The sequence below is a fragment of the Suncus etruscus genome, chromosome 10, assembly GCF_024139225.1.
Source record: "Suncus etruscus isolate mSunEtr1 chromosome 10, mSunEtr1.pri.cur, whole genome shotgun sequence".
NCBI classification, from domain to species: Eukaryota; Metazoa; Chordata; class Mammalia; order Eulipotyphla; family Soricidae; genus Suncus; species Suncus etruscus.
In genome coordinates, this window is record NC_064857.1 from 84,383,938 (window position 1) to 84,528,116 (window position 144,179).

Below are 144,179 nucleotides of genomic sequence, written 5' to 3' on the forward strand. Positions count from 1 at the left end.
ATATCTCATCTTGGGCCCGGAGAGATAGCACAGCGGTGTTTGCCTTGCAAGCAGCCGATCCAGGACCTAAGGTGGTTGGTTTGAATCCCAGTGTCCCATGTGGTCCCCTGTGCCTGCCAGGAGCTATTTCTGAGCAGCCAGCCAGGAGTGACCCCTGAGCACTGACGGGTGTGGCCCAAAAACAAACAAACAAACAAAAATCTCATCTTATGATATTGTAAGCCTTCAACCAAGTTTCCTTCACTAAATTCAAAATTTTCCATTCCTACTTGTCTCCATCTTATTTTCCCTATTTCAAACCCTACCCTTTCCAGATAACAGATTCAGTGAAAAATATTCAAAAGAGTCAGAAGATTTATGGCCTATCATTAACTTTCTTGCATGTTATTACTTCATGTTATTTTTTTCAAACTGTATCTGACTAAATCTAGAAGTGTCTTTGTCTAGGGACAACTACTTGGTATCTAAAGTGGCACTAAGAGTTCTGGCAACTCAAATTGCATAGCCATAGTATTGTTAATAGGTTCATATTGTTCATGGTTCATGTCTGAGAAAGGTTCATGTCTGTTATTCTGTCTCAGAGGAAACTTGCACTGTGCCCACAGGTGTTCTTGGCAGCATTCTCACCCTCCTGCTGAGCCTTCCTCTTCAGGGCCTCACGCTCTGCTCTCTGCTCTTGGGAGATGGGTGTTGACATGACAGGTCTTGGCACATTGGGCTTTCGCCAAGGAATTGGTTGAGCGCTGAAGTATTTCAGTAGAAACAGATTCTGAGCATTAGCTGGAGACTGGCCCTTGGGCATAGAGCTGGAACCTAGCTTCCTCAGGAGAAAAGTGCCCACTGATGCCTGAGATGGAGCAGATCTAGATGTTGCAGCCCAAGGCTTCCAATCTAGAAGTGCTAGAGTGCTTCCAATCCAATTGAGCTGAGTTGTCCTTAATAGGCCCAGTCGGTCTGGCTGGAGCTGGCAAAGATTGGGGAGTTTCCCTAGAGGAAAAAAGGGCTTTTCCTTGACTTGAAGTGGTAGAACCAGGATGAGGAGGGTGAGCTGCTGCAGGATGACAGTGTGCAGAGATTGTTGCCTCTGAGGAACAGATCGAGCCAGAGGCTTATCAAAGGTTAAAATGGTAAAGGGATCAGTTTGACCTTCCCAGGAGGTGGCAGCTCATGTAGACGAAGAGATGGACATTTCTCCTGAGCAGTGCTGCTTGGTTTTTGGGTTTTGATTGAACTTTCCTCAAGGCCTTTCTCTTTGCCTATAGCATCTAGTCTTGGTTTGTGAGCAGAGAATGCAGCCATCCAGGAAGCCTCTTCGCTTGTTTGAGTTCTCTAGGACCTTGGAGGAAGAGTCTCCAGGGTTTGGGTCAGTCTTTATCCATTTTTTTTTTTTTTTTGGTTTTTGGGCCACACCCGTTTGACGCTCAGGGGTTACTCCTGGCTATGTGCTCAGAAATCGCCCCTGGCTTGGGGGGACCATATGGGACGCCGGGGGATCGAACCGCAGTCCGTTCCTTGGCTAGCACTTGTAAGGCAGACACCTTACCTCTGGCGCCACCTTCCCGGCCCCAGTCTTTATCCATTGAGCATGACCAACTTGCATGCCTAGGCAGCTTCGGGGCTTTTTCAAGGGTTCTTGGCTAAGCTCACAGGGATTTGTCTTGCGTTTTGTGTGTGGGATGACTGACTTGCTTTCTATCTCAACTTCGGTCTCTAGCTGCCTACTCTCATCAGCTTTCTTGCTGCTGTTCTCTCTGACTTCCCATCTTTTCCTGCCTGTGACTCTGGGACTTGCTTCTGTTGGACAAAAGCTTGTGAAGGGTTTGGCCATGTTCATAGGAGCCCTGTCCTTTGCTGCTGCAATGCTTATAATCACTTCTTCCTCTAAAAACCTGATTGAATTCTTTGGTTTAATTTGAGCATGGGGTTTACTGTCAACAGGATCTGAGGTCTTTTTTTTTGGTCTTCCTCATTTTATTAGAGGGGGCCCTTATGTGACTAGATGTTTTGTGTGCCTGATTCAGGGTATCTGTGTTTTTTTTTTTTTAGTTATTGGGTCACACCCGGCAGTGCTCAGGGGTTACTCTTGGCTCTACACTCAGAAATCGCACCTGGCAGGCTCGGGGGACCATATGGGATGCTGGGATTCGAACCACCATCCTGCATGCGAGGCAAACACTCTATCTCCATGCTATCTCTCTGGCCCCAGGTCCATGCTATATTAAGGCTTGTAATCAGCTGGCCCAAGTTCAATCTCCTGGGCCACATTTCATCCTCCAAAACATCACTAGGAGGGATCATATGCAGAGAAACAGGAATAATCCATGAGTGGCTTTGGTATGTCACATACATTGCCTCCTCCAAGTAAAAGATTTGTAAAATAGTCAATGCTATGGCAGAACTACAGTGTAATACCAATTTCTCTCATTTTCTCAGGAAAAATATCATCCTACCTCCTGTCAATATATATTTGCTAATTATTAAATACTATTTAGAGCTATAGAGATCTCTCCATTTCCCTATATTTCTGAAGGGATAAATCCCTCTCTGTATGAGATTTGTACAATATTCAGTGCAATGCAGAGCTATAGAGTTCTCTGAATTTTCCCATTCCTTTTGGAAAATAAGTTTACATCATACACCAGCGGAAGGAATGAAGTGCTTCTTCATGTAATAGATAAGTGCAGATTATAAGCTTGATGACATTGACAGGATATCTGAATACAAAATAAATTCACACGAAGTACAGGTAGGAAAAATAAAAATGGCACCATCACAGTGACAGTTCTAAAATATCTTCAGAAGAAAGAGACGAGTTCAGGGTAGGAAGTTTCTTCTCTGTATGAAGAACTTTGAGACTGCTCAACTAGGACCTTGCTGAATATGGCCTATTTGGTGTGCGCTTGATGGTTTCTTGTATGGAACCTCAGTGGCCATTCTCCTGCCATAGCCCCAGTCTGGTACACGAAGTGTTCTTCTAAAGAGTCTGCAAATAGAGTGTTATCAGGAGTGCTGGGAGTGGTTATTAGACTTCTAGAGAGAACTTAGATATCACCTATCTAGGAACTGCTTCCCTTGTGTAGATTTGACCCTATTTTGAGTGGTGACTTACCCTCCTTGCTGATTGTACTCACCTTTGAAACTTGATTCCATGATGGGCTGAGCAGACAGAGCAACTGATTCCAGTGTTAGTGGCCAGCAGCATGTTAGTTGTGGGCTGAACCTCCTGTATAACCATTTCGAAGGATGAATTGTTGTAAGTTTGTAGGACAGAGCCCCTACCTCCAGGGTATGATATGGAGCCATAGGTTTGCAGAAAGGTACCAAGTTCTTGAGAGAGGAGAGACCTCAATGTGCCATGATTAGAGTCATTCACCTGGCTCCCTTCCTGGAACGGAAGCAACAGGCTATGATTGTGAGGTGGACACTGAGGTGTCCTCTCAACAAGTCTGGCAGAAAGAGATGAGTACAGAGGCACTGTGCTGGTGGTATGTGAGGTGTTATGATACTGAGCTGCCACTGACGTGGAAGAGACAGTTGGGTCTTGGTTGGTGACTGTCATAGTGAAGTCTCCAGGAGAAGACTTCTTTAGAGCGCTTCCACTAATATCCCATTGAATACTACTTGGGTAACAGGCAGCTGATGCAAATATCTGACTCTGGCCAGACACTCCAGACAGCATCTTTGAGTTAGACTGTTGGTAAGAGTCGGCACTATGTATCAGTGGTTGGAAAGAGGTGCCAGCGGCTGAGGGCAGGAGACAGGCCGAGCCAACAGCTGGAGCAGATACTCTGGAGTAGTTGCAAGTACTTCCTGCTAGGGAAGCTGTATTGTTCACCACTGCAAGAGAAAGCTGCAAAGAATTTGCAGTTCCCAATACAGATGGAGTTTGGAAATTTTCTGTGGGGAGCAAAAGGTGAAGAACACATCAATGACACTGATAAACCATCTCTCAGTAGGAAAGGAGTAATATTACCATCAAGTTGTAACCACAAGGGAGCTTATAATACTAATACTAACCTACCAAATATCAAACAGATTTTAGTGGCTCAAGTGCTGAACACGCATGTTTTGTATGTGACACTGTGCTCCCAACATGGAAGCAGAGCTATAAAAGACCAGTTGGTCCTGTTTGGACGTGGTTTTCTTGTACACAGCTAGTCTGTTTTAGCTCTCCCTGCTCCTCTTGCTTGCAAGGAAATTAAGTGCCTTATTCCCGCAGTGATGGAGTTCTTCCTAAGTCAGGATTATTACCAAGTTGCAGAACCTAGGCATGTGGACTTCCTTGTCAAAACTCAGGTTTGAGCTCAAACCAGGAGCAAGAGAACCTATTAAAAGAGGCATTGGATCAACGAGAAAGCAGCACAGCTGTTACCATTGTAATCTTCAGTTCTCATTTTGGTTTGGGGGTTCTTCTATCGTTACTTAGATTAACATCTATCCAAGTCCCTAGATAAAAATATGCCTTGTACCTTGAATCTTCTCAAGGTGATGTTTGAATAATTTTTCAAAAAATTATTACATTTAGAGCCAGAGCTGTGGTGCAGTGGTAGGGCATTTGCCTGGCACGCTCCTAACCTAGGGCGGACCGTGGTCTGATCCCTTGGTGTCCCATATGGTCCTCCAAGCCAGGAGCGATTTCTGAGCACATCGCCAGAAGTAACCCCTGAGTGTCACCGAGTGTGGTCCAAAAACAACAACAACAAAAAAAAGATACTAAAAAATAGATATGAGGGCCGGAGAGATAGCACAGTGGCGTTTGCCTTGCAAGCAGCCGATCCAGGACCAAAGGTGGTTGGTTCAAATCCCGGTGTCCCATATGGTCCCTCGTGCCTGCCAGGAGCTATTTCTGAGCAGACAGCCAGGAATAACCCCTGAGCACCGCCAGATGTGGCCCAAAAACCAAAAAAAAAAAAAAAAAAAAAAAGATATGAAAATAAAGTATAATTTAATGATTAAAATGGTACAGTGACTCAAACTTACCATGTAATGTTAACTTATTAAAAGAGTTGACATAGGTGATTGCTTTTGTGCAATTAAAAAAAAAGAAAAAATTATTATTTTATTTTATTTTATTTTTTTGGTTTTTGGGCCACACCCGTTTGACGCTCAGGGGTTACTCCTGGCTATGTGCTCAGAAATCGCCCCTGGCTTGGGGGGACCATATGGGATGCTGGGGGATCGAACCGCGGTCCTTCCTTGGCTAGCGCTTGCAAGGCAGACACCTTACCTCCAGCGCCACCTACCCGGCCCCGAAAAAATTATTTTTTTAGTGAAGTGCTTTTTTGGGGAAAAGCATTATTTAATTTTGAATCTTGACTTGCTTACCTATGTAATAGTTATAAAAATAATCATCTAAAATAATTAAGCATACTTCAATAGTTTTGGTGTTACCTATAATTTACATATGAAGAAATAAATTTTTATAAAAATAGAGTATAATTCTGTAAAGTAGGTATCACAGAACTGAAAAATAACTAGACAGATATTAATGAAATTAGAACTAATAAGCACCAAATTACAATGAGTGATAGCAGAGTCAGTTGTGAGCCCTAAACAAAATTGAGTGTAGTTTATAAATAACAAAAAAAAAGTACAAGTTGATTAATGAATTGTGTCAGGCATGAAACTTTATGAACTCAATATTCTATTTTAGAGAAATATATTAGTCAAAAATTTAATTAAGGGTTTTTTGAGTGCTTACTTTACCAAGTCCATAGACAGGAAAGATTTAGCAGTAACTTGCACAATAAGTGATAAACTGCATAAAAGTGAAACTATGGTAGACAAAGTATTTGTATCCTAATAAACACAACCCATATAAAGCAGAAATAAATACAATGAATATTACAAAATTCAATTATTTTTTCACAATTTTAACTTTTTTTTTTTGGTTTTTGGGCCACACCCGTTTGATGCTCAGGGGTTACTCCTGGCTATGCGCTCAGAAATTGCTCCTGGCTTGGGGGGACCATATGGGACGCCAGGGGATCGAACCGCGGTCCGTCTTACGCTAGCGCTTGCAAGGCAGACACCTTACCTCTAGCGCCACCTTCCTGGCCCCGTTTTTAACTTTTTTTATGACTCCATGATATACCAAGCTCTTCTTGATACAGTAGTTTCACGCCACCAGTGTGACCTTCCTTTCACTTGTGTCCCCATATTCCCACCTACCACCATAATTTGCCCCTTTGCATGCAGACAAAGAAATTTTCTTCACTTTGTGTGTTATAACACAAAGACAAATAGATTGACCAAAATGACAATAATAAGTGTTTCCTTGAAATTATTTTCTATCTCTCTAGAGTGTTAGTAATATCTTTGTCTAAAAATTTACTAGTTGGTGTTTTGTGTTGGTGTTTTTTTTTTGTGTGTGTATGTGTGTGTGTGTGTGTGTGTATGTGTGTGTGTGTGTACTTTCTGTGTCACTGTTTATGCTGTCTGAGCCTGGGGTAACTTTGTCGCCATAAGATGTGCTATGATCCTACTTGAAGAGAACAACTAGAAAATTTTGAGTGGCCATTTGTGGGTAGCAGTTGAAGAGCTGTAGATCTGGCTTAATTTTATTATTGTACTCATTCATATTGTCTGAATATCAACCTGCAATCTACAGATATCAAATGTAGCATACATATAATTTCAGTTAAAATAATCACATTGAAGAAAAATAGAACATATAGAAATAATTCTGTTTTTAATACATATTATTAACATTTAAATTATGACTGTGTAGCATTCATGACAATGTTTTTCCCAAAGCTTACACCAATGAGGATTACAATACAACTGAAATGTTTTAATGTAGGTACATCTGTGACTTTATAAAACTGTTGGAGATAAATGTGTCATAGAAATATGGGACTTAGGGGCCGGGCGGTGGCGCTCGAGGTAAGGTGCCTGCCTTACCTGCGCTAGCCTAGGAGACGGACCGCGGTTCGATCCCCCGGCGTCCCATATGGTCCCCCAAGCCAGGAGCGACTTCTGAGCGCATAGCCAGGAGTAACCCCTGAGCGTCACCGGGTGTGGCCCCAAAAAAAAAAAAAACAAAAAAAAAAAAAAAAAAAAAAAAAAAAAAAGAAATATGGGACTTAAATATTGTTCTTCTTAGGATCTACAAAAAAATGTTGATTGTTATCAGTATATCTGTCAGGAAGGAAATATTTGTAAGGATAAATGGCAGCCTTCTATTGGTACCTCTTTACCACACATATCAATTCTCTGCTTCAAGTTAGTAGATATTATGTTTTGATTTGAACAGAAAGAGCATGTATATAGCTTCGAAATCAGAATGAAACAAAACATTGAAGAATCTGTTTCTTCTACCCCTAAAAAATTACTATAAGTTACTTATAGGAAGCATCATTTCTGAAGTTTGTTTCTACTCCAAACTGTCAACTGCCAACTGTGTTCTGAGAGGCAACAAAAAATGAAAACATGATGATGAGTTTCTGATCAACTCTATTCCTAGAGCCATGCTGTTCCAAGGTTAGTTGAGTTTTTCTAGTCATTGAGTCCTGGCATTTATTAATATAAACTGCTTTGACTTGCTCTGAACGCATTGAACACACTACTTTCTGTTTGAATTTAAAAATCTTTGTTCTCTCAGTATTCTGCCCAACTGTTACTCCTTCTTTCATAACTTCATTTTCTCCCTTCTCCTTTTCTATTTTATTTTCCCTCATGTAGTCTTATTTTTCTTGGTATTTGTTGGTCAGTCAGCACTTAGTTTAGAAAGAATACTCAAGTTGTGAGACTACCATTTTGGAGCAGCACTAAATTTAAAATACTAAAGTGTAAATACAAGTGGAGAGACCATAAGATACAGTATCCTGGCATATCATTAACCAGTGTTCCATAGTATAGTATTTTTTTGTTGTTGAAGTACTGTGTCTTTTTTATGTACATATTTTCATGTACATACTATTAAAAAAACACCATGTGAAAGAAAAGGAACCACAGAGAATAAACTCAAATACAATAACATATAAATATATAAGTATAATGTGTATGAAGTTGCATATATGTAAATGATATAATGTAATAAACAAATAACGCTTATTGTGAAAGGATTAAAATTTGTGACCAGTATAAAATGATAGGATCAGCAAATATCAGATTCAAAGCTAAAATTAGGATTAAGAAGTTTTAGTTTAATACTCTCCTTCATTCCCCCCTCCCCATTTTAACTTTATTACTTGACTAGTACTTTTTTGACTTTATTTAGGGTCAAGAAACCTCATGAAAACTGTTTAAAAGTTCCTTGCCTTACCTGACATGGTCAAAGTAGAGAAATAATGATCTTATGTACAAGGGATGAAGAGACACTCTAGTGTATGTCTGAGCACTGAGGCAGAAGATTGCTAGTGTCCAATAGAGGCTACTAGTGAGTGGTAACTGGTCACTTGCTAGGATTCAGATTTATTTACACACAAGCCCATGACGACTCCAGAATTCTACCAGCTCGTGATAGGTTTGGTGGGAGAATGATGTCATAATGTAGGCAATTAGAGGTAGGGACTAGCCAATATGGGGGTCAGATTCACAATCAGAAGACCATTTCTGGTCTTGAGAGGTCATGCTTTCATGAAGGAAGAAGGCTGAGATCTGGGGAGATGTCATCTTAGCAGAGAGAAGCAGTCCCACTTTCATCAGACTCTTCAGTTAGGGAAATCCTCCCCTTCATTATAGTAATGAGTTTATCGATGTTTATTCATATAATAAAACAAGTCATTAATCACTTGTACGATTGGCCAATATTAATGTTTTCACAAACGTAACATAATAAAATAAAAATTTTAATATGTTATATTTCAAATTATGTATAATACCTAGTTATAAATATTTTTGTGCCACACCCGGTGAGGTTCCTGGGTTACTCCTGGCTTTGCGCTCAGAAATTGCTCCTGGTTTCGGGGACCATATGGGACACCAGGAGATCAATCCGCTGTCAGTCAGTCCTAGATTAGTGCATGCAAATCAGATGCCCTACTGCTTGGGCCACCGCTCAAGTCCCAGTTATAAATATTACAGATGCATATGAAATATAATTGCTGGGGCAGGAGCGATAGTGCAGTTGTTGAGAGTTTGCCGTTCACGCTGCTGATCCAGGATGGACCTTGATTCGATCCCGGAGCCCCATATGGTTCTCAAAGCCAGGATTTTTTTTTAAGCACGTAGCCAGAGTTAACCCCTGAGCGTCACCTGGTGTAGCACCAACCCCCGCCCCCCCCAAAAAAAAAAAAAGAAAGAAAAGAAAACAAATCTAATTGCTATTTTACAAGGGAATGAAAGGAACGTGGTCATTTTGGCTTTTAGTCATTCAGTGTACCCCATTCTCCCCAGTGCACACTTTCCATCACCAATTCTCGCCCACCCACTCACCCCACCTTATTCTAATTCTGGCAATTTGCTTCTCTCTCTCTCTCTCTCTCTCTCTCTCTCTCTCTCTTTCTCTCTCTCTCTCTCTCTCTCTTTCTGTGTCTCTTTATCATTCTCTTTCCTTTTGAGATATTGTGGTTTGCACATTGGTTACAAGGGGGTCTTACCTGTTAAGTTTTCCTACTTTCAGTGCTGATTTGATCTCCAGTGTAAGGTGAACCCTACCCCTAACTTTCTTTTGTCCCTAACCTCTTTTGATATGAAAACACACATCTGGGTTACAAGGACCTTCGTGGGATTCTGAATAATCAAGAAAGGAGTCTGACTGGGGTTGAGTAACAAAGCTCATCAAACAGAGAAAGATCACTTAGGAGCACAGGGCAGGAATAGTTTGGCACAAAAAGACATGACAGAGAATCTCCTAGGAGAGAAAGCCATGTCAGAATAAAGTGAGCTGACTCCAATGAATATTTTTTCTGACTGCTGTGAATTATTTCTCTGCCTCTACTACCCTACTTTGTCAAACCCTGAGAGGTAGAAACAGGGTACCAGGGGTGGCTTCACCCTGCCAACATGGATTCAGTCCCAGCAACCCATATGGTTCCTAAGCCTACCAGGAGCTCTTTCCAAGCACAGAGACAGAAGTAACCCTTGAGTGCTGCCAGGTGTGGCCCCAAAACCAAATACATGTGTATGTATGTATGCATATATGTACATATGTGTAAATGTATACATGTATGTGCATAAACATAAACATATACATTTATAGTACATATATGGTAAAATATAGTGTGGTAGAAAAGAACCTGAGGATTTGTGAAAGAAAAATTAATTTATTTAAATTTTTAAGTTATTTTTGTTTTGCTTTTGTTTTTGTTTATGGGTCACACCTGGTAGAGCTTAGGGGTTACTCTTGGCTCTGTGCTCAGAAATCGCTCCTGGCACGCATGGGGGACCATATGGGATACCAGGATTCGAACCACTGTCGATCCTGGGTCGGCTGATTTCAAGGCCAACGCCCTATCTCTGTGCTATGTTTCTGGCCCCTAAATTTTTAAGTTTAAAAAATATATTTAGAAATCAAAAATTCAGTATCTAAATACCAAAAAATAAAAATCCTGAGCCAATTGGGCTCAGTTTAGATGTCCTATATTGCTGATAACTTTCAAGGCATCCTTATCAGGAACCAGTCAAATATAAGTCTTCTTTTTATCAGGTCTGCCCCCAGGCTGCATCCTCCTGTCTCCCATCCCTCAGAAAAAACTGCACGGGCCAGGGAGCCAGGGGACCCGTGTGTCACAGGTTGTGCCACATGTTGCCGTTAGTTCTTAGTGTGGAGGATGCAGCACACCCTCACCATCACTGCAGGATTTTGACCCTCACTCAAAATGGCAAAATGCAATATGTGCTTAATATATTGTTAAAATTATATGCTTTTGTGTGAGTGTTCGTCTGTTTTGGCAGGTCACTGTGTGGTGTGGCCCTCTGACTCTCACAGCTTAAAATTTTGGCTCTTTGTATCGAACTTGTTCACCACCCCTGATCTAGTTCATTGTTAGCACATTGGTCAGAGGGAAATTGACGGTATCATACAGTCAAATTAATTTCTCCTGGGGTTGGTATTCCAAGAACATTTGAATTGTCTTCTACTCTGCAGTCTTGAGTCTACAAAGATGAATGAGTGTTAGGTTTTATCTGTGGATGTATGGATGTGTGTCTGTGGATGCCTTTGTGAAATATTTTCTTGGCTTGTAAAGTGCATGATGACCACAGCTTTGGGAGGAGGAGGTGTATCCTTGTTTGCCTTCTGTGGCATCTTGATTTTAAAATTTTCCATAAATAAAACATTCTAAGATCTCTTTTGAATGTTGTGGTCAGGGCACCAGGTGGAGATCTGTTCTGAATCCTTCTCTGCTGTGCCATTTTCATGCTTGTTGCCAATTGTTGGGATCGAGGTGCATATGTTGGATTGTGAGGTGGGGGGGGGGTGTTGTGAGCTCTGTTTTTTGTTTATCATTTTGGAGCATATTTGGATCTAGTAGTCTTGGGGTTCTCCCTTTAGGATATTTTTTATTTATTTGTTTTAGTTTTGTATTGTTTTGGGGCCACACCCAGTGAATCTCAGGGGTTACTCATGGCTATGCTCTTAGAAATTGCTCCTGGCTTGGAGGAGCATATGGGATGCTGGGCGATTCAACTGTGGGCCATTCTGAGTCAGCCTTGTGCAAGGCAAATGCTCTACAGCTGAGCCATCACACAAGCCCCCAAAATCTATTTTTATTAGAACTTAGCACTGATTCTTCAAAGAGTTTGCTATATGATTATTTTATCTTTTAGTTTATATTTTCCATATTTATTAAAACCGAGGATCATGCAACCACATATTTTATAACAGTTCTTCCAGGAAATATAGTTTCTTCGAACTTCGTGCTGTTTTGATTTATCTGTTGAATTGGTTGGTGAAAGATATGTAGTAGTCCAGATATGGGATCCCAGTACCACCTGGTATAGCCAAAAGCCAAAAAGTAAAAGGAAGGGTTAATTGTAGAAATAATGGGAATAATATTTCCTTAAGTTTTTCCTTCATCTATTTAAGTGGTCTTAAATCCCTTAAGTAAATAGTAAATCTTTATCAAAACTCCTTAAAAATTTGGGCCAGGACCCGGAGAGATAGCACAGCGGCGTTTGCCTTGCAAGCAGCCGATCCAGGACCAAAGGTGGTTGGTTCAAATCCCGGTGTCCCATATGGTCCCCCGTGCCTGCCAGGAGCTATTTCTGAGCAGACAGCCAGAAATAACTCCTGATCACTGCTGGGTGTGGCCCAAAAACCAACCAAACAAAAACAAACAAACAAACAAAAATCTGGGTCAATAAAGTTCAAAATGGACATTTTCTCAGGTGTATTTATGTTCGTCCCTAGTATTAAGGCCTACATAATAGTGCTTTGTGCTTTCTATCTTTTCATTTCCTTTCATGTTTCATTTTTTGTTTGTGGAACCACAGCACTTAAGGGAACATGCTGTGCTGGGGATCAAATCTAGGCCTCCTATAGGCAAAACATGCTCCACCAAGAGTTTAATCCTCAGCTCTTGCCTAATCCTATCTTTCTTTCTCTACATAATATTTTGTTTTGGTTTAGGTTTATACCATTCGGCCCTGACGAGTTACTCCTGGCTCAGTGCTCAGAAATAGCTCCTGGCAGGCTTGGGGGACCACATAGGATGCTGGGCTTCAAACACTGTTTGTCCTGGGTTGGCTGTGTTTAAGGTAAATGCCCTACTGCTGTGCTAACTCTCAGGCTCTCGCTATATAATATTTGAATGTATCTGACCAAATAAATTTCAATAAACTCTAGACTCTTGGCCATTCTCAGGGAACCATGTTGTACTAGGATTCTTTATTTGTTTATTTATTTTTTTGGTTTTTGAGTCACACCTGGTAGCACTATGGGGTTACTCCTAGCTATATGCTCAGAAGTCACTCTTGGCAGGCTCAGGGGACCATATAGGATGCCAAGATTTGAACCACTGACCTTCTGTATGCAAGGCAAACTCCTTACCTCCATGCTATCTCTCTGGCCCCTGTACTAGGGTTCTAATCCAGGCCTCCTGCATGCAGAGCATCCTCAGCCTATTGGACTTTGTCATCAGCTCCTTTCCTTTTGGGGTGGAAGGTGGGTGGCTTGTATTTTTCTGTTTTGGGGGCAACACCCATATGTGCTCAGGTCTGACTCCTGGTTCTCTACTCAGGAACCAATACTGTTGGTGTTCAGGAGATCCTATTTGGTGCTGAGGTGTCAGTTATGGGCCAGGCAAGCTGTTTGTTTCTTTTGTTTTTGGGTTTGTGGGCCACACTGGGTGGTGTCAGAGGCTATTCCTGGCTCACTGTTTAGAAATTCAGAAATGACTCCTGGTAGGCTCGGGGGACCATATAGGATGCCGGGGATCATACTTGGGTCAGCGTCGTGCAAGGCATACACTCTTCCATCTGTGCTATCACTCCAACCCCAAACACCATGTTTCCTAAATCTTTGTATCTTCCATTGCTTACTTAAATGCTTGTAAAATTCTTCAGTAACCTTTTGTTTGTAGGGGTACAGAGTAAATCATTGAGACATTTTTGTCTATGATTTAAATTTTTGTACAAATGAATTCAAAGAAGACTGGAAGAAAAAGCTCAGGGGATGGGAACACATGCTATATATACTAGAGACCTAGGTTAGATTCCCTGGCACCATAGAGAGCAAAGCCTGAGTTCCAAAGGGTGTAGCATAATAAACAAGATTAAAAAGCAAAATTTCTAATAGTGAGGCCAGATAAATAATATATATATATTAAGGATCTTGCCTTGCCTTGTTAGAATCCTTGACATCGCATATGGTTCCCTGAGCACCACCCTGGGTTACTCTTGAACTCCACTAGATATAGCCAAACACCCCAAAAATCATATATAATGAAAGAGGTTTCATTGCAATATAACTATTTTGTGGAGAAGGTGAGGCTTTGGACTACACACAGTGGCATGGCACTCTTATTACTTCTGGTTCTATGCTCAAGAAACATCTGAATTGCCAGGAAATGAACTTAGTTTGGCAGCATTCAAGGCAAGTACTTTAACTCCTACCTCTGAACCAGTAAAGCTCTATTCTGGTTCCTAATATTTGAATTGTATCCAATTTTCATGTGTCACAAATACTTGTTTTTCAATTGCCTCATACTTAAAAAAATATAAAACTGCAAAGCTTGGATTATAGATCATATAGTAAGTAGGATATTTGGTCCATATTCAATCCCCGGCATCCTGTATGGTACCCAAGCACTTTTAGGAGTAATTCCTAAATGCAGAGTAAGGAGTAACCTCTATGCTTTGCTAGGTGTGCCCTCCATTACCAGTACTTAAAACCATTCTTGGGTCCGTAGTGATAGCACAGTAGGAAGGCATCTACCTTGCACGCTGCCAACACAGGATGAACCTGTTTAATCACTGGTTGGTCACTGGTCACTTGCTAGGATTCAAATTTATTTACACACAAATCCATGACAACCCCAGGATTCTACCAGCTCGTGATAGGTGAGGTGGGAGAATGATGTCATAAAGTAGGCAATTAGAGGTAGGGACTAGCCAATATGGAGGTCAGATTCACAACAAGACCATTTCTGGTCTTGAGAGGTAGTGAAAGGTAGAAGGAAGTAGGCTGAGATCTGGGGAAATGTCACCTTAGCAGAAAGGAAGCAGTCCCACTTTTGTCAGGCTTCAGTTTAGGGAACTCCTCCCATTCGTTATAGTAATGAGTCTATGTTTATTAAGATAATAAAGCAAGTCATTAATCACTTGCACTACTGACAGACAATATGTTTTCATAAACATAACAAACTAAAATGTTTCTGGTTTTTTTAAATTTGTTTTTGAGTCACTCCAGTGACACTCAGGGGTTACTTCTTGCTATGCGCTCAGAATTCGCTCCTGGCTTGGGTGCTATATGGGATGCTGGGGGATCAAATCGCTGTCTGTCCTAGTTAGCATGTGCAAAGCCAATTTCCTACCGCTTGCTAGGTGTGCCCCCACCACCAAGTTTTAAAACCATTCTTGGGGCTGGAGCGATAGCACAGCAGGAAAGCCTTTCCCCTGCACACTGCCAACACAGGCGGGACCCCGTTTCAAATCTTGGCATCCCATATGGTCCCTTGAGCCTGCCAGGAGTGACTTCTGAGCATGGAGGAAGGAGTAACCCCTGAGCGCCATCGGGTGTGACCAAAAAATATATATTAAAAATTAAATTAAAAATTACACACAATAATATGGGTGAAGCCAAGGAATGAACAAGATCATTTATTAGGAGTGTGGTATAACCACCTGCTCAGTGCAGATGTGATCAGGGGTGATCCTGTTGATATATCAGGGATCAAACCTAGGACTTCAGTATGCAAAGCATGTACTTTGGCCTTTTGAGCTATCACCTTGACCCCAAGAAGATATATTTGTTTTTAAGCCACACCTAGCTGTGCTGAGAGCTAATCATGGATTAGTGTTCATGTTCCTGACCATGCTCAGAGGATCATCCAGATAAATGAGGGCCAGATAAGTTGAGAATCAAATTTGATCCCTGAAATCAGAGTGGCCTGGAATCAAAATTAGCACTTCAGACATACAAGTGCTCTGCCACTGAGCCACACAGTCTGACTGATTCTGAGATAATCTGGAAAATAAGAAGGTAATATAATAGGATTATATGAATGGATTTAAAATAAATAGGGGCCGGAATGATAGCACAGCGGGTAGGATGCTTGCTTTGCATGTTGCCAACTTGGGTTCAATGCCAGCATCTCATAGTCCCCAAGCCTGCCAGGAGTGATTTCTGAGTGAACCAGGAGTAATAAGGGGGGGGGGGGAGGAGAGAGTGAGAGAGAAGAGATTATTCAGTGGGTAGGGCATTTATCTGCCATACACTGGCTGATTCCAGTTCAATTCCAGCACCTCATATAGTCTCTGGAGAACCCCCAGGAGTGATTCCTGAGTGTAGAGCTAGGAATAATCCCCTTAATATTGCCAGGTGTGACTTTCACTTCTCTCTCCCTCCCCCCCAATGATTAAAAAAGGAAAAGCACAATTATTCTTCTTTCTTTCTTTCTTTCTTTCTTTCTTTCTTTCTTTCTTTCTTTCTTTCTTTCTTTCTTTCTTTCTTTCTTTCTTTCTTTCTTTCTTTCTTTCTTTCTTTCTTTCTTTCTTTCCTTTCTTTCCTTTCTTTCCTTTCTTTCTTTCTTTTTTTTGGTGTGCGGGGCAGGATTGTGTCACACCCCTAAGTGCTCAGTGTCTATTTCTGGCTTGTGCTGAGGAATGACTTCTGCTGGTACTGTAGGACTGGCAATTAAGAGTCGGTCATTCTATGTAAGGCAAGCCCCCTTACTCTCTCTGGTCCAAAACTTACCTTACTTCCTTTCTTAAATTCACATCCAGAAGCTCAGGAATCACTCCTGGTGGTGCTTGAGACACTGTATGGAATGTCAGGGATCCATGCAAGGCAAATGCCCTAATTGCTGTACTATCACTCCAACCCCCAAACGTTTTTTTCCTATTAGAGAAATATTTAAAGAATTGTAGCCAGTAGAGATAATATAATTGTTGGATGAATGAGTTCAGGAATATAGGAAAACTGTTGAGTAGTGCTGAATTTGAGTTTCAGAATGATCAGAAGATGGTCTTAGTCCTCTTGGTAAAGTCTGTTAATTTGAACCTTAGAATCTTCTGAAGAGCTTTCAGAATTCAGGTCTTGTTTTGTATGATACTCTGGAAGTTTTACAGTGTTTAAATCTTGTGTATTTTAATTACAAAGCCAAAAGTAGCCCTGAGAACTGCCAGGTATGAACATAAAACTGAAAAAACAATTTTTTTTTGTTTTGGGGCCACATCTGGCCATGTCCAGGGTTTATTCTTAGTTCTGTACTGCAGGATGACTCCTGTAGCTTTGGGGGTCAATATGGGACAAGGCAAGCACCCTGCCCACTGTATTATCCTTTGCTATGCCCCATTTTTTAAAGTAAAACATTTAAAAATAAGAAAAGGGAATGATGTGTTGTTACTATTGTACTCCATTTTTCAGAGGACATTATTGGACTTACTGTATTATATTTTAGATCTATGGGAATCTTTTTTTTGGGGGGCACACCCAGTGACACTCAGGGGTTACTCCTGGTTATGCACTCAGAACTTTCTCCTGGGGATTGAACCCAGGTCCATCGTGAGCAGCCACGAGTAAGGCAAATGCCCTACTGCTGTACTATCACTCTGGCCTCAGAATCTTTTTTATATTTAATTAAAGAACTGTGGTTTCCAAAGTTATTGATGGTTGAGTTTTAGGCATATAATATTTCAACACCAATCCCAACACCATTGTCAACTCCCATTGTCAGTGTTCCAATAATCTGTCATCCCCCAGTCCTAATCCTGTCTGCCACCTTGGTGACATATTAAAGTTGTGTGGTTTCAGTTTATATTTCATATTTCCAGCATTGTTGAGTCTCAAGAAACTTATCTTTACATACTGTCACTTCTGTTCTATGGGAGCTGTTAGATATATTTAAGAAGCCAGTTGCTTGCTTTAAGAATTTCTTTAGAATTTTGGTGGAAAAGTCCCCCAGTTTAATGCTTATGATTGAACCATGTCATGGGAATCATTGGAATTGTTCTTATGGCCCCCATATGCGCCAATAACACCACGTGGCATTGCTTCTTATTTGCATAGGCACATTAAAATGGGAAAATACTATACATACAAATAAGATCCTATCTAATAGAGATTGGAACACACAAATCTTGTAGTGCAAAGGGACCTTACACCCTGAACATTGACATAATGACCTGGCACAGACCTTAGAAGAAAGGGCATAATCTATTCTCCCCTGAACCAGGGAAGCCATCCACGAAACATCCAGGCTGGTCTATAACATCACCTGGAAGCAATCCTCTACCACGGAAGACCTACACTGCTCAGACTTCGACCTGCTCAAAAGAGACTTCCCTTAACACTGAGAAGACTTAACAACAACAACGACCTGCTTACAGGACAGGGCTCCCTGCATTGCCCTTTGATTGTGAGGTGAAAGGAGAGGATGCTCCACATCCTGACTTCAATGTAAGATATGCAGATTCCAGGATCTTTAATACAGAAACATGATACCAACAACAGAGACTGTGTGAAAAATAAAAGTGTGTTGGCACTACAGACAATGTATTGGACTGGATGATCTAGCTTGCCTGGAGCCTAGACTTGGTCTTGTGCCAGGAAACTTCAGGGGTCTGGTCTTTTTGTACTTAGGCCAAGGTTATTTCTTTCCATGTCCCTCATATTTTGGTGGGCCTATGCAAACAACAATTGCCACTCTAACACCATTTTTACTGTGCTCCTTTGACTCTAATCCTTAAAAAGAACTCACTTAAAATTTGAGGTTAACTTAAGCTAATATGCATGTATATGGAAATGTAAGAAAATACTATGCCTGTAATGTTTAAGGAGTTACGTAAGTTTTATGGCTTTAGATTGCCTTGTGTACTGTTAAGAAATATTATAATGTGTTACAATCTGGGGACTTGAGGGACAAAGTAATTGTACATGGATTCTGTCTTATTTATCTTAATGTTCTTTGGCTGAAATTTCAAAGTTAAGATATCAGCAAGGGGACTTCTGAGAATTATGTTATGGGTGATTGTCCTTCCACTGTAACTTTACCTTGTCCTCTTTCTTTGCACCCTTGTTCTCATAATTAAAAATAAAAATTAAAAAAAAAAGAATTTCTTTGGACAATAGCAAATTGTAGATATTGAAGCTGAAATTGACCAAATAAATTACCTTGGAACTTTTACTCTGTACTTTTATTATTATTATTATTATTTTTTATTTTTTTGGTTTTTGGGCCACACCCGGCAATGCTCAGGGGTTACTCCTGGCTGTCTGCTCAGAAATAGCTCCTGGCAGGCACGGGGGACCATATGGGACACTGGGATTTGAACCAAGCACCTTTGGTCCTGGATCGGCTGCTTGCAAGGCAAACACCGCTGTGCTATCTCTCCGGGTCCCTACTCTGTACTTTTAGAACAGGAAAAAAAAATGGGGGGAACCACATCCATTGACGCTCAGGGGTTACTTCTGGCTATGTTCTCAGAAATCGCTCCTGGCTTCGGGAACCATATGGGACGCCGGGGGATCAAATATTACAAAGCATGGCATTATCAAAGATGGATATTTTGGTGACTAAGACAAAAGTTTTGGGAGAGTATATAGTCAAATGGCAAGAACAACAAAATGAAATTTCTTCTTGTATTCCCAACATATTAACTAAAGAAAATTACCCTCATCAATATGTTACAATGGCTCCTTTAAAATTTAGTCAGATTCATGTTTAAAATATTGATGACAGGTGATCATAAACTGTTTTGCTTAATTATAGCAATAATAAATTTTATTTCTAAAAGATAAGCCACATTCTAAGGGGCCGGCGAGGTGGCGCTAGAGGTAAGGTGTCTGCCTTGCAAGCACTAGCCAAGGAAGGACCGCGGTTCGATCCTCCGGTATCCCATATGGTTCCCCAAGCCAGGAGCAATTTCTGAGCGCTTAGCCAGGAGTAACTCCTGAGCATCAAATGGGTGTGGCCCAAAACAAAACAAAAAAAAGATAAGCCACATTCTATATTCATTTATATTTTTAATGTTTTATTTTTATTTCTTTATTTTTGTTTTTGGTCTACACTCGTTGATGCTCAAGGCTTACCCCTAGCTCTGTGCTCAGAAATGGCTCCTGGCAGGTTCATGTGACCATATGGAATCCCAGATTCCACATTCATTAGGATAAAATATGGGTTTGGTTTTTATATATTTTCATTCTACTTTTCTTTCCCTTTTGGTCAAAGGGATGGGTATTGGTTGGTTGGCTGGTTGATTTGGTTGATTGGTTAGTTGTTTGGTTTGGTTAGTTGGTTGTTTATAGACCACACCTGGTGTTGCTAAGGTTACTTCTGACTCTGCTCTTTGGAATTGCTCTTGGGCAGCCTGGGTAACCATGTGGGAATCAGGGGATTGAACCTTGGTCAGTTGCATGCAACACAAATGCTCTCTATCTGCTCTGCTATCACTCTGACCTCGAGAGATGAGATTTGGGGCCATACAGCAGTGTTCAGGGCTTACCCTTGGCAATGCATGGGGATCATTTGTGGTGCCAAGGATCAAACTAAGGTTGGCTGCATGAATAAGATAATTGTTATTATCTCTTTGACCATCATTCCATTATTTCACTGAATCCAGTGGAGATCAGATATAACTATGGGCCAGGGGTAAAGCAATGGTAAAGCATTTGTCTTCTATGTGTGAGTTCAATCCCCAGCACTAAGTATACACAGATACACAGATACCCTTGTGTGTGTGTGTGTGTGTGTGTGTGTGTGTGTGTGTGTGTGTGTGTGTACACACACACACACACAAGAGTGAGAGAAAGCATACAATTTAAAGAAATTTTCTTCAAACCAGAGAGATAATACAATGAGTAAGGTGCTGCCCTGAAGATCATTGTCCATAATTGATCCTTGACACCCCATATGGTTCCCATATCCACCATGAATGAACCCTGAGTCCAGCTGGGTGTGGTCCCCAAACCAAAACTTATTTTTTTGATGTGTGTTCTGACATTGGAACCATTACAGCAGGTAAGGCGTGCCTTGCACACTTATCTGGATTCGCTCCCCAGCCTCCCTTAGCCAGCCAGAGTAATTTCTTTGTTTTTTAGGATGAAATATAAGACGTTAATACTAGTGTTTTCAAGCTTTAATAAAATATATACCAATTCCAAGGATCAAACATGAAATCAAAAATAAAATCCATGGGTTTACTCTTCATAAGCACCAAAATTAAAACCTGTTCATGGAAACCTGTGTTACTTTTGTTTGGATATTGCATTCAGAGATGCATGGAAATAGGAAAACAGTGTTCACTGAATGCATCATAATTAAAAATTTAACTAACAGTTCAAAATCACACATAAAGGAAAGAACCTGAAAAGGTTCCTATTACTAAAGTAATTCAGGAAAACATTTTTTTCTGCAGAAAAAAAATACATTTCTTCTATGTACATGTAGATTCCTACATGAAAGAATTCAGTTTCAGATAGAAAAGGGTTGCTCCTTGAACAAGACCTCAATAGATTGCCAAAATGCTGTGTTTACCGCTGCAAAGGAGAATTGAAATTGAAAGAATACAAGGTAAGTTAAAGCAAGAACAACTCCTGAGCAGTAGCAGAATTGATGAAAGTAGAAAGAAGACTTAGAAGAAGTTCAAAGACTGCCTCAAACTCTGACCAGAAAGGAACAGAGAACCAAGCAAAGCTGAGATCAGATGATACAGCTGCAGTGGGATGCTTGAAACTAGAATTTCTGGTCATTGGCGGTTACAGAAACTCAATAAAATTATCTTAAAATGAAATTAGACCAGGCATCAAAAATGGCATCAAGAACCAATATTACATGACCAGATAGTGCAACGCAGCGTTGCCATTTAAAAAAACTTTCCGAAATAACATCAAGTCACCAGAAGACCTCTGCTTTGAATCAGTCTTGGAAGCTTAGGAGAGTCCCTGACTGTCTAGGAGAGACAGCACAATGGTCCCAAAGGAAGCTCTGCTGATATGTTTTAGTACCAGAAACTCTTGTATAGTCTCTGAGACTTGGGTTCTTCAAAGCGAGGGAACTGCATCAGGCTTCTTCCAAACAAAAACACTCGATCTTTTGTTGACAATGAAGTAAATCGGGGTTGTTAAACACAGCCCCAACTTTGTCAGGGAAAGCAAAAGTGCAAAGTTAAGCAAGGTAAAGAAAAAAAATCACAGAAACTTCATCCCGGGGTAGAACATTAAAGCACTTTGCTTCCTAATACAGTATGTCAAAGTAGCATATAAACCGAATTTGCCAAATAGAAAAGTTTCCACATCTTCAAAAATGAGAATGCCTGCAGCACTTGTGATTCTGGACCACCATAAGCTACTCACACTAAAAGACTTAGATGTTTGAAGAAAATAAATTAATATTGAAACAAAGGTTTTGTCAACCTTCAACATGAATTGTTAGAAATTACTTACTGGCCCCCACCAGGTTAAAGATGAAAGGGGGCCCTAAGGAGTCTAGGAGCTGATAGACACACAAGTGTTCTTTTTTAAAACTAGTTTATTAAATATTATTAAATATTGCTTCTCCCAGGACATTTTTCCCAGGACATGTAAGGTTTCTGAGCGATCATATTAAAATACAGCTTTAATATAAAGTTTATCACAGTTTTACAGTATTCAAAATGACAGATCTGCCTTAAAAAATAAAATACGATTACATCCAAAACATAAGAAAGCATTTAAATAAACAAGTTTAGCATTTCTATTACTTTTTAGTATAAAACAGGATATTAAGTCTATTGCAGGCAAGCAGACTGGTGTATTTCCTATTTTGAAATGTGCCTCATTTTAAACATGCTATGTAAGTTCACTATACAAAAGATGGCATTTTTGATGGAAAAAGTGCACCGTGAATTTTTTTGCCAGCTTAGAATAGTTAATTCTTAGTCAAAAAAGTCTTTTTCTTTTTAAAATTAAAGGCTGAATTCAGATTTGTTGTTGTCACATTTGTCAGCCTTCCTGGTTTAAAAACAATAGTGTCTATGGATGCCCCCCAGGGGACAGTGTAAGATTAGCCATTAAATCACGAACAGCTGCAAATATTGTGCATTCACCTTGTCGTGGAGGGTTCATCTCTGCAAACCTCCTCAGAATGTTGCTGACCATCAGAGGAATACCAACAGGAGAGTTCTGCTGTCTGGGAATGTCTGCCTGCTGGGTGGTACCTGAAGCCATGTCATAAATGATTGGAACTATAATACTAACAGGTTCTTGGGGAGGGACCAAGATTTTCTGAGTTAGCTGCAGAAAGAATAGCATTTTGGATTTCAGCACCACAGCCGTTGTCCCAGGAGGTGCAATTGATGGGGTGCTGGGAGGGATTGTCAGGCAAAACTGAACATTCCATTTTAGTTGTGTTGTCTGGTCAGGGAACAGCTCTAGTTTCATAATATGCACACAGTCCCTCAGGATGTGTGTGGGAGCTCTTAGCAGCTTGGTGAAGGCTATTAATGTATTGGCTTTGAATGGTGGTCCTGCAACTCTTGTTTCAAAGAAGTTTTCCAAAACTTGGAGCTCATCAGTTTTCCACTGCCCAGCATTTTCAGGGGTCACTTTGAGCTGAAGAGTTTGGTTGGTTTTGGGACTTAGGGCTACTCTGCATTTCAATGCATCAGTCTTGAACATGATCACTCCAGGTTCATTAGAATTTATCAGTTGTAGCGTTTCCTGCTGAATAATTCTTTGAAGGTGTCGCCTCATGATGATGGACCCCAGGAATCTCTCAAGCGGAGAACACAGGTAACTACCGGCCAGACCTGGCACAAGACCTGGGGTTGGAGAGGGCAGTAGTAAAATGTCCAAGGCACTGTGAGTGAGGATGGTGGGCATGGAAGCCGCCCAGGAGCGCTGAGGTAGTTTACAAGGCAGAGGCATGTTGGTTGGCATTCTCTGGCAACTGGTTCCAGCTCTGGAGGAATGAGAAGCATCTGGAACTGGAGAGTGTAGTGAAGGGTTGGCTGGTGACATTCCAGGCCTGCGTGTTGCTGGTGAGGGGCCAGACACTTGAGGAGACCCTGGCCAAGTCCCTTCTTGTCCACTAGATGACACCATAGTATATGGTGAACTAGGGTCTAGGGTTCCATGTGGACTAGCCAAACTGGCCCCTGGTCCTATTGAGATTCCATGTGAGGATGGGGGAGGAGTTGGAACAAATAACGCTGGTGATGGGGTTTTCAAAGCCCCACTGGGGGAGCTGGCGGCATGCAGATTTTCAGAAGACTGAGTATGCATCCTAGAGGGAGATTGGCTAACTGCAGTAGGGTAAGATGTAGGAGGCGAAGTAAGAGGATAAGCGCCAGAAGATGCGGGTTGCTTGGGGTACGGCTTTTGCTGGGGTGGTTGGAGCTGGGAGATTAAAGAACCCCTTCTATCTCCTACTGGAGAAGGGGGATTGTCTTCATTGACAGATCTTCTTTGAGCATTGCTGTCAACAAACATACTCAGGAATGTCTTTAGTCCTGGTGCAGGATAAAAACCTTTAACTAACTTGCTATTATCAAAAAGACTATAAGCCCCGTCCCGGATTGCCACAACACCTTGACTTTGGAAATATATATCAATGCAATACATGTTCCTAAAGGCCAATCTGATGTGTGTGGATGACTGTGGCAGAATGGAGAAGCACTGGTATGCAGTGTTGGTTCTATGGGTTAGGCCCAACATCGGCACAGTGGGGAGTTTGTTGATGGCATTTAATGGAGCCTGAGTATCAAATAGTACCTGTAGCAACTGAACCACATTTGGTGTTTTGTTGAACATTTCTTGAAGCTGATGGAGAATAGTATTGTGACAATTACTGCAACCTGAGTTTGGACCAACAGTTCCCAAAGAAATGTGAAATTTCTGATGGGTAGAATTCCACTGGATACTAACTGAGCTTCCCTTGGTGGTTCCATAACACAAGGTAAGTTTTTGGTAATTATACATACGAACTTCTGAGAAAATATTTAGATGAGCCGGTATGTCTGGGAGAGAATGTGCAAATTCCAGCACACACTCATATAATCGTGCAATGCTATTCCAGTCATTAAGGAACATTTCAACCACTTTTCGACCACCAACAGGTTCAGAGGGCATGTTTTCATACATCAGATAAACATGCCGGGAAGATCCTTGTTCCCTGGTAGTAGTGCCATGAAGTGGACAATTTGCAAACTCTAACTCGGCCACCCAGGTGCGGTTATTTTGACCTTGTAATCGGAAAGTGCAATTGAGCAGAGAGCGGTTCAAAGCCTTTTGGGTTTCCTCACTGACACCCTTCCAGACAGGAATTTTCAATAAGCGAATTGCGTGGCTGAAGCCATGACCTTCCATTTGTATTCCTTGATGTGGAATCTCGAAATGAGACAACTCCAACCCAAGTCCTACAAATGGCATATTCGTATCACACATAGCAACGAAGTGAGCTAGAACTTTATTGAAGGCACACGTTTCTACTGTTTGTTTGGTTTTTTTGAGTTCTACTGGACATAGATCATCAGACAACTTGCGCTTAGTACCAGTTTGGGGATATTTCCCATCTTTTATAGGGAAAACAAAGTCATGGGTATTTTCCTTGAACTGCTGAAACAGGAGTGCAGTGACTGAGCTATCTTCATGATCAGGGGTGTTTACAGACATGAAGTAGTACTTGTATGTCAGCTGGGTGGGTATATTAGGAACTTCTAACATTTCCACCACAATGTAGTACTGTGGAAGACGGGTGAGTTTAATGAAGAGCTTATTCTTAGAAAGACTTTCAATAGGATGGGTTGTATAATTGGACAGCTGCAGTGTTTCAGAGCTTATTGTAGGCAGATGTTTTATTGATTGTTTGCAGCGCTGTTGTCCAAGCCAAAACTTAAGTTGTTGAATCCAAGGAATGATACGTATCATATCGTCGTTCAGAGATTTTTCCATGTCATCCAGTGTGGACTGGTCAAGTCCATAAAGCATCAACTGGAACATTCCAGAATGCAAATCGACAAAAATGTGTAGACACTCTGAATTACCACAGGGCTCCAAGATAGGAACAATAAGAGCTGGCAGTGTAGTCTGTATGGAAGAATTCTCACGGGCATTGAAGCCTCTGAGGATGGTTTTAAGTTCCTGGAGTTTCTGATGGGCTCTTGCACGGACGCTGTCAATCAGGAGTTTTTCTACTGATAAGTGATCAATGTTCATGGCTCTTTCTACTAATTTAGAATCAGAACTTAGCAGAGGAGGATCATGAAAAATGTGTAAAGGCTTGGAAACATCAGTCTCTTGGATTTTAATTGTAACTTTATGAACAGATGATGGTCCCATTTTTCTTCCAAGAACTTGCTGATTCCAAACTGAGAGTGTGAGGCACTTTCCAGCACGATACCTTTCCATCTGCACAAATTCTCCCCACGGCTGTCGGATTAACAACAGGGTTTGGGAATGTAACACTTCTAATTGAAGCGCTAAGCAGAAAGAATGGAGGCAATTGTACATGTCCCGAAGAGGTTTCTCATCAGCCAAAAGCCTGGACTGTACCAACTGATGGATAAAGTCAATCTGCATGCTATGAACTAGTGCTCGCCCATCTCCTGTTTCCTTGTCCTCAACCAGAATTTCTAGCTGGAGGAGACGCCAGGGAACGGCAGGGTCATCTCCCATCACGGTCAAGGTAGCTTCAAATTCTCCTTCCACTCGAAACTTCACCCGGCCATTGGCAACTGTCAGATTGGCCAGCTGGGGAGGAAGATCTGCGGTTCCCAGTCGGTGTCTAAGGATCTGATTGAGTTGGTGAAGTGTGGCTTGTTTCTCAAGTTTGGTAACTGGGTCTGGAGGGATAATTCTGTCCCGAATGCAGGTGGGCAGTCGTGGATAAGACCCAGTCGTGAGGACATCGATCGCATAGGGGACGGCCAAACTGGGCAAGCGAGCGTGGACCAGGGTCTCCCTCGCCAACGAGGCCAGGCGGTCGGCAGTGTCCACGAACAGGGCGGCCTGCTGGTCTAGAAAGCTCGAGATCCTGGCACACTTCCCCACTCGGCCAAGCTGATCGGCCCATCTTACCAGTGCGAGGACTCGAACGAAGAGCCTGCGCGAGCGGCTGGCGAACTGCACGATCTCGATTTTCCTCTCCAGGTCGGACTTCCTGGGCAGCAGGTCGGCCAAGACCAGGAGCTCGGCGTAGGTCCGGTGCAGCAGCAGCTCGAGCAGCGCGCTCAGCCGGGCCCCGGGCCTGCCTCCAGCGCCGCCTCCGGCCGCGACCGGCGGGCGCTTCTCCGGCTGTGCGGGGGCCATGGCGGCGCGGCCGGGGTCGCTTCGGGGCAGCGCGCCACCCAGGCGGCCCTCGGCCACCGGGCGGAGACGCCGCGCCCAGACCCAGCGCGGGAGGCGCCGCGCCCGCCGGGAGGACCGCACCGGCCCGGGAGCCCCGACGGAGGGACGAGCGGCGCGGGGAGCGAGCGGGGACGGGCCGGGAAAGATGGCGAGAGCGCGAGCGCAAGCTGCGCCTGCGCCGCTCGCGCCTGCCTGCCTGGCTGCCCAGGGTGGCTTCCGGTCTGGCTTTGCTTTTGCTTTTGGACGGAAGCCCAGCCACAGACATGGTTATCGTCACGGTGCTTACGCAGACACTAGTATAAGGGAACGAATGAAAAATAAATCTTCCGTTCAGCTTTTCCTTTATTTCCTTTTCCTCTTCTTCCTTTCTCTCATTCTTCCTCTTCTTCCTCCTCTTCTACTTTTTCCTCTTCTTTTCCTCCTCCTCCTCCTCCTCTTCTTCTTTCTTCTCCTCCTCTCCTCCTCCTCCTCCTCTTCTTCTTCTTCTTCTTCTTCTTCTTCTTCTTCTTCTTCTTCTTCTTCTTCTTCTTCTTCTTCTTCTTCTTCTTCTTCTTCTTATCTTCTTCATCTTCTCTTCTTTCTTCTTTCTCTTCTTCCTTTTCCTTTTCTTTTTCCTTCTTCGTCTTCTGTTTTTCTTCTTTCTCTTCCTTTTTTCTCCTTATCCTCCTCCTCTTTCTTTTTCTTCCTCTCCTCTCCTCTCCTCTCCTCTCCTCTCTCTCTCTCTCTCTCTCTCTCTCTCTCTCTCTCTCTCTCTCTCTCATCATTTTCGATTTTGGTGACATGTAGGGTAAGTATAAAACACACTCTGTGTAGTAAGAACACCGGAAAGCATGAGTCTTGGTTTGCTAGGAACTTGGGTTGCAGTTTGAATTGTTTGGAGAAAGGATATATACAGGAAGTGACAGGTAACAAACCTGATGGTGCATGTCTAGCACATGAAAGCATATATTAGAATGGGAGGGCGGGGTGTGTGAAGTTTTTATTTTCCTTAGATTAAAAACTGGTTTGAAGATTGGGCTGAACAGAGAGAAAGGGATAGACATGGAATAGTCTCACTCATTTGTGGAATATAAGAAAAACAAAAAAATAGAATAGTAATAATACCCAGAGACAATAGAGACAAAGGTCAGGAGGTTCAGCCCAGGGGTAGAAAGCTCATCATAAAGAGTGGTTAGTGTAGCTAGAGTAAAGAAGAGTCTATTAGGACAATGATAGATAGAATTGACTAGGTGCTGAAATTAGAAAAACTAACAGGCAAGGCACCCCTCCATTAACCCCTCGTTAATAATGAAAACCACAGTGTCATAAAGGAGAGAGGGTGGGAGGGAGGGAGGAAGAGAGAGATAGAGGGAGAGAGAGAGAAGCAATTTGCTTGCCCTAGCAAGGCAGGGGTGGTGGGGTGGGGTGTGGGAGGTAATCAGGAGACAGGTGATGGGAAGGATGTACTGGTGAATAATGATGTACATTGTACGACTGAAACCCAAGAACGAACAATTTTGTAACCACAGTGCTTTAATAAAGTTTTAAAAAATAGAAAATTGGGCTGAATATAGAATTAAAAGGATAGGATATTTGCCTTGCAAACTTGCAAATCTAAGTTAGATCCCTAGCACCCCATATGGTCTCGTGAGTACCTCCTGGAATTATTCCTAAGAACAGAGCCAAGATTAAGCCAGGGTATGCCCCCCTCCCCCCAAAAAAAGTTATAGTGATAAAAGAAGGAAATGGGCAGGAGCCTGAACATCTGTTTCTGTATTGGTAAATGACTTGTTACCTGTGTGTTTTTTGTTGCTAGATGTAATGGCTCAAGGCTTGGCTTGGTACCTTCTACAGGTAGCCTTTCAGAGAATATATTTTGGCAAAAATATCCTTGTGTGGGTAAAATCCCAGTCTTGCTAAGGGATTACTTAGGTCTGGTCTGGGCAGAGGGAGGACCACACTGGTGATTAACCTATGATCATATGATGCAAGGTGAACACCTTTATGCCTGGCCTCAGAAAACCTGTCCTTAATAGTGCTCAGGATAACAAAATTGATTGACAGTAGTCTTTCAATTCAATGAGAACCTATAATTTATTAAAGTATAAATCAAAACAACAAAAATGCTGTTGAAATAGTTATTACATTACAATAGTGACATCTCATCAAGCAAGTGATGAGAAAAAGACATTACTTTTTACCTATTTTGGTTTTTAGTTTTTAGGCCACATCTGGTGGTGATCAAGAGTTATTCTTGGCTCTGAGCTCAATAATCACTGTTGGGGCCAAAGTGATAGCACAGCGGTAGGGCATTTGCCCTGCATATGGCTGACCCAGGATGGACCTGGGTTCGATCTGTGGTATCCCATATGGTCTGTCAAGCTTGGAGCAATTTCTGAGCACATAGCCAGGAGTAACCCCAAAGCGTCACCGGGTGTGGCCCCCCCAAAAAAGAATCACTCCTGACAGTGCTCAGGACCATATAGGATGCTGGAGCTCAAACCTGGGTCAGCCACATGCACTACCCCTGCACTATCACTCTGGCTGTAAATCTTACTTTTGGCCTAAGTTAATTTCTTAAGCAGCAAGTGGTAGAATGGCAAGATTCAGATATTTTGGTGTGAGTAGATTATAGCATATTGAAGCTTTAGCACACACATTTGGAGAAAAGGTTAGACCTAGAATGAGGTCAACTAAAAAGTCATTACTTCTGACTTGTTACAGAATCCTGCAGAGGGTATGGCCATATTCCTTCATCTCTAAACCTCCAGTATCTTTCCTGAGGCTTATCAGATGTAGGGATTCTGTTTGTTCCTAGGTTCAATAAGTCACTGGCACTGACTCAGTTAAAAAAATCACTGACTCTATTGTACATGGATATTATTCTTCAAGGTCATCTGATCTAAGTGTCCTTTTCGAGATGATGAAATGGCCTTCCATGCTTAAAAATAACTGAAACCAAGATTTTATTTACTTGTTCAAGCTGCTCCTTGAGGATGAGAGCTAGTTTTTAGAAAAATGACAATATAGGAAATACCTTTTTTGTTTATTTGATTTAGGGCCAAACCTGGTGGCACTTGGGTTACTTATGCCTCTGAGCTCTGAAATCACTCCTGGCAGGCACATTATGGGATGCCGAAGGTTGAATCCTGGTCAGCTGTGTGCAAGGCAAACAAATGCCCTACCCTCTGTGCTTTCACTCCGGCCCTAGGAAGTAATTTTGATGCTCTCCTATCTGTCTCACAATTTGTTTTCTATAATCATAAAGCTTCAATTCATGACTCCTTGCCTTCCCAAAATAATTAAGGGAGTGTGTACTGTCCTGCAGTACTTAGGCATAGAAATCTCCTTCTCTCAGAATATATTCAGTATACACTATATATGTTTTATTTCTTTGGGCTACATCCAGCTATCTTCATGGCTCTTCCTGGCTATACTCAGGGATCACTCCTGCTAGACTCAGGGGACAATATGGGCTACCAGGAATTGAACTCTGATCACCTGTGAGCAAGGCAAATGCCTTACCTGTTTGTGTTCTCTGTCCAATACTATATATATATTTAGATTAAAAATTCTGTAAAAATCAAAAAGCATAACTGTTTTAATGGTTTTCATGAAGATTAATGAAAGATTATATATGTATATATTTTGGTTTGGGGGCCACACCATGAAGTGCTCAGGGTTACTCCTGGCTCTGCACTTAGAAATTGCTCCTGGGGCTGGAGTGGTAGCACAGTGGTAGGGTGTTGGCCTTGCACACTGTTGACCCAGAAATTGCTCCTGGCAGGCACGGGGGACCAAACGGGACTCCAGGATTCGAACCAATGACCTCCTGCATGAAAGGCAAACACCTTACCTCCATGCTATCTCTCCGGCCCCTAGAGGGGCATTTTTTATTTAAGACTTTATCCCACTCACTGATATATTTAAAAGCATGAATTAATCTGCATGTTTTTGCATGATGGAAGACTTAATCTAATCCTCGATCTACACAGTCCCTTTAGCAATGCCAGTAGAAATCTAGTTCTAACATCTCTGGTGACTCCCAAACCAAAATTAAGTAAATAAAGAATCTTGGTGAAGGCTGTAACTCAGTAGTAGTTTACTTTTCATCTAAAAGGTGTTGTTTAATCCTTGGACCACAAAGAAATTTGGTTCTAAATACCTTATCTCATTGTTTACTCTCCCCCTTTTCTTCTAACCACCCCCTCTCTCCCACACAATGCTCAAGATCACATCCTGGGAACTCTTTTTTGTTGTTGTTGTTGTTGTTGTTGTTGTTGTTTTTTGTTTTTGGGCCACTTCCAGTGACGCTCAGGGGTTACTCTTGGCTATGCGCTCAGAAGTCCCTCCTGGTTTGGGGGACCATATGGGACACCAGGGGATTGAACCTCGGTCCATCCTAGGCTAGCACAGGCAAGCCCCACACCCTAGGAATTCTAAGGATGTATAAAATGAGAATGTGTTTCAACTTTTCAATCCTAGGTTGGCAATAATTTTATTGATAATCTAGCTATAATTAGGAGAAAGTACGAATGTAATTGAGACTATGAAACTACTGTGGAGCTTTAGAATTTTTTTCCCTGGGATTAGTACTTAAGATCCCAGGGGAAAATAGAGGTGATGACAGGTTTTATGCTTAAATTTTGGATATTCTCCAGTGTTTCCAAGCCTTATTTCTAAAATGTTAACATCCCAGACTTTGTGATATGACAGATCTCATATTAAACCTAGCTCTTATATTGCTAAGTCTGTGACTTTAGACTAGTTGTATCATTTATCTCAGCATTAATCTTCTATCTTTAAAAATAAAGCTATTTTAGAAAGCTCTTCCATGAGGTTGTGCTAGTATTGTAAAAATTGAATTATAATATTGAACCTAATTATAAGCTTAGTACATAGATGCTGCTCACTATACAGACTGATATTTTGGAGCCCAATTCTAACCACTAGGGGGCTGGAATAATAGTACAGCGGATAGGGGATTTACCTTGCACACTGCTGACCTGGGTTTGACCTTTGACACCCCCAAATGGTCCCCCAGGCATTCCAGGTGTGGTTGTGAGTGAAGAATTGTGAATAAGTCCTGAGTACTTCCTGGTTTGGCCACAAAACAAAACAAAATGAATTTTTAACTATCTAGAGTTACTGGGTGGAGAGATAGCATGGAGGTAAGGCGTTTACCCTTCATGCAGAAGGTCATCGGTTCGAATCCCGGAGTCCCATATGGTCCCCTGTGCCTGCCAGGAGCAATTTCTGAGCACGGAGCCAGGGTGCGGGTGTGACCCAAAAACCACAATCTAGAGATGCCTTTATGTGATGCCTGCAGACGTATAGACTTTCCAATTATGGAGATGGCATTATGGAAACACGTCACAATCATGATAGACTTAGTTTCTCTGACTGAAGCATGAATTGCTCATTTGAACCCACCTCATGTGCTTTGGAAACCAGGCAGTCCTAGAGATGGAACCCAGGGGTTTGCTCATGCAAGGCACATACATGCTCTATTGCATTTTGGCACTCAACTTCTATCTCTTTTTTTGGTTAAAAAAGGAAAGCGTGGGGCTGGAGAAATAGGACAGTGAGTAGGGCATTTGCCTTGTACTCAACTGACTCGGGTTTGATCCCGACATCCCATATGATCCCACAAGTCCCCTGGGCAGAGAATCAGGAGTAAACCCTGAGTACAACTGGGTGTGGTTCCCCCCCCAAAAAAAACAGTGTTTAAATGTTTTTTCTCATACTGATCTGAGTTTTGTTTCTAGGGAAAACAAAGAAGGAGAAAGAATTATTGTGAAAGTTGATGGTAAAATGGCAAAAACCAGGAATTTAAAGGTAATATTATTTCCTTTTTCAATTGTAAAGCTTATCATTATTTGGTTTGTGTCTACATATACCATGTTTACACATACAAAAATATTATATGGACTTCTAGGTGAAGTCACATATGTAAATATGTTTGGGATAGTGGAATAGGGAGAAAATGGCATAATACAGAAATTATAGGAAAACCATGCTGTTTGGGGAATTATTATAAGTGGAGGTACTTAGGGTCTACTTCCAACTCTGAGCTTAGGGATTTCCTCGCATGATTTGTGGAGTCCATTTCTTGCTCAGGATCAAACCCTGATCTCCTACATACAAAGCATGTACTATATCTACTATTGAACTTATCTCTCTGGCCTTGGAAAAGCTTTAACTAACCACAAAAGAATTGTGAAATAAAACAAGAAAAAATTTTAGGGGAGGGACTGAGGATATGGCCTCAGTGGTAGAATGCATACTTTGAATAGGTTTAATCCCTGGCAGCACACACACACACACACACACACACACACACACACACACACACACACACACACACACACACACACTCTAGTGTTCAGGGATATGGCTACTGCAGCCCATATGCTATCAAATAAGATACAGTGTTTTGAAAACTGGTCAGTATTTCTTTTAAAAGTATGGGGAAATGTTGTGGGGAGAAAATACCGAGTTTCAGTCATCATACTGGGTATAATTTATGTACCCAATGTAGATGCTAATAGACCGTAATTATCAGTTAGACATTCATTTGACATCAGTTCATCTAGAATAGGTTTCCAAACTTATTTGGCTGACCATCCTCTTATCAGAAAAAAATATCATTCATTGACCCTAAAAGTCACCATCTTTCATTTAACAAAGAGAAAATGCCCCCCAATTATACCCCAACTACTGTAGTTTCCATCATTTGAGGGCCTCACAGAAGGTTGGTATAACCACTTAGGAAAATGCTGATCCCGCAGTATCACTAGGAATTGTAGTATGCAGTGGCTAATACAGAATTTATTTAAAGAGGGAGATCAAGAAGAGACTTTACGTCCCAGAAGGGAATTAGTCACTAACTCACTAACTCATCTTGGTACAAATAATTTCTCGCAAGCCTGATTGAACTTTGAGTTAAATAGGAAGCTGACTCCCCCTTCCCCCCTCCCCACCTTGTGTACCCCCTTTTAGGGCTTATTTCTTCCATTTTGTTATCCGATTTACCAAGCTAGCAGAATCCTGAAGTCAGTAATCCACATTACTCTGAATTTGAGGAAGTTGAATAAGGGTGATCTGGACTCCAACCTCCCAGTCATGCCTACCCATGCATTACTTTTGTGATATGATCTTTTGTTATTAGCTCTCTGCCTGCGTGGGCTGCCAAAGTTTCTACTAGAGCTCCCTGGGAACAAACACCTATTTTCTACTGTCTCTTAATCATGTCAGTTGCTTTGTCCTGAGAGTTCATGAATTTGAGGGTTAGGACTCATTGCCAGCCAAGATTAAATTCTAATCTGCCTCCTGCATATGTCCTGGACTGCTTGCTTCCCTGAGTTTCAGCTGTTCACAAAAAATCTCTTACTCTGGAAATTAGAGACATAGGACCGTGGGTTAGGTACTTGCCTGGCATGAAGCAAACCAGGATTTGATCCCTGGCATCCCAGGTAGTTCTCCAATACCACCAGGAATGATTCCTGAGTACAGAGCCATGCGTAGCCCCTGAACATTTTTGGTTATGACCCAAACAAAAACAAAACAAAACAATAAGAATCTTAGTCATTCTCATAGTTTCATACTACTGTGATTTATAATCCCTAGTGCTAGGCTTTTTATTTTTTTATCACTGTAAGGAATCTAAATTATAAATAGTAAACCAGAATTATTTTTTTCTTAGTTATGACAGGAAAATTCAAGTCTCAAAGCTTTATTTGTACCTGATGAGATGAAAGCAAATATTGTTTTTTTTTTTTAGCTTTTTCAAGTAAATATATTCTAGAGAAATGCCTCAATTGGGTGCATATTGGAGGCACATACTTGATCCGTGGCATTTCATGGTCCATGAACACCATTAGGAGTGATCCCTGAGCACAAAACCAGAAGTGATCCCTGAGTACTGCCACATGTGGCCCCTAAACCACCCCCCAGCTCAAGAATCTCTTAACTAACTAGTCAGGTTTCTCTAGCTTCTGCAGAGAGAAATCAAGTGCTAGGGTAGATATTTGGGGATTTTATTTTGGGCAAGAGGAATTTAGGGAGGTTGGATATTTTGATATGACAAATGAGAAGACACTGTTCACATTTGCTTTTAGGTGGACAGTTGCCGAGATAGCTTTGGTGACTTCTGAAAGAAGATTGTGGCATTTGGCTTTGATTACTGCTACTGATCTGTCAACCCAGAAGACCCCCACAATGCATCTCAGGATATGATAATGTCATTTTTCTTTCAGTCTTCTGACTTTTCCATAATGAATAATTACTGAGAAAATAATTAGAATTTGGTCCCTGGATGTTTCTAATTTAGGATGGTTTGGTCAGGAACAGATGATGTTTTAAGCTAAGAAGTGGTATTGGGAGAGATATTAGTTATAGAAAGCGCAAAGAAAAAATGATTAGTCTGCTTGTTTGAAGCATGAGAATTGGCTCATGTTCATTTCAACTTGATTCAGGTGAGTTAGTAGTTCAGATAGTATTGTTAGAGCAAATGAGGGGAATCACTTCAAAATTGATCTGATGGTTTATGTAGAAGGGCTCAGGAATCTTAGAGGACAGACTTAGTCTTTTGCTTATGCTCATGGTGACTACCTAACTGGGAGATATATAAGGTGAGTTTTATCTGAGGATGAAGAGGATAGTCCAAAACTGGCCACCCTATTCACTGGTTAGTTTTCTCACAGAACTGAGGCAGCAGGTTTGGCCAGATTGCATCATTGTTCATATTTGAGCACTCTGGAAGTCCTCCAAATATAGTCCATGGACAAAAAACCCATTACATTGTTCAGAAACATGCAGGGCTGCCTTCCTCAATACAGCCCGGAGAAGGAAATGCCTCAAAGGTCTAGCTGCCCAGAAATGGATTAAGAGCCATGCCAGGAAGTGAACAATCCCTGGTGTGAACAAACAGATGAAAACATGGAACCACACCGGTTCCTAATCAGCTTTGAAAGCACAGTGCTCAGAGCTAGAGAGATTATTCAAGGGTTAAGGCACTGGTGTGGCACGTGAACAACCCTGGTTCCATCTAAGGCACGCTGAGAGCTGCCCTGAGTGCTGCTGGGTATGGTCCCTAAAGCCAAAACTAGAAAAGCATAAGTAGAAATCCTTATGCTCAGGAGAAGAAAGATCACTGCAAAAGGTCACTACTGCATACATCCATCTATAGGAATGTCCCAATGAGGCAGATGCCTGGAGTCAAAGACTAATGGGTGAGTGTTAGCAGCTGGGAACTGAGAATGGAGAGAGTGCACAGGAAAGGGGATTTCCTTGTGTTATTTGATGGGACAGCAATAGTTCTGTAACTAGACAGGGGGAACCTATTTAGTTTTCTTGAGCAGCTTTGTCAAGATACTAAGTGCCATGGAACTTACACTTCAAGTAGCACCCAATTGTCTCACTACCAAATATTCACCAATGATGGGCATCCCTATAATTAGGTTTCCCCCAAGAGACCTGACCCTCTGAGGCTTTGAATAGAAATAAAATAATGATCGGACTTAAACACCAAATCCAAAGCCAACAACAACAGAATTGATACCCTATCTACAACAAGCTAGACACAGTGGAAACCACTTATACTGGCAGACTGGGGGGTAAAGGAAGGGGATATGGATGCATCCTGGGAACAGGGGTGGAGGGAGGACAACACTGGTGGTGGGAATGCCCCTGATTCAATGTCACTATGTACCTAAAATATTACTGTGAAAGATTTGTAATTCACTTTGGTCACAATAAAATTATTAAATAAAAGAATGTAGAATTTTATTTAAATTTATAGTTGATAAGTAATTTAGGAATGGGTCAGATCATAGAATAGCTTTATAATTTCCATTTGAAGAAGCTGCAGTACTGGGGCCAGAGCGATAGTACAGTGGTAGGCATTTGCCTTTCATTCGACTGATCCAGGATGGACCTCGGTTGGATCCATGGCATTCCCTATGGTCTCACAAGTCAGGAGCAATTTCTGAATGTATAACCCCTGAGTGTCACCAGGTGTGACCCAAAAACCAAAAACCAAAAACCAACCAACCAACCAACCAACCAAACAAACAAACAAAAAAAAACCCCAAAAAATGGCAGTAGTGTCTCCATGTATTGTAAGATTACATTCAAAAGAGCTTAGAATGATCATTCCAAGGGGCTGGAGTGATAGCACAGTGGTATGGCATTTGCCCTGCATGCTGCCAACCCGGGAAGGACCCAGGTTCGATCCCCAGCATCTTATATGGTCCCCTGAGCCTGCCAGGAGAAATTTCTGAGACCAGAGTTACAAGTGATCCCTAAGCACTACCAGTTGTGGCCCCCAAACCAAAAACCTTTAAAAAGAAAAAAGAATGAGCGTTCCATTTGCAACAACACATAGTGGACTGACTTTTCTCAATTTGAAAGTATTGTCAGTGTTTCAGTATTTCATTTTATTTACATTTGTATTTTTCCAATAGTGCATAATACTAAGCTCTTTTCATGTCATTGTTTTCCATCCACATATCTTTTATAGTGAAGTATCCACTGAAGCCTTGGGTTTGATTTTTTTGTTTTGTTTTATTGTTTTTTGGGGCCACACCCATTTGATGCTCAGGGGTTACTCCTGGCTAAGTGCTCAGAAATTGCCCCTGGCTTGGGGGAACCATATGGGATGCCAGGGATCGAACCACTGTTGCGATCTTTCCTTGGCTAGCGCTTGCAAGGCAGACACCTTCCCTCTAGCGCCACCTCGCTTGCCCCATTGATTTTAAAATTATTTATGTTTTAAATATTGAATTCTGGGTGTTTTTATATACTCTAGATAAATTTACTTTGCTTTTTTTTGGGGGGGGTCACACCTGTCAGCGCTCAGGGGTTACTCCTGGCTCTATGCTCAGAAATTGCTCCTGGCAGGCTCGGGGACCATATGGGATGCCAGGATTTGAACCACCGTCCTTTGCATGCAAGGCAAATGCCCTACCTCCATGCTATCTCTCTGGCCTTAAATTTACTTTGCAATATGTTTTATAAATCATTTTACCTTTGTCTGCCTTTTGATTATGTCATATGACATATTATTGGTTATATTGGTATAGTTGCATTGTCTTTTAAAACAGCAACATTTTAATTTTGATAAAGTCTAATTTATTACTTTGAATTTAAGCATCTTTGCCAATCCAGTGGTTACTTGGGGTTTTACCTATCATTTCTTTTGGAAATTTTATTCTTTTTTTTTTTTTTTTTGGTTTTTGGGCCACACCCGGTGACGCTCAGGGGTTACTCCTGGCTATGCGCTCAGAAGTCGCTCCTGGCTTGGAGGACCATATGGGACGCCGGGGGATCGAACCGCGGTCCGTCTCCTAGGCTAGCGCAGGTAAGGCTTACCTTACCTCCAGCGCCACCGCCCGGCCCCGGAAATTTTATTCTTTAATTAGTCTTATACATATATTTATGTATGTATTGCCAGTAAGGGTTTAACTTTATTTCTTTCGAACCAGTGTTTTTTATTTTTATTTTTTGGAAAAGGTTCGATTTGTTTTATTAAATTCAGTACCTTTGTCAAAAATCAGTTGCTTATGTACATCTGTATTTCTTTTTTTTTGTTTGTTTGTTTTTAGGCCACACCCAGTGATGCTCAGGGGTTACTCCTGGCTATGCGCTCAGAAGTCGCTCCTGGCTTGGGGGACCATATGGGACACCGGGGGATCGAACCGCGGCCCGTCCTAGGCTAGCGCAGGCAAGGCAGGCACCTTACCTCTAGCGCCACTGCCCAGCCCCAACATCTATATTTCTTGACTTAACTCTCTTAATCTACCTTTAATACTAAATTGTCTTAAAAACTATACATTACAAATCTGGCAGTGACATATAATAATTTCATCTTATGTGTTTTTTCAGTGTTGTTCTTGCTATTTTATGCTTTTTATATATTCGTATGAATGGCAAAATATACTTCTCAGTATGTTCAAGAAAGTCTGTAGAGATTTTGTAGAATGTATGTATTAATTTGGTAAAATTAATTAATAATATAACACATTTATATTCATGAAAATGAGTTTTCTAATTTTGTTTTCTACAGATAGGTGCATAATGGCATTGCACAAGGCTTGCTCCTGGTTCTATTTTCAGAGATTATTTATGGCAGGCTCACAGGACCTTACAAGGTGCCCAGGATCAAACCTGAGTCAGCTGTGTGCACAGGTAAGCACCCATCCATGGTCCTACCTCACCTGCTCCATTTACTTTAACATTTTTTTAGATCTTTAATTTATTCTAGGAAAGTTTTACACTTTGAGAAAAAAGTGCTTTCATGTTTTTAGGTAAATGTATCCCTTTGTATTTCAGATGTTTGAAACTATTTGGTTTCTACTTTGAGGATGGAAGCAATTATTTCCTTAATTTTTACCATATATCATGGCTTAATTACTTTACTATTTGCAAAATTTTTACAAAGTATTTTGGCTTTAAAAATTTCGGTTTATGGGGGCCAGAGTGGTGGCGCTAGAGGTAAGGCATCTGCCTTGCCAGCGCTAGCCTAGGACGGACTGTGGTTCGATTCCCCAGTATCCCATACAGTACCCCCAAGCCAGAAGCGATTTCTGAGCGCATAGCCAGGAGTAACCCCAGAGCGTCAATGGGTGTGGCCCAAAACCAAAAACCAAAACAAACAAAATTTTGGTTATGTTATTTTTCTCTAAAATGTTTTTGTTTAATTACTGATGATAAGTCATGCTGGCCTTGTCAAAACTTGAACTTTTAGCGTCACAAAGGAAGAGGTTTAATTTTATTGTTCCCTGATTCCTAGAGTCTATTATTTTCTTCCTGAGCTATGATCTTTGGTATTTATATCTTCACAGAGATAACTTGGTTGAGAATAGATCTTTCTCTCTCTCTCTTTCTTTCTTTCTTTCTTTCTTTCTTTCTTTCTTTCTTTCTTTCTTTCTCTCTCTCTCTCTCTCTCTCTCTCTTTCTTTCTTTCTTTCTTTCTTCTTTTTTTATTTCTTTCTTTCTTCTTTCTTTCTTTGTCTGTTTCTTTCTTATCTCTTTCTTTCTTTGTTTCTTTGTTTCTTTCTTTCCTTTCTTTCTTTTTTCTTTGTTTCTTCCTTTCTTCTTCCTTCCTTCCTTCCTCCCTTCCTCCCTCCCTCCCTCCCTCCCTCCCTCCCTCCCTCCCTCCCCCTCCCTCCCTCCCTCCCTCCCTCCCTCCCTCCCTCCTTCCCTCCTTCCCTCCTTCCCTCCTTCCCTCCTTCCCTCCTTCCTTCCTTCCTTCCTTCCTTCCTTCCTTCCTTCCTTCCTTCCTTCCTTCCTTCCTTCCTTCCTTCCTTCCTTCCTTCCTTCCTTCCTTCCTTCCTTCCTTCCTTCCTTCTTTCTTTCTTCTTCTTCTTCTTCTTCTTCTTCTTTTTTTTTTTTTTTTTTTGGTTTTTGGGCCACACCCGCCGATGCTCAGGGGTTACTCCTGGCTGTCTGCTCAGAAATAGCTCCTGGCAGGCACGGGGGACCATATGGGACACTGGGATTCGAACCAACCACCTTTGGTCCTGGATCGGCTGCTTGCAAGGCAAACACCGCTGTGCTATCTCTCCGGGCCCTCTTTCTTTCTGATACAGTGAATATAGGCCTAAACCTATGTTTTAACTGTAAAATTAGGGGGTCGTCTTATATGCCGTCAAATACGGTATATGGAAAGTTCTTTTTCTATCTTGAAGATGCCTTTAGTCTCAATGTCATGGAGTGTTTTACCTACGTGTTGTTCAATATATCTTATAGTTTTGGGCTTATATCTAGGTCTTTAATCTATTTGGATTTGATCTTAGTACATGATGTAGATGGAAGTCCAAGTTTGCTTTTTTGCAAGTGGCTGACCAGTTGTTTCAACACCACTTGTTGGAGGCTTTCCTCACTCAATTTTGCATTTCTTGCCCTTTTATTGAAGATTAATTGATTGTATATCTGGGACACATTCCCTAAATACTCAAGTCTATCCCACTGATCTGAGGGTCTGTCTTTATTCCAGTACCAAGCTATTTTAATGATGATAGCTTTGTAATACAATTTAAAGTTTGGGAAAGTGATGCCTTCATACTCCTTTTCCCAAGGGTTGCTCTAGCTATTCGTGGTGTCTATTGTTTCAAATGAATTGAAGGAGTGTTTGATCAATGGCTATCCTTAGAGGGATTGCATTATCTGTACAATGCTTTGGGGCCTATTGCCATTGTTTTTTTGTTGTCAATGTATTTAATGGTATCCAAAAATCTTGGTATTTCTGTGCTTGTCTCTGGGGGGGGGGAGTGACCACTTGTTCTGTCATTTTTTTGAAGTGTGACTCATCAAAAATTTGACTACAAGGATCCAGTTTATTCTGATTTGTGTCATGCCTCTATCGTTCTTTAAGAGTGCCTTCTCTTTCTTTTCCTTAGATTAGAAGGAGCTTTTCTTCAGAATCTGGTTTGTCTTTAGGGCTTTGTTTCATTTAAAGCTCAGGATCTGTTTGTGCAGTGTGCATATTATTGATCTCCTACTGGATAAAGCTTAGGGAGTGCATGTTTATATATTAAGATATTTATATAAAAATTACATTTGTAGTAGTTTCTATATGTAATTATACGTTTATTTTTGTTTTATTTTTAAAAACATTCCCATCACCAATGTCCCAGTGTCCCTCCTCCCCATCCCACACCAGCCTGTACTCTAGACAGGCTTTCTACTTCCCTCATTCAGTCACATTTTGTTATGATGGTTCTCAGTGACATTATTTCTGTGACTGCACCCATCACTCTCTGTGGTGAACTTCATGTCATGAGCTGGACCTTCCAGTCCTCTATTTTGTCTCTGAGAATCATTACACAAATGTCTTTTATTTTTTTCAAAACCCATAGATGAATGAGACCATTCTGTGCTTATCTCTCTCCTTCTGACTTATTTTATCAGCATAATAGATTCCACATACATCCATGTATAGGAAAATTTTATGACTTCATATCTTCTGATGGCTGCATAAGATTCCATTATATATATGTACCACAGTTTCTTTAGCCATTTATCTATTGAGGGAGCATCTAGGCTGTTTCCAGAGTCTGGCTATTGTAAACAGTGCTGCAATGAATATAGGTGTGAGGAAGAAATTTTTGTATTGTGTTTTTGTGTTCCTAGGGTATATCTCTAGGAGTGGTATAGTGGATCGTATGGGAGATCAACCTCCAGCTTTTGGAGGAATCTCCATATCGCTTTTCATAAAGGTTGGATTAGACAGCATTCCCATCAGCAGTGAATAAGAGTTCCTTTCTCTCCACATCCCCGCCAGCACTGCTTGTTCTCATTCTTTGTGATGTGCGCCAATCTCTGTGGTGTGAGATGATACCTCATAGTTGTTTTGATTTGCATCTCCCTGATGATTAGTGATGTAGAACATTTTTTCATGTGCCTTTTAACCATTTGTATTTCTTTTTTGTCAAAGTGTCGAGTATTGCCTTTTTAATGATGTTAATCCTGCCAATCCATGAGCAGGGTATGTGTCTCCATTTGCTTGTGTCCTCTTTTATTTTTTGAAACAGGGTTTTGTAGTTTTCTTCGTATAGGTCTTTCACGTCTTTAGTTGATTCCAAGATATTTAAGTTTGTGTGACTCTAATATGAATAAGGTTTTTTTAATGTCTATTTCTTCTCTATCATTATTGGTGTATAAGAAGGCCATTGATTTTTTGCGTGTTAATTTTGTAGCCTGCCACTTTGCTATATAAATTTATTGTTTCTAGAAGCTTTTTTGGTAGTCTTTAGGGTTTTCTAAATATATTATTATGTTATCTGCAAACAGTAAGAGCTTGACATCTTCCTTTCCTATCTGGATGCTCTTGATATCTTTTTCCTGCCTAATCTCTATGGCAAGAACTTCCAGATCTATGTTGAATAAAAGTGGTGAGAGAGGGCAGCCTTGTCTTATACCAGATTTTAGAGGAAATGCTTTTAGTTTATCACCATTGAAAATAATAGTTGCCATTGTCTTATTTTAGATGGCCTTTACTATATTGAGAAAAGTTCCTTCCATTCCAATCTTGATGAGAGTTTTTTTTTATCAAGAATGAGTGTTGGACCTTATCAAATGCTTTCTCTGCATCTAGTGATATGGCCACATGGTTTTTATTTTCTTTTTGTTGATATGGTGTATTATGTTGATTGATGTATGTTAAACCATCCTTGCATTCCTGGAATGAATCCTGCTTGGTCGTGGTGTATGACCATTTGATGAGGCATTGGATCCTATTTGCCAGAATTTTGTTGAGGATCTTTATATCTGTGTTCATCAGGAATATTGTTCTGTAGTTTTTTTTTTTTCTTTTTGTTTTTTGGGCCACACCTGGTGATGCTCAGCGGTTACTCCTGGCTATGTACTCAGAAATCACTCCTGGCTTGAGGGACCATATGGGATGCTGGGGTATCAAACTGTGGTATGTCCTACGCTAGTGTGTGCAAGGTAGACACCTTACCCCTAGCACCACTGCTCCAGCCTCTGTTGTTTTCTTTTCTTGAAACATCTCTGGTTTTGGTATTAGGGTGATGTTAGCTTTATAAAAACTATTGGAGAGGGGCCGGAGAGATAGCATGGAGGTAAGGCCTTTGCCTTGCATGCAGAAGGACAGCGGTTTGAATCATGGCATCCCATATGGTCCCCTGAGCCTGCCAGGAGCAGTTTTTGAGCATAGAGCCAGGAGTAACCCCTGAGTGCTGCCAGGGGTGACCCAAAAACCAAAACCAAAAAACAACTATTGGAGTGTGTTCCTGATTTTTCAGTTTCATGAAAGAGCCTGCAAAGGATTGGTAGTAGTTCCTCTAGAAATGTTTGAAAGAATTCGTTAGTAAATCCATCTGGGCCTGGGCTTTTGTTTTTAGGAAGACTTTTGATTACTCTTTAATTTCCTCAGTAGTTATGGATCTATTTAGATATGCTAGATAGTCCTGGTTTAAAGGTGGAAGATTGTAGGAGTCCAAGAATGTATTAATTTCTTTCAGGTTCTCATATTTTGTGGCATAGAGTTTCTGAAAGTAGTTTGATTACTTTTTGAATCTCTGCAGTATCTGTAGTGATTTCACCCATTTAATTTCTAATGCAGTTTATTAACTTTTTTGGTTTCTTTTTGAGTTTTGCTAGTGGTTTATCAATCTTGTTTATTTTTTCAAAGAATCAACTTTTGCTTTTGTTGATCTTTTGAATTGTTTTTTTTTTTTTTTGATTTCCATTTCATTGATTTCCACTCTAAGCTTTGTTTGCTTTTGGTTATTTGGTCACACCTGGCGGCGCTCAGGGGTTACTCCTGGCTCTACGCTTAGAAATAACTCCTGGCAGGCTTGGGGGAGCATATAGGATGCCAGGATTCAAGCCACCGTCCTTCTGCATGCAAGGCAAACGCCCCACCTCCATGGTATCTCTCCAGCCCTACTGTAAGCTTTATTATTTTCTTCTGCCTACCTATTTTTGGCTCCTTCTGTTGATAATTTTCTAATTTTAAAATATGTGTCATTAAACTATTTATGTCAGCCCCTTATACCTTTTTGATGTGTGCTTTTTTTTTTTTTTTTTTGGTTTTTGGGCCACACCCGGTGACGCTCAGGGGTTACTCCTGGCTATGCGCTCAGAAGTCGCTCCTGGCTTGGGGGACCATATGGGACGCCGGGGGATCGAACCGCGGTCCGTCCTAGGCTAGCGCAGGTAAGGCAGGCACCTTACCTTTAGCGCCACCGCCCGGCCCCTTTGATGTGTGCTTTAAAAGCTATAAATTTTCTTCTAATACCGCTTTTGCTGTGTCTTATTAATTCTGATAGTTTGTATCTTCATTGTCATTTGTTTCCAGAAATGTTTCGATTTTCTCTTTGTTTTCATTTCTGATCCACTGGTTGTTCAGCAGTGTGCTGTTTAATTTCCAGGTGTTAAAGTTTTTCTTCTGTGACTCTTTGTAGTTCACTTCTAAATTTAGTGCCTTGTGATATGAGATGGTAGTCTATACAATTTCTATCTTCTTTTTTTTTTTTTTTTTTTGGTTTTTGGGCCACACCCGGCGGTGCTCAGGGTTACTCCTGGCTGTCTGCTCAGAAACAGCTCCTGGCAGGCACGGGGGACCATTGGGACACCGGGATTCGAACCAACCACCTTTGGTCCTGGATCGGCTGCTTGCAAGGCAAATGCCGCTGTGCTATCTCTCCGGGCCCAATTTCTATCTTCTTGACTTTATGAAGATATGTTTTATGGGACAGCATGTGGTCTACCCTGGAAAATGACCCATGTGCATTGGAGAAGAATGTGTATCCAATTTTCTGGGGTGGAGTGCCATATATATGTATATATATATGTATATATATGTATATATATATCTACTAGTCTACATTCTTCCATTTCTCTTTTCAGAACTAGTGTATTCTTGTTGGGTTTCAGTCTGGTTGACCTATCAAGGGGTGTCAGGGCAATGTTGAGTTCTCCCACTGTGCTGCTATTAATGTCTTCTTTTAGGTTTGTCCACAACTGATTTCTTCCCGCTGTACATATCCTTTGATTAGTATGAAATGACCATCTTTGGGCCCGGAGAGATAGCACAGCAGCGTTTGCCTTGCAAGCAGCCAATCCAGCACCAAAGGTGGTTGGTTCAAATCCCGGTGTCCCATATGGTCCCCGTGCCTGCCAGGAGCTATTTCTGAGCAGACAGCCAGGAGTAACCCCTGAGCACCGCCAGGTGTGGCCCCCCCCCAAAAAAACCCCAAAAAACCAAACAAATAAACAAAAAAAGAAATGACCATCTTTGTCCCTTACAATTTTTTTGAGTCAAAAGTTTGTGTCATCTGATATTAATATGACTTTTTTAAGGGAGTTGTTTGCTTGGATGATTTTCCTCCAGCCTTTTATTTTGAGTCTATATTTGTTCTGATTATTTAGATGTGTTTCTTGTAGGCAACAGCATTTTGGCTTTAGCTTTTTGATCCATTTTGCCACTCTGTGCCTCTTAACTGGTGTATTAATTCTATTGATACTGAGGGAGAGAATTGTCATGGGATTTAGTATCATCTTTGTATAGAAGTTTGGGGTGTCTGTTGTTCGGTCTTGTCTTAAAGTAGACCTTTCAGTTTTTCTTTTAAGGCTGGTTTTGAGTCTGTAAATTTCCTGAGCTGTTGTTTATCCTTGAAGCTATGTAACTTCCTTCAAACCTGAAAGTCTGTCTGGCTGGGTGCAGTATTCTAGGTGAAACATTCATTTTCTTGAGTTTTGTCACTATATCCCACCACTGCCTTCTGGCCTTTAAGGTTTCTTTTGACAGGTCTGCTGTAAATCTTAAGCATGCTCCTTTGAATGCAATTTCCCTTTTTGATATTGCTGCTTTCTATCCCTGTCTGTGGGATTTGTCATTGTGACTAGGATGTGTCTTGATGTCCTTTTCTTTGGGTCTCTTTTAGCTGGTACTCTTCTGGCATGCAGGATTTGGTTGCATGTCATCGTTAGCTATGAAAGTTTCTCTGTAATGATGTCCTTGACTATTGATTCTTCCTGAGGATTTTCTTCCTGGGTCTCTGGGACTCCAATGATTCTTATGCTGTTCCTGTTGAATTTGTCAAGAACTTCTATTTTATCTGTTCACATTCTTTGAGTTTTTTTTTCCATTGTCTGATTGTTTGCTTTAAGTTTCTTTTCCCGTCTCTTATGCTGTATGGAGTTGTTCTTCATCTCATCTTCCAGCTTGCTGATTTTGTCCTTGGCTATTGTTACTCTGTTAGAGAGGGCTTTCCATTGAGTTTTAATTTCATCTACTGAGTTTTTCAGTCCTGTCATTTCAGTTTGGAATTTTCTGATTTCTATCTTTGTGTTCCCTCCAGCTTGATATATTATTTCTTTGAGTTCAATGAGCATCCTTCATATTACTACTCTAAACTCCTTGTCTGAGAGACTAACTATGTGGTTGGTACTCTCTGGGTCATCAGAGTGCCATCTTCGTTCTCTATGCATGTTGTTTTCCTGTGTTGCTTCCCCATTGACACACTTGTAGCATGGCTTTTACTGCATGTCGTGGTGGGGAACATGGGCTACGAGATGCATGTGGCCACATAGCGAAGAGGAGTGAAGAGGAGTGGCCAGGCTCCTCCCTGCTTCTCTGTTTCCTGGCCTTCGAACCTTGATGGAATTAGGTGATGGGATTAAGTTCACTGGGGTCTTCCTCAGAAGTCTCATGCAGGGATCAGGAAACCAAAAATGGAGGTAAGCAGAGGCTTTATATAGGCACTAGGCAGGAGATGGTACCACTTTGTGAGCTCAGATGCCTACCTGGCTGGTAAACCTTGATGAAATTAAGTTGATTAAATTCTCTGGGGTCTTCCTCAGCAGTCTCCTGCAGGGATCAGGAAGCCCCAGATGATTGAATCTTAATTTATGTCCTTGTTCCATTATGTTTAAGCATTTGAATTTCAGGTATTGCTTTTTTCAGTACTAACCTTTATATACATGTATGTAAATATATTTTATATAATTATTAGGTCACCATAATTCATAGCTTTTTATAATATAGAGTTTCAGGTATATACAATTTTAATACTAATCCCACCACAGTGTAATGTCCCAGGTTTCCTTTTACCCCTAAACCTGTCTTTTTGCCAGGCACATTATTAAGTTTGGTTACTGCAGTTTGGGTTTCATGTTTACAGTGTTTTTTAAACTTTATTTATTTAATTATTGATTGGCTTTTGGACCATACCCAGCAGTGCTTAGGGATTACTCTTGGCTCTGCACTCAGAAGTTGCCCTGGCAGGCTGGGTGACCAAATGGGATGCTGGGAATCGAACTGTGTCCCTCCCAGTCAGCCGCATGCAAGGCAAATGCTCTACAGCTGTGCTATCTCTCTGGCCTCTACAGTTTTGTTGTTTTGATATATACATGTACCCTACCTTGCCTGAGGTGCTAGATATCATTTAAAAAATTTAGGTATTAGCCCCTTATCGGAATAGTTTCTCCATTCTGAGGGTTTCCTTTGTATCCTAGTCACTATTTCCTTTGAGGTGCAGAAGTTTCTCAGCTTAATATTGTCCCATTAGTTTATCTCTGTTTCCACTTGTTTGGACAGTGGTGCTTCCTCATTGAAGATGCCTTTGGTCTCAATGTCATGGAGTGTTTTACCTACATTTTCTTCTATATACCTATGTTACAGGTCTGATATCAAGGTCTTTAATCAATTTGGATTTGATCTTTGTGCATGGTGTTAGATGAAGGTCCAAGGTCACTTTATTTTTTGCATGTGGCTGACCAGTTGTTTCAATGCCTCTTATTGAATAGGCTTTCCTTGCTCCATTTTGCTTCTTTGTCAAATATTAATTGATTGTATGTCTTGGAAACATTCTCTGAATACTCAAATCTATTACATTGATCTTTATTCCAATACAATGCTATTTTAATTACTATTGTTTTATAGTACAATTTAAAGTCGAAGAAAGTGATCCCTTTCATCTTTTTTTTCCTTACGATTGCTTTAGCTATTTGTGGGTGTTTATTGGTCCAAATGAATTTCAGAAGTGTTTGATCTACTTCTTTGAAGAATGTCATGGGTATCCTTAGAGAAATTGCATTAAATATGTACAAAGCTTTGAACAGTATTGTCATTTTAATGATGTTACTCCTCCCAATCCATAAACAGGGTCTGTGTCTCCATTTCATTGTCTCCTCTTTTATTTGATTTTATTTATTTTTTGGTTTTTAGGCTACACCCAGTGACGCTCAGGGGTTACTCTGGTTATGGGTTATTTCTGGCTATGTACTCAGAAATCACTCCTGGTTTGGGGGACCATATGGGACACTGGGGGATCTAACTGCATTCCATCCTAGGCTATCACAGGCAAGGCAGACACCTTACCACTTGTGCTACTGCTCCGATCACTTTTTTTTTAATTTTTATTTTTATATAAAATCTTTATTTAAGCACCATGATTACAAACATGATTGTAGTTGGGTTTTAGTCATAAACAGAACACTCCCCTTCACCAGTGCAAGATTCCCACCACCAATGCCTCCCCTTCCCAACCTCTACTTGTATTTGAGACAGGTATTTTACTTCTCTCACTCATTAAGATACTCATGATAGTTGTTAATGTAGTATTTCCCTAACTGCACTCACTACTCTTTGTGGTGAGCTTCATATTATTAGCCATCCTCTGGCCCTCATCTCTATTGTCTCTGGGCATTATTACAATCATGTCATTAATGTTTCTTAAAACCCATAGATGAATGAGACTATTCTGTGTATATCTCTCTTCCTCTGACTTATTTTACTCAGCATAATAGATTCCATGTACATCCGCATATAGGAAAATTTTATGACTTCATCTCTCCTGATGTCTGCATAATATTCCATTGTGTATATGTACCACAATTTCTATAGTCATTCATCTGTTGAAGGACATCTTGGTTGTTTCCAGAATCTGGCTATTGTAAATAGCAGTGCAATGAATATAGGTATCAGGAAGAGATTATTGAATTGTATTTTTGTATTGCTAGGGTATATCCATAGAGTGCTATAGCTGGATCATATGGGAGCTCAATTTCCAGTTTTTTGAGGAATCTCCATATTGTTTTCCATAAAGGCTGGACTAGATGACATTCCCACCAGCAGTGAATAAGGGTTCCTTTCTCTCCTCATCCCAGCCAGCCCTGATTTTTCTTGTTCTTTGTGATGTATGCCAGTCTCTGTGGTGTGAGATAGTACCTCATCATTGATTTGTGTCTCCCTGATGATTAGTGATGTGGAACATTTTTTCATGTGTATTTTGGCCATTTGTATTTCTTCTTTGAGGAAGTGTCTGTTCATTTCTATCTGCATTTTTTGATGGGCTAAGATGTTTGTTTCTTGTTTAGTTCTGTCAGTAACTTATCTGAAGGGGTAGCCTTTGTATCCTAGTTATTATTTCCTTTGAGGTGCAGAAGCTACTCAGCTTAATATAGTTTGATTAGTTTATTTCTGCTTCCACTTGTTTGAAGTGTTTTTTCCTCTTTGAAGATGCCTTTGTTCTCAATGTCATGGAGTGTTTACCCATGTGTTGTTCTATATATCTTATGGTTTCAGGCCTGATATCAAGGTCTTTAATCCATTTGGATTTGACCTTTGTGCATGGTGTTAGATAGGGCGTCTGAATTAGCTTTTGTGTAAGTGGCTAACCAGTTGTGCCAACACCACTTGTTGAAGAGGCTTTCCTTGCTCCATTTTGGATTTCTTGCCCTTTTATCAAAGAGTAGTTGATTGTATCTCTGGGGAACATTCTCTGAATACTCAAGTCTATTCCACTGATCTGAAGATCTGTCTTTATTTCAATACCATGCTGTTTTTTTTTTTTTAATAACTATTACTTTGTAACATGTCCTGACCTGCAGGACTCTGTTATTCATAGGCACAGAGGGGTCCCAGCCTGAAATGAGAATGGGGAGAAAAAAGGGGGCCAAGCAAAATGAGGCTTGTCAAGGCTCTGGTTTATTGATAGGTACAGGCTCTTTTTAAGCACAATTTTACAGGGGGTGGGGAGAGAGCAGGATAGAACAGCTTGCATTACAGAGATAATCTTTACATGCCATCTTTACATAAGGAGCACAGGAACACCTCAGGGTTAGTGAAGTTTCAAGGATGTTACAAGCTTCCTGGAATGTATGCCTCATAGGAAACTGTGATATTTCTTTGGGCTCTGGGCTAGCCAATGCCTTAGGTTATGTACTCTGGCCACACAAGACTAGTTTGTCCTGCTAAATTCCATATTGGTCTCTGACAGTAACACAATTTAAAATTGGGGAAAGTAATGCCTCCTACTTCTTTTTCTCAAGGATTGCTTTAGCTATTTGTGGATGTTTATTCTTACAAATGAATTTTAGGAGTGTTTGATCCACTTCTTTGAAGAATGTCATGGGTATCTTTAGAGGGATTGCATTAAATCTGTATAATGCTTTGCAGAGTATTGCCATTTTAATGATATTAATTCTGCCAATCCATGAGCAGGGCATGTGTTTCCATTTCCGCATGTCCTCTCTTATTCTTGAAGCAGGCTTTCTTTCGTAGTTTTCTTTGTATGGATTCTTCACGTCTTTAGTGAAGTTGACTCCAAAATATTTGAGTTTGTGTGGCATTCATGTGAATGGGATTGTTTTTTTTAATGTCTGTTTCTTCTCTATCATTATTGGTGTATAAGAAGACCATCGATTTTTGTATATTAATTTTTTAGCCTGCCACTTTCCTATATGAACCTATTGTTTATAGAAGCTTTTTGGCAGAGTCTTTATGGTTTTCTAAATAAAATAAATAAAATTAAGTATGTACAAAGTTTTGGAGAATATTTCATTTTAATGATGATGATCTTCCCAATCTATGAACAGGATGTATCTCCATTTTATTGTGTCCTATTTTATTTCTTTTTTTAAAAATAATTTTTTGGAGGGACACCTGGTGATGCTCAGGGGTTATTCCTAGCTCTGTTCTCAGATATTGCTCCTGGCTTGGGAACCATAAGGACGCCAGGAGGTCAACTGCAGTCTGTCCTAGGACAGCCACATGCAAGGCAAATGTCCTACCACTGCACCACAACTTTGGTCCCTCTTTTATTTCTTGAAGCTGTGTTTTGTACTGACATGGTACTGACAAGTTACTGACAAGAACAAAAAACCCACAAAAACAAAATCTAACCCCATCAAATAATGGGGAGAAGAAATGAACAGTCAATTTCTCAAAGAAGAACTACACATGTCCAAAAGATGCGTGAAAAACATTGTTCCACATCACTAATTATAAGGGAGATGCAAATCAGAATGAGATGAGGTACCATCTCATTGCACAGAGACTGGTACACATCACAAATAATAAGAAAAAGTGCTGGTGGGGATGTGGGGAGAAAGGAACTCTCATTCACTGCTGGTCGGAATGGAATACCATCTACCCTTTACAGAAAACAATGTGGAGATTCCTCAAAAAACTGGAAATTGAGCTCCCATATGATTCAGCTATACCACTCCTTGGGATATATCTACCTTAGGAACACAAAAGCACAATACAAAAATGTTTCTGTACACCTGTATTCATTGCAGCTCTATTTATAACAGTCAGGTTCTGGAAACAACCAAGATGTCTGACAATAGATGAGTGTCTAAAGAAATGGTGGTACATATACACATATGCATATAAAAGTTTCAACTGTCATTGTCACTGCCAGAGTGGTCCCTTCTGTATCCTAAGTGCACTGTTCCACAATTTGTGGCAAACTTCTTACCAATGACTTATTGATTCTCCTGATCTTCTCTCTATTGTCTCAGGATATTCTAGGTATACTATATTATTTTTTTATAGTCCACAAGTGAGTGAGTGAGATTCTTCTATGTCTATTCTGTCCCTATGACTCATTTTTCTCAGCATAATACTCTCCATATCCTTCCATGCATAAACAAATGTCATGACTTCATTTTTCCTAACAGCTACTGTTATTTTGGTATTCCAGTGTATATATGTACTCAAAAGATTCTTTATTCACTCATCTGATCTTGAGCAACTGGGTTGTTTTCAGATTGTGGCTATTGTAAATACTGCTTACCAAGTGTGATTTGTGAGCACACAGATGGAATAAATATGAGCATATCCTGGTGGGTACACCAGTAACATACAAAGATAATTAAAAAGAAAAACGAAGTCATTGACGTTTCAGAGGGATATGCTATAGTGGGATCTTTGTAAAAATTATTTTGTGTGGTGTGGTTATTGAAGTTGTCCCCATTTACATTTATGTTTTTTCCTTCTTTTCTTTTCTTTCTTTATATGCCCTGCCATGTTTTTTATCTCAAGACCATGGCTATTTTTGTGGTGCTTATCATTGTTATTGTTGGATTGCTCACTGGATATTTGACGCTTCTTTTTGTACTGTTGGGGTGTTACACCTTATTTTTGTCCTTCGTCTCTCAAACCGATGATGAGAGCCTCTAGAAGAATTCCACTTATTTTCGGCGGATTAGACTTTTACCCCAGTTTATTACTTTTCTCTTCTTCAAACAAAATCATATAACTTGAACTATCTAGTCCTGCCTCCCAGTTAGAGGGGGAAATAAGGGAGGCACCAAGACCAAACAGGTGCAAGACTACTAAGTAGTAAACTAGGTACAGAGGGGACCACATTTTCTAGCAGCCCCAGGGGTGAGGGAGGAGGATTTGGGAGGAGGACGAAAAAGGAGGTATAGGGAGGACAAATCGGTGATGGGAATCCCCCTGATTTTATGTAAATATGTACCTAAAATATTATTGTCAACAATATGTAAGCCACTATGTTCAAAATAAAAATTATATTAAAAAAATTATTTTGTCAGGGGCCGGAGAGATAGCATGGAGGTAAGGCGTTTGCCTTTCATACAGGAGGTCATCGGTTCGAATCCCGGCGTCCCATATGGTCCCCCATGGTTGCCAGGAGCAATTTCTGAGCCTGGAGCCAGGAATAACCCCTGAACACTGCTGGGTGTGACCCCCAAAAAAATTATTTTGTGTTTAGGGCCACACATGGCTATGTTCAGGGCTTCCTCCTGCTCTGCATGCAGGAATTATTCCTAGCTGCCTCATGGACCCTATGGGATGCTTGGGATTGAACCCCGGCAGGTCGTCTGCAATGCATTAGCCCTCGCTATGTCCTATATCTCAGGCACTCTTGAGGAATTGTAAGTGGCAATTAAGTGCATTTTCTTTGGGTTCTGTGGGGGCGTTGTCCTGGCCTTCACATAGGTGAAGATTGGCTGCACGCTGAGCTCTAACCAAGCCCCAACGACGGGTGTATTTGTGTCTCTTTGGAACTGCTCCTTCAGTTTCTGCATAGGAGTAGATCGACGTCACCTAAGTCAAGGACTGGAGAAAAAAGACCTTCCCCCCCCCAGGAAGGAGATGGCGGCTGGGAACGAGATGGAGCCTGGCCCTTTAAGAGCCCGGTCCGTGTGACGTCACGCCGCGCGCCATTTTTCTTTCTCACGGTCAGACCGGACCCGGAAGCGCCACTTCGCCGTCCGCGTGGCCCGGACCGGCGGTTCCGGGGGTCCCGGCCGTCATAGGGGGCCCCAGAGGGACGGCTTTCTCCCCGCCGTGTGTGCGTCCGTCCGTCCGTCCGTCCGTCGAGGGGCCCCGGAGCGCGCGCGGCGTCCCGGCCAGGTGGGCGAGCGGCGGGGCGCCCCGGGATGGAGGCTGCAGGCGGAGCTCGGACCCGGGCCCGGGAACCTGGGGCTTCTCCGTAGTCGTCTCCGGGGGCCGCCCGGGCGGGCTCAGGGTCTTGGCCGGGCTCTGCGCTCAGTGCTCACTCCCGCGGGCCGGGGAAACCCGCGCCAGGCGAGCGCCCCACGTTGTTGCGCCCCGGCTTGGCGATTGTTGCATTTCTTTTTAATTATCTTTATTTAAACACCGTGATTACAAATATAATTGTACTTGTATGATTACAGTCATGTAAAGAACACCCCCCCCCCTTCACCAGTGCAGGATTCCCACCACCAATTTCCCAGATCTACCCACTCCCCACCCCACCCACACCTTGTACTCGAGACAGGCTTTCTTTTTCCCTCATTCATTCACATTGTTATGATAGTTGTCAGTGTAGTGATTTCTCTAACTGCACTTATCATTCTATGTGGTGAGCTTCATGTCATGAGCTGCACCTACATGAGAGAATGGGAGGAGTTAAGGGTTGGGACTGAGGCAGTAAAATATTAGAAATGAGCTTTGTAGGGCAGTATCAAGGTCCCAATACAAGATGGATTTTATGGATATATAGAATATATGCACACAGTAATATCAATATGAAAAAAAAGAGAAAAAATGTCCACTGACTGTCTCAATATAAACCAGTGCTAGAACAGCCTGCCCTCCTCCCAGATCGCATTCCCATTAGTGTAGGGAGAGATAGGGGGAAAGCCTGTTGACCCCTATAGAGTCCACCTAGACCAGTGCCCAGGGAAAGACTGAAGTCCAGGGGAGAAAAACCCTATACCTGTTGCATTTCTGGTTCGGTCTCTTGCAGAGCACCTCCGGCTCGCTCTCGCATCCAGTGCGTGATCGAAGGCTTTTGGTACATTGGGAAAGAGGTGTTCTGTTTTTTTCTCTAAGTTGGGAATCTTATGCAAAACAGTTATTTTTGCTAGGGACTGTTGGCCCACACCCGGCAAGGTCAGGGGCCCAGAGCTCCAGCCACAGGATGCCTGCAGGGCAAACGCCCTCCCCTCTGCACTAGCGTCCTCTTCCACAAAGATCTATTGATTGTAAAAAGTAGATTTTATTCTAGAAGCTCCAAGCACAGGCAACAGGTCACATCGTAGTCCTTAGTAAGCGCTGTGGATATTAGGTTGACTTGGCTGGACAGCACGCTACTTGGGCGCTTGCCACATGTTCCTTCTAAAGGAGCAGGGGCTGGATGGCTGGCTCAGATGTGCTGATCAGGGTTGGGATCCAGCAAGACACTGCGGGAAGCGGCTAGGCGGGGACTGTGCTCATCTTTGTTGCTCATGGCTGCGACTTTTCTCCAGTGGACCTTGTTGCTGCTCTTGGGGAATAATCCAGACCAGAGAAGATGGGGTCTCACCATCTGACGTCCTGTCCCTAGGTAAGGGGCAGTGTGGACTCTGAGAAGGACAGGGTAGGGGGAAGGAGTGGAAGCCCCTGAGACCTGGGGGGCTCAGAGAGGTTTTAGGAAGGAAGTTGGGGATGGGTGTGGCTGCTGGCACTCCTTGGGGCCCTGCTCTCTGCAGTTTGGTCTTTTCTTTCTTCTTCTTCTTTTTTTTTTTTTTTTGGTTTTTGGGCCACACCCATTTGACGCTCAGGGGTTACTCCTGGCTATGCGCTCAGAAGTCGCTCCTGGCTTGGGGGACCATATGGGACACTGGGGGATCGAACCTCGGTCCGTCCTAGGCTAGTGCTGGCAAGGCAGACACCTTACCTTTAGCGCCACCACCCGGCCCCTTCTTTTTTTTTTTGGCTGTCTTGTGTTTATTTTGGGGGCTAAGCAGGTGTTGCTCAAACCTTCCTGCCGACTCAGTGTTCTTAGGTCTCCCCTGCCAGTCAGAGACTGTATTGGATGCCAGGTTCCAGGGTTGAGCTCCTGGTAATATAAACCTGGGTGTTGGTGAAGGAGACTTTGATCCCAGGATTTTTGCCATAAAATAACATTCCTCCCTCACCTGGAGGAAGGCTCTTTGATTAATTTCTGATTTATGGCAGCAAAGCTGCAAGGAAATTCTTCTGGCTCTGCACTCTGGAATCATACCTTCTGGGGCTGGGACTCTATGGGGTATCAGGGACTCAGCCTGGGACAGCCCCATCTGAGGCCAGCGCCTACCAAATTGTCTTGATGGTCCGGTCCAGCACAGGGTTCTTTAGTATTTTTTTGCTGCTCTTAGATGCCAGATTAATGCCTGAGTCCCTACTTCTGGGCTCCAGTTGAAGAATTTTCTGCCTTACCTGTAAGAACACAGCAAGGAACTTTCCTACATGTGTATTTTCCTGTGGGCTTTGTTTGCTTTTAGTTTTAGGTGCTTTGTGCTGTGCTGTGTCTGCTTTATTTGTTCTGTATTTTGTGCCACAGTAGTGCTCAGGCTTTTCCTTCACTCTATGGAGTGTTTGCTCCAGGCAACATAGGGGACACTAGCCTGTGCCTTGGATTGATCCTGAGTTGTCCCTATCTGCACCCTCCCTGCTACTGTTGCTCAAAGTTAGGACATGCATTTCAACTCTTTTGTCCTTCACTCTGCAGAGTTAGGCTCCTCCCTGCAGCCACATTTCTCCTCAGTAAACAAGAGCCTCCTTGTTTGTGGTCCCATGGCTTGTGGTTCTAATTGGGAAACAAGAGCAAAGGATCTTTCTGGAAGCCGTGTTTGCTGGGCGTTGGCTCATTTTTTTTCTTGGGGGCAGGGTGGTCCATACCCAGCGGCACTCAGAGGTCACTTCTTGCTCTGCTCTCAGAAATCACTACTGGCAGGCTTGAGGGACTATATAGGATGCTGGGATTAGAACCAGAGTCTGTCTGGTGTTGGCTGCATGCAAGACAAATGTCATACTGCTGTGCTGTCACTCAGACCTGAAGTGGGTCATTTTGACCTGCACCAGGAGGGATTTGTTTGGGAAGAAACCATGAGTGCTGATATCCCCAAGCAAAGGTTTGATTCACTCAATGAACCCCGAATTTACCTTCTCACTGCTTGTGTCCTGGGCAGAGATGGGCTCTGGTGGTAGGAGGCGCTAGTGTGTGTTTAGCATTTTGGGCCACACTCAGAGTTGCTGTTTTAGGTCCTTTTGTCTCTGCTGTCTTAGATTCACCCACCAGTGCTCCGTGAATCTAATGCACAGATTGGCCCTGAGTGGTCTGTGTGCAAAGCAGCACCTCCAAAGAACTTTTTGAATACTGTCGGCATATCGTGTTGGCTGATGAGGCTTTCTAGCATGATGTCTGGAAACTTTCTCCTGTGGGTGCCCTTGGAGAGAGGATGTGGAGGCTGTGTGCTTGCTAGAGCAGATTGGAGAGATTCTGTGTTCTCTAGGACCCTAAGGGATCCTATATCCCCCCCTAGGACTCTGGGTCCTGACCTTCTCCTTTGTGTGTGTTTAGGGCTTGGTGACCTTCCCTGATGTGGCTGTGAGCTTCTCCCCGGAGGAATGGCGGTGCCTAGACGTCTCTCAGAGGAGGCTCTACAGGGATGTGATGCTGGAGACCTATGAGCACCTGCAGGCAGTAGGTGAGAGCTGCCCTGTCACTGGGCCACTGCTGTGGGCTACAGCCTGGGGTGACAGGGAGGTGCCTGGGTCAGGCAGGGATATGGGCTCAACCAGGGACATGATTCTGCTGAGCCCAAGGTTAAGCCCATCCATATTGTTTATTTATTTATTTACTTTGTTTTTGTGCCATACCTGGCAGCGTTCAGGTCTTTTCCTGGCTCTACACTCAGAAATTGCTCCTGGTAGGTTCAGGGGATCATATGGGATGCCAGGAATCGAATCAGGGTCTGTCCTGGGTTGGCCTGATGCAAGGAAAATGTCCTACCGCTGTGCTATCTCTCTGGTCCTGTTTCCCTACTGTTCTGACCCTCAGCCTCTGATTTTAGTTCTTAGATAAATCTAACTTTATATTTGTAAATGTCTTTTCAGCGACTAGCTATATACATTATTTCTGTGGTTTACCATACCTGGGCCAAAGTGGATTTGATCCCCTGCTCTGCATATGCTCCCCTAAACCTGACTGGTGTCCTCTGTGTCCTGAGCACAGACCCAGAAGTTGATCCTGATTACTGTGGGTTTGGCCAAAAATGATGTGATTTTATGAACTGTGTGATCTCTGAACTCTGATTCAAGGATCACTCCTGACGGATTTCGGCATCATTTTGGTTGCCAGAGATCATCCCTGGGTTGTCCTGTTTATGGTCACGTGCTCTCCTTTCTACTATTGTTTCAATCCTAAGTAGACTGAAGAATTGATGTGTGAGTTAATTTCTTTTCATGATTTCAAAAGTTCCACTCGATAGCAGATCTTGGGGTCTCCCCTGTGGCTATTGGAACATTATTTTGGGCTGGTATCAAATCTGATGTTCCTAAATGCAGAGCATGTTACCTAATACATTGTGTCCCTTCTCAGGCCACAGATAGTTCGACTTTTTTGTTTGTTTTTGTATTTAGACTACACAGGCAATCCAGTGGCTTATGCTCAGATATGCACCCAGAACCCCTCTGGTAGGGCTTGGAGGAAGCTGTATGCTTCCTGGGATCGAATCATTGTCAGCTCTGATCATGTCACATGCCCTTACTTCCATCAGTTCAACCTCTCCTTTTTAAGACATACTATTTGGATGAATGTGTTTCTGTGTGGGGGATACAGACCCAAAAGAGGGTTTGCCTGGTCATGTGGCAGCTCAATTTTGAGGGTAGTGAGAACCCTCCATACGATTTCCCATAGGAATTGGATCAGGCAGCATTCCCCCCAGGAGTGGAGGAGAGTTCCTTTCTGTCTACATCCCCACCAGCAGAGATTGTTCCCAATGTTTTTGATATGTGCTGTGTTCACTGGTATAAGATGATATCTCAATGTTTTCTTGATTTGGATTTCCCTAATGATAAGTGATTGTAAAATAAAATCCACGAGTTGTAAGATCACTTGCATATATTTCTAACTCCCATTGGAGAGGTCTTAAGCAGTGTAGTGGCAAAGAAATAATCCAGCTAATCAGGCAAGAGTAATGGCTCCTCTCTCTTGGTCTCTGTGAACCAAAGCCAGAACTCCATCTTTTTTTTTTTTATAAAACCAATTCCCTATATACCAAGAGGGGAAAGGTTCAGAGTAATCCAGGTGGGCTGTATATTTTTAAAAAAGAGATTTAAGGGATAGAGGAAGATGGGGGGAATTTCTTTGTTTTGGGTTAATAGCTGAGTGTCATGTTATAATTCTACCCTTTCTGTTTAAAACAAATCAGAAATAGGAAAAGCTATAAGTTCTGCTTTTCGCCACCAGAGGCAGGAACCCTAGATCAGTTGTTATAAAAATGAGTATTTTGCAGTAGGCACAGAAAAGTTTGCTATAAAAGCATCAAAGGTCAGATTGTGCATACATATTCTCAAACAATCCATTTTTTCCATATCTTTGTCTCATCATATAATTTTTTTCATAGACTTCTCTGAACATGAACATTAGCACCTTTCTGCAGATACACTTCATTTGAAAATTCTCCAACATTCTTACACTGAGCACTGTAATATAAGTTTAGAACATTTGAATTTCTTCTCATAGACATTTCTAAACAAAATCACAAGAACATTTCTGTAGTTTAAAAATAAGTTTGCTAAAGATTCTTATAATGAGCACTTAATAAAAGTATAGTATCAAATTTCCTTTTCCACATACTTCTGTGGACAAAGACACTAGAACATTGTTGCAGACATAATTTGTGAATAAGTTGCTAAATAATGGGGCCGGGCGGTGGCGCAAGAGGTAAGGTGCCTGCCTTACCTGCGCTAGCCTTGGACAGGACCGCGGTTCGATCCCCCGGCGTCCCATATGGTCCCCCAAGCCAGGAGCCACTTCTGAGCACATAGCCAGGAGTAACCCCTGAGCGTCACAGGGTGTGGCCCAAAAACAAAACAAAAAAAAAAAGTTGCTAAATAATATGCACAAACAAAATCACAGCAATTAGGAAACATTCACTAGTATATCTGAGAACTTTTAAAAATTTAACATTTTGCATTTCTTTGGAACTATGCAAACTGATATTAAACCACTAAAGTTGAATGCAAACTCCTGGCTCTGCATTCAGAAATTGCTCCTGGCAGGCTAGGGGGATCATATGGGATGGAAGTATGAAACCTGGGTCTGCCCAGGGTCAGTCAAATGCCCTACTACTGTGCTATCACTCTGGCCCCTTTGAACAGTATTTTAAATGGGATAGGCTCTTTGATCTCATTATTTGTCATAAAAGTCATTATTTGTATAAAGTCATTATTTGTATTTGCAACTGTCTTTTGCGTATGTATTTTGTAGCTGGTCACTTTGCTGTATTGATTTTTGTTTCTAGGAGCTTTTGTGTGTGTTCTTTAGGGTCTTCTATTTATATCATCTTGTCATCTGCAAATATAGTTTCATTTTCTCCTTTCTGATTTGGATTCTTTGATTTCCTTCTCTTGTCTGATTGCTATTATTTGGACTTCAAATACTATGATGATTAAGAGTGGAGGCAGAGTGCCTAGTGCCTGACCCTAGTGAAATGCTTTCAGTTTTTTGCCATTAAAAATAATGTTGGCTGAGGCATTTTAATAGGTAGCTATTACTATCTTGAGGAAGGTTCCTTTCACACCTATTTTGTTGAGGGTTTTCTTCATGAATAGGTGTTTGACAAAGTCAAATGCTCTCTCTGCAACGATGGATATGATCATGTGATTTTTGTCTTTCCTTTAACTGATGTATATGATTTGATTTATTTGTGTATATTGATCCATCCTTGTATTCTTGAGATAAAACCTACTTGGTCATGATTATAATCCTTTTGATGTGTTGTTGAATTTGGTTTGCTAAGATTTTGTTAAGGATTTTTGCATCTATGTTCATTATTGAAATTTCTTCTTGGTAGTATCTGTAAGCTTTGAGAATGAGTATGATATTAGCTTCATAGAAGGAATTGGGAAGATTACCATCTTTTCGATGTTTTGGATAGTCAATGATGGTAACTCATCTCTGAACGTTTGATAAAATTCACCCGTAAACCCACCTGGTCCTGGTGGGTTTCTTATTTACTGTTTCCATTTTCTTGCTTGTGATCAGCCTCTTTAGGCTTTTTACTTCCTCATTCAGTATTGGAAGATATTTTTCCAGAATCTGTCCATTTCTTCTAGGTCAGTGATGCTAACCTTTTTGAGCCCGAGTGCCCAAACTGCTACACAATGCCCTATCCTCTGGCCCTGTTGCCAGGTGAGCTGCAAAGCAGACATGGCACACTGGCCTCCTGCTGCTTGCCACATATCTTAATTGTGGACCTTTCCGCGTGCCAGCTGCAAGACCTTGCGTGAGTGGCACGCATGCCATAGTTTCGCCATCAAGGTTCTAGGTTCTGTAGCTTAAATGAATACACTTATTCATAATAAACTCCTATGGTATCTTGGATTTCTTGGGATTCTGTTGTAATCTCTCCCCTTTCATTTCTAATCCAATATATTCGAATATTTCCTCTTTTTTTCATTGTCTTACTAGCTGTTTGTCTATCTTGTTTGTTTATTTATCATATTTTCCGGCGTATAAGACGACTTTTGAAACAAAAAAAGTCAACTGAAAATTGGGGTTCATCTTATAAGCTGAGTATATTCTGAAAAATGTTTCAATATGCCGCTAAACGAAAATTGTCTGAATATTGCCACAAAACGAATTTTCCAACTTGATCCTGCACCAATCACTGCCAGCCTGCTCGAACCGCCTCTCTAACTCAACCAATCCAAGCAGGCTTTTTATGCATGTAAATTATACAGTGTTCTGTACCCGAATCTACACTGTAAAAAGCCTGCTCAGATTGGCCAGAGTGAGAGAGGACGTCTATTACAGTATAACCTTTGGACCTTTGCTTGTTGTGATAGGCTCACTGTGGAAGATACAGTTGCAGCACAGGAACATTCTGTCTTATACAGCAAATATACACCTAAACCTATGTTTTAACTGTAAAATTAGGGAGTCGTCTTATACGCCAGGTCGTCTTATACGCGGGAAAATACGGTATTAAATAAAAACCAGCTCCTGGTCTCATCAATTATTTGTATTGTTTTTGTTGATCCTATATTGCTGATTTCTGCTCTGGTTTTTGTTTCTCTTCTGCTTATATTTGGGTTCCTTTGCTATTAGCTATTTAAGGAGATATTTAAAGAGTCCCTTTAGGTCATTGATTTTGTCTTTTTCTTTCCTCATATAGGCCTCTATTGCTATCAGTGTCCCCAAATTACTGCTTTAGCTGTGTCCCATAGATTTAGTCAGTTTTTCCCTTCATTATCATTTATCTCAAGGAATCTCTTTATTCCTTGATTTCCTCTTTGATCCAGCTTTTTTTGAGCAGTACGTTGTTTAGTTTCCAGGTGTTATTCTTTTTACAATCAGTCTTAATCTCTGTGGCATTGTGATGTGATATGGTGCTTGGTATGATTTTTCTTTTCTTTTTTTTTTTTTTGGGTCACACCCGGCAGTGCTCAGGGGTTATTCCTGGCTCCATGCTCAGAAATTGCTCCTGGCAGGCACGGGGGACCATATGGGACGCCGGGATTCGAACCGATGACCTCCTGCATGAAAGGCAAACGCCTTACCTCCATGCTATCTCTCCGGCCCCTGATTTTTCTTTCTGTGAGTTTATGTTTGTTAGACTTGTGTCCTGAAATGCCTCTCCTAGAGAAGTTTCCAAGTGCACTTAAGAATGTGTATTCAAAACCGGCGGGCTTTCGCAGAAGCCAGCTGCCCTGTTTGGGACATCAGGCAGGGAAAAGCCACGAATCTGCGCCCGCCCAGTGGAGCCTAACTGTGAGTGCTCCTTGTAAGTGTTTCTCTACTGTCCTCTTGCGTGAAACTCTTGGGAGTGGGGCCAAAGAGGCTCCAGAAATCTGCTCTCCCAGACGCCATTTCCAGGGCGGGTCTCCAGAACGTGAAAACCGGCGGGCTTTCGCAGAAGCCAGCTGCACTGTTTGGGACATCAGGCAGGGAAAAGCCACGAATCTGCGCCCGCCCAGTGGAGCCTAACTGTGAGTGCTCCTTGTAAGTGTTTCTCTACTGTCCTCTTGCGTGAAACTCTTGGGAATGGGGCAAAAGAGGCTCCAAAAAAGAGGCTCCGCTTCGCTACGCGGCCGTGCGCTCTTTCTAAGAAAAGAACACCATCGTAACAAGAAGAAAAAATCACACTAAGAACTGAGCTATAACACAGAAGCAAGCATTCCTTTTCGAACTGTCTTCTCCCTTGAATGCTTGGGCCTAAGATTTGATCCAGTGTGAGGCTTCATCCACGGAGGACTCCCCTCCCGTAGAGGCAAGTCAGCCCATCCAGAAAGGGCGGAGCCAGAGAAGTGTGCTGCCTACATCATCTAGCCAATGAATACCACCACAACACGTAGAAAAACCCAAAATACAAGTGTGACAATGGGGAAACAACGCAGGCCAGCATCAGACATAGAGAATGAAGAGGACAATTCTGAGGACCAGATAATGACCAACCAACTAATCAACCTCTCAGATAAGGACTTTAGACTAGCAATATGGAAGATGCTCAACGGACTCCAAGAAACCATGGATCGAGTTGAACAGAACACTAATAAGAACCAAGAAAATATGAAGACAGAAATCACAAAACTCCAAACTGAAATAACATATCAATTAACGAGCCTGAAAAAGTCAGTAAACGAAGTGAATGACAAAATGGATAAGCTCTGGGACAGGGTATCAGAAGCTGAGAATAGACTTGGTGCTGTGGAAGATGAGATACATAACAATTCCATACAGCAGGAGAGATTGGACAAAAAACTTAAAGCAAATGAGCAGACAACGGAAAAATTAGTCAAAGAATGGGAACAGATGAAAATAGAAGTCTATGATAAGATCAACAGAAACAACTTAAGAATCATTGGAGTCCCAGAGACCCAGGAAGAAAATTCCCAGGAAGAATCAATGGTCAAGAACATCATTAAAGAGAAACTTCCAGAGCTAAAGAATATAGGTGATCAAATCCTACATGCTCGAAGAGTACCAACCAAAAGAGACCCCAGAAAAAACACCCCAAGACACATCCTAGTCACAATGACAAATCCCACAGATAGAGACAGAATTCTGAAAACAGCAAGATCAAAAGGGGAAATTACGTTCAAGCAAGCTTCCCTGAGATTTACAGCAGACCTGTCACCAGAAACACTCAATGCCAGAAAGCAGTGGTGGGATATTGTGACAAGACTGAATGAAATGAATGCTTCACCCAGAATACTATACCCAGCAAAACTCACTTTCCGGTTTGACGGAAGAATACATGGTTTCACAGACAAAAAACAGCTCAGAAACTTCACAGACACAAAACCAGTCTTAAGAGAAAAACTGAAAGACCTAATCTAAGACAAGACTACCCAAAAGACACACCAAATTTTGAAATAAAGATGACGTTAAATCCCAGGACAATTCTTTCTCTCAATGTCAATGGACTAAATGCACCAGTTAAGAGACACAGAGTGGCTAAATGGATCAAAAAACTCAATCCAACCTTCTGCTGCCTACAAGAAACGCACCTGAATAGTCAGAACAAACATAGACTCAAAATAAAAGGCTGGAGAAAAATTATCCAAGCAAACAACACCCATGAAAAAGCTGGAGTGGCCATACTAATATCAGATAATGCAAACTTTATACTCAGGAAGGTTGTAAGGGACAAAGATGGACATTTTATATTAATCAAGGGGTATGTAGAGCAGGAAGAAATAACTCTCCTAAACATATATGCACCGAATGAGGGGCCAGCAAAATATTTAATACAACTGTTGACAAATCTGAAAAATAATATCAATAACAACACAATAATTGTGGGGGACCTTAACACGGCTTTGTCAACACTGGATAGGTCAACCAGACTGAAACCCAACAAGAATATACTAGACCTGAGGAGAGAAATGGAAGAAAGAGGCTTAGTGGATATATATAGGACACTCCACCCCCAGAAACCTGGATACACATTCTTCTCCAATGTACATGGGACATTCTCCAGGATAGACTACATGCTGGCACATAAAACATACCTCCATAAGATCAAGAAGATAGAAATTTTGCAGACTGCCTTTGCTGACCACAAGGCTCTGAAATTATTTGTGAACTCCAAAGGGACTCAGAAGAAAAACCTTAACACCTGGAAGTTAAACAGCCTCATACTCAATAACCAGTGGGTCCGAGATGAAATCAAGGAGGAAATCAAAAGGTTCCTGGAAACAAATGACAATCAAGACACAAACTATCAGAACTTATGGGACACAGCAAAAGCAGTACTGAGAGGAAAATTTATAGCTTTGCAAGCACACATCAGGAAGGAAGAAGGAGCTTACCTGAGTAGCCTAATGACACAGCTAATAGAACTAGAAAATGCTCAACAAAAGGACCCAAAAATAGGAAGACAGAAGGAAATAACAAAGCTGAGAGCAGAAATCAATGAAGTGGAAACCCAAAAAACAATCCGAAAGATCAACGAAAGCAGAAGTTGGTTCTTTGAAAAAATAAACAAGATTGATAGACCACTGGCAAACCTAACAAAGAAAGAGAGAGAAACTTGATAACTCGTATTAGGAATGAAAAAGGAGAGATCACTACTGATATGAGAGAGATTCAAAGGGTAATCAGAAACTACTTTGAGAAACTCTACGCCACTAAAAATGAGAACCTGGAAGAAATGGATAAATTCTTGGACTCTTATAATCTTCCACGGTTGAAGGAAGAGGATGTAGCATATCTAAACACCCCCATCACCATAGATGAAATTAGAATGGTAATCAAAGGTCTGCCGAAAAACAAAAGCCCAGGCCCAGATGGATTCACTAATGAATTCTTTCAAACTTTCCAAGAGGAACTACTACCAATCCTGGCAAGACTCTTTCATGAAATTGAACAAACGGAAACACTTCCAAATAGCTTTTATGAAGCCAACATCACCTTGATACCTAAACCAGACAGAGATGCTACAAAAAAAGAAAATTACAGACCAATATCGCTGATGAATGCAGATGCAAAGATCCTCAACAAAATCCTGGCAAATAGGATTCAATGCCTCATTAAGAAGATCATCCACTATGATCAAGTAGGTTTCATCCCAGGAATGCAAGGCTGGTTTAACATCCATAAATCTATCAACATCATACACAACATCAATAACAAGAAAAATAAAAACCACATGATCATATCAATAGATGCAGAGAAAGCATTTGATAAGGTCCAACACCCATTCTTGATCAAAACTCTCAGCAAGATGGGAATGGAAGGAACCTTTCTCAATCTAGTTGAAGCCATCTACCACAAGCCAACGGCAAATATTATCCTCAATGGAGAAAAACTAAAAGCCTTCCCTCTAAATTCTGGTACAAGACAAGGCTGTCCTCTCTCACCACTCCTATTCAACATAGCACTGGAAGTACTTGCTATAGCGATTAGGCAAGAAAAAGATATCAAGGGAATCCAGATAGGAAAGGAAGAAGTCAAGCTCTCACTGTTTGCAGATGACATGATACTCTACTTAGAAAACCCTAAAGACTCTACCAAAAAGCTTCTAGAAACAATAGACTCATATAGCAAGGTGGCAGGCTACAAAATTAACACACAAAAATCAATGGCCTTTCTATACACCAACAGTAATAAGGAAGAAATGGACATTAAGAAAACAACCCCATTCACAATAGTGCCACACAAACTCAAATATCTTGGAATCAACTTGACTAAAAATGTGAAGGACCTATACAGAGAGAACTATAAAACTCTGCTCCAAGAAATAAGAGAGGACACGCGGAAATGGAAATGCATACCCTGCTCGTGGATTGGCAGGATTAACATCATCAAAATGGCAATACTCCCCAAGGCATTATACAGATTTAATGCTATCCCTCTAAAGATACCCATGACATTCTTCAAAGACGTGGATCAGACACTTTTGAAATTCATTTGGAACAATAAACACCCTCGAATAGCCAAAGCAATCATTGGGAAAAAGAATATGGGAGGAATTACTTTCCCCAACTTTAAACTGTACTACAAAGCAATAGTTATCAAAACAGCATGGTATTGGAATAAGGACAGGCCCTCAGATCAGTGGAATAGGCTTGAATACTGAGAAAATTTTCCCCAGACATACAATCAACTAATTTTTGATAAAGGAGCAGGAAACCCTAAATGGAGCAGGGAAAGCCTCTTCAACAAGTGGTGTTGGCACAATTGGATAGCTGCTTGCAAAAAATTGAACTTAGACCCCCAGCTATCATCATGTACGAAGGTAAAATCCAAATGGATTAAAGACCTCGATATCAGCCCCCAAACCATAAGATATATAGAACAGCACATAGGCAAGACACTCCAGGACATTACAGGCATCTTCAAGGAGGAAACTGCACTCTCCAAGCAAGTGAAAGCAGAGATTAACAGATGGGAATATATTAAGCTGAGAAGCTTCTGCACCTCAAAGGAAATAGTGCCCAGGATACAAGAGCCACCCACTGAGTGGGAGAAACTATTCACCCAATACCCATCAGATAAGGGGCTAATCTCCAAAATATACAAGGCACTGACAGAACTTTACAAGAAAAAAACATCTAATCCCATCAAAAAATGGGGAGAAGAAATGAACAGACACTTTGACAAAAAAGAAATACAAATGGCCAAAAGACACATGAAAAAGTGCTCCACATCACTAATCATCAGGGAGATGCAAATCAAAACAACGATGAGATACCACCTCACACCACAGAGAATGGCACACATCACAAAGAATGAGAATAAACAGTGTTGGCGGGGATGTGGAGAGAAAGGAACTCTTATCCACTGCTGGTGGGAATGCCGTCTAGTTCAACTTTTATGGAAAGCGATATGGAGATTCCTCCAAAAACTTGAAATCGAGCTCCCATATGATCCAGCTATACCACTCCTAGGAATATACCCTAAGAACACAAAAATACAGTACAAAAACCCCTTCCTTACACCCATATTCATTGCAGCACTATTTACCATAGCAAGACTCTGGAAACAACCAAGATGCCCTTCAACAGATGAATGGCTAAAGAAACTGTGGTACATATACACAATGGAATATTATGCAGCTGTCAGGAGAGATGAAGTCATGAAATTTTCCTATACATGGATGTACACGGAATCTATTATGCTGAGTGAAATAAGCCAGAGAGAGAGAGAAAAACACAGAATGGTCTCACTCATCTATGGGTTTTAAGAAAAATGAAAGACATTCTTGCAATAATAATTTTTAGACACAAAAGAGAAAAGAGCTGGAAGTTCCAGCTCACCTCAGGAAGCTCACCCCAAAGAGTGATGAGTTTAACTAGAGAAATAACTACATTCTGAACTTTCCTAATAATGAGAATGTATGAGGGAAATGGAGAGCCTGTTTAGAGTACAGGCAGGGGTTAGGTGGGGAGGAGGGAGACTTGGGACATTGGTGGTGGGAATGTTGCACTGGTTATGGGTGGCGTTCTTTACATGACTGAAACCCAAACACAATCATGTATGTAATCAAGGTGTTTAAATAAAAAAAAAAAAGAATGTGTATTCAGCTTTTTGAGGAATAAAGGTCCTGTATAGATTCATCAGCCCTACTTCTAGTTTCTCATTTAGGATTCTTATGTCCTTGCTAATGTTCTGGCTAGTGGATCTGTCTAGTGGAGATAATGGCATTGAAATCTCCCACTACAGGACTGGCTTTAGCTCAGCGGTTACTTCACAGTCGCAATCCGTTGCTTTGAATCCAGTCACCTCTGGTGGTTCGAGTTCTGCGGGTGCTTTCCAGTCTTTTAAAAGAAAAAAAAAAGAAACAAATCTCCCACTACTATCACATTTTTATCCATATGTTTCTCTAGGTTTGTGAGCCTTACATATTTCACTGGCTCTACATTTGGTGCATAATGTTGACCAGGGTTAGTACTATTTGGTCTCTTCTTCCCCTCGTCAATATGTAGTGTCCATCTTTGTCTCTAAGTACTTTATTGAGGTTGAATGCAATTTGGTCTGATGTAAGCATCAGTAGCTTGTATAATTATACAATAATTATAATTATTTTCCATCCTTTTATTTTCTTGCAGGTAGCAGGTGGCTGGGTTTCGTTTCCTGATCTGAGTTGCTACTCTGTGCCTTTTGCTGGGAGAGTTTAGCTCATTGACATTTAAGGAAACTATTGACAGAAAGGAGTCCTGTGCCATTATATTGTGTAGGGTTTTGTTGTCACAATTGGGTATTTGGTTTATGTAATTGCTCTTTGAGTAGTTCATTTAGAGTCGGTTGTTAGCATGAATATCGCGAGTTCTATTTTGTCCAAAAATGTTTGTAACCCTCCTTCCCATGTAAATGAGAGTTTGCTCAGTAGTGGACACTAGTTTAAACGTTTCTTTCATTAAAACTTTGAATATGTCATCCACTGCTTGTACCTCGGTTGTTTTAAATGGGAGATCTGGTTTTCTTTATACTTAAGGTTCTTCCTCCTTTACTGCTTTAAAGATTCCATCTTTCTCTTTATTGTTTTTTTGTTTTTGGGTTTGTTTGTTTTTTGCCATTTGGGTTACTATATGCCTTGCTGCTTTTCTGGTGGTATCTATTTTGTTGGCACGTTTTTGTTTGTTTGTTTGTTTTTTTGCTTCTGATTTGTATAGCAGCCTCTTTTCAGAGAGTTGAAATTGCTCTCTTGTTGTCTCTCTCACTGTTTTTTCTTCTTTCACTTTTTCCTCCCACTGGTATTCCTATCATTTGGGGATCATTCTTTTGTCTTTTTCAATAGGTACCTTACATTTTCTTCCAATGATTTGTCTGTCCTTCCTTTTTTGACTTCTTTATTAATGCTGGCTTGCATTTTCTATTTGACTTTGTACAATTCTCCAGCTGTGTATATCTGATATTGTGGATTGCTAACATTTTTTTTTTTTTATTTCCTTCAGTTCCATTTGTATGGAATCTGCCATTCTGGAAGAGTTCTTCTTTGAATTGGTTGAATTATTCATCTATAGATATCTTACGTTTGCCAGTTATTGACTCCTTGATATTTATTGCTGAAACATTAAGTGTTGATTTTAGGTCCTCATCTGTAAGGCTCAGGTATTTTCGTGGATTTGGAAATTTGCCAGGATTTCTCTCCAAATCCCAACAGTAGAGCTCTTAGTTTGCCCACTGTTCTTTGATTTGGTGGATCAGAATGCTGCAGTTGCAGGGTGTTTAAGAAAGTGATGAATTGAATGGATTGTATAAAAATGGCTAGAGGTAAATTTGCTTTAGAGGTTATTTTCATAAACAAGCAAGGTTATCTGAGTATGATTAAATTATTGCAAAGTAATTCATTGGTTTGTTCAACTGAGTTTTGAGGTGTATATTTTCTAGGAAAAAGAAGTGCTAGGTCCAGTTAGCCTGGAAATCTATGATATAAATTGAAATGTCCTTATGCAAATGCACTAACATCCTTGTAGTTTGGGAAAAGGAGGGTCGATGGGAGGGACTGGAGGGTTCCTGTCTCCACTCAGACACAGACCAGAAATTCTAAAATGGCACAGGATGGTAGGGGGATCAAGACCAGCAGCCTCCAGCATTCTCTTTTTAAGACACCTTTGGGCTTTGGCAGTTCTTGGTTTTGCTCCTGCTTTTCACTCTTTGCTTAGTCCCTGAGGGACTCAGGGAAGTTCTGGGGATGCTGAAGTCAAATGAAGATTGGCCATGTGCCAATATGACCTATTGCTCCCCATTTCTCCACTGTATTAGACTCTTTTATTTGAGCCCTCTTCTCAATTAGACTTTATTTTAACCTATTCTCATCTCTGCAGTAACCAACATGCATCTGGAGAGCAGCGATTCTGTTCTTCATTATTCTGTTTTGCCTATTTTTAGACTCATGCATGGACTGCTGTCCCATCCCTTCATTGTCTCTAATCCAAGATTGTCCTTTTGCAGCAGGGCATTTTGGGGTAAAGCCTGCGCTAATCTCCTGGTTGGAAGGAGGAGCCCTGGGGAGGCTGCCACGAAGCTTGTTTGCTGGTGAGTGTGGGAAGAGTCTCTGGGCTCAGGGTGAGGTTTAGGTGTGGATTGTCCTGGGCCTGTGTGAAATGGGGTTCCTGGGTTTGGGTCTAGGGACTCCCAGATCGTGACCAGGTACATGACCTCTTGCTCCCTTTCAATTCCCTTGATGCTGAGTCCCAGAATAATCTGCAGCTTTGCTGTCTTGCCTCTGCTCTTTCTGATTCCATGTCTGTGGGTATTTAAAAAAGTTCCTGTGATTCCTACACTCCTTCTTTGTGCTCTCAGTGTGGTTGCACAGCCCCATGTCGGGGTGCCGTTTTCAGGTCTTTTCCCTTTACTCTGACCGTTGCTCTTAGATCATTATGGGGTTTTTGATATCCCCACGGAAGTGATTTTCTTTCCTTTTATTTTGAAGTTCCCTCAATCATAATAGTTGGGATTAATCCTGGCCCTCTGCTTCAGGAATTACTCCTGGTGGGCTTGGGGGACATTATGGGGTGATGGGAATTGAACTTGGGTCAGCCTTCAGGCAAACGCCCCACTGCTGTGCTTTCTTTCTGCTCCACTCAGAAAAATATTTTTGTCTTATATTTTTGTTTTAAATATTTTTAATATATTAAAATATTTTCCTTTTTATATTAAAATATTTTTAATTATGTAAATATTTAAATCATTTATGAGCAAGCCCAGCACAAAGCTAATGTAGATTTTGTCAAACTCCTCACTGTGGCACTCCCAACCTGTCTCGCCTTTTCATGTCAGCTTATTGAGTACCTGAAAACAACATATATCACTCCACCTATGTTGCCACTTTAACCAGGTTTCATTCAACTAATTCTCTCTTTTTTATTTTTTATTTTTGTATTTTGGGTCATACCTGGTGACACTCATGAGTTATTTCTGGCTATGCGCTCAGAAATCACTCCTGGATTGGGTGAACATATGGGACACTGGGGACATCCAGGTCTATCCTGGGTCAGCTGCGTGCAAGGCAAACACCCTACTGCTGCGCTATCACTTTGGCCCCACAACTAATTTCTTTTTAAAATAAATTTTTATTTAAGGACCATGTTTACAGAAATGTTCATAGTTGAGTTTTAGTCATGAATTGTATACTGCCCTTCACCAGTGCAACTTTTCCCCCATGTCCATCCCCTGCAATACCCTTCTTCTAAGACTGGGATTCTATTTCTCTCACAATCATTATCATGCTAGTAGTGCAGTTAATGCTCTGTGCTCACTGCTTCTTGTGGCAAGATACATATCATGGGTTAGTCTATTGTCTGTCTATTGTCTCTGGATATTATTACCAGAGATAATATTATAACGTCTTTTATTTTTCTTATATCCCACAGATGAGTTTTACTATGTTATGGCTATTCCTCTTCCTCTGATTCATAATATGATGATAATAATATTCTATTGTGTAGGTGTACCACATTTTCTTTAGCCACTAATCTGTTGTGAGGTGCCTGGGTTTCCTAATTTTGGCTAATGTGAATAGTGCTGTGGTGAATATAGTGTGGAGGACATTTTTGTATTGTGTTTTTTGTGTTCCTAGGGTCTAATCCTAGGAGTGGTATTACTGGATTATATTGGGCTCTATTTCCAGTTTCTTGAGCTATATCCATATCTGACTAGACAGCATTCTCACCAGCAGTGAGAGTTCCTTTATCCCTGCATCCATTCCACACTGGTTGTTTTCACTGTTTCTCAGAGGTTATCCAAGATTCAGTACTGATGCCGGGGTATATCATCCAGCACTAGGGATCTATGCTGCATGCAGCCTTAGCATTTGTACTCATTCTTTAGTCGGTCACATGCAGCTCTGCTCATAGGGCCACCCAGTGCTCAGGGATTAAAACTAGGGCCTTGCCATTTGAATTATGATTCTGCCCCTAAATATGACTTTTTGGGTTTTTGGAGAGAGGATGGGATAAACCCATTAATATTTAGGGATAAATCTTGTGCTCAGGAATCACTCCTGGCAGTGCTTTGGGGGACCAGATACAATGTCAGGGATTGAAGTGGGATTGTCCACAGGCCAGACTTGCATTATAGACCTTGTACTATATTCCTAGCCCTTAAATATGACTTTAGATGGCAAAATTTAAAATTAAATATACTCACTTATAATCTCTAACCATAACCTTTTATACCTTCATTGGTACAACTCCATTCTAGGAGCTTCTTAATGACATTAATAGATTTTCCCTCATAGGAAGTCACTAAGGATGATTTGAGCTTATGAAATCAAGTGTCACTACATTTCAGGACAATAAAATACCTTTAGAAACCACATCACAGAATAATAGGACTTGAGGGTGCTGTGTACCAAAAGATCACAAAACATATTTTAAGTCCAAAAGTTCCAGGTTAGAGGTCGAAGTGATTGCACGTTAGATGGGGTATTTGTCTTTCATGTACAAATCCAGGTTCAATCCTTGGCACCATATATGGTCTTCCCCAGCCAGCAGAGTACTTGCTGAGTGAAAACAGAGTAATCCCTGAGTACTCTGAGGTTTGGCACAAAAAGAAAGAAAAGTTTCTGGATACATACTTTCTGAATTTTGCAAGATTTAATTAATGCAGATGGAATGACATACAGTTTTCCAACCCTGCCAGTACTGATCTCAGAGCAGAGACAGGAGTAAGGTGTGGACACCTCCAGGTGTGGCCACAAAATCCAACCAAAAAGAAAAACCCACTAGACTATTTAGGAGCATGAAGATTTTTATTTTGCTTTATCAACAAAATAAGGAAAGCTAGAAGAACAGACTTCAGCAGGAGATAGAACTATGGTTCAGACAGCCTTGTCAACATCTACTCTGACCAAAACCTTTCTCTTTTAGCAGAACTCAAGAAGCCAGAAATCTATCCTTGTCCCTTCTGCTCTCTCACCTTCTCCAGTCAGAACTTCTTCATTCGTCACATGAAACGAAGTCATCCCTCTTGGATCCTCTTGGAAACATCTGCAAGAAAGCACCCTCAATCAGAGACTTCCTGTCCACATGATCAGAATCAATGGGTACAACATTCTGATCCATATCATGACAAACCAAAGAATGACATACTTGAAAGTCAAAAGCACCAAGAAAGCTCCATACTTTTGGCTAATAGGAGGCATGAAAGAATTTCAACAACCTCTTCTAAACTCTGTAGTGGTCAAATAGATAGGTCTAGTAAACAGATGACAATGGAGGAAGACATTAACACAGGCCCGAAAGAGAATCCAAAGGACACAGGTGGAGTAGTTCCAAGGATAGACTTGCCAATAATTTTAAGAGACAAGTATAGAAGGCCTGGGCAAGGGTTCATCGATGGATTAATTCTCATCACACATCAAATGACTCACACAGGGGAGAAATCCCATGTTTGCAGGGAGTGTGGACTTGGCTTCTGTGTGAGGTCAAGTCTCATCAAACATCAGAGGACACACACAGGGGAGAAGCCGTATGTGTGCAGGGAGTGTGGACAAGGCTTTGGTTTGAGGTCAAATCTCATTAGACACCAGAGGACACACACAGGGGAGAAGCCCCATGTTTGCAGAGAGTGTGGGCGGGGCTTCAGTGAGAGTTCAAGTCTCATCATACATAAGAGGATACACACAGGGGAGAAACCCTATGTTTGCAGGGAGTGTGGACGAGGGTTTGGTCGAAGGTCACATCTCATCAAACACCAGAGGACACACACAGGAGAGAAGCCCCATGCTTGCAGGGATTGTGGGCGTGGATTCAGTGAGAGGTCAAGTCTTATCAGACACCAGAGGACACACACAAGGGAGAAGCCCCATGTTTGCAGAGAGTGTGGACGAGGCTTTGGTCGAAGGTCACATCTCATCACACACCAGAGGACACACACAGGGGAGAAGCCCTATGTTTGCAGAGAATGTGGGCAAGGTTTCATTCAGAGGTCTAGTCTTATCATACACCAGAGGACACACACAGGGGAGAAACCCTATATTTGCAGGTTCTGTAGTCGAGCCTTCAGTGTTCGGTCACGTTTCATAGCACACCAGACGATACACACAGGCAAGAAGCCACATGTTTGCAGGGAGTGTGGGCAAGGCTATACAATGAGATCAAGTCTCATCTCACACCAGACGGTACACACAGGGGAGAAGCCGTATGTTTGCAGAGAGTGTGGACGAGGCTTTGGTCGGAAGTCAAGTCTTTACAAACACCGGAGGATACACACAGGGGAGAAACCCCATGTTTGCAGAGAGTGTGGACGAGGCTTCAGTGTGAGGTCAAGTCTCATCTCACACCAGAGGACACACACAGGGGAGAAGCCCTATGTTTGCAGAGATTGTGGTCGAGGCTTCAGTCTGAGGTCAAGTCTTTACAAACACCAGAGGATACACACAGGGGAGAAACCCCATGTTTGCAAAGAGTGTGGTCGAGGCTTCAGTGTGAGGTCAAGTCTCATCACACACCAGAGGACACACACAGGGGAGAAACCCTATGTTTGCAGAGAGTGTGGACGTGGCTTTGCTCGGAATTCACATCTTATCACACACCAGAGGACACACAAAGGGGAGAAGCCCTATGTTTGCAGAGAATGTGGTCGAGCCTTTCGTCTGAGGGAAGGTTTCATCAAACACCAGAGGACACACACAGGAGAGAAGCCCTATGTTTGCAGAGAGTGTGGGCAAGGATTCTGCCAGGTTTCGAATCTCGTGACACATCAGAGGACACACACAGGGGAGAAGCCCTATGTTTGCAGAGAGTGTGGGCAAAGCTTTAGTCAGAGGTCAACTCTCATCACACACCAGAAGACACACACAGGGGGGAAGCCCTATGCAGAGAGTGTGGGCGAGGCTTCTGCCAGATTTTGAATTGTGTCACAAACCAAAGGACACACACGGGAGAAGCCCTATGTTTGCAGAAAAAGTGGTTGAGTCTTCAGTCTGGGGGCAAGTCTCATCATACCAGAGGGCATACAAAAGGGAGAAATCCCATGTTTGCACACTTCACATTTCACCACACACGAGAGGACACACACAGATGTTCAAAGTCTGATGTTTGACGAAAAGGTGACTAAGAGTATTCATAGCATTGAGAGAACAAATGCAACAACACAATTACATGGTGTATACAGAAAGGTGGCCAGGAGTTCTGTATTTATTTTTGTGCACTAATAAAATGAATACTTATGTAGTTCTGATCTCAATATTTTCTTCAGCCTTCAAAACAGAGAGAATAGAATGGACAGAAACCAAAATGTAACGCAACATTAAACAGAATCAGTGCCTGATATAGTATACATTGGGAGTTGGCACTGTAATTCATTAATTAGAAAATTGATTCCTGGGTCATTTCAGTAGAATCTCATTTAAGATAAAGTCATTGTAGGAAGCATACAAAAGGTCAAGGTTTAGGGATTGTGTTAGAGGGTTAAAGTTAAGCTTAGATGGTTATGGTTACGTTTTAGGAATAGGGTTCTGGTTAGAGGGTTAGGGTCAAGGTCAGGTCTAGGGTTAGGGTAGGGTTAGGCTTAGGTCTAGGGTCAGGGCTAGGCTTAGTTTAGGATTAGTGTCAGTTTTAGGGTCAGGGTTAGGAACGAGATTAACCTCCATAATCTGAAGAATCCCTGTTTCAGGTCTGTGTTCAGATATCTATAAGCAGAGCCAAAGGCTCCCGAATTAGGACCTGGAGAGACTCAGGTCTGGAAGCAAATGTTGATGCAAAAAATAATCTACACAGTGAAAGGATGTAAGAATGGGTTCTGGAATTCCAACACTCAAAACTGGACTCCCGCCGCACAAGCCTGCTCCTGAGAAGGAAAGCAGCTTAGTGGAGGTCGACCGAAGTATGAGCCCCTTCCTTCCTGAAACCCAAGATTTTTAACAAGAACCAGACCACAATCTAGGGGGAGAAGGAAAACTTACTATGGAGGGATGCACTAATCCCATCACCAGATCATACACTAGGGTGCAGTATAAATACTGACTAGGGTAGGACCAGTAAACCAACTCTCAGGGTCATTCATCTTTGCAGAGGGACAATGTTGAAGCTGGAAGAAAAAAGGGAAACTAAGTGGAGATCCCATCTACAACCAGTAAATGCTGCTGGCTCCCTTCCCAAGAGACTTTTGGGAGATCCATGATCCCCAAACATTACCCAAACATGAGTTTTTACATACAAGTATTTAATTCTGGGCACCCTGTCACTTCTTGGGGGAGGGGGCCACCAAGTCCCCAGCTGTAGCAGGGAAACTGGGTAAAGGCACCTTACCCCAGCAGCCCCGTTCTGCCCAGTGCTCGGGGATGGGTCTTAGTATGTTCTCTTGACTGCTGCAAATCACTGTCACATTCAGGGGTCTTTGCAAGAACCAGCTCATTCAGGTCAGCTGCCCCCAGTACAGGACACTGGCTCTTGCTGAAATCCAGATCTAGTAGGCCGCTACGGTGCATATACTTTTTTTTTTTAATATTTATTTTAAAGAAAATAAAACACATGCACATTTACTTTGTCCCTCAAGTTCCCAGATTGTAGTATATTCTAACATTTCTTAGTAGTACACAAAGCAGTTTCAAGCCACAAAATTTATGTAACTCCTTTAACATTAAAGGCTATAGTATTGTTGACACAGTTCATAATACATTATTTCATTAAGGATGAGTCAAAGGAGCATAGCAAAGATGGTGTTAGTGTGACAATTGTTTGCATAGGCTCAGCAAATATAGGGGACATGGAAAGGAAAAGCCTTGGCCCAAATAAGGAGACCTTACCCCTGAAGTTTTCTGGCATAAGACCAACTCTAGGCTCCAGGCATAGTAGGTTGTCTAACCCAAGTCATTGTAGTGGCAGTACACTTTTATTTTTCACATAGTCACCTGTTGTTGGTGTCAGGTTCCTGTAGCTAAGGATCCTGGAATATGTCCATACCCTACATCAAAGTCAGGATGATGCAGAGCATCCTTTAGTTTCACTCATAATTAGAGGGTGATGCAGAGAGCTCAGTCCTGAGAGCAGGTCGTTGTTGTTAAGTCCTCTGGGTGTTAAAAGGAAGTCTGTTGAATAGATCTATGCCAGAGCAGTAATAGGGTCTTCCCTGCTAGAGGATTGCTTCAGGTGATGCAGTACACAATCGTGGTTATTTTGTAGATGGCATCCCTGATTCAGGGGTAAATGGACAATGCCCATTTTTCTGAGTTCTGAGCCAGGTCTTTACGACAATGTCCAGGGTGTAACCACCCACTGCATTACAAAATTTGTGTGTTCCCATCTCTATTAGATAAAATCGTATTTGTATATAATTTCCCATTTTAATGTGCCTATGCAAAGGAAGAACAATGGCACATGGCGTGGTTGGTGCCTTTGGGAATGCTAAAACAAATCTAACAATCCCCTTGACTTGATTCTAACATAAACTTTAAATGGAGGGACACATCTAGACTTCCTTATTTAACAAACAAAGAGAAGGATAGAGAAAACAAATATATAGAAAATTTTGAAATAGTTGGATGGGGTGTTAAAATTAGTTAAAGATTTTGGTCCGTGATTGACCTGTACGATATTGAAGGAAAAATAGATAAATGGAGGCAAATAATGGTCGGGGCTGTGGCAGTAAATGACTAGAAATGAGCTTTGTAGGGCAGTGACAAAGTCACAATACAAGATGGATATTATGCATATATAAAATATATGCATACAATACTATCAATATGTACTATCAATATAAACTAGTCCCCCCGTGTGGTTTTTAAAATGGAAACCCATGAGAAAAAATTTGTCAGTGACTGTCCCAACAAAAACCAGTGCTGCATTGGCCCACCCTCCTCCTCATGCGCCTCCACCCTGTGTAGGGAGAGGGAGGGGGAAAGCTATAGGACCCATATAATGTCCACATGGGCCATCACCCAGGGAAGGCCTGGAGTCCAGGGGAGAATGAGGGGGATGGTGGGGGCCTGCCAAGCCTCACAGAACCCCCCCAAGCTAGGGAGGCCTAAGGCCTGGAGCATTCCCAAGCCTCATACCTGGCAAGAGCTGGCCTTCAGAATCATAGAGGGAACCGGAAGCCAGATATCTGCCCCATTCCCCTCCCCCTAGAGTAGGGGGGGAAGTCTGAGGACCCCTATAATGTTCACCTGGCACCCACTTTTAGCCTCCTGCGCCAGCACCCAGGGAAGACCTGGAGTCCAGGGGAGAAAGAGGTGAATGGCTGGGGGCCTGCCAAGCCTCACAGCACCACCTCCCACAAGCTAGGGAATAGGCCTAAGGGCTGGGGCCTCCCCAAGCCCCATACCTGGCAAGAGCTGGCCTCCAGATTTGGGTGCATATTTCTTTAGTTAGTTACTTTTGGTTGGGGGCCACACCTGGTGGTGCTTAGGGATAATTCTTGACTCTGCATTCAGATGGAACTCAGGAAACCCAATAGGATGCTGGAGATTAAAGCCACATTGACTATGGGCAATGCAAGCACTACCATATTTTCTGGCATATAAGACGACTTTATAACCCATGGAAAACGTCTTAAAAGTTCAGTGTCATCTTATACACTGGTATACAGCATGCTGAAACTTACTCCAGCTTCAGGGACGAGTGATCCACCCTCCTTTTACTGCCACATCCCATCCAGCTGCCAGGCGTCATCACTCAGTCCTCTGCTTGTCCTGATTCATCTTTCAGGGCACACAGAGGAGCTGAGTTACTGAGTGCTGCATCCCATCCAGCCGCCCGGTGTCATCACTGGTATGCGGCTCTCCAGTGCTCAGTCCTCTGTTCAGCGTCTTTGGGACACAGAGGAGGTGCTTTGTCTCCCTCTAGCTGTCCTATTAATCACTGCACTCATGCCAGCTGCTCTGGCAGGAGCTCCCTCTCCCTGCTCTCAATGTAGCTCACAATTAAAAAGTCGCAGTCACTCACTACAAATTACAAATGTTGGCACTCCAAAGTCTAGCTTTATTAAACAAATACTGTTAACTTTTCAGGGTTCTACTCTTTCTCTTATGTTTTAAAATTTTTCCATTTGTTGTGCATTAAAATAGAGGTAGTCTTATATGGCGAATATAGCCCAAACCCTATGTTTTAACAGGGAAAGAAGGGTGTCGTCTTATACTCTCAGATGTCTTATCTGCTGGAAAATACAGTATATGTGCTGTATTATCTCTGGCCCTCAACGATGCTTAATTTAAGCACAATACTAAAGTCAGGGAGGGGGCTGTTGTGGTGCCTAATGGAGCTCAAGAACTAAAGTCTTCACCCTTGGACTAGATGGTCCAAGACTGAAAATACCCCAGTTATACCTCCAGCATGTACACTTCAGTATATGAAGCTCTTTCAGTAAAAATGATCAAAACTGGAAGACTCCAAGCCCACTTAAATCCAGGAACTAGAAAGGCCAGATCCATGTGGTACTTTGCTCTCAAGCTGGGTTTGGGTGGGTTCAGGTTTCAGGAGATCCCAGGTCTGAGGTGAAGCCATGGGCCAAACATGCAGCTCAGCTTGGATCTGCTTTATTCTGGGGTCCCTGGAATTCCCCATATGATTCCATGGGGATAAACAGAAGATGTGAATCAAACACGGTGAAAGGTGCTGGAGACAGTGCAACGGGAAGGACACAGGTCTTGCACGCGCTGGCTGAGGTTCAAACTTGGCATCCCTTACGGTTCCCCAAGCCTGCCAGGAGTGATCTCTAAGCACCACTTGGTGTGGCCCCCAAATTGGAAACAACGGAAGAGTTCCTGGTGGATACAGTACAGCCTGTCCACTGGGCAAGGAACCAAATGGCCATGGACAGGGCCTCTGAGGAACACAGGAAATAAAGCTGGAAGAACATATCTGGGCTGAGACGCCTCCTCAGGACACTGCATCTGCCCAGATGATCTGGAGATGGAACAGATATCAGCAGGTGTTGCAATGTAAACAGTTTGAGGGCCAGCTGTAGCAGGTGCCATCTCAGAACAAGGTAGATTTAGAGAAATAGAAAAGGACCTAAGAGATACACACCCTGGGTAGGGATGAGAGGGGGATCTTTCTACTAGGCACCAATGATGCCATTAGCTCCATCCTTCCCTCTTCACTTCCTTTCCTCACTTTTAGGGACTCCTAAATGCCATTAAGCTGGCAAATACGTAGATCGAGGCCCAACTGAATGCAGTCAGTCTGAAACAAAGCCCGAAGAGCAGCTGTAAGGGAGACAAAGGCAGAGAGCCAGAGAAGGAGCAGATAAGTGGCTGCGTGGAAAAGGCTTAGTGTAGAGATCATTTGAGGAGGTGTACATGGCTGTAGAAAATGTGAGATAAAGCTGGTTGACTCTTGGAACTTCATCTGACTGCTTTGTGAGTTTCTCCCTGTTACCCTGCAGCTTTCAGACCCTCAGGCTTAAGGGGCAACAGGTTAAGCCTAGCCAAGAAAGGCCTCACCATCTCCACACCAACATTAGGGCTCTTTAATTTATATATTAAAACAAACCCCAGCCACCTTTGTGCAACTGGGTGCAGAGAAGATGCAGCTGGACCAGCAGATGGTGCTGCAGAAGCAGCTCTTGACTGGCTGTAGTCAGGGGATTTAGAACAATGCAGATATAGAGAAAATAGTAAAGAGCTGAGGGAGAGCCAAGCAAAAGAGAGGCGATGGCTCTTTTTCTACTGCCTAATCATTGCTCTGATATTTAGTCATTTAAGTCTCTTCAAACTACAGAGGAGGAGAATCAGATGCTCCAATTCCAGGTAAACACAATGCTGATTCCAGAGAGTTCAGGGTCCCCAGGAGCAAGAATTTCCTTTGGAGGCTCATGAGCTGAGGCACTAACAGGCCCTGCTGAAGAAGAATACTGCTCCACCTCCCTGAGTTGTCTGATCCCTGGGGGTCCCCAACAGCAAAGGAGATTTTAGTGAGGGAGGCAGTGGGAACAGTGAGAATGGTGGGAAAGATACGAGCATCAAGAAATTGAGTTTGCCAGGCGCCCTGACAGAGAGGCTCTAGTGAGCCACACAGAACTTTTCATGGCCCCTGGGACACACCAGCTTGTATTTTGGTTATCCTCCTGCAATTCTCTCAACTCCCAACTTACTTGACTCCAAGTAATGGGATGCTGAGATGGTGGAAGTGTGGGTGACTCTGACTCTAGAGTGACCATATATCAACAAGGCTGGCCATGAGGAAGGACCAAAGCAAAGACCAAACACGTGACAGAGCAGAGAGCAGGATTGGCTTCCTTTGCCTCATTCCAATTTTGAGAGCTTTATTGCATTTAACACACTGCTGAAGAAGTTGCAGATCCACAAAGAACATTACCTTGAGCACCTGAACACATGGTCTGAGTCCAACAAGATATTTGGCCACAGATTCCATGTGATCTGAGAGCAGGCAAACCTTGACCTGTATTTGCTTAATTTGGGGAGTAGAATTTGGATTCACTCAGCAAAGAATGCCCAATAGTGAAAATTTTTGGTGCTCAGGAGCTCATAGGCCAGGCCAGAAATTGAAGAGGTAAATTCTGCTCAGGAGGAGTGGAGCCATTTGCCAACCTCAGCCTCCTTAAAACTCCAAGAACCATGTCTTTCAGAAGAACACCTCAAAGGCTCATCCTTTCCTAGCTCTTACCCACGGAAAGAAGTCCAAACCTGAGAGAAGGCAGAGATGAGCTTAGAGGATGTGAACTTGAATAGGAATCTGACCTCTAAACAGTCTCTGAGGCAGGATAATAAAGACACTAGGAATGGGGTGGATGGAATTTCTATCAGGAACATCACCTGACACTGAACTATCAGCCAGACTGGGATAAGTTTAATTTTAATGTTGTTTTATCATACCCATGGAACATACCCTCTCAAAATCACTTTAATATTTCCTAGCCCTGTTCTTTCTCCCTCCTGTTGCCCACATTCTCTTCATATTCCCTTCACATTACCCTTGTCTACCTTCCCCTATTTCCTCTCATCCCATCTCTTCTCCTCTTGTACACTACTGAATAGTGGACAACAGAAACAAGTGAATAGCCCCCAGGATTAGCTTGAGGATCCAAGCAACAACATTGAGTCGCACAGTGAGTCCTCCACACCCTTTGTCATGGGGGAAAGATTGATCAGGGGAGACAATTGTACCCCAAGCCAGGCAGAATCAGACCTTTTTGGGACAAAGTACCCCCAAGGCAGTTCAAAACTGTGTCATGACAGGAAACAGTCACCACTGCACTTCGAACTATGGCTCAGGGGTAAGACTGAGTAGAAGATGCCTCTTATTCCTGTGCTCAGCCACATTTCCTCCTTCCTGGCAGCATTGTTGTATGTAGACCTGCAGAAAGAAAGCAGTTTCTGGAGGAAAAAGGTACCAGTATCTTTGCCAAACACAGCAAAACATAGGAGCTTTCCAGAAACCTGGTCACCTACCTGCAACTAGTCCCTAAGATGGAAGCCCCTGTACCAGTAGGTGCTGCTGAAGTAGAGGTCTGTACTGGCTGCAGCAGGAGCATATTCAGAACAAGGTAGATGTGGAGAAAGTTCAGGACTTGAGGGATATCCTGGTCAGAGAGAGTGGCTGTGGGCTCTAGGCAGCAGGTATCTCTCCCTCTCTCCATTTCTGCCTCCTTTCTCTCCTTTTTCTAGAAACTTCTATAAGACATTAAGATGGAAAATGAGGACCTCCAGACTCAGCTGATACATACAACTAAAACCAGAAAAAAGTGAACAGGGGGTCCCCGAAGTGGATAATACACCTTTGAAGGCTGGGCAACTGGGCTCCATGGTCCTGTGCAGGCTGCTCCACCACTCTTGCTAAATTGCCCATGAGGACCCCCCACAACTAATGCCATGAGAAAACAGAAGGAGGTGAATCAGCAGCAAAAAATGCCAACTCAGATGGCTAAAACAACACTCTAATGCTTCCCTTGCATACTGCAGAACTAGGTTGGATACACACCTTGGATCCCCAGTAATTTTTTTATGAAACCCAAGCACTACCAGGAATAATTCCTGAATGCAGATCCAGAATAACCCCTGAGCATTGCTGGATGTGGCCCCAAATAATAAACAAACAAACAAACAAAAAAAGGTAGTGACTCCAGAAAAAACAGAGGCTGCTGAGACAATGAAGATTTTGGAGAGAACACCCAGAAACTAGAGTTTCCTAGAAAAACAGACACCACATTGAGTGAAAAATACCTCATCTGTGCCCATAGAATTTCCTCTCCTCAACTCGTCTTCCCTTCTTCACGATGTCTCTTAACTCCCATCTTTCCTTTGGCATCCATAAACCAGACTGCACCCACACTTCCTTAAATGCACATATTTCCAATGAGGTCTCAGAAGGGAGTTTCCTTTCATGGCACTGCCACAAGCTCACCCCATCCTACCTCTACTGCAGTCTGCATTCTGCACCTTGACCTTAGTCAGTGTAGAGAAAGCAGACAGGCTGGCACTCAAAAGAAAAAGCAGGAAAAACCCTGTATCTGGGCAGAGCAGGACAGACTATCAGCTCTGGCTGAGCAGGGCGCTGCAATATCAGGGACCAAGAGGCAGACTATCCCCCAGAAAAAACATGGTTCTAAATGACTCAGTCAGTCCCGATCTTAGTTCCATGTTTTACAGATACTCCTAGCTTAACGACCTACCTGTTCAGCGACTGCTCACATTTACGACCATCTCTTCATCATTATGACCACTCACATGACCATATCACCAACGGTACGTGCTATAATGTGGTAGCGGCCCTCCATCTCAACGTCATTCATGGCTGATGTACACTATTCTGAGGTCCAGTACTGCTGTTTTCCTGGTCAGTAGTATTCACATTTCAGCAGTAAATTATTTTTTTTGCAATGCAAAAAAACCCGTTATAAACAACTATACTGTACTGTACATACAATACAACTATATTATACAGTATAGCTGTTTATAAGAAAATGAGGACATGGATGAAGTACCAAAGAAGTTTACTGTGAAGGGATAAGCTGCTGCGTTCTCAAAAGTGAATGCAGCTATGTTGGAACTAGGGAGTATGGATCTGAATGTTGAACGAGTCACAAAGGTGGAAAGACAAATAAGTAAAGTTTTACAGGGCTATCGTGAAATATTTGAAGAAAAAAAGAAAATGACAAAGCAGACCACTCTAAGTGGATGCTTTTGGAAAGTTACACCAAGCACTACCAATGCTTCAATTTCTACTCCATCGTGCCCCTTACCTGGGCCTTCAGCAGCTCCTGATAATAGCTCTGATGATGACACAGATAAAGATTTGAAAGGAATCCTTGACTAAAATGATAGCCTGAATTTTTTGGTTTATTTTAAATATCCTTTTTTCCATCTTTGTACACTCTACAATACAGTACTGTGGTTTTGGTGCTTTAATGTACCTACTTTAATATATGTTCTGCAATACATTGCAGTATTGTGTGTAAATTACGCAACCTATGCAAATTAAAACAAGTGGAAAATTTTAGTTTGATTTTTTTGTTGTTTTACTTATTCAGAATACTGTATTGTCAAGTACTATGCACATACTGTATTACTGTATACAGTACATGCAGTTCCTCACTTAACGACCAATTTGCTTAATAACCTAGTCTTTGAAATGGAACTTGCTCATACTTGTATTGCTTTTTCAATAGATTAGATGAAGATTATCATCCCCAAATAGCATTCATCTATCCCTGGAAACTTTATTTCAGAATTTTCTGATGCCTCAGGAAAGGGGGGGTACAGTAGAGGACTATGTAGAGTCACTGAGTTACCCAGGATCTACATGAGAAAAGGCCAAAGGAAAGACAGTAAGTCCTGAGGATTGGCAGATGCAGAGAGGAGGGGCTGGAAGAAGCCCTCCTAAGCACAAGTTATGAGAGAACTTTCTGGCAGCTCAAGAGACAGCTGAAGCAGCTGGACATGCAGAGATCAGTGCCTTTCACACATGACTCTGCTGTTCCCATGTCCCATGTATGTTTTTGCTATTGTTCGTTCAGTAGGCCTGAGAGCAGGTCAACTGAAAATTTGGTCCTGACTATAATGCCTGTGCCATGCCACAAGGGAGGGAAGGGGTGCAGGGCAGAGGGACTCCTGTGATGCCTTCCTTGGAGTGTCCCCTTCTGGGTTGCTTGCTTTTGTGAATATGGTAAAGGAAACTGAAAGCATGTGTGGCTTTTCTTTTCTACAGCTTTGGAGTATAAGCAAAAAATCCTGTGTTCTGGGCAACAGGATGCGGTGCTGAGACAGTAGCTAGGATGCTGTTGCTGTCCATAGCTCACAGTTGCCTTATGGAGCATGTCTATCCTTAGGAGCTCTGCAAAGAAAGGTAAACTAAGAGAGTATTTGAAGTGGTCAGGTCTGTCAAAGGAGAGGGGTGCCTCTACCAGAGTCCCGGTCCTGGTTATCCTTTACCAGGGCTTTGTATGATCTGTATGTGGGTCGAGTAATTCATAGGGCCTCATGTTTGAAAGAAGTTTGGCCTCTGAAACACAGGAAATGATGGAGGGAGTTTCTGTGGCCACCAACTTGGTGGGGCAACTCAGAAAAGCCAGGCTCTCGGATAATCCTCTGTCACTAGCTACATTTGGATCACATCAGTCCTTTCAAAGTCACCATTAAGTTGTGGGTCCTCTGTTGAAGTGAACCCTCTCAGTGGGAAATCTGCTTCTGGCTTTAAAAATGGAGAAAGTCTAAGTCTGGGGAGATGGATATTTGGATCCCACTGTGTTCCCCAACTTCTTCCTGCATCTAGTCCTCTATGATGTCTATTCTTTGCTATCTGGTGTTTGAAGGAGGCAGCAGACCATAATTTTTCATGCAATGTCCCCTCAAGTTATTTTTTTTTTTTTGTGGTTTTTGGGTCACACCCGGCAGTGCTCAGGGGTTACTCCTGGCTCCATGCTCAGAAATTGCTCCTGGCAGGCACGGGGGACCAAATGGGATGCTGGGATTCGAACCGATGACCTCTTGCATGAAAGGCAAACGCCTTACCTCCATGCTATCTCTCCAGCCCCTCAAGTTATTTTTTAAAATCTTGATTCATTTTGGCTGCAGAGTGTTTGTGGGTGCAAAAATAGAACACACTTTTTGTTTTTGTGTTATTTTGGAAAGGATTTAGGGCCACCAATTGAAAACTGCTCACAAGTGACTTCAGATGGAACTTAGAAACTTGGGGCCAGGATCAAAAACAGAAAGGAAGCAAATTTGGTCTAATAAGATGAGTCTGGGCCATTCATGTCCTAGAAACCATGTTCAAGGCTTGAAGTGGCATGAAAGTGTATGTTTTTCTTAGGGAAGGTGCCTTTCTTAGCCCACCCTGAGTCCTTTGACCTCTCACTCTGTTCACCCCATGGCACTGAGATTTGGAGCCTTATCATGAGGGAAGAGATTTCTAGGAGGTGAAAGTACTACAGGGAAGGTAGCAAGATAAGGTACCATGGCATCTTAAGGGCTTGAAAACAATATCAGGATCCTCTGAAGGGGGTAGATGACCCCTGGGCCTGTCTCTTTTATGTCTCAGAGTGCTTGGCCGTGGCATCTCCTGGTTCTGATCCATTTGCCTCTGCTGCTTTTGCTCATATCAGCTTCCTGCCAACATATGCAACTGAAGAAGAAAAAGCCACGGTAGGGGCTGGAGAGATAGCACAGTGGCATTTGCCTTGCAAGCAGCCGACTCAGGACCTAAGGTGTTGGTTCAAATCCCGGCATCCCATATGATCCCCCCATGCCTGCCAGGAGGTATTTATGAGCAGATAGCCAAGAATAACCCCTGAGCACTTCCGGGTGTGACCCAAAACCAAAAAAAAAAAAAAAAAAGATAAAGCCTCAGTTGCTACAGGAAAGAACTCGAATCTAAATCAACCAGATCAGAACATGGGCACCATTCAGAAACACCTGTTCACTTACTGATGCTGGTATCTCAGGAGAAACAGCTGTACCAGCAGGCTCAAGGGGGAGCTCCTGGACCAGCTTCAAAGGAGAAAACTCTGTCAGAACAAACTTGACTTAAGAACAAGGCAGAGACAGAGACCCTCCAAAGAGATCTGAGGGAGACACAGGGATAAGGGTCCCTTGGCTCCTGGGCAGAAAAGCCTGCATTCAGCTCCTCACTTCTCCACCTTTAAGACTCCTGATTACAAACAAGCAGGAGAATGAGCATGTCGAGGACCAACTAAATACAGTAATAAATCCACTGAAGAGTGGGTGTCAGATCCCCAGGAGAGAAAAGTCACCTTGGGATGGGGAATATTAGAAGGCAGAGCTGCACTTGAGGATCCACCCAGGATACTGAACTTCCCTGGATTTCTAACCCAGCAGCTCTACCTGATAATCAAATAGGAGAGGAGGAGGTGGAAGTGTTGGCAAAGGTGGACAGAACATGAAGACATTTGAGCCTGCCATTTCTTCTACTTGCCAAAGAGATGATGTTATGCATAAAACACCCCTCCATGGCCCCTTGAACAGACCCAAGTTAATATTGGTTTTCTTTCTGGAATTTCTGTAGCACAAGTTTATTGTGGGAGCCCAGAGGCCATCATCCACCACACAGACCTTGAATTCCACATACCTTTTGAGGGATCTAAAGGGAGGGAGTATCCTTTCCAGGATGCCCCAGAATTGCACCCCAGGCCATCTGCACTCTCTTGCTTCACCAAAACATTCCATCAAAATCAATGGTCCCAGGGCTGGGAAGGTGGCGCTAGAGGTAAGGTGTCTGCCTTGCAAGCGCTAGTGTAGGATGGACCGCGGTTTGATCCCCTGGCGTCCCATATGGTTCCCCCCAAGCCAGGAGCGATTTCTGAGTGCTTAGCCCAGAGTAAACCCTGAGCGTCAAATGGGTGTGGCCCAAAAACCAAAAACCAAAAAAAAAAAAAAAAAAGGTCCTGCTCCGGAGTCCAATCTCCAACAGATTCTTCATTTGCTCCACCAATTTTCTCATTTCTGCTTCTGCCCTCTGCCCTTTCATAATCCCTTCATCTAGACCACAGGCATTGATGGTGAATGGAGGCTCAGACCTGCCATAAGTTACAGGAAGATCCTATGTAGGTGAGTGTGGCAGCTACAGAGGCAGATGTGGGAGACTACAGAAGATGAGCACCAGGGACTTGGTGTGTTTAAGGCGAGGGGGGATGTGGGAAAAAATCTGCAAGGATTACCTGCATCCTAACTATGCAAAGCTTCCTTGTTTTCAGTGCTGGGGTCTGGCAAGTTCTCTTCTCCTCAAACACCTCCAGCTAACCATGACACATCAAGGCCACAAGTGAGAGGCAGAGACACCCTAAAGTGCCTACAAAAGGCTCACTCCTACCTGCCAGTTCCTCTAGTCAGTGTCCTGGGGCCATGCTGGAGGTTGGTCACAAATAAGCCTGTGTATGCTGTGGTTGGCACTCAGGTGCTAGTTGCCAGCAGGGAGTTGGGAGAATGGGGCTCTGATTCCTGCAGCATCCTCTAGGGTTCTAGAGCTGGGAGGAGTGTTGGAAGAGTTAAGGGAACCTAAGTACTGACAGTACTGTTACTATTACTGCTACTGGCAGTTGGAAATTAAAGTGCCAGTTCTAATATGATATCTTGACAACAAGGAAAATGGGAACAACTTGACCTAAGAGCAGGTTATCCTACCCCTCCAGCTGACGATAAGACAAAATCAGAAGACTTATCACCCTTTGGTCTCTCCAAAAGCCAAGATCATGTTTTACAGATGACTGGCTGATAGAACCATGACCAGACTGTATGTATCCTGTGACCAATAAAAAAGCCCTAGTCTAGGGTTGACCTGCACAACAACCATGATCTCCAGTTCCAAGGGTCCATATGAGACAATTGCAATGGATTGGGTCTTCTGGAAACATAACGAAAGACACTATCCTAGGCTCCATCCTAGGATCAGTGCAAAGACCAAGACCACCAACTACAGAAGACAGATTAAAATGACACTGAGGGAAAAGATCTTCTAAGACCACAAAGAAAGGCTTCATCATAAGTTCCACCCTTTGACCTGTGCAGATACTGAGATATCTAGATACAGAGATCTGATTTTATCACCTAGGACAGAGCAGAAGTCTTCCAAACACCACAAAAGCATCGAGGGGAGAGTAAATGAACCTAAACCGAGTCTATAGTTAATCCCATGACAATATACTCCAAGGGTGGAGAAATCCCTTGTTAGGCCAAGGGAATTCCTTTCCGAATGACCCCAATATTTACAATATACTCCAAGGGTGGAGAAATCCCTTGTTAGGCCAAGAGAATTCCTTTCCGAATGACCCCAATATTTACTGTGCCTGTGCAGGAGGGAAAAAAAAAAGCACAAAACAATTTTTTCTTTTTTTTTCCTTTTTTTTTTTAATCTATCTAGGTTTTGTCGATTTCTTCATTTTGGTTTGGTTATTGAAGTTGTTGTCTCCATTTATATTTATTATTTTTATTTTTTCTTCTGTTCTTTTCTTTCTTTAGGTGCTCTGCCATGCTTTTTATCCCAAGACCATGGCTTTTATGTGGTGCTTATCTTTATTGTTGGAGTGCTCAAAGGATATTTTATTTGACACTTCTTTGTGTACTGTTGGGGTGTTTCACCTTTTTTCTCCCCTTTGTCTCTCAAACCAATGATGAGAGCCTGTAGAAGGACTCCGCCCATTTTCGGCATATTTGATTTTTACCCCAGTTTATCATTTTTCTCTTCTTCAAACAAAACCACATAACTTGAACTATCTAGTCCCGCCTCCCAATTAGAGGAGGAAACAAGGGAGGTACCAAGACCAAAACAGGTGTAGAACCACTAAATAGTAAGCTAGGCTCAGAGGGGACCATGTATTCTAGCAGCCCAGGGGGTGAGGGAGGAGGATATGGGAGGTAGGATGGGAACGGAGGTGTAGGGAGGATAATTCGGTGATGGGTGATGGGAATCTCCCTGATATTATGTTAATATGTACCTAAAATATTATTGTCAACAATATGTAAGCCACTATGATCAAAATAAAAATTATAAGAAAAAGAAATTAAAGGGTTTTTTCCTTTTTTCTTTTGTTGTTGTTGTTTGGGCCACACCTGGTGATAATCAGGGCTTACTCCTGGCTATGGGCTCAGAAATCACTCCCGGCTTTGGAGACCATATAGAATGCCGGGGGATCGAACTGTGGTACATCCTAGGCTAGCGCCAGCAATGCAGACAACTCCCGGCCACCACGCCAGCCCCAAAATTAAAGTTTTTGATTTTCTCTTTCAGTACTGTGTTATCTCTTGACCACATATTTCTCTCTTCCTTTTTTCCACTCTGGAGAAGTCCATGTTCTCTATTGAATGTGGAATCCACACAGTCTCTCTCTTCATGTCTTCATACATCTGTTTCTTTCAATAAAAATCTATCTTGCTTCACAGGAAGTAAATAAAGATGGAAGACAGGCAGTGGGGAGGGAGGGAGAAAAGGAAGATGAAGGGAAGCAATTCACCAGAAACACTCCTGGAAAGGAGGTTTCAAATAAAACAGAGCAGGAGAGGGAGGCTGCTTGCTTGCTTTGATTCAGTTGACCTGAGTTCAATCTCTCAGTACCACTAGGGTCCTTCTAGCCCTGCCAGGAGTGACCCCTAAGCATTAAGCCAGAAGTTAGACCTGAGTCCTACAGAGTATGGCCCCAAAGGAAAGGCAGCCTTCTTTACCATGATTCTCAGGACTCCATATTATCCTACAAATCTCACCAGGAGTGATCCAAAAATGTAGATTCAGAAGTAAGACCTGAGCATCACTGGTGTGATACCCAAATAAACACCCCCAAATTAGAACAAAACATTTTTTATTTATTTTTTATTTTATTTATTTATTTTTTTTATGATTTTTTCTTGTAAAGTTCTGTCAGTGCCTTGTACATTTTGGAGATTAGCCCCTTGTTTGATGGGTATTGGGTGAATAGTTTCTCCCACTCAGTCGGTGGCTCTTGTATTCTGGGCGCTATTTCTTTTGAGGTGCAGAAGATTCTCAGCTTAATATATTCCCATCTGTTAATCTCTGCTTTCACTTGCTTGGAGAGTACAATTACCTCTTTGAAGATGCCTTTAGTGTCAATGTCCTGGAGTGTTTTACCTACATGTTTTTCTATATATCTTATGGTTTCGGGTCTGATATCGAGGTCTTTCATCCATTTGGATTTAACCTTCATACATGATGTTAGCTGGAGGTCTAAGTTCAATTTTTTTGCAAGTGGCTAGCCAGTTGTGCCAACACCACTGTTGAAGAGGTTTTCTTTGCTCCATTTAGGATTTCTTGCACCTTTATCAAAAATTATATGATTGTATATCTGGGGAACATTCTCTGAGTATTCAAGCCTATTGCACTGATCTGAGGGCCTGTCTTTATTCCAATACCATGCTGTTTTGATAACTATTTCTTTGTAGTACAGTTTAAAGTTGGGAAAAGTAATTACTCCCATATTCTTTTTCCCAATGATTGCTTTAGCTATTCGAGGGTGTTTATTGTTCCAAATGAACTTCAAAAGAGCCTGACCCACTTTTTTGAAGAATGTCATAGGTATCTTTAGAGGGATAGCATTAAATCTATACAATGCTTTGGGGAGTATTGCCATTTTTTTTTACTCTTTAACATACACTTTATCTCTATGTAATACCTCCATTTAGGAATTGAAGCACATGATCATTCAGATCATCGAAGCAGTACCTGAGACATACAGACTTAAACCACAGGCTCTATTCTTCGAACACTTTTTTCTCTCTCTTTTTTTTTCATGATTAATTTGTTTTAATTTCATCATTTATAATTCATTTTCTTTTCTTTTTTTTTAATTTTAATTATGACAACAAAGATGCAAAGAAAGAGGACATGGTAAAGTTACAGTGGAAGCCCAATCACCCATAAGCAGAATTCTCGGTAGTCCCAACGATGATATCCCAGCCTTGATCTTTCAACCAAAGAAAATTAAGAAAAACAAAACTGAACCCATGTACAATACAATTAATTTGTCCCTCAAATTCCCAGTTGTATTACATACTATTTCTTAGCAGCACACAATATAATCCAAAGAGATTAGACTTATGTAACTCCTTAAACATTGAGGGCAAAGTACATTTATCTAGTTCCATGCACATGCTTACTAGTTTAAGTTAACCTCAAAAGTTTTAGTGGGTTGTTTTTCTTAAAGACTGGAGTCAAGGGAAAATAGTAAAAAATGGTGTTAGAGTGGCATTTGTTTGCATAGGCCCACCAAAATATAAGGGACATGGAAAGAAAAATTATGGTCTAAATACAAGGAGACCCTACCCCTGAAGTTTCCCGGCACAGGACTGACTCTAGGCTCCAGGCAAACTAGTTTGTCCAATTCAAGTCATCATCTGTAGTGGCAATACACCTTCATTCCTCACATAGTCTCTGTTGTTGGTATCATGTTTCTGTATTAAAGGTACTGGAGTCTGCATATCCCATATTGCAGTCAGGATGGTGCAGAGCATCCTCTCGTTTCACCTCACACTTAAGGGGCACTAGAGAGAACCATGTCCTGTAGAGCAGGTCATTGTTGTTGTCAAGTCTTCTCAGTGTAAACGGAAGTCTCTTTTTAAGAGGTCGATGTCAGACCCTTGGTAGTGTCTTTCCTGGTAGAGGACTGCTTCCAGCTGTTGCTATAAAAGACCTTGGATGTTTCGTACATAGCTTGCCTGGTTCTGGCGTGAATGGAGGATTCCCATTCTTCTGAGGCCTGTGCCAGGGCATTATATCAATGTTCAGGGTGTAAGGTACATTGTACTGAGATTTATTAGATAAGAACTTATCTGTAGGTATAGTGTTTTCCTATTTTAATGTGTCTATGCAAAGAAGGATCAATGCCATGAAGCGTTATTGGTGCATCTGGAGGCAATAGGAACAAGACCTGCAATTTCCATGACATAGTTCAATCATAGGCATTAAACTGAGGGACAGTTCCACCAACAATCCTTATTGAACAGCTTACAAAGAAAAGACAAGATGAAAAGTGGATAGAAACATCATGGTAGAAGAATATAGAGAGAGTTACAGCCGTTAAAGAAAATATACATAAAATATTCAAAAGATATATGTGTGCAATTTATGTCTTTCTAAATAGTTCTGGGATTGTTAGATCCACTGTATGTCTTTGGTCTGAGATTAGAACTGTGTATTATTGAAGTTAAGAAGTGTAAATCGGGGGTACTGATGGTTGGGAGGAGAATACGGGCGCTAGCCCCCGCGCGGTTTGCATCATGTAGACTAGTATGAAATTGCCAGTGACAGCCTGAGTATAACTGACCAACTATCTGCCACCCCACAGATCAAACACCACCCCCCAAGCCAATCTCAGGAGCTCAAGAGCTCAAGCCCCACCCTAGGCCAATCTCCGCAGCTGGCCTGGGAGTGGGGAAAACCCAGGGTGCCCCATCAGGTCCTCCCAGAAACCCACCTGGAGATCCGGAGGAAAGGGGGAGAGGGGGGTTGGGTGACCCAGGTCCGGGCCCCCCTACCCTAGGCCGGGCCAAGTGGCCCCTGGCACATACGGAGGTCTGCCAGGAGCCAGCCCGTGCCGGCTGAAAATCCTGCCCCAGGAAGGGAGGAAAGCCCTCCCAGGCCCCAAGGACCAGAGCTCAAGACCCACCCTAGGCCAATCTCCGCAGCTGGCCTGGGAGTGGGGAAAACCCAGGGTGCCCCATCAGGTCCTCCCAGAAACCCACCTGGAGATCCGGAGGAAAGGGGGAGAGGGGGGTCGGGTGACCCAGGTCCGGGCCCCCCTACCCTAGGCCGGGCCAAGTGGCCCCTGGCACATACGGAGGTCTGCCAGGAGCCAGCCCGTGCCGGCTGAAAATCCTGCCCCAGGAAGGGAGGAAAGCCCTCCCAGGCCCCAAGGACCAGAGCTCAAGACCCATCCTAGGCCAATCTCTGCAGCTGGCCTGGGAGTGGGGAAAACCCAGGGTGCCCCATCAGGTCCTCCCAGAAACCCACCTGGAGATCTGGAGGAAAGGAGGAGAGGGGGGTCGGGTGACCCAGGTCCGGGCCCCCCTACCCTAGGCCGGGCCAAGTGGCCCCTGGCACATACGGAGGTCTGCCAGGAGCCAGCCCATGCCGGCTGAAAATCCTGCCCCAGGAAGGGAGGAAAGCCCTCAAAACATTTTTTATTTTTTAAATAACCTTGAGGCACAGAGTTTTTTTTTTTGTTGACATTGGTGCTTTATTCATATCATGCCTAACAAGAATATATTATAGAGGTTCTATCAGAAGCTATTCAGCAAGAAAAATAAAATTATGCCCAGGGGCCTAGTCCCAAGCATGCAGGGGACCTGTCCAGTTTTCTGGCTATAGGATGACTGAAAGAAGAATCCTGCCCACACATCCAGGTGAGGCCATGCCCAAGGGAAATGCAAGAGAATCTCTCACCCACATAAACTCCCATGAAACCTCCCAGGTAGTGGTAAAGACTGACAGTGACATAGGAAAGAAGCTTCTTGAGATTACAAAATTAGCTATGGTAAAGCAGCACAAAACTCCAAACTCCTGGTGGGTGTAGATGGCAATCCTGCAGACGAATCTGTCCTGATCCTCTATACCACCTCCTGAAATGGAGATCAGAGTGGAAATTTATAGTATGTTCGTGAAGTTCAAAAAATCTAGTGTAACATACAGCCAATAAAACTCAGGGAAATGTGAGAACAGAAATGAGAAAACTGAAAACAGAAATGTTTGGGGCCAGAGTGAAAGCAAATAAGTGGGCCATTTTTGTTGCACAAGGCAGACCGAAGTTTTTTTTTTTTTTTTTTTTGGCCACACCCGGCGGTGCTCAGGGGTTACTCCTGGCTGTCTACTCAGAAATAGCTCCTGGCAGGCACGGGGGACCATATGGGACACCGGCATTTGAACCAACCACGTTTGGTCCTGGATGGGCTGCTTGCATGGCAAACACCGCTGTGCTATCTCTCTGGGCCCCAGACCGAAGTTTAATCTCAGGCATTCCATATGGTTTCATGTGCTGGCCAGGATTAATATTTAAACACAGAGACAGGATTAATTTCTTAACATCATCTTGTGTGCCAAAAACAAAAACAAAACAAAACAAAACAAAATGAATGCCACAACTGAAAGACTTGGTAATCACAGCTGCTGTGGACCAGAAGGTGATTTAGGAATGGTTGGGGCTATGAAAGGAGGGGAAACAGAAGTCACAAACACTGGTCTGCTTATGAGAATGCCAGGGCTCTGTGGGTCAGCTGTGGGGCACAGTGACTCAGAGTCAGACATGAGAGTTTCATGTTTCCAGAGAAGTTTGGCTTTTGAAAAAAAATTAGGAGATTATGTAGGGAGTTTTGCTTGGCCACAGCTTGGTAGTAAACTTCAGGAAATCAAAGCTCCTGGTTCCTTCTCAAATATTTCTAACCACGAAACTACGCCTGCCCAGTGGGACCCGACTGTGAAAAATTGTGAGTGCTGCCTGTGTGTGTCTGTCTACTGTCCTGCTGCGTGAACCTCTTGGGAGTGGGCCGAAAGAGGCTCCAGAAAACTCGCTCTCCCAGAGGCCAATTCTAGGGCAGGAACGCCAAGGAACTGCTCCATAAAGTGAAAACCGGCTATAAGCAGTACTTTGCAGAAGCCAGGTCCCCTGTATGTGACATCAGGCTGGGAAAATCCACGAAACTATGCATGCCCAGTGGGGCCTGACTGTGAAAAATTGTGAGTGCTGCCTGTATGTGTCTGTCTACTGTCCTGCTGCATGAACCTCTTGGGAGTGGGCCAAAAAGAGGCTCCAGAAAAACACTTTGCTCCACTTCGCTACATGGCCGTGTGCTCTTTCTAAGAAAAGAACACCATTGCAACAAGAAGAAAATAATCACACTAAGAACTGTGCTGGATCACTGAAACCAGCATTTCTCTCCGGACTGTCTTCTCTGCTGTGTGCTCAGGCCTAAGATTTGATGCTGTGTGAGGCTTCATCCACGGAGGACTCCCCTCCCTTGGAGGAAAGTCGACCCATTCAGAAAGGGCGGAGCCAGAGGAGTGTGGCTGCCTGCATCACTTAGCCAATGAATACCACCACAACATGTAGAAAAACCCACAATGCAAGTGTGACAATGGGGAAACAACACAGGCCAGCATCAGACATAGAGAATGAAGATGACAATTCTGAGGACCAGATAATGACCAACCAACTAGTCAAACTCTCAAATAAGGACTTTAGACTAGCAATATGGAAGATGCTCAACGAACTCAAAGAAACCATGGATCGAGTTGAACAGAACACTAATAAGAACCAGAAAATACGAAGACAGAAATCACAAAACTCCAAACTGAAATAACATGTCAACTAACAGGCCTGAAAAAGTCAGTAAACGAAGTGAATGACAAAATGGATAAGCTCTGGGACAGGGTATCAGAAGCTGAGAATAGACTTGGTGCTGTGGAAGATGAGATACATAAAAATTCCATACAGCGGGAGAGATTGGAAAAAAAAACTTAAAGCAAATGAACAGACAATGGAAAAATTAGTCAAAGAATGGGAAGAGATGAAAATAGAAGTTTATGATAAGCTCAACAGAAACAACTTAAGAATCATTGGAGTCCCAGAGACCCAGGAAGAAAAATTCCAGGAAGAATCAATGGTCAAGAACATCATTAAAGAGAAACTTCCAGAGCTAAAGAATATATGTGATCAAATCCTGCATGCTCGAAGAGTACCAACCAAAAGAGACCCCAGAAAAAATACCCCAAGATACATCCTAGTCACAATGATGAATCCCACAGATAGAGACAGAATTCTGAAAATAGCAAGATCAAAAAGGGAAATTACATTCAAGGGAGCATCCTTGAGATTTATAGCAGACCTGTCACCAGAAACACTCAAGGCCAGAAAGCAGTGGTGGGACATTGTGACAAGACTGAATGAAATGAATGCTTCACCTAGAATACTGTACCCAGCAAAACTCACTTTCCGGTTTGACGGAAGAATACATGGTTTCACAGACAAAAAACAGCTCAGAAACTTTACAGACTCAAAACCAGTGTTAAGAGAAAAACTGAAAGACCTAATTTAAGACAAGACTAACCAAAAGACACACCAAATTTCGATATAAAGATGGCATTAAATCCCAGGACAATTCTTTCTCTCAACGTCAATGGACTAAATGCACCATTTAAGAGACACAGAGTGGCTAAACTGATCAAAAAACTCAATCCAACCTTCTGCTGCCTACAAGAAATGCACCTGAGTAGTTAGAACAAACATAGACTCAAAATAAAAGGCTGGAGGAAACTTATCGAAGCAAACAACACCCATGAAAAAGCTGGACTGGCCATACTAATATAAGATGATGCAAACTTTATACTCAGAAAAGTCATAAGAAACAAAGATGGACATTTTGTATTAATCAAGGGATATTTACAAAAGAAAGAAATCACTCTCCTAAACATATATGCACTGAATGAGGAGCCAGCAAAATATTTAATAAAATTGTTGACAAATCTGAAAAATAATATCAATAACAACACAATAATTGTGGGGGACCTCAACATGGCTTTGTCAACACTCGATAGGTCAACCAGACTAAAACCCAACAAGAATATACTAGACCTGAAAAGAGAAATGGAAGAAAGAGGCCTAGTGGACATATATAGGACACTCCATCCCCAGAAACCTGGATATACATTCTTCTCCAATGTACATGGGACATTCTCCAGGATAGACTACATGCTGGCACATAAAACATACCTCTATTATATCAAGAGGATAGAAATTTTGCAGACTACCTTCACTGACCACAAGGCTCTGAAATTATTTGTAAATTCCAAAGGGACTCAGAAGAAAAACTTTAACACCTGGAAGTTAAACAGCCTCATACTCAATAACCAGTGGGTCCGAGATGAAATCAAGGAGGAAATCAAAAGGTTTCTGGAAACAAATGACAATAAAGACACAAACTATCAGAACTTATGGGACACAGCAAAAGCAGTACTGAGAGGAAAATTTATAGCTTTGCAAGCACACATCAGGAAGGAAGAAGGAGCTTACCTGAGTAGCTTAATGACACAGCTAATAGAACTAGAAAGTGCTCAACAAAAGGACCCAAAAATAGGGAGACCGATGGAAATAACAAAGCTGAGAGCAGAAATCAACGAAGTGGAAACCCAAAAAACAATCCGAAAGATCAATGAAAGCAGAAGTTGGTTCTTTGAAAAAAATAAACAAGATTGATAGACCACTGGCAAAACTAACAAAGAGAGAGAGAGAGAGAGAGAGAGAGAGAGAGAGAGAGAGAGAGAAACTTGATAACTCGTATTAGGAATGAAAAAGGAGAGATCACTTCTGATATGACAGAGATTCAAACAGTAATCAGAAACTACTTTGAGAAACTCTACGCCACTAAAAATGAGAACCTGGAAGAAATGGATAAATTCTTGGACTCTTATAATCTTCCACGGTTGAAGGAAGAGGATGTAGCATATCTAAACACCCCCATCACTATTGATGAAATTAATGTTAATGTGGGGGACAGAAATATCTCACAAATAGGGCACTTTGACCAGTGGGACTGAGTCATCCCCCAAAGTGGACACCTTGATCAGAGGACAGAAATGTTCCACAAACCCTGCACATTAATCTAGGGGGTGAAATATCCCTGAAATGTGACACGTTGGTCTAGGGGGCAGCAAAGTAAGCCTCAGGGTAGAGCCTGAAGTGGAAAACAATCTGCATTTCCATTCTCATCTCATATGTTAGGATTATTCAAAAAGACAAGGTATTAACAGGTTATGGACTGTGCTTGATGTGTGTCAGGGCAAATCTCTTCCAAATCAATAGTTATAATGATGTCCTAGGGTTGCCGTGATAGCACAGTGGGTACAGTATTTGTCTTGCACAGGGCCAATTGGGCATGATGTGTGGCATCCCATATGATCCTCGATCCTTGCAGATGCTCACAGTCATCTGAGCCAGAAGTAACCATAGCACCACTGGGTGTGAGCCCCAAATCAGAAATAAATAAATGCATAAAATGGCCAGATAGGATGATCCAGTGAATGTGCAGACTTTGCAGGAAGAAATTTCAAGTTCTTTCTCTGGCACCACGTGGTCTTCTGAGCACAAACTTGAGAGTAACAGCAAGACAACTCAAATTAAAAGCCTACCAAATCTTATTCAGTCAATGAGTCTCTATGAAACAATTGCTCTATTTTCCAGTGTATAAGACAAACCCCTACTCTTCTGTTAAAATATAGGGTTTGATCTATATTCGCTGTATAAGACTACCTCTCTTTTAACACACACCAAATAGAAATTAAAAAATATAAGAGAAAAAGAGTAGAACCCTCAAAAATTAACAGTATATTTTAATAAAGCTAGATTTGGAGTGCCAATGTTCATTTTACATTTGTTATTTGTAGTGACTGTGATTTTTTTAATTGTGATCTACATTGAGACCAGGTAGGGGGTTCCTCCAAGAGCAGATGTCTGGGGTGTAGTGATTAATAGGTCAGCTAGAGGGAGACAGTTTGCCTCTTCTCTGTTCCATAAAGGCTGAACAGGGGACTGATCACCAGAAAGCCACATACTCGAGGACTGGATCAAATAGAGTGCTCAGTAACTAAGCTCCTCTGTGTGCCCTGAAAGATGAACCAAGACAAGTAGAGGACTGAGTGATGACTCCTGACACCTGAATTGGATGTGGAGGTAAGAGGGGGTAGATCGCTTGTTCCTGAATTTTAAGAAGTTTTTCATTTGTTAAAAAGTTGTTTAGCGGTGGCGCTAAAGGTAAGGTGCCTGCCTTGCCTGCACTAGCCTTGGACGGACCGCGGTTCGATCCCCCGGTGTCCCATATGGTCCCCCAAGCCAGGAGCAACTTCTGAGCACATAGCCAGGAGTAACCCCTGAGCGTTACTGGGTGTGGCCCCCCAAAAAAAGTTGTCTTATATACCGGAAAATAAGGCATTCTAAGAGGGGGTACGAAGAAGCTCAGTGTCTTGAAAGGTACTATTTAGATGATCTTAACCATCAAAAAAATCACGTTGGATGCAGACTCGCCTCTGTTGTCCTCCATCACAAAAAGAACTGGGCATATCAACTTTAGCTCTACTAAGTCTGAATTGGGAGTTGACTTGCCCAGTGCAAGCAGAGTCTGTCCTGGGAAAAGAACCCCTACAGCTTCAGTTGGCATACAATCTGAGTTCCAGGAACTTTAGGACACTTTTGAGGGGGACTCATTTATTTCTGACAAGAAGAGAAGCAGGGAAAGGGCCTGGGTCCTTTCTCCCTGCCATTCTATGTTCTATTTGCACCTTTGTTTAAAGAAATGAACATGAGACACTTGGGGGCCTCCCCAGGCATCCCCTGACGGCTTGCCTCGGCTGAGGCGTGTCTCGCTGGGGCTGTGAGTTTTCTGTTGGAGTTGTGGATTGTGCTGGTTTCTTTGCTTGGCAGACACTTGGGGGCCTCCCCAGGCATCCCCTGACGGCTTGCCTCGGCTGAGGCGTGTCTCGCTGGGGCTGTGAGTTTTCTGTTGGAGTTGTGGATTGTGCTGGTTTCTTTGCTTGGCAGACACTTGGGGGCCTCCCCAGGCATCCCCTGACGGCTTGCCTCGGCTGAGGCGTGTCTCGCTGGGGCTGTGAGTTTTCTGTTGGAGTTGTGGATTGTGCTGGTTTCTTTGCTTGGCAGACACTTGGGGGCCTCCCCAGGCATCCCCTGACGGCTTGCCTCGGCTGAGGTGAGTGTTTGGGGGCCGGAGCGCGGCCGCTCCGCTGCGCTTCGCGGCCGCGCACTCCACCTCGCCAATGAGTACCACCACAACACGTAGAAAAACCCACAGCGTAAGCGAGACAATGGGGAGACTACGCAGACCAACTTCAACCATAGAGAATGAAGATGGAAACTCTGATGACCCAACAACGACCAACTACCTAAGCAGTCTTTCAGAAATGGAGTTTAGAGACGAAATATGGAGGTTGCTATCAGATATCAAAGAAAGTATAAATCAGAGCACTAATAAAAATCAAGAGAATATGAAGACAGAAATCAGAAAACTCCAAACTGAAATATCAGATCAGATAACAGGTCTGAAAAACTCAATAGACGAATTGAAGAACATAATGGATGAGTTTTCCAACAGGTTAACAGCAGCTGAGGATAGAATTAGTGCTTTAGAAGATGAGATGCATAACAACTTTACACAGCAGAAGAGATTAGAAAAAAACCTCAAATCAAATGATCAGACAATGGAAAATTTACTCAAAGAATATGAGAAGATGAAAATAGAAGTCTTTGATAAGCTCAACAGAAACAACTTCAGAATCATTGGAGTTCCAGAGACCCAAGAAGAAAATCTTCAGGAAGAATCAATGGTTAAGAACATCATCACAGAGAAACTACCAGAGCTAAAGAAAACATGTGACCAAATCCTGCATGCCCGAAGAGTACCAGCTAAAAAAGACCCCAGTAGAAACACCCCAAGACACATCCTAGTCACCATGATGAAACCCACCGATAGAGATAGAATACTGCAAGCAGCAAGATCGAAAAGGGAAATTACATTCCACGGAGCATCCTTGAAATTTACAGCAGACCTGTCACCAGAAACACTCAAGGCCAGAAGGCAGTGGTGGGACGTAGTGGCAAAACTCAATGAAATAAATGCTTCGCCAAGAATATTGCACCCAGCAAAACTAAGTTTCAGGTTTGACGGATGTATACACGGCTTCACAGATAAACAACAGCTCAAAATCTTTGCAGACTCAAAACCAGCCTTAAAAGAAAAACTGAAAGATCTACTCTAAAAACAAGACAGAACAAAAAACACACCAAACTTCTACACAAAGATGGCAATAAATCCCATGACAATTATTTCTCTCAATGTCAATGGACTAAATGCACCAGTTAAGAGGCACAGAGTGGCGAAATGGATCAAAAAACTGAAGCCAACCTTCTGCTGTCTACAAGAAACACACCTGAATAGTCAGAATAAACATAGACTCAAAATCAAAGGCTGGAGGAAAATCATTCAAGCAAACAACACCCTTAAAAAAGCGGGGGTGGCCATACTAATATCAGATGACACAAACTTTATACTCAGAAAAATTGTAAGGGACAAAGATGGATATTATGTACTAATCAAGGGATTTGTACAGCAAGAAGAAATCACTCTCCTAAACATATACGCACCGAATGAGGGTCCAGCAAAGTATTTAATACAATTGTTGACAAATCTGAAGAAGGATATCAATAATAACACAATAATTGTGGGAGACCTCAACACAGGCTTGTCAACACTTGATAGGTCAACCAAATGGAAACCCAACAAAAATATACTAGACCTGCAAAAAGAAATGGATGAAAGAGGCCTAGTAGATATATATAGGGCACTCTATCCTCAGAAACCTGGATACACATTCTTTTCCAATGTACATGGATCATTCTCCAGGATAGATCATGTGCTGGCACATAAAACATACCTCCATAAAATAAAAAAGATAGACATTTTGCAGGCTGCCTTTGCTGACCACAAGGCTCTGAAGTTAGATGTGAACTGCAAAGGGACACAGAAGAAAAAATTTAACACCTGGAAGTTAAACAGCCTCATACTCAATAACCAGTGGGTCCGAGATGAAATCAAGGAGGAAATCAAAAGGTTCCTGGAAACAAATGACAATAAAGACACAAACTATCAGAACTTATGGGACACAGCAAAAGCAGTACTGAGAGGAAAATTTATAGCTTTGCAAGCACACATCAGGAAGGAAGAAGGAGCTTACCTGAGTAGCTTAATGACACAGCTAATAGAACTAGAAAGTGCTCAACAAAAGGACCCAAAAATAGGGAGACAGAAGGAAATAACAAAGCTGAGAGCAGAAATCAACGAAGTGGAAACCCAAAAAACAATCCGAAAGATCAACGAAAGCAGAAGTTGGTTCTTTGAAAAAATAAACAAGATTGATAGACCATTGGCAAAACTCACAAAGCAAAAGAAAGAGAGAAACTTGATAACGCGTATTAGAAATGAGAAGGGGGAGATCACTACAGATACTGCAGAGATTCAAAGGGTATTCAGAGAATACTTTGAGAAACTCTATGCCACTAAATATGAGAACCTGGAAGAAATGGATAAATTTCTGAACTCATATAACCTTCCACGGTTGAATAAAGAAGAGGTAGCATATCTAAACACCCCCATCACTATTGAGGAAATTAAAACTGTAATCAAAAATTTACCCAAAAACAAAAGCCCAGGCCCTGATGGATTCACGAATGAATTCTTTCAAACCTTTCAAGAGGAACTACTACCAATTCTGGCCAGGCTCTTTTATGAAATCGAAAAAACAGGAATACTTCCAAATAGCTTTTATGAAGCCAACATCACCTTAATACCAAAACCTGATAGAGATGCTGCCAAAAAAGAAAATTACAGACCAATATCCCTGATGAACACAGATGCAAAGATCCTCAACAAAATCCTGGCGAACAGGATCCAGTGCCTCATCAAGAAGATCATTCACTTTGATCAAGTAGGTTTCATCCCAGGAATGCAAGGATGGTTTAACATCCGTAAATCTATTAATATAATACACAACATAAACAACAACAAAAATAAAAATCACATGGTCATATCAATAGATGCAGAAAAAGCATTTGATAAGGTTCAACACCCATTCTTGATTAAAACTCTCAGCAAGATAGGAATAAAAGGAACCTTTCTCAATATAGTCAAAGCCATCTACCAGAAGCCAGTGGCAAATATTATCCTCAATGGAGAAAAACTAAAATCCTTTCCTCTAAATTCTGGTACAAGACAAGGCTGTCCTCTCTCACCACTCCTATTCAACATAGCACTGGAAGTACTTGCTATAGCGATTAGGCAAGAAAAAGATATCAAGGGAATTCAGATAGGAAAGGAAGAAGTCAAGCTCTCACTGTTTGCAGATGACATGATACTCTACTTAGAAAACCCTAAAGACTCTACCAAAAAGCTTCTAGAAATAATAGATTTGTATAGCAAAGTGGCAGGATACAAAATTAACACACAAAAATCAATGGCCTTTTTATACACGAATAATGATAGGGAAGAAATGGACATTAAGAGAACAATCCCATTCACATTAGTTCCACACAAACTCAAATATCTTGGAGTCAACCTGACTAAAGATGTGAAGGATCTATACAAAGAAAACTACAAAACACTGCTCCAAGAAATAAGAGAGGACACGCGGAAATGGAAACACATACCATGCTCATGGATTGGCAGGATCAACATCATTAAAATGGCAATACTTCCAAAAGCATTGTACAGATTTAACGCGATTCCTCTAAAGATACCCATGACATTTTTCAAAGAAGTGGATCAAATACTTCTGAAATTCATCTGGAACAACAAACAACCTCGAATAGCTAAAGCACTCCTTGGGAAAAGGAATATGGGAGGCATTACTTTCCCCAATTTTAAGTTGTATTACAAAGCAACAGTTATAAAAACAGCATGGTATTGGAATAAAAACAGACCCTCAGATCAGTGGAATAGGCTTGAGTACTCAGAGAAGGTTCCTCAGACATATAACCACCTTGTTTTTGATAAAGGAGCAAAAAATCCTAAATGGAGCAGGGAAAGCCTATTCAACAAGTGGTGTTGGCACAACTGGTTAACCACTTGCAAAAAAGCGAACTCAGACCCCCAGCTAACACCATATACAAAGGTAAAATCCAAATGGATTAAAGACCTTGATATCAGAACTGAAACTATAAGGTATATAGAACAACATGTAGGTGAAACACTCCAGGACATTGAGACTAAAGGCATCTTTAAGGAGGAGACAGCACTTTCCAAGCAAGTGGAAGCAGAGATAAACAGATGGGACTATATTAAGCTGAAAAGCTTCTGCATCTCAAAGGAAATAGCGCCCAGAATACAAAGGCCACCCACTGAGTGGGAGAAATTATTCACCCAATACACATCAGATAAAGGGCTAATATCCAAAATTTACAAGGTACTGACAGAACTATACAAGAAAAAAACAACTAACCCCATCAAAAAATGGGGAGAAGAAATGAACAGACACTTTGAAAAAGAAGAAAGGCAAATGGCCAAAAGGCACATGAAAAGATGTTCAACATCACTAATCGTCAGGGAGATGCAAATCAAAACTACTATGAGGTACCACCTCACGCCACTGAGATTGGCACACATCACAAGAAAGGAAAACAAGCAGTGCTGGCGGGGATGTGGAGAGAAAGGAACTCTTTTTCACTGCTGGTGGGAATGCCGTCTAGTACAACCTTTATGGAAAGCGATATGGAGATTCCTTCACAAACTGGAAATTGAGCTTCCATACGATCCAGCTATACCACTCCTAGGAATATACCCAAGAAACACAAAAATACAATACAAAAAACCCTTCCTTACTCCTATATTCATTGCAGCGCTATTTACAATAGCCAGACTCTGGAAACAACCAAGATGCCCTTCAACAGATGAGTGGCTGAAGAAACTGTGGTACATATACACAATGGAATACTATGCAGCCATCAGGAGAGATGAAGTCATGAAATTTTCCAATACATGGATGTACATGGAATCTATTATGCTGAGTGAAGTAAGTCAGAGGGAGAGAGAAAGACGCAGAATGGTTTCACTCATCTATGGGCTTTAAGAAAAATGAAGGACATTTTTAACAATATCTCAGAGACAAGAGAGATGAGGGCTGGTAGGTGCAGCTCAGGACATGCAGCTCATCACATAGAGTGATGAGTGCAGTTGCAGAGATGACTACACTGAAAACTATCATAAAATGTGAATGAATGAGGGAAGTAGAAAGCCTGTCTCGAGTACAGGTGTAGGGGGGTGGGGAGGAGGGAGATCTGGGAAATTGGTGGTGGGAATGTTACACCGGTGAAGGGGGGGTGCTCTTTACATGACTGTAATCATACAACTATAATCATGTTTGTAATCACGGTGTTTAAATAAAGATAAAAAATAAAAAAAAAAAAAAAAAAAAAAAAAAAAAAGAAATGAACATGAATCTTCACCAGTCCTCTATGGGGGGGCTGTCACTGGACAAGGTGTGTCTTGCCAGTGGAGGCACATGCTCTGGATTGTGGGTAATTTGTCCCATGTTCAAACTTCCCTGAAACTGGGTGACCCAGGTAAGTTCACACTAATGACCAAATGTCTCAAATATTAGTCCAGCCTCTCCTTTTTAAGACATCCTTATCGATGAATGTCTTTCTATCTGGCAGATACATACCCCAAAGAGGGTTTGCCTTGTCATATGGCAGCTCAAATTTGAGGGCAATGAGAACCCTTTATATGGGTTTCCATAGGGGTTTGATCAGGCAGCTTTCTCACCAGGAGTGGAGGAGATTTCCTTCCCTGCCAGCAGAGATTGTTCCCAGAGATTGCTCCCAGAGATTGATATGTGCTATCTTTACTGGTGTAAGATGATATATCATTGTTGTCTTGATTTATATTTCCTTATGGTAAGTTGTCAGGCTCACTGTTGGTGGCCCAGCATGCTGAAAAGATCTGAAGTCTCCCCTTGACCAAGTTACTTTTTTTATAGAGTCTGGGACATGTTGAATAAGTGGGTCATTGCTGGATTGAACACACAGGCGGGGGGGGGGGGGAAACTGTAAAGCAGAATCATTTATTATGAATAAAGGCAACCTTATATATGTTTTTCTTAAATTATCTTTATTTAAACACCGTGATTACAAACATAGTTGTATGATTACAGTCATGTAAAGAACACCCCCCTTCACCAGTGCAACATTCCCACCACCAATTTCTCAGATCTCCCTCCTCCCCACCCCCCACACCTGTACTTGAGACAGGCTTTCTACTTCCCTCATTCATTCACATTGTTATGATAGTTTTCAGTGTAGTCATCTCTCCAACTGCACTCATCACTCTATGTGATAAGCTTCATGTCATGAGCTGCACCTACCAGCCCTCATCTCTCTTGTCTCTGAGATACTGTTAAAAATGTCAGTCAAGCAGGCTTTAGTCAGGGAGTAATTTATCACCTGGGCTTAGTTGCCTGTGCTCACTTCCTGGTATCCAGGATGATATGCCAGATAAGACTTAAAGGGTATGCTTTTCTCAGTGGCCAAAGACAAGATAAGAAGGTGACTCTGTGCAGGTCTTATTTGCCTCATTGTTAGGCCCATAAATTGCTGGATGAAGAGGGGCTTTAATTGCATGGACAAAAAGATATATGCACACTGCTATTCATTGCAGTACTCAGCACAATAGCTAAGACTTGGAATCAACCTAGATGTCTAACAACCAAGGAGGAGATTATGAAGTTGTGGTACATATATACAATGGAATACTACAGAGCTGTAAGGAATAATGCTATCATGCAAGTTGCAACAACACCGATGGAACTAGAAGATATTATGTTAAATGAAATAAGCCAGGTGGATAAATATAGAATGACATTACATGTGGTGTTTAGAATAACTTTATGAAGAAACACAATGGTATAAATGGTAGTTATCTCGAACACTGGTGGCTTCAGAGTAGCAGGAAACAAGCAAGAAGAGAACAAACTGAGCAGAAGAGGAGAAATATGAAAGCTCATATTCTCTTCTATACACCAAGAGACCTGCAGCCTGGAGACAGCTGTTTACTTGAGCAGGTATTTAATTAACTGTTCTTCATAGAAGTCTGTCATAATGTACTAATGCTTTTACATACAGAAACAGGTGCAGAATGTGGTTGGAAGTGTCATGGACTCTCACTACAGTGCTCAGTATAAAAATGTTTTAATGCCTTAAATTTAATGTATATAATAATTCTTTTCTATTTTTATTCACAGTGGTATATAGGTTGTCATCCTCTAATGTAGCATTACAGTGCTATATTATATTAGATTCCCAATATACTGCTCATTATGATATCTTGATATTCAAATCTATCCACTTTCCATTTGATTATGCTTGCTCTTATGATCTAATGTTTACATCCACTATATGGACATGATTGCCATTGGAAGAGGCAACTGCATGTCAGACACTTTTGCTATAGTGCTCATTCATTGATGTTACTCCTCCCCAATGCTACATGCTAATCTTCCCTGGATGGTAAGATCTACCCACAGCTGGAGGTGTCTGTGGTGGTAATTAAGGGGTTTCCTGTGGATAGGAATTCGAGAGGAGATACAGGATGGATGCAGAGCAGCAGGAAAGAGGCTGCTTAGTTTAGAGGCCATGTGAAAAAAGCACATGGCAATTAGGGCCTTGTAATAAGGCTGGATGTCTCCTGAAACTTCAACTACTGCCTGTGGATCATTTCTTCACTGTCACCCTGCACCTACAGACCCACCGGCTGAAGGGACTGCAGGAACAGGGCTGAGCCGAGAAAGGCCTCACCACCATCCATACCACTAGGACTTTATAATTAACAATTCATACAACAATTGAGTGCGTTTTGCAATTTATTTTCAATTCAAACTAGCTTACTATTAGATAACAATGCCCATGTTTTTAGTTTGCTTTCAGGAAAGGAACCTGAATGCTTAAGACCTGTTAGAGATACTTCATGAGTCCCTTTAGAGTGCTCATTGCCATATTGCTTATTATTCTAGACTGAAAAATTATGATTGTTTTAAGAATGTTTATGCACAGTCTAACTCAGAAACCCTTTCTTCATTAAAGTTTACCCTTACCAATGATAATTTACCTAGGTATTGAAAAATCTTTCTATCTGACCAGTTTGCTTTATATATTTTAAGAGTTCTAACCGGTTCTACCTGGGTCAGTTGTCAGTTTTTGTCTTTTTTTTCTTTTTGGGGTTACTCCTGGCTCTGCTCTCAGAAATCTCTCCTGGCTTGGGTGACCATATGGGACATCGGGAGATCAAACTGTCGTCTGGTGTGCAAGGCAAACCCCCCTACTGCTTGCACCACCGCTCCAGCCACTGGGTCAGTTTTTCAACTGCAACCTATGGATCCATCTTCATTGTCTTTATGTTTGTGTGAGTGTGTGTGTGGTAGCCACATTTATGTCTGTTTAATGCCCATCTGTATTATACATAAGGCCTATGCTATATACAGTCCTTCCCCATTATGTATATATATATATATATGTAGGGTACTTATCTGAGACCCACCCATTTCTGGGAGGGGTCTTGGGAACCGGATAATAGGTGTGACTTTACCTGCAAGACCCGGCCCATTCCTGGGAGGGGTCTTGGAATAGGTAGATAAACCCGGAAGCCAGGGGATGAAGGGGCTTTTGCCTTTTGGCCCTGCTGGGCTCTCTGAGGGAGATGGCTGAAAAAGGATAAGACGCAGGGCAAGCCTAGAATGGCTGTATGCTTGAAAGGTTATGAGTAGGCCACACACATGTGGTGGCTAGGGCCTAAATAAAGATGATTCTTCCTGAAGCCTGCCTGTGAGTGAGTCTTGATTACGCCGATTACCTGGGCCTGGAACCCGCCGGCTGCATGGGGGTTGCTGAGCCACGTGGCCTGGGATAGCAGACAGAGAAATCCACCTCCATCCATCGCCATCCAGCCCCATCGTTAATTGCGCTCCGAACTCTGACCTAGAAAAAAGACTGTATTTAAAGTGGACTGATTTTCTGAGAACAACCTTCAGCTTGAATTTGGATTTCGGCTTTGGAAATTTTGGACTGAACTTTTAGTTTAAATAACTTTGAACTTTGAACATCCAAAAGCCCTCTGCAAAAAAGCTGTGGCCAAAAACTGGCTTGCTAAGTGCTGCCCTGAGGGGAAAAGCGGCGAAAAGTTATCATCCCAGAAGCAGAAATGCCTCAGCTCAGCTTTGCTCCGTGGCAAGCCTGAAAACCTGCAACCTCATGGTCTACAGAACCGTCTGCGGGGCCTGAAACTGAAAGGAAGCCACGTGGTGAAATCAGCGTGGGACAAACCAGCAAGTTTACAAAAGCCACGTGGTGAGATCAGCGTGGGACAAACCAGCATCTAAACTTATAATTTTAGTATAGGTACTAAGCAGATAGTCTTATATTTTACTCATAGTTGGTGATGGGATAAGTTTTAGTTAGATAGTGGTTAAAAAATAAAAATAAAGGGAGGTAATACAGATTAGCCCATTTAAACATCTAATTTCTAACCACCTGCATCTTTGTCTTAGTCATTTTGTTTATAATTTAAATGTATTTTGTTGTCTTTCATAGTTAATATTTTCAATTGCAAAATGTTTTACTGTGTATTTTAATGTACTTATCCTGTTTTTAAAATGTATGTTAAGCATTTATGCTGTAGTACTTGTGTATAAAAAAGGTATAGGAACAAAAAAGTTCCCCCAATATAGTTTAAATGTATAGGAACATGAAAGTTCCGGAATAGTGCTTGGTAAAAAAAAGCATTAATAGAATTTTAGGTTACAGGTGTATAGTATATTTTGCAAAAATGTTATGTTTTTTAAATAGGGCTGGTATATTAATTTTCACTTTATTACGTTGCTGCATGAAAATATTAACCCACCTTTGGCTAAAGGTGGAGTCAAAATTACAAAAGGCTCTTTTTATATTTCAAAAAAGGAGGAAATGTAGGGTACTTATCTGAGACCCACTCATTTCTGGGAGGGGTCTTGGGAACCGGATAATAGGTGTGACTTTACCTGCAAGACCCGGCCCATTCCTGGGAGGGGTCTTGGAATAGGTAGATAAACCCGGAAGCCAGGGGATGAAGGGGCTTTTGCCTTTTGGCCCTGCTGGGCTCTCTGAGGGAGATGGCTGAAAAAGGATAAGACGCAGGGCAAGCCTAGAATGGCTGTATGCTTGAAAGGTTATGAGTAGGCCACACACATGTGGTGGCTAGGGCCTAAATAAAGATGATTCTTCCTGAAGCCTGCCTGTGAGTGAGTCTTGATTACGCCGATTACCTGGGCCTGGAACCCGCCGGCTGCATGGGGGTTGCTGAGCCACGTGGCCTGGGATGGCAGACAGAGAAATCCACCTCATCCATCGCCATCCAGCCCCATCGTTAATTAATTAACACAACATATATATATATATATAATTTTTCCTTTTCCCCATACCCGGCTTACCACTTTACAAAGCTTTTTTACAAATCTTTTTCTTTTTCTTTCTTTCATTTTCTTTGTCTTTTGAACCACACCTGGTGGCACTCATAGGTTACTCCTGGCTCTGTGCTCAGAAATTGTTCCTGGCAGGCTTAGGGGACCACATGAAATGCTGGGAATTTAACCCAGATCTATCCTGGGTTGGCCACATGCAAAGTAAATGCCCTACTGCTGTATTATCGCTCTGTCCTTTCATTCACTCACCCTTGATCTGTTATTTGTTTCTATATAACCCTTCTTATCCTCAGTTCTTCACTCTTGAAAAACTGGAAAGTTCCCCACATCATCCCAACCTCTGCCCATCAAGTCCTAAAGTGAAAGGACAGCCACCCAGATTGCCTTGCCTTTGTCTGAGAAGAAACTGCCACCATCCCTGCTAATTTGCTCTTGGTGGCCTCTTTTTTCCACTTCCCTTTGCTGTGGACTGGTGCTCACTACTGGATTCAGGTTTTGAGAGACACTTGAGGACATTTCCTGATCCATGACTGCTGTGAGGGAAAAGCAGGGTGTGAGCTCTGAGTGTTTTAGGTACACTGTGTGGTTGCTGGTGATCTAACCCAGTCATTGTTGTGCAAAGCAAATGCCCTACTGGATGTGCTATCACTGTGGCCCCATCCAGCCCCTGCTATTTTATATCTTTAATATATCTGCTTGGGTCCAGAGTACAAGGAAGAGACAACACAACTGGAATAAAGTTTAATACTTTAATCTATCTGCCAACAAGTATCTCATACTGGCCATCAGGGCCACCTCCTGTATTAGATGAGCCTTTCCCAAGGTCATGAGGAACATTATATAGGGAAAGAATATAGGGAGGTTTCAGCTATCTGATGATCCTTAAAATAATTGGTTATTGTCTAGGGGTATCTTCCTACTGCTCCCTTGTCCTTCCCTGATAGGCTACTGGCATGGCCAAGCAGCTTGGGGTGCTGTCTATGGAATAGGCTTGTGAAGACCTACACCATATGGATCTTAAAAAATGGCGTCTCTGTCATGTAAAGAACACCACCCATCACCAGTGCAACATTCCCATCCCCAATGTCCCAAGTCTCTTTCCTCCCCACTATGTAATCAAGGTGTTTAAATAAATAAAAAAAATAAAGTTAAAAATAGGTGCTAGAGTGGTGGTGCATCAGTAAGGCATTTGCCTTGCCCGGGGCTGACCTAGAATGGATCAATGTTCTATCCTCTGGCGTCCCATATGGTCCCCCAAGCCAGGAGAGATTTCTGAACACATAGCCAGGAGTAATTCGTGAGCATATCCCGGTGTGGCCCCAAAACAAAACAAAAGAAAAAACAATGTATGAGGAAATAGAAAGCCTGTCTAGAATACAGGCAGCGGTGGAGTGAGGAGGAGGGAGATTTGGGACATTGGTGATGGGAATGTTGTACTGTTGATGGGAGGTGTTCTTGACATGACTGAAACCCAACCACAATCATGTTTGTAATCAAGGTGTTTAAGTAAAATATTAAAAAAAAGTCTTGCTTCACTAAAAAAAAATGGCGTCTCTCACTGCTCAGAACTCAAAGAATTCTTCATATGGCTTTTACAAAATGGCACCTCTTCTTGTTCAGAACTCAGGTACCAACAATATCTACATTTTAATATACACTTTTTATTAATTAAATATTTCAGTTAAATATCTTGCTTTACAAATTTATTCATGATTGAGTTTCAGTCATACAATGTACACCCCCTTTAACAGTACCCACATCTTACCACCGATGTGCCCAGTTTCCCTTTTGACCTCTCACTTGCTTGCCTCTGGACATTTTATTTCTATCTCTTCCATTTTATTCTTTGTAGACATAAATTTGCCTTCCTTTTAATGAGGGGGAACTCTGCATATCACTTCATTTCATTGTCACTGGCAGTATTCTAACTTCTGTATTCTAACTGCACTGCTCCACAATTTGTGACAAGCTTCTTACCAATGACTGGTTCTTCTGATTTTCCTCTCTATTGTCTCTGGATATTCTAGCTATACTATGTTTTTTTTTTAATATCCCACAAGTGAATGAGATTCTACTATGTCTATTCTGCTCCCTGTGACTCATATAATACTCTCCATATCATTCCACGTATAAAAATACTGTCATAACTTTATTTTTCCTAACAGCTACATTGTATTCCAGTGCATATATGTACTCAAAAGATTCTGTATTCACTCATCTGATCTTGGAAAGATGAAAGAGAGAAAAAAACTGGGTTGTATTCAGATTGTGGCTTTTGTAATTACTGCTTACCAAGTGTGATTTGTAAGCACACAGCCGGAGTAAATATGAGCACAGTGAGGCTCAGATTGAGAGGGATACATTTTAATATCATCAGGTCTTACTCATACTATGCTCAGAATCATTCTTTGCAATGTTCTGGGGACTATATGGATCACTGGGATAAAAATATGTTGGCTGTGTACAAGGCAAGCATCGACTGGCTGTACTATCTCTCTGTTCTTCACAAGGCTTTCTAAGATTGCTTTTGGCCACCGTAAATTTAAAAGCAGAAACAAGAGAAGGCACATTTCTGGTTTACTGCATGCATTACTTCAGGGCATTAACCTACTTTAAAATCAGTCTATCCTCTGAGCTTATTCCACATCCAAGAAGTATTAATATCACTCAGTTCAAAAGCGTCCAACATATGGATATCATCAAATCCCAAACTGATTTTATGTTCTCATTTCTCGTAAACGATTAAAGAAAACTAATCAAGACACATGCCTGTGTCAGAGGCTAGGCAATGCATCATTAAATGTACCACTGAGTTGAATGCAGAGCTTGCAAGACACCACAAACTCATTTCAATTTTACACAAATAAATTGATAGACTCAGTATATTCATTAGGATGCAGCACCCATTTGGAAAAAAAAAAGTGAAGTCATGATTGAAACAGAAGCTACATCTTCAAATCACATCCATGTTGCTTTTCATGACTGATTGTATTGTTAATTAATTCTTGAAATGCACAGTAAGCCAAAGAGACAATTTGAGAGGAGTACTTGCCATTTAATTAGTAATTTTTTTCTTTATTTAATTAGTATGCACTGTAGGCCAAAAGCTCACACCAGCTGGATATTTACAGGATAAATGACTTTGCTTATTTCACTTAGCAAGCCAGTAACTTTTCAGAAGGAGATTTAGCTTGATTAGTACAAGAAGGAATTAGAGAGATCAGTTCTTGCAGAGAATAATATATTTTAAGTAAAAAGAAACTTCTATTTTAATGTGTTATTCTGGCATCTATATAAACAAATGCAACTTGAAAAACTTTAAGCTTATCTAGTCAAACACTTCTTTTTTAATACCTTTATTTCAACACTTTGATTACAAATATGATTGTAGGTGGGTTTCATTCATGTAAAGAACACCTCCCTTCACCAGTGCAACATTCCCATTATCAATGTCTCAAAATTCCCTCCTCCCCAACCACACCTGCCTGCACTCTAGACAGGCTTCCTACTTCCCTCATTCATTCATAATAGTTCTCAATGTACTTAATTCTCTAACTGTACTCATCACTCTTTGTGGTGAGCTTCATGTTGTGAGCTGGACATTCCAGCCCTCCTCTCTTTTGTCTCTGAGAATTATTGCAAAAATGTCCTTATTTTTCTTAAAATCCATAGATGAGTGAGAATATCCTGCTTCTATCTCTCTCACTCTGGCTTATTTTACTCAGCATAATATATTCCATGTACATCCATGTATAGAAAAATTCCATGACTTCATCTCTCCTGGCAGCTGCATAATATTCCATTGTGCATATTTTCCACGATTTCTTTAGTCATTCATCTGTTGAAGGGCATCTTGGTTATTTCCAGAGTCTGGCTATTGTAAATAGGGCTGCAATGAATATATATACGAGGAAGGGATTTTTGTATTGCATTTTGTGATCTTAGTGTATGCCCCTAGGAGTGGTATAGCTGGATCATATGGGAGCTCAATTTCCAGTTTTTGGAGGAATCTCCATATCGTTTTCCATAAAGGTAGGACTAGATGGCATTCCACCAGCAGTGAATGAGTTCCTTTCTCTTCACATCCCCACCAGAACTGCTTGTTCTCATTCTTTGTGATGTACGCCAATCTCTGTGGTGTGAGATGGTACCTCATAGTTGTTTTGATTTGTATATCCCTGATGATTAGTGATGTGGAGAATTTTTTCATGTGCATTTTGGCTATTTGTATTTCGTCTTTGACAAAGTGTTCATTTCTTCTCCTCAGTTTTAATTGGGTTAGCTGTTTTTTTTCTGGTAAAGTTCTGCCAGTGCTTTGTAAGTCTTGGATATTTGCTCCTTATCTAATTGGTATTGGGTGAATAGTTTCTTCCACTCAGTGAGTAGCTCTTGTATTCTGGGCACTATTTTCTTTGAGGTGCAGAAGCTTCTCAGCTTAATATATTTCCATCTGTTTATCTCTTATTCCACTTGTTTGAAGAGTGTTGCTTCCTCCTTGAAGATGCCTTCAGTCACAATGACATGGAGTATTTTATATACCTTATGGTTTCAGGTCTAATATCAAGGTCTTTAATCCATTTGGATTTTACTTTTGTGCGGGTGTCCTGCAAGCCCCCCGAGGGGGCCCGACCAGCGGAGAGTAGGTGAGAGGCTCACGGACAGCCGCACCTTTATTTTGCGTAGCTCAGATCAAAACCGCACCTGTAGAAATCTAAGAGGTTAGTAAAAAATGGCCCAAGACAGAAAAACTTTGTTCAAAGGCGTTTTAATATGAGACTGCACCCTCTTATATAGACAAGGTAAAGGGGGGCAGGCAAAAGGCAATGTCAATTATTTGTTTGGCGCGCAAACTGCTTCATTATTCCAAATAAGGTATAAGCCCAGTATAGGTTAGGAGAAACAAAGAAAGTAAATCATTTCCCAAATAGGGGGTGAGACAATCTTGCAAGTCCTGCTAGATCAGCAGCTTTCAAGGAATTGCCCTATGACCCTGGGTAGGGTCTGCAGACCACGTCCCGGAACTCTCAGCAGGTTTTATGGTGGGGCAAGCTTTGTTGCATAGGGCGATGGGGACTAGCTATTAACTCAGGAATGTGAGCTATGGGGGATTTGGCTCCATGGTATCAGGCTGTGTCTTCCTCCCCTGGGCTGAGAAGTTATATTATTGCTTTTATGGTTGCCTTTTTCCTGCTGGCTTAGGGGCTTTATAGCAGACAGCACTTAGCACTGAAAAAATGGCAGGGAGTTTTGCAAAAGTAACCACTGAGTCAGGTCACGGTAGCCAACATCTCCCCCTTTCTTCTCTAATAGAAGAAGGGAAGTCGTGAGTGGGTGGAAGACTCGTGTCTTAGGCTACAGGGTTTGACCAGGTCGGACATAGCAATAAGCCGCGAATTAAAAGTGGCTATAGTCATAGTGGGTGAGCTCTGAGTTCCAAATTGTTTGCCATAGCCGTTTGAAGCTATATCCTAGCTGGGACCCTGCTAATCCCATCATAGGCATCTCCACAGCCGAGAGCACAAGGACCGGAGCGATCTCTGTTTGTTAGCAATGCGCTCAATCTCCTGGAAACTTAAAGGCTGGAAGGGCGGCTTGGTGTTGATAGCCAAGTCTTTCACAGGAGTCACGTTTAGAGAGCTGCTGGAAGTGAACCTGAACAGAGGTTTTTGCAACCTCACTTGCCTGATTTTTAACAAAGGCAGTGAGTTTGCAAAAAGCCCATGGGCCAAAGGAAAGGAGCAGCATAAGGCTAAGAAAAGGACCCAAAATAGAGGGTAAATGTGTATTGAGCCAAGGGGAGGAGGAAAACCAGGTCTGGTACCAGTATGGTTCTTGGTTAAAACGTTTCTGAAATTCCTGTATTCCATTACCAATACGCTGAACACTATCTCTTACTAACCCAGTTTTGTCTTTGAATACACAACATTGTTCCTTGAGGGCTACACAGATTCCCCCTTCCTTCAAAAAAAAAAAAAAGAAACCAAATTAAACCACGGCGGTTTAGCTGCACTATTTTTGCTAGGGATACAGCAGTGTGCTGTAAGTAGTGTAAACTTATTGTAAGTTTGGAAACATTTTTAACAACAGTTATACTTAAGGCATTAACAGATTTTAGAGTATGAACCAATGAATAAATTACTGTGCCCACACCAGTAACACCCAGGCCTACGAATAAGGCTAGGGTGAGAGCAGTGACTGGTTTGACAGTTAATTTAGGCATTAAAACAACGAAAACACAGTAGTTCTTAGACTGAAGAAACAAATGTGAAACAATGTGGGGAGATAAACCAGTGAAACAGGCAAAAAATGTTAAATTGGGGGCAATCATGAACTGAAAGGAGAAATGAACGACAAGAATTTGATTACAATTTTCAATAGGGGGAATTATATTGGGTACCAAAGGGCAAAGTTTAAGTTCCACCACTAGTTTTAAAGTTATGCCATGTTGTTGAGGTTTCATACCGCACGGCAGAAGGTAGGTATCGTTGGTGAAGTGAGGGAGTTCAAGGCAGCAATTTAGGACGGTGAGATGGGTGAGTAGCAGGTACCGGAGGGCATTTGGACGGAGGCTTTGACCATGACGAGGATGAGCAGCAAAGGGCGAAGAGAAGGAACCAGAGGTGTTGTCATCGTCTTGCAAGGGAGAGTCAGGTGGAGCAGACAATTTGCGACGGAGGTTGTTAGTGGCAGTGGTGGGCATCCAGGGCAGCCAGGCAGAGTAAAATTCAGCATTCTCTTTAGGCAGAGTTAGAAACAGGTCCAGCAGGAATGGTGGGCTAGCAGGAGGGGTGACAGGCTCTTTTGAAGTGGATGAAGAGAGGACTGCAAGAGGCTAAGGAAATTGCTTGGCAGGAGGCAAAATGGTTATTTTTGAATGCCACGGGAATGCTTCTTGACTTCTGTCAGACTTTAGCATTCAAAAAATTTTTATAATTAACAATCGCCAATTTTTCAAAAACTTTTAAACTGAACCTAAATAATTTTTCTTAAACTTTTAAGTTATTATTTTAAAGCTAGATGCATCTTTCTTTAGCCACATTTGGCTTTATTCTTTTGGCCTTAACTGACACATAGTAGGAAAGCCGGGTGATTGCAAAGTCCAGAAATTCTCCAGGGAAAAGTTATCCCCGATGGCCATTGAGAATTCTGGGGTTTACCATCCCCTACTCTTTTTGCCATGCTGTTAGAAGGACAAAGCTAGCTTAACACATAATTTAGCAGGATGTTACAGTTTGTTAGATGACCAAACTGAGCCAGGTAAAAAAATTAATTGAAAATTTCAAAAATGGATAAGGCTGTAAATATTGTATTTATCATGAAATGCAAAAATAACAAATAAACAGACAGAACAAAACAACACGGAACACAACATTGTGGCCACCTTCACTTATCATAACACACACACATGAACAGACAAAAGGATTGAATTAAAACTTGCATTAGAAAAATTGACAAGCGCTTTTAAAATATTTACTAGAGATGTGCTCCTCTGGGCCCAACCTGCTCCGGTGTTGTTTTCGAACCCGCAGCATTCAGGAGCCCTCAATGTTGGCAACAGCAGTGGTGGCCCAGACTCACCCTTTTCCAGGCATGTCTAGGGCACCTCAGTCTGAGTTTTCTTCAGGGATCCGGTGTGGGGTTTGGTCTGAAACCCATGGTGCTCAGGTGCCCTCAGTAAAGATGGATGCGACCTGGACTCACCTCTAGGGCTTTAGGTGTGTCCCAGGCACCTCAGTCTAAGCTTTCTTCAGGGATCCTGTGCAGGGGCTGGTCTCAGACCTGCAGCGCTCAGGCACCCTTAGTGAAGTTGTAGGTGACATCAACTCACCCCTGTTCAGGCATTTCCAGGGCACCTCAGTCTGAGCTTTCTTCAGAAATCCTGTGTGGGTGTTGGTCTCAAACCTGAGGTGCTCAGGCACCCTCAGTAAAGATGGAGTAGTCAAACATTTCTTAAAGTAAAATGTGGTGGATAAAAGAAGAAATGTAACACATTAGAAGCCACTTACCTTTATCAGTAGAATGGCCTGAACAATTATTTGAGTCTTAGTTCTAAATGAAGTATTTTTCAAATGTTAGTATACTCATGAAAACGCAATGCATAATTGTAAGGGTGCATAGTAAGGCATGTGGGGTACATGTGAAGGAGACTTTATGATTTGAAGTACTATTTTAAAGTCTTGAATGCTGTGGTTAAACTGGATTAGTTCTGACTTCGAAGCACTACCAATTAATAATTCATTTATCTAAATGAAGAATTAGTCAGCTTGTTTAATTTCACATTCTGGGAGAAGCTTTGTCATTTTGGAGTAAGATTCTTTGAATGTATCTTAATATAATAACAGGATATGTCAGCTCAGTCTTAACTCATTTGTGCAGTGTCTCTATTTTCTATTTAATTAAACCCAGAAACTGCTGATTTGAGGACAAAAATAGAATTTGATGAAGTCTGAATTTCTTCCCAGAAAATATTTTGTCTTAGCCTCCAGATGTCAAAAATGACACATGAGTGCAGCTCATATGGGGAAGGAACAAATAGCTATTTCTTTCCCTTTAAAGGAATGACAGAGAAGAACCCACCTTGCCTACCTGTAGGCCCTGGATTCAAAAGTTTTAATATGGAAGTCCTGTGACAATATGGATCCAGGCAAGTAATTGTTTGACTATCATCATCCTGTAAGACAATGAGTGAGGAGCAATAGAAAAGTTGAATACAAATGCATTAAATAAGCAAATGATCATGGCTATCATCTACTGAATAAAAGCTTCCAACTAAATAAGAAAGATTTTTCTCTCGGATGCTGCAGTTAATTGGGAATAAAATATTCATATATGCACAGCACATATAATACAACACATTTTCAAAGCACATGTGTAAACTATCTACACAAAGGTATATCATTTAAGAACTATAGAGTGGCAAGCATTGGTATGTATAAAAGCCTCAGTATGTGCAAAACAGGTTTTGTGGAGAACTATATTGAAGGCTTTATGGAAACAGGCAAAACTCAGTTGTGACCAAGCAAAAACTTTATCCTTGCTGTTTGCTCTGAATTATAACCAAATACTTCTTTATGATCTGTGCAAGATTATCTTTTACATATTTAATTATCAAGACCTCCCATTTCTTATTTTAGATTTACTTGGAAACAATTTAATCAATTGGAATTATGTGACTCCTGAAAGTGTGTCTTATCTCACTGTGTACTGTGAATCTAGACCTATGTATGTTTCTAATTCTTTGGACGTATATGACTGCCAAGACCATCAAACACATATAAACTCTGATTTTAGGTGAATTGTAAAGATAATTGTTTCACTGCTTTCAGGTTCCTAAAAATACAATGGGGGAGGGAAGGAAGGAAAAAGGATACCTCAGGTTCAGTGACTAGGGCTCATTCTTTAAATGAGTCTATGCCCTGGACTGCAATTTCACATGTGTTTTCCATTTTTATCCCTATCCCACACCCATCCTTTAGGTGGTACATGGTGATAACTCCACCATTGAACTCGAATATTTTTCTTCCACTAAGTCAATTGGGATCTTATTAACTAGCTTCTCAGGAGAACAGGCATTATTAGGAAGAGAGTGCTCTGGCATATTTAAAAAATCATTGATTTCTTTTTTATCTAGCATTTCGAAGAAAAATTCCTTTGATTTTTCTGGTGGTAATCTGCTATACGTCCTGAAGTGTATGGAAGAGGTTTCTATCTAGAGGTTTATCCTGAATTTTTAACTCTCAGAGATATCTGATAGGAACCTGAGTAATTAATTCCTTTAAACACAGAATTTTCTATATCCTCATAGGTTTTTAACCTGTTTTCTGCTCCTGAGTCTTGCTCCCCTATTTTCTTGTGAACATCTTGGATTTTAGTAAGAGGATATACTTTATATCCTCACCTTTTAATTTTTTTAAATGTTACTCATTTACATATTGATTTGGGGCACACATGACAATGCTCAAGGCTTATTACTGGTTCTGTGCTCAGGAATCAGTCTTGAAAAGACCTAGGAGAACACATGAGGTGTGAGGTATCAAACCCAGTTGGTTGTGTGAATGGGAAGTGCCCTGTCTGCTATCTATCTATAGTCCTCACCTTTTTTGAATCAAAACTTGTTATTGTACTGCTCAGACTTTCTATTAATTTTTATATCTCCTATTTTTTTTCCCCATTTCCATAATTTATTTTGGTTTTAGGGCTTCTGGCTCTGCACACAGAAATTACTCCTGGAGACTGGACCTGAGGTTGATGTGTGAAAGACAATTGCCTTGTTTACTTAGGTACTATTACCCAGGTTCCCATTACAGGCATTTATGGTTATAGTTTTCTCATTTTATTCAGCTACTTTCTTGTTATTTATTGACTACCTGACCAGCATTTTTTCAGATTATTAAACATCCTACCCATGGAGTCAAAAAGTTTATTTCCTGAGGATTTATAGAAAGGATTGTTGTTGGTTGAAGCTTCCATGTTATCGTTTTCACTCATTGAACTTGGTGGCCTTCAACATGTCTTTCTCATTGTATTTGCTGTATTGTTGCTGAGGTGAATCTGTGACAGTCACTTCAGCATAGCAAGGGTGTTCCCCAATGCCCTGAGAATCTACGTAATATGAGGCTATGATCTGCTCTTTCCAATCTTTACCAAATGACAAAAAATGTAACAGTGAACTTTGTGAAATATGATGAGTAGTTCTTCTGTTAGAAGATGAAGACCTAGGCCTATTTATTTGCTGGGATGGTGTGAAGACCTTTAGGACAAGTCATATAGGAGCAGAAATCCAACACCTCTGGTTCTGAAAAGATCCTGGAGTTTTCTGTTGGTAAATAATCTCATTTAAAAATTGGGAAGGGGGGCGATCAAGCAGAGGTTCAGACATGTGCCTGTTTATATGCCCTAATCACATTTAAGAGCCCAGAGTCACTGATGTTTCAACAAAACAATCTCTTAAATTGTTAAAACTGGGTGACAACTTAAAAGCTATTCATGTGACATCTGTAGACCAGAAGGTTGGATATTATTTGAAAAACAGATTGTTCTCATAATAATTTAAAACATTCCCCCTGTAAGTTTCTTTGCTCAATTAATTTGTTTTCTTTTCTTAATAACACAGTTTTAACCATGTCCATTTATGATTAAAATGTCAAATATTTTTAAGTGAATCAATTATTTTACTCTACTATGTATGTCAGAATACAGACAAGGTCTTTATTTTACTAACAAAGTCAATTCTATACTAAAGTATCTATTGCTATATTATCACAAATAAGTATTTAAACTTTATTTTTACTTTATTTATTTATATTTATTACAAACTTTATTTTTACTCCTAAAATTAAAAAAATACCACCTTATATTTTTAACTTCACAGGACTATAGAAGAAGTGAAATGAGCCAAAAATGTGAAATACTAATGTATATAAGAACAGCTTAAATATAAAACTCCTATGAATTGTCTCTTATGTATGAGCACATCACCATATATAGTCTGATATAACTATTGTACTTCTACTTTGAATTGTAGCTAATACTGTGTATTGTTCAGTCTTTGGAATAAAAAATGAATCATTGATAACTGTAAATATTTTTTATTAAAAACCTGGTGTATTAAATGACACACATTAATATTTCCATGAAAACTAGAAATATAGAATGATTTATATAACAGGTAATATTTGAGTTGGGTATTCAATTTTAGGTAAATAGGAAAAGCAAGAATGATAGATATCCGAGCCTGGAGAGATAGCACAGCGGTGTTTGCCTTGCAAGCAGCTGATCCAGGACCAAAGGTGGTTGGTTCGAATCCTGGTGTCCCATATGGTCCCCTGTGCCTGCCAGGAGCTATTTCTGAGCAGACAGCCAGGAGTAACCCCTGAGCACCGCTGGGTGTGGCCCAAAAACCAAAAAAAAAAAGAATGATAGATATCCATAGAAGTTATAGAGAATAAGATATGATTCAGAAGCTAAAACCTCAGAATATTGGTGATTTACTGTCAATTTAAAATAAAAGAATTTTCTTGCCTGTCAGTACAAAGTTTAAAACAGATCCTAATGACTTTCCATTGAAGCTATCCATATCTTTTCTCTGAATTTACACACCTGTTTCGAAACTTCTTTCACCAAGCATTTCTGTACAAGCTCACTTTGCATTCTTTCAATTACTTCAACATTCTAAGCTCATTCCTACCATAAGGCTCTGTGCATTTTATTCCCTGTGGAAAACTGTAAGTGTTGATCTATACATAACTAATCTTTCCTATAGCAACTTAAGTCTCATAAAGCAATTCTTCTAAAAGATTTCTCACATACTTGTTCCACTTTATCCCAATTTTTGTCATTACTTATTTTGTATTTATTTTTAATACAGGTTACTTAGATTTACATATTTGAAAATCTTAGTCATTATTTCTCCCCAAGTCTTTATAATCTAACAAGTATGCTAACAAAGCATAAATATTGTTATTATTATTATTATCTGACTTTGTCCCAGAATAGAGAATATAGTGATTGAGATATAATATATATATTTAATTTGGGAGAAGGGCACAATTGGTAGGGTGCCAGCAAGGTCATTCTTGAAAATGGTCATGAGCCATGTAGTATTGGAAATTGAATATCAACTACTTAAATATTCAGACGTGTGCTCTTTTTTGAACCACATCTGTAGTCAAAATATTATAACTAATAAATTATTCATAGTAACAAGAAGTAATATTAGAGTGGATTAAAATTTTCTTCCATCAACATCTGCATAGTAAATATTTTATACTTTGTTGTCCACAGATTACTACTGTTTAAGTATGCTCAAGTTTGTCATTATTACTCAACAGCATCCAGAAAATATGTGAATATATGGGTATAAAAAAGTGTGTTATAAGCCCCCCCCACCCCACAAGATTAGTCTGGTGGATGTTGAAATCCACTCATTATATGCACTTAAGTTTCTGGATACTTGGATTAAGGTCCTGATTCTGCAACTGATCTCTCAAATCCCAGAAGGTTCTATATATGGAACTGAGTGATAGCACCATGGATAGGCATTTGCATTGGATACAGGGAATAGTGTTTGATCCCCAGCACCCCAAAGCCCTCCCCAGAACAAGAAGACTGATCTCTGAGCACAGAGCCAGGAGAAAGACCTCAGTACTGGTGTTGTGACCCAATCCTCTTTACCCCCATAAATAATCTGTATGAGGCCACAAATAGAATAAAAAATGCTCAGAATTGAAATTGTAGAAAGGGTGCTTACTACAGTGACAAACTAGAGAAAAACTAAGTTAATAGTAAGTATATATTTATTTAAAAATAAGTTCTGATGAAGATGCCACTACAGTAAACTAGTTGATCAATTTAGGACAAGTGCAATAAAAATGAAGAGCAGAGGTGATTATAAATTTTAAGTTAAGTTGGTAGATTTGAATAACTTAAACATGAGTTAAGATATTATCATCCATGTGCCATATGTTTCTTCAGATTAAAATACTGTCCTGCACCTAGAAGCCTTATATTTATAAATCACATCTAATTAGATAAGCTGACACTGTATTTTGTATTCATAAAATCATTTTTAGATAAATGCAACATGGAACCAGAACTTTTTTCATTTATGTTCTCCAAATGGTTAGCTGTTTACACATTTATCTTCCCCATTACATTACAAAATCTTCAGAAAGAGAGATGATTTTCTTGTTATTATCCATTTCTTTGGTTTTGTCATTGCATTCTACATTATATTTGGTACTCGGACTTGTTCATATTGCAAAATTCTTATGGAATGATTGAATGAGGAAATCATTTTTGAACTATTTTTTGAAGTTAAACTTCCACTTGCTAAAATACCCATCAATAAAGCATCATCATACCAAACATTGTGAATCATAAACAATGGCTTGCTAGTTTGACTTGTGTTTTCTCCCAACATCTGCTTGCAGTGATTAAGCATCATCTTGGCTGTTGACATGCCAACTTCACTGGGACAAATCTCTCTGTAGTCCTCATACCCCAAACGACAAATTCTTCATTGCCTGCCTTATGTGAGATTTGGAACCATAAAAATAACATGAAGACCCCCTCCTGTGTATGATAATTAATGGAAACAAAATGTCTTGGATGAAATATTACTGGCAAAATGAGGTGTGACCAGATGTTGTGTAATGCCAAAAACCACCATAAAGTGATGGAAAATTCTATTCTGAGTCAGGCTTCTCTCCTTCAGAAGTGTTTATTTTACAAATCAAGTGGAAAAACATTTTAATGTTTTATTTTATATTTTATTTAAACACCTTGATTACATACACCTTGATTGTGTTTGGGTTTCAGTCATGTAAAGAACACCACCCAACACCAGTGCAACATTCCCATCACCAATGTCCCAAATCTCCCTCCTCCCCACCCGACCCGTGCCTGTACTCTAGACAGGCTTTCCATTTCCCTCATACATTCTCATTATTAGCACAGTTAAAAATGTAGTTATTTCTCTAACTAAACTCATCACTTTTTGTGGTGAGCTTCCTGAGGTGAGCTGGAACTTCCAACTCTTTTCTCTTTTGTGTCTGAAAATTATTATTGCAAGAATGTCTTTCATTTTTCTTAAAACCCATAGATGAGTGAGATCATTCTGCGTTTTTCTCTCTCTCTCTGACTTATTTCACTCAGCATAATAGATTCCATGTACATCCATGTATAGGAAAATTTCATGACTTCATCTCTCCTGACAGCTGCATAATATTCCATTGTGTATATGTACCACAGTTTCTTTAGCCATTCGTCTGTTGAAGGGCATCTTGGTTGTTTCCATAGTCTTGCTATGGTAAATAGTGCTGCAATGAATATGTGTAAGGAAGGGATTTTTGTATTGTATTTTTGTGTTCCTAGGGTATATTCCTAGGAGTGGTATAGCTGGATCATATGGGAGCTCGATTTCCAGATTTTGGAGGAATCTCCATATTGCTTTCCATAAAGGTTGAACTAGACAGCATTCCCACCAGCAGTGGATAAGAGTTCCTTTCTCTCCACATCTCCACCAACACTGTCTATTCTCATTCTTTGTGATGTGTGCCATTCTCTGTGGTGTGAGGTGGTACCTCATAGTTGTTTTGATTTGCATCTCCCTGATAATTAGTGATGTGGGGCATTTTTTCATGTGTTCTTTTGGCCATTTGTATTTCTTCTTTGTCAAAGTGTCTGTCCATTTCTTCTCCCCATTTTTTGATGGGATTAGATGTTTTTTTTTTTTCTTGTAAATTTCTATCAGTGCCTTGTATATTTTGGAGATTAGCCCCTTATCTGATGGGTGTTGGGTGAATAGTTTCTCCCACTCAGTGGGTGGCTCTTGTATCCTGGGCACTATTTCCTTCGAGGTGAAGAAGCTTCTCAGCTTAATATATTCCCATCTGTTAATTTCTGCTTTCACTTGCTTGGAGGGTGCAGTTTCCTCCTTGAATATGCCTATAGTCTCTATGTCGTGGAGTGTTTTGCCTATGTGTTGTTCTATATATCTTATGGTTTTGGGTCTGATATCAAGGTCTTTAATCCATTTGGATTTTACCTTCATACATGATGTTAGCTGGGGGTCTAAGTTGAATTTTTTGCAAGTGGCTAGCCAGTTGTGCCAACACCACTTGTTGAAGAGGCTTTCCCTGCTCATTTAGGATTTCCTGCTCCTTTATCAAAAATTAGGTGATTGTATGTCTGGGGAACATTTTCTGAGTATTCAAACCTATTCCACTGATCTGAGGGCCTGTCCTTATTCCAATTCCATGCTGTTTTGATAACTATTGCTTTGTAGTAAAGTTTAAAATTGGGGAAAGTAATTCTTCCCATATTCTTTTCCCAATGATTGCTTTAGCTATTCTAGGGTGTTTATTGTTCCAAATGACTTTCAAAAGTGCCTGATCTACTTCTTTGAAGAATGCCATGGGTATTTTTAGAGAGATCGCATTGAATCTGTATAATGCCTTGGGGAATATTGCCATTTTGATGATGTTCATCCTGCCAACCCATGAGCAGGGTATGTGTTTCCATTTCCGCGTGTCCTCTCTTATTTCTTGGAGCAGAGTTTTATAGTTTTCTTGTATAGGTCCTTCACATTTTTAGTCAAGTTGATTCCAAGATATTTGAGTATGTGTGGCACTATTGTGAATGGGGTTGTTTTCTTAATGTCCATTTCTTCCTTATTACTATTGGTGTATAGAAAGGCCATTGATTTTTGTGTGTTAATTTTGTAGCCTGCCACCTTGCTATATATGAGTTTATTGTTTCTAGAAGCTTTTTGGTAGAGTCTTTAGGTTTTTCTAAGTAGAGTATCATGTCATCTGCAAACAGTGAGAGCTTGACTTCTTCCTTTCCTATCTGGATTCCCTTGATATCATTGTCTTGCCTAATCGCTATAGCAAGTACTTCCAGTGCTATGTTGAATAGGAGTGGTGAGAGAGGACAGCCTTGTCTTGTGCCAGAATTTAGAGGGAAGGCTTTTAGTTTTTCTCCATTGAGGATAATATTTGCCACTGGCTTGTGGTAGATGGCCTTAACTATATTGAGAAAGGTTCCTTCCATTCCCATCTTGCTGAGAGTTTTGATCAAGAATGGGTGTTGGACCTTATCAATTGCTTTCTCTGCATCTATTGATGTGATCATGTGATTTTTATTTTTCTTGTTGTTGATGTTGTGTATGATGTTGTATTATGTTGATAGATTTACGGATATTAAACCATCCTTGCATTCCTGGGATGAAACCTAATTTATCGTAGTGATAATCTTCTTAATGAGTCATTGAATCCTATTTGCCAGGATTTTATTGAGGATCTTTGCATCTGCATTCATCAGCCATATTGGTCTGTACTTTTCTTTTTTCGTAGGATCTCTGTCTGGTTTAGGTATCAAGGTGATTTTGGCTTCATAAAAGCTATTTGGAAGTGTTTCTGTTTGTTCAATTTAATGAAAGAGTCTTGCAAGGATTGGTAATAGTTCCTCTTGGAAAGTTTGAAAGAATTCATTAGTGAATTCATCTGGGCCTGTGCTTTTGATTTTGGGCAGATATTTGATTACTGTTTTAATTTCATCAATAGTGATGGGGGTGTTTAGATATGCTACATCCTCTTCCATCAACCGTGGAAGATTATAAGAGTCCAACAATTTATCCATTTCTTCCAGGTTCTCATTTTTAGTGGCGTAGAGTTTCTCAAAGTAGTTTCTGATTACCCTTTGAATCTCTGTCATATCAGTAGTGATCTCTCCTTTTTCATTCCTAATACGAGTTATCAAGTTTCTCTCTCTCTCTTTCTTTGTTAGATTTGCCAGTGGTCTATCAATCTTGTTTATTTTTTCAAAGAACCAACTTCTGCTTTCGTTGATCTTTCGGATTGTTTTTTGGGTTTCCACTTCATTGATTTCTGCTCTCAGCTTTGTTATTTCCTTCTGTCTTCCTATTTTTGGGTCCTTTTGTTAAGTACTTTCTAGTTCTATTAGCTGTGTCATTAAGCTACTCAGGTAAGCTCCTTCTTCCTTCCCGATGTGTGCTTGCAAAGCTGTAAATTTTCCTCTCAGTACTGCTTTTGCTGTGTCCCATAAGTTCTGATAGTTTGTGTTTTTATTGTCATTTGTTTCCAGGAACCTTTTGATTTCCTCCTTGATTTCATCTCGGACCCACTGGTTATTGAGTATGAGGCTGTTTAACTTCTAGGTGTTAAAGTTTTTCTTCTGTGTACCTTTGGAATTCAAAATAATGTAATTTCCCTTTCTGATCTTGCTGTTTTCAAAAATTCTGCCACTATCTGTGGGATTCATCATTGTGACTAGGATGTGTCTTGGGCTATTTTTTCTGGGGTCTCTTTTGGTTGGTACTCTTCGAGCATGCAGGATTTGATCACATATATTCTTTAGCTCTGGAAGTTTCTCTTTAATGATGTTCTTGGCCATTGATTCTTCCTGGAATTTTTCTTCCTGGGTCTCTGGGACTCCAATGATTCTTAAGTTGTTTCTGTTGAGCTTATCATAGACTTCTATTTTCATCTGTTCCCATTTTTTGACTAATTTTTCCATTGTCTGTTCATTTGCTTTAAGTTTTTTTTCCAACCTCTCCTGCTGTATGGAATTGTTATGTATCTCATCTTCCACAACACCAAGTCTATTCTCAACTTCTGATACCCTGTCCCAGAGCTTATCCATTTTGTCATTCACTTCGTTTACTAAGTTTTTCAGGCCTGTTAGTTGATATGTTATTTCAGTTTGGAGTTTTTTGATTTCTGTCTTCATATTTTCTTGGTTCGTATTAGTGTTCTTTTCAACTTGATCCATTGTTTATTTGAGCATCTTCCATATTGCTCGTCTAAAGTACTTATCTGAGAGGTTGATTAGTTGGTTGGTCATTATCTGGTCATCAGAATTGTCATCTTTATTCTCTATGTCTGATGCTGGCCTGCATTGTTTCCCCATTGTCACACTTGTATTGTGGGTTTTTCTACGTGTTGTGGTGGTATTCATTAGCTAAATGATTTAGGCAGCCACACTCCTCTGGCTCCGCCCTTTCTGGATGGTTCAACTTGCCTCCAAGGAGGGGAGTCCTCCTTGGATGAAGACTCACACAGGATCAAATCTTTGGCCTGAACACGCAGCAGTGAAAACAGTCTGGAGAGAAACGCTGGGCTTCATTGATCCAGCATAGTTCTTAGTGTGATTTTTTTCTTCTTGTTGCGATGGTGTTCTTTCCTTAGAAAGAGTTCATGGCCGGTAGCAAAGCAGAGTGGCCGTGCTCTGCTGGAACTTCTTTTCGGCCCACTCCCAAGAGGTTCATGCGACAGGACAGTAGACAGACACACACAGGCAGCACTCACAATTTTTCACAGTCGGGCCCCACTGCGCAGGCGTAGTTTTGTAGATTTTCCCAGCCTGATGTCACAAACAGGGGACCTGGCTTCTGCAAAGTACTGCTTATAGCTGGTTTTTACATTATGGAGCAGTTCCTTGGTGTTCCCCCCCTAGAATGGGCCTCTGGGAGAGTGAGTTTTCTGGAGCCTCTTTTCGGCCCACTCCCAAGAGGTTCACGCAACAGGACAGTAGACAGACAGACACAGGAAGCCCTCACAATTTTTCACAGTCCATTTTAATGTATTTTTTAAAACTGAATTTGAGAAAAACAGTGGACTTTTTCCTCCAATGTTTTACAAAGTTTAGACTATTGCAGCTAAGTCATTGAAAAATGATTCCATTTTAGTTTTATGTCTTCTCAGACGGAGACATTTTAAGAAGAAATTACATGAAAAATGTTTATTTTCTCCTAATATTAATAATTAAAATTACAACTGTCAACATTTTTATATTCTATTTTTTGCAAGCTTGTAAGTCAATATTTCTTATGGAGGAGGGTTTTAATTAAGTATTATAGTTTTGTGAATTATGATCTGTAAATTTTATTTCCTTATATAGCCTACCATCTCTAAAGCTGAATGAGTCTTCTTATACTAGAAAGAAAATTTGGACTTTGATACTGGAGAAAAAAAATCTACTAGGGCAGTGGTTGTCAACCTGCAACTCGCGAGCCACATGTGGCTCTATATACTTTTAATTTGGCTCTTCTTTGTGCCAGGTGGCCGCTCCAGGAGTCAGGAATCTGCTCCTAGCCTCTGTCAGTGCCCGTGGCTCTGTGTGAGAGCCTGTGTGGCTCTCAAAATAAATTTCAATCATGGTTTTGGCGAGATTTGTGTCAGTTAAAAAAAAAGCTTGCTGACCACTATAGAGAAAAGATGGTAGGGTGCTTGCCTGGCATGTGGCCAACTCAAATCCAATCCCAGGTTCCTCATATTGTCCCCTTAGTGCTACCAGGAGTAAAATTTGATTTCTGAAAAAAATTTCTAAAAATAAATTAATATTAAAAACTTGTACAAGTGTTAAAGCACTTGCAATGTACATAGCTAATAATCCCCTCACCACATATGGTTCCCTGACCATGTCTACCACTGATTCCTGAGCTCAGATCCAGGAGGAATCCCTGAAGCACAACTGACTTTAACACTGTACCTCAAAACAAAAAGAAAAACCCCAGAGGCCTCTATGTTTGACAGCTAGGGCACAGAGTCCTGGACTGCTGTAGTCAGCATCATGGCAGGACAGACATTTAGAAATTTTATTCTGCTCTTTGACAGTTATTAGTTGAAAGGAGTGTGGTTAAGATGGTAACCAAAGGAGGCATTATTCTTCCAGAAAAATCTCAAGGCAAGGTGTTGCAAGCTACGGTGGCTGCTAATCAATTGAGCTCCAAATGGAAGAGTGGATTTAACTTGTTAGTGTAAAAGTTGGAAACAATGTTCTACTACCAGAATATGAAGGCATGAAAGTGGTTATAGATGACAAGCATTATTTTTTTTTGTTAGAGATGGGGACATTCTGGAAGGTATGTAGACTGAAAATACCACAATTGAAATGTTATCCCATGAGGCTGTCCATTTCACCGAAGTACTAAAATCTTTCATCCTGTAAAAAAATTTCTGTCTTTTATAACAAACTAATGCTATCCAAACTAATGACATCAATCTCTTTACTGTTAGTTTCACTGTACTGATATAAATACTTCTAAGTAAAAATATATAAAGAAAGAAAAAAAAACCCTCAAAAATCTAACAGAAAAAACTTGTTTGTGGTTTGAACTTGACAAGGACTCAGAAAATAGAAGTCTATAAGAAGAGGAACACATCTTTCCAATTTTTTAAATTACTAATCATAGTTCATTACTCATGGCAATATTAATGCTTTCTAATGTGTTTAGGAAAACTCAGAGTATAACTAATATTCATGAAATAATACCTCTTTGTGGGGATCTGTTGGCTATTGGAAGAAGGAGAAGGTCATAGAATTACAAGGTTAAAAATGGAGTTAGTAGCTACCATGTCCATCCCCATCTCATCATGACTTCAGGATGCTCTGCAAGCCCATGTTCTTCCTTGAACACAGATTGTCTATGTATTTTTTTATTGCTTGCTTTTACAGGTTAGTGTTATCTCTTTCTTTCCTCCCTACAACATTCATAAAATAAGATTTTTTAGTAAAAACTATCTTGCTTTACTAAAACACAAAATTAGAAAATTAGATAAATAAAATAAAATGTTTGAAGAACCATGAAGGAAGCAGAGAATATTTACACATGAAGTATAGGTATTAGGAATTGTATGGTCATTCTGAATAAAAGCTAGTATTGTAGCATAGAGCTATTAAGATAATATTAGGTAGAATTTAGGAATTGAGACTGAAGATCCCATTATTCTTAGTTCTACCTGATATTTAAGAGAGTAATAAATCAGGGGCTTGAGAGATAGCATAAAGGTAAGGCATTTTCCATGCATGCAGAAGGATGGTGGTTCGAATCCCGGCATCCTATATGGTCCCCCGAGCCTGCCAGGAGTGATTTCTGAGCATAGAACCAGGAGTAACCCCTGAGCGCTGCCAGGTGTGACCCCCCCAAAAAAAAAGAAAAGAGTAATAAATCATATCTATTCTTTGAGGATGTAAAGAGATGAAAAAAAAAAAAACCAGTCACAGAAATAATTACACTGAGAACTATCATAACAAAATGTGACTGAATGAGGTGAATGAGGGAAGTAGAAAGCCTGTCTAGAGTACAGGCTGGTGTGGAGAGGGGAGGAGTGACACTTGGGATATTGGTGATGGGAATGTTGCACTGGTGAAGGGTTTCTTTTATATATATATATATATATATATATTTACACATATATATATAATTACATGACAAGCTAATTACATGAAAAGCCTAAATCTGTGTGCCTAAATCAAACACAGATCAATAATAAAATTCCAAAAAGACCCTGGTAATACTGAGATAGGAGTTAGTACTGAGCACTAGATACCATAGGCCAATGACTCCAATGTGTTAATAAGAGAGAAAGTGGGTGTGACAAAAAAAAAACCTATAAAAAAACAACAGGAAATAAATAAGTAGTCCACCTAATTGGTGACCATGACTTGTTTAATATTTAACTAATAACAGAGTCAATAGACCTCAGTGATATCATTCTTCAATTAACCCAAATCTCCAAATAACCACAAGCCTAATTAAACAGTACTATCTTAGGACACAACAGTTACTTCACAACATGACCCAGTAAAAGACAGAAGACTTCAAGGACTTGAAACTCTTTATCCTCCCTTTTTTTCCTTACGCTCACAAGCCAACTGAGATATTAATATTTGTTAATTTCAATGTAAATTATTTCATTTTTAGTGCAATGAGCCTGGTGAAGGATTTATTTTTATTGGTTATAAGAAACACTGTGCCTTCTGTTTTGCATATTGAAGTGTGAATTAACGATTTTATATGCATATTAAATATATAAACTTTTCAAAATTGAAGACATATTATATAGTCAACATCACACCAATGTTTCACATGAACATTTCATATCTTGTAATTATATAGGCTTATCAAAATTTTAATATCAGTTTAGTAGCCTCATTATGTGTAATCATGTAGCCTTCTTGATTTATTCATGGTCTGAAATTCCCATATTTATGCTTTTCCACAATAACAACTTTATAAATATCCTTGTATATATATTAACTTCATTGTTGATTCATTTATTAATGATATAATTCCATAATGGGTAAAAACTATCCCTCAATGAACTCATAGAATATATTAATACCTAACAAAATACATTGCCAACTTGCCTCTATAAATCTTCATTTTTTTTTTTTTTTGGTTTTTCAGGCCACACCCATTTGATGCTCAGGGGTTACTCCTGGCTAAGCACTCAGAAATTGCCCCTGGCTTGGGGGGACCATATGGGACGCTGGGGGATAGAACCACAGTCCTTCCTTGGCTAGTGCTTGCAAGGCAGACACCTTACCTCTAGTGCCACCTTGTCAGCCCCAAATTTTCATGTTTTATATATAATCTGGTCAGAATCTTGTTTTTAGCATGCATCAACTATGTAATCTGGGCAAAACACATTCCTCCTAAGTATCAGATCATATAGTACAAATATAAATAATTGTCCTAATATGTATATAATGCATCCAGAAAGCATCTTATCAGTGTGTAATGAGTGATACTTTATTCATCATAGTAGGGATAGATAGCTATTCAATTAATATCAAGTATGCATGTTATAAGCCTTAAAAGTAATATGTAGTTAATGTCTATTACTTGTTTGGTAATAAAACAAGATGAAAGTAGAGGAATGAAATCTAATAAAAATGTACACATGCATAAATATATTCAGCATGTACATTTATATATAATGGGAGAGTTTTTGACAAACATCACCAAGATTAGTCTCCTTTTTGCTTTTCACTAGCAAAGATAAGTATTATTTGGCATAACATCCATAAACTTTCTCATTATGAAACTTCCAAATTTGTTTTTCAGTTGACTTATAGTTTCATGATAAACAAAAGCACAGAGTTGACTTAGAGAGATGCAACATCTGACTAAATTCATTAACTCAGGCTGACCAGTAACCTGAAATTTTGCCCATTTAGCTGATAATTCCCTAGGATATCTATTTCTAGTCATATATGGACCCTGACAACTATTTCCCAGAATCTCTCCAACCCTGGAGAGAAAATCTGGAAGTCATGATCAAACTTAATGCATTTCTATTTAAAGATCTAATGTCTGGCAAAAACAATATCTTTATCATTTATTTAATACATAAATGGTTTTATTCATGTCTGACCACCCGAATCTTGGCAAAGTAAAGGCCATGCAGTAATCACTTTGCCCTTCAGTAAAATGCAGCCATCCAGTCTGTGAAGGCTGTAGCTTCAATAGCCAAGCATGTGACCTGACTCGATAAAGATTTGGAATTGAAGTCTCATAAGGATATTATAATTGGCCCTTGTTGTAGGCACAGAATATGGGATGGAAGCAAAAAGAGGTCATTTTCGCCCTTGGATGTACAATATTTTAAAGTAGGTATAAAGACACATTAAAAGCGGTGGTGGCACAGGCTGTAAGGCATCTGCCTTGCTCGCTCTAGCCTAGGATGGACTGCCATTCAATGTCCTGAGGTCCCACATGGTCCTGCAAGCCAGGAGCGATTTCTGAGCACATAGCCTGGAGTAACCCCTGAGCAAAAAAAGAAAGAAAAAGATTAGTGTAAAGCAGACATGATAACCACTACACTATGGAACCAGGCTGTGTCCTATCTAATCACACAATGGTAAGATGAAATCAGAAGACACATTATCCTTTGATCTGTGCAGAAACCAAGATTGCTAATTACAGAAGACTGACCCTGTCAACTATGACGAGGCAGAACTTATCATTGGACGAATAAGTAAGACCCTAGCCTAGGCTTCGGCCTAGGAATTGTACAATAACCAAGATATTTAATTCCAGAGGTCTATCTTTGATGACTACCACAGAACAGATTATCTGGAAACACAATGAAGGACTCTATCCTAGGCTTGTCCTAAGATTTGTGCAAAAACCAAGATCATCAATTACAGAAGACTGTTTACAACAATGTGATGGAACAGAATTGCTAGAACCATAAAGAAAGGCGCTATCCTACGCTTCATTCTATGACTTGTGCAAATACCAAGCTCTCTAGTTAAAGGCCCTGATTCTATTATCCACAACTGAGCAGAAAGCTTCCTGGCACCAAAAATTTTCCTTGGAGTGTGAAAAGGAGCGTGTATGGAGCTTGTAGTTATTCCCATGGCAGTATGCCTCAAGGGCGGAGAAATCTTTAATCTTTTAGGCCAAGGGACTTCCCTTTTTAATTTCCCCAATATTTACTGTGCCTATGCAAAACAAAACAAAACAAAACAAACAAAACAAAAACCTTGCCACACCCAGTCCTCCTTCCTTTTTTCTTTTTTCTTTTTTTCTTTCTTTTGGTCTTATGGTTATTGTTTGGTTGTTGTATTGGTTGCTGTGGTGCTTTTTTGTAGTTGCTGGTTTTGGGGGTATGCAGGGAACAGGGTTGGAGGGAAATGCCCTATTCAATGTCATTATGTACTTTAAATATTATTGTGAAATACTTGTAATTTACGTTATTCACAATAAAAATTATTTAAAAAAAGAGTAGCATAGAAGTGCTCCTAGCATGAAAATCCTCCTGGGCTCTTCACTTAGTGCTTATATAACTTAGGTTCTAAAATAAAATTCTGTTATTTCTATCTTAAGATATAAAAATATGATATTTTGTTTTCCACAAGCATCCTCTAGGCTTCAACCTATGAATTCTGAGTGTTTTCTAACCTGTATCTCTTTGATATTTCTAATATTTATTTTTGTATCCATTTTAACATCTATCCCTATGTCTGAATTCTTGGAACCCATCCTTCAGTCTCTACTTTAAGATAATACATTTTAATAGGTCTCACTTATATCTTATGGTAAAGAAGTATTACTTTATGGATTAAGGTAGGAGAATTTAACATATATTTAATAAATTTTGTGTGCTATTTCAGAGACATAACATGGACACATTTATATATCTTTTGAATATCTTGTATGTATTCCCTTAACAGCTATAACCCTTACTGAATATTTTCTTATACAGTGACGATTTTCCCCACTGTTTTGCCTGTTCTTCTCATTGTAATGTGTTCAATAAGGAATTCTGGTAGAAGAGTCCCTAGATTTAGAACTTATGTTAGAACCAAGTTATGGGGATTGTTGGACTTGTTCCACGGTCCCCATATGCACCAATAATGCCATGAGGCATTGTTCTGCTTTTGCATAGGCACATTAAGATGAAAAAAGAAAACTATACATACAGGCAAGTTCTTATCTATAGAGATAGGAACATACAAATCTTGTAATGCAGTGAGACCTTACACCCTGAACATTGTCATAATGGTCAGGCTCAGGCCTCAGAAGAACGGGCATTGTTCATTCACCCCTGAACCAGGATGCCATCTACAAAACAACCACGGTTGTCTATAACATCACCTGGGAGCAATCCTCTACCGCTGTCCCGGCATTGACCTACTCCAAAGAGAGGTCCCTTAACACCAAGAAGACATAACAACAACAACTACCTGCTTTCAGGGCAGGGCTATCTGCATTGTCCTCTAATTGTGAGGTGAAACTAGAGGACACTCCACATCATCCTGACTTCAATATAGAATATGCACAGATTCCAGGATCTTTAACTACAGAAACCTGACACCAACAACTTTGTGCGGGGGGGGGGGGGGGCGCTGGGGGGAAATAAAAGGTTTATTGACACTACAGACAATGACTTGGGTTGGACAACCTAGATTGCCTGGAGCCTAGAAATGATCATATGCCAGAAAACTTCAGGGGTAAGGTCTCCTTGTATTTAGGCCAAGAGTTTTCCTTTCCATGTCCCCCATACTTTGCTGTGCCTATGCAAACAACAATTGCCACCCTAACACTGTTTTTGCTGTTCTTCTTTAACTCTTATCCTTAAAAAAAAAAAAAAGAAGAAAAGCTGATTAAACCTTCTGCTAGGCCTTTAATGAGTTAAAATATAAATTAATTTATTTAAAGACCATGTATCATACAGTTGACACAGTTGATCATAATACATTTGTTTCCAGATGGGTGATATCAAAATTAATTTTAAAAAGGAGAATAAAAGGAATAAAAATGAAAAGATTGTGAAAATTATTGTATCACACAAATGAAGTCATTACATAATTGCCAGAAGGTTTAGTAAGCTCTAGTTACTAGTTGATCATTCTACTAATTCTTTTGTTTCTAAATGCTAGATGCTTCAGATATACATTTGTACCTAAATTTGTATGTTGTACAGGGAAGATAGTATTTACAAAATCGGATTTGTTACATAGAGCAGTCCAGGAATTCCAAGCACTATTGCCTATACTGTGACTTTTGTAGAACATATTTTCAGCTGTCAAAGCTTCCAAAACAAGAGGGCAAGGGTGGGTGGGAATTCCTGCACTCATTCCATAAATGTCCTGGTGAAATCAGCCTAAATACAGGTATATCTGAAGTTTTGGTCAGATTGGTGTCTCTGTAGAGGACCATAGAAGAGTAGTGAAGCAGGGCCATTGGTGAAACAGTAATTATGCGTTATGGTTGCAGGAGTCATGTCTTTTGCGGGAGTGAGGTCAGGGGACTTAACCCATCATCTCCTCCCAAGATTAACAGCTTTCAGCTGTGTAGCCAATGTTCCTATGATTTTTCTGTAACTTGGTTACAAATCTTGAGAAAAAAATGAGTCTATAGAGCTGCCTGGGTGCAGATATGGGAACTTTGTGGTGTGTGTGTGTTTTTTTTCTTTTTAAACTTTAATTTGGGGGTAGAAAGTAATAATTGTTGGTTTTACTGTTTTCCCCTTTATCTCTTCTTCAAAGTAGAATTTTATAGATTATTTTATATTGTCTCTTTTCTCATAAGTACTCCTATAAATTATTACATCTGGTCCATAAAGATCTTCCTCATTCCAATTTTTAAACTCTGTAATTTGTAAAAGCATAGACATTTCATCTGTTTTTCAAATACTTACCTTAATTAAGGCATTTAGATTATTTCAACACTACAATAGTACCAACTGCTGATTCTGCAATGTAATTGTAAAAAGATGCTTTATATTTTACACCTGATTCATTGGCTTATTGCTTTATATGTGAGAAGTAAATCTTTATTTTTCTAATTTGTTATGTATTTATCTATCAACATTTATTTAACCATAAACAGCAAATACTTTACTCAAATGGTGTGTGATGCTACATTTATTTTAAATGTAGCATATAATGATTCATTAAATTTAATTAATAATTATTTAATTAATCATTAGTCAGATGATTAATGATTAATTGTTAATTAAAGATAAATGTTCATGTTAATGTTTCTGATCATTCTTTACCATTCCATTGTTATAATTGTTTATTACATTGCAATATCACAAAGTTTTAGGTAAGGAAACATTATAACCAATTTTCATATTTAATATGATTATACACTGTTAAAATTTGCCATTTTTCTGGATATTCTACTATGTTTCCACATAAACATTCTATTACTGCATAGAGAAGTGTATTGATATTATATAAAAATTACATTACATCTACAAATATATCAATAAGAATTTCCATCTTTGTAATAGTGCTCAGGAACATGAGATAGCATTTCATTAACTCAGGCATTTTTTAAAAAATGTTTCAAGATTTATTTTGTGTATTTGGTATTTTTATATGCTTATTTAGGAGAATTTTATATTCTTTGTTGTCATTGTAATGGATTTTTCTCTGTAATTACATCCTCTAAGTAGTTATTGTTTAAGTATGTTATGACTATTAATCTACCTGTTAATTTTGTATTGTGATAATAAGTTAAAAGTATTATTTGCTGTTAAATTAACTGATATTTTACTGTGAGAGCTTTTTTTCATCATTAATATTGTAAGAATTTCCAACTATGCTATCATATAATAATCTAACATGCAAAGTTTTACTTTGGTCCTTTAATTTTATGAATAGTTTTGGATCAAAATCTACTTGTATGTAGTCACAGTTACTTATAATGTATTGATAATTATTAACTAAAGTTATTTATTCCTGATAAAATATTATTTGAATTTTCCTACATATTTATCCTTCCCATGAGTTTTATCCTTCAGCTATAATGTATTTCAGATACATATGAATTATTCATAGTATAATTATATATGTTAAGTAGAGTAGGTGAAAAGAGTTCACTTATATTTATATTACAAAATTATATTACCAATATATTTGTCTCTACTATGTCATATAGTTATATATCTCAGGATATTTTTGCAGTGTGGAATATCTTATTGCTTCCTTCAAATTTTAATCATATATATTCTATTTTATTTAAGAATATCATTAATACTTTTATATAAATTTCACTGAATAAGATGTTATGAAAGAGGCAGTTATACATAATCCATCTAATTTACGAGCATGAATCTCTATATTCAATCTATATTTTAATTTCTCTTAATAATAACTTACAGTTTCTGATGTACGTTTCACCTTCATAACTGTATGCTTTTGTGTTTAATTATTATGTGTGCATGTGGTACAAATGGCTATTTTTTTTTTTGGTTTGGGGTCACACCTGGCAGTGCTCAGGGGTTACTTCTGGCTTTACTCTCAGAAATTGTTTCTGGCAGGCTCTGGGGACCATATGGGATGCCGGGATTCAAACCACCATCATTCTGCATGCAAGGCAAATGCGCTACCTTCATGCTATCTCTCTGGCCCCACTAATAGTTATTTTAAAAAATCTGGCTCCCTTCTAGTTTTTTACTTACATATACAAGTGCAATAGCTATGTATATTATTTGATAGCTCTCCACTTTCTTTTTTATTGTTTCTCCTTGTTTGTTTAGTGTATTCTAAGATTTCCATGCATTTTAATTGTAGCATCAAAATAACGATTATAATCTATTTTTAAATCTATATTTTAATTTTTATTTCTTGCTTAATTTTCTATTCTAGAATTGCATGTTCTTAATTTTCAAGTTTATAATTATAAAGAATTTAAAACATTTATTTCATCATGACTTTTTGTTTATACTTTATCTTATGATAATATATATAAAAGAAAGTTTTTTTATTACTTAACAGAACATATACTACTTTGACATTGTACCTAGAATATATCATTTTATCTGACACATATCAGAGGCGATTAGGCAAAAAAAGATCAAGGCAATCCAGATAGGAAAGGAAGAAGTAAAGCTCTCACTGTTTGCAGATGACTTGATACTGTAACACAAACTCAAATATCTTGGAGTCAACTTGACTAAAGATGTGAAGGACCTATAAAAAAAACAATTATAAAACCCTACTCAAAAAACAAAACAAAACAAAAAAAAAACAAACAAATCCTGCTCCATTCACAATAGTGCCACCAAACTAAAATATCTTGGCGTCAACTTGACTAAAGATGTGAAGGACCTATACAAAGAAAACTATAAAACTCTGCTCCAAAAAGTAAGAGAGGACACATGGAAATGGAAACACATACCCTGCTCATGGATTGGCAGGGTTAACATCATTAAAATGGCAATACTCCCCAAAGCATTATACAGATTTAATGTGATCCCTCTAAAGATACCCATGACATTCTTCAAAGAAGTGGATCAAACACTTCTGAAATTTATTTGGAACAATAAACATCCTCGAAGAGCTAAAGCACTTCTAGGGAAAAGGAATATGCGAGGCATTACCTTCCCCAACTTTAAACTATACTACAAAGCAATAGTTATCAAAACAGCATGGTATTGGAATAAAGACAGACCTCAGATAAGTGGAACAGGCTTGAGTACTTAGAGAATGTTCCCCAGACATACAATCACCTAATTTTTGACAAAGGAGCAAGAAAACCTAAGTGGAGCAGGAAAAGCCTCTTCAACAAGTGATGTTGGCAGAACTGGTTAGCCACTTGCAAAAAAGTGAACATAGACCCCACTTAACATCATGCATGAAGGTAAAATCCAAATGGATTAAAGACCTTGATATCAGACCTGATAGCATAAGGTATATAGAATGATACGTAGGTAAACACTCCGTGACATTGAGCTCCCAATTGATCCAGCTATACCACTCCTAGGGATATACTCTAGGAACACAAAAATACAATACAAAAATCCTTTCTTCTCACCTATATTTACTGCAGCACTATTCACAATAGCCAGACTCTGGAAACAACCAAGATGCTCTTCAACAGATGAATGGCTAAAGAAACTGTGGTACATATACACAATGGAATATTATGTAGCAGTCAGAAGAGATGAAGTCATGAAATTTTCTTATACATGGATGTACATGGAATCTATAATGCTGAGTGAAATATGTCAGAAGGAGAGAGATAGATGCAGAACAGTCTCATTCATCTATGGGATTTGAGAAAAATGAAAGACATTTTTGCAAAAATCCTCAGAGGCAAAGAGAGGAGGGCTGGAACTTCCAGCTCACTTCATGAAGCTCACCACAAAAAGTGGTGAGTGCAGTTAGAGAAATAACTACACTGAGAACTATCATAACTATGTGAATGAATGAGGAAGCTGAAAAGCTTGTCTAGAGTACAGGTTGGGGTGGAGTAGAGTAGAGGGAGATTTGGGACATTGGGGGTAGGAATGTTGCACTGGTGAAGGGGGTGTTCTTTACATGACTGAAACCTAATCACAATCATGTTGTAATCAAGGTGTTTAAATAAAGATATTATTAAAAATAAACAACAAAAAGAATAAAACATAAGAAGCAAAAAATGTTTTTCTTCATTTTTAATGACAACAACAACAACAAAAGGAGATTTATGTAAATATGTATATTCATTGACTCTAAAAAATATTTTAAAAGTGTGCCCCAACTCTTATCCTATGGTCTGTTTTAATTCTGTACCTCACTGTCTGAACTCAAATGAGGTTTGACTAATTTAAATCTTTTTTAAAACTGTCTTTCAAGAGACTTATAAATGATTAAACAAGCAAATACAATTTATTGACTATATCTGCCTCTTACTTTCAACACCATGAACCTAACTGGTAAATCTTTGCATCAGAGCAGGCTGGCAAGATCTTCTGAGTCTTACATTGAACTTTGGTAAGAATCACAGAGATAGGCGCCTGGGTCTTTATGGCACATTCCTCCTAAAATAATAATAGTAATAAATCTGGCTTCTAATGAAAATGTTTATATGAGGCTTTATACAGGTCATTTTTTTGCCACACCCATTTGATGCTCAGGGTTTACTCCTGGCTAAGCACTCAGAAGTCGCCCCTGGCTTAGGGGGACCATATGGGACGCTGGGGGATCGAACCACGGTCCTTCCTTGGCTAGCGCTTGCAAGGCAGACACCTTACCTCTAGCGCCACCTCTCCAGCCCCTATACAGGTCCTTTTGTTTCCAGGTTAATTTAATCCCTTCTCCAGTACAACTCTCTGAAACTTTGAGCACTTAATTAACTATGCAAATATTTTTGAGTGACAGCTATGCAAATATCAGTTAGCTAGTATGAAAAAAATTAATCTCTGTCACTACCAAGCTTTTGACTTATCAATTCTAATTAAATCTTTGTTTTTGCACCCTAGGCTTCTAAAATTTGGAGACTTAATTCTCTTTTTTACTTTTTATTTCTTTTTTGTTTTATATTACACTTCTATCTTCCTCAATCTTAATATTGTCTTCTCATTTTCTTGACCCCTTTCTGTTTCTCTTTCTGCTTTACACCTCTTTCTGTTCTCATAAAATATTGGTTTAAATTAAGCAGGAGACTTGAGGGACATAACCCCTTACAGCATAAAAGTACAACGGTTACAA

The 144,179-nt window shown here is 40.8% G+C and overlaps 3 protein-coding genes across 3 annotated transcripts; 1 reads left to right on the plus strand and 2 right to left on the minus strand.

Moving 5' to 3' along the window:
• Nucleotides 1-577: 577 nt before the first annotated feature.
• Nucleotides 578-8,616, minus strand: LOC126020236 (uncharacterized protein C2orf78 homolog). The gene is made up of 6 exons (XM_049781686.1): nucleotides 8,541-8,616; nucleotides 8,267-8,296; nucleotides 3,132-3,897; nucleotides 2,871-2,983; nucleotides 1,595-1,794; nucleotides 578-1,084 (listed from the first exon to the last, which is right to left on the minus strand). Exons 1-6 carry the CDS (start codon nucleotides 8,614-8,616, stop codon nucleotides 578-580), a joined length of 1,692 nt encoding a protein of 563 aa, XP_049637643.1.
• Nucleotides 8,617-22,372: 13,756 nt separating this feature from the next.
• LOC126020237 (mediator of RNA polymerase II transcription subunit 14-like) lies at nucleotides 22,373-26,830 on the minus strand. The gene has a single exon (XM_049781687.1). It carries the CDS (start codon nucleotides 26,828-26,830, stop codon nucleotides 22,556-22,558), a length of 4,275 nt encoding a protein of 1,424 aa, XP_049637644.1. The 3' UTR covers nucleotides 22,373-22,555.
• LOC126020239 (zinc finger protein 420-like) lies at nucleotides 26,829-75,919 on the plus strand. Its single transcript, XM_049781688.1, has 7 exons — nucleotides 26,829-27,165; nucleotides 53,821-54,202; nucleotides 54,850-54,913; nucleotides 57,427-57,553; nucleotides 70,975-71,058; nucleotides 73,893-75,204; nucleotides 75,289-75,919. Exons 1-7 carry the CDS (start codon nucleotides 26,829-26,831, stop codon nucleotides 75,875-75,877), a joined length of 2,895 nt encoding a protein of 964 aa, XP_049637645.1. The 3' UTR covers nucleotides 75,878-75,919.
• Nucleotides 75,920-144,179: the final 68,260 nt, after the last annotated feature.

What these genes read in the sequence shown, in the direction of transcription:
- LOC126020237 (XM_049781687.1), bottom strand. Translation starts at nt 26,830, where the DNA reads ATGGCCCCCGCACAGCCGGAGAAGCGCCCGCCGGTCGCGGCCGGAGGC.
- LOC126020236 (XM_049781686.1), bottom strand. Translation starts at nt 8,616, where the DNA reads ATGACATCTCCCCAGATCTCAGCCTTCTTCCTTCATGAAAGCATGACC. An exon ending in CCAGAAATGGTCTTCTGATT is followed by an intron (nt 8,297 to 8,540) that starts GTGAATCTGACC and finishes CTTGTACATAAG; the next exon opens with ATCATTATTTCTCTACTTTG. An exon ending in GAAGCTGCCTAGGCATGCAA is followed by an intron (nt 1,085 to 1,594) that starts GTTGGTCATGCT and finishes TCTGTTCCTCAG; the next exon opens with AGGCAACAATCTCTGCACAC.
- LOC126020239 (XM_049781688.1), top strand. Translation starts at nt 26,829, where the DNA reads ATGGCGGCGCGGCCGGGGTCGCTTCGGGGCAGCGCGCCACCCAGGCGG. An exon ending in TGCGCCCCGGCTTGGCGATT is followed by an intron (nt 54,203 to 54,849) that starts GTTGCATTTCTT and finishes GGTCTCTTGCAG; the next exon opens with AGCACCTCCGGCTCGCTCTC. An exon ending in GCCACGAAGCTTGTTTGCTG is followed by an intron (nt 71,059 to 73,892) that starts GTGAGTGTGGGA and finishes TTTCTCTTTTAG; the next exon opens with CAGAACTCAAGAAGCCAGAA.